The sequence below is a fragment of the Phascolarctos cinereus genome, unplaced genomic scaffold (assembly GCF_003287225.1).
Source record: "Phascolarctos cinereus isolate Bilbo 61053 unplaced genomic scaffold, phaCin_HiC Scaffold_5;HRSCAF=322, whole genome shotgun sequence".
Lineage (NCBI taxonomy): Eukaryota > Metazoa > Chordata > Mammalia > Diprotodontia > Phascolarctidae > Phascolarctos > Phascolarctos cinereus.
In genome coordinates, this window is record NW_027555958.1 from 339544393 (window position 1) to 339666288 (window position 121896).

General features: G+C 37.5%; 1 protein-coding gene across 2 annotated transcripts; it reads left to right on the forward strand.

Annotated features, from left to right (window-relative positions):
* Nucleotides 1-18514: 18514 nt before the first annotated feature.
* ACTN2 (actinin alpha 2) lies at nucleotides 18515-114905 on the forward strand. Of its 2 annotated transcripts, none has more exons than XM_021000462.2 (21): nucleotides 18515-18982; nucleotides 65944-66058; nucleotides 67759-67878; nucleotides 68721-68807; nucleotides 75151-75238; nucleotides 77300-77378; nucleotides 81117-81198; nucleotides 83635-83720; nucleotides 86701-86793; nucleotides 88660-88890; nucleotides 89447-89594; nucleotides 91843-91993; nucleotides 94650-94758; nucleotides 96439-96578; nucleotides 99935-100115; nucleotides 102037-102171; nucleotides 104602-104781; nucleotides 105846-105992; nucleotides 108902-108967; nucleotides 109989-110147; nucleotides 113303-114905. In XM_021000462.2, exons 1-21 carry the CDS (start codon nucleotides 18857-18859, stop codon nucleotides 113459-113461), a joined length of 2682 nt encoding a protein of 893 aa, XP_020856121.1. In that variant the 5' UTR covers nucleotides 18515-18856; the 3' UTR covers nucleotides 113462-114905. The 2 variants fall into 2 exon arrangements, with proteins under 2 accessions (XP_020856121.1, XP_020856120.1); XM_021000461.2 differs by lacking the exon at nucleotides 83635-83720 and adding an exon at nucleotides 85252-85337 and having other exon boundaries at nucleotides 18842-18982.
* The last annotated feature ends 6991 nt before the right edge of the window (nucleotides 114906-121896 follow it).

Consider the following 121896-nt stretch of genomic DNA (forward strand, 5'->3'; position numbering starts at 1 on the left):
ATAATTGGTGAAACAAGAAGTTAGTGAGAAAAGGGATAGAAAGTAGGGTGTGGCTGCAAAATTATCAAGAGGTGAAAAAAGGTAGTAAAGGTTTATAGGAAGGTGATTAAGAGGTAAGGTGTAAATACTCATAAATAATTCAAAAAATAAAGCAGAGTACCTCAATTAGCATGGAGACCAGGACCAGTTTTGTAGTGACTTGAACTGAATTTGTGTGCTAGAGGTGTTTCAGCTGTAGACAGAACTTTTTCCTATAAGGTAAAGGGACTCTCTGCACTCCAGGTTATCAGGGACAATGAAATGTTCCTTAAAAACAAAATGGAAGCAGAAACTTAATAGGAGAGAAAAGAATCTGCAGTGGCAGAGAGTAAACGTTTTTCAGAACACTGGAGAATAGAAGAATGTTACACAGAGAGAAAATGGACATGAAAGGACAACTGTATAACTGAGGCTAAAACAGAAAAAGCCATGACATTTGAAGCTCTTCCAGAAGAGAAGTTGGATGCTCTGAGAGAAAGCAGCTGCTTGTTCTCAAGGAATGACAAAATGGAGTCACCAAACTTATGAGGTGAGTTCATTCAGAAAGGGGAAGAAGAAGAAGAAGGGGAAGAAGAAGAAAGAAGAAGAAGAAGAAGAAGAAGAAGAAGAAGAAGAAGAAGAAGAAGAAGAAGAAGAAGAAGAAGAAGAAGAAGAAGAAGAAGAAGAAGAAGAAAAGAGTAGTTATCACTGGTGACTCCTTGTTCAGGGGTACCAACAAAGCTATTTGCTAGCCTGATAGCAATTAAAGAGAAGTGTATTGTCTTCCATACTATGTATATGAGACATAACAGAGAACCTCCCAAGATTCTGGAAAAATAGATGACTACTACACATGTTTGTTAATTGAAGTGATCATAACTAGTATTGCCAGAAGCAAGTATTGCCCCAATATTATGTAGTCTTTGGCAAATAACTAGACCATAGAGACCCAGTTTGTATAGTCTTCACTGTTGCCCTATGAGAGCAAGAGATACAGAAAAGAAAAATTGATTTGGGGAAGTGAACAGCTGGCTAAGAAGATGGATATCTGAGAATGGGATTTGGATTTCTGCACCAGGGCTTAAAATAAAGGAATGAGAGACTCTTGGTCAAGAATGGCATCCACTTAAAATGCTGGTAAGAATGTATTTGCCCGGTGTCTTGCAAACGTAATCAAAATATCTTTAAAATAAAAAAAAGATGGGGGAGGGAGAAACATCTCTCTGTATACCCACCAAGCTAGCTACAATAAAAGGTACTTACAATGAAGAAGAATAATGTTTGAGATACCCAGAAATTCACAGGAAACAAAATCCAACAACAGAGTAAAATCAGTGGCTTCAAATGTCTACAGAGGGGTCTAAGTGGCACAGTGGATAGAGCACTGGATCTGAAGTTAGGAAGACCTGACTTCAAATCTCACTTCAGTGGCCTTGAACAAACCACTTGACCTCTGTTTAGATTATTTTCCTCAACTATAAAATGGGGATAATAACAGCATCTACCTCCCAGGGTTGTTGTGAAAATAAAATGAGATAATATTTATAAAGCACTTAGTCATGTGCCTGGCACATCATAGACACTGTCTCTATATATGTGTTTTTTATATATATATGTGTGTGTGTGTGTGTGTGTGTGTGTGTGTGTGTGTGTGTATACACACTATATATATATATATAATACATACACACACACATATATACATATATATGTATATATATTTAAATGGTCAAAGTGTAGGCAAAAGGCAAGAGGAACTAGAATTCTTGATGCAACAAAGCAAACTTGGCCTTATAGGCAACACAGGCTTGGCAAGTTGAAACCCTTGACTGGAATATGGCTCTGGATGGGTATATTTTAATCAAAAAGAAATAGGTACAAGAGGTAGGGATAGTGTTCTAAAATAAGAAGGTACAAGCATACCTCATTTAATTGCACTTCACTTTATTGTGCTTCCCAGATACTATGCTGTTTTACAAATCAAAGGTTTATGGCAGTCCTGAGTCAAGCAAGTCTATCAGCGCCATTTTTTTTCCAACAATATGTGCTCACATCATGTCTCTGTGTCACATTTTGGTTATTCTCTCAATATGTCAACCTTTTTCATTGCCTTAATGATAATTTCATCCTCCACAGGTGGAACCAAAAAGGAGTGAGTTTTATCCTAGATCTGATTCACATCAGCTCTAGGGAGGAGCTGGTCACTACTAATTAGGAAGATAGAAATGATGTGAACCTTAGTGGGTAGTAAGTCTCGCTCTCTCTCTCTCTCTCTCTCTCTCTCTCTCTCTCTCTCTCTCTCTCTCTCTCTCTCTCTCCCTCCCTCCCTCCTAGAATTTGGTATAGAGAAAGCAAAGAAAACTTGGCATAGTTTGCCATTCACTCTAAATTTAGAAGGAGTAGAGTTCAAAGAGTTACGAAGAAAGTTAGGAAAAGGTCTCATGAATTACAATCCTGTAGTAGAAATCAGCCCAGGTGGGATAGGAAGTTCATAGGAATAAAATTCTGAAAACACAAAAGGAAAAAAATTCCAATGACGAGAAAAAATGGCAGTTGTCTTCAGACCAATATAGATAGATGGGGAACTTGCCAACCAAATTCAAATTGTTAAAAGGTAAAATGAAAACTGGGTCAGGTAACAGAAGGGGAAGAGAGTAACAGAAAGACCCTGTCCTGTTAAAAATAGTGTCAGGAGTGGTAAAACACAAAATTAGTTGAAGCTGGAAAGAGAAGCTGAGGACAACAAAAAGGGGCCTTTCAAGATAAATGGAGAGAAAATGGAGGATCAAAGAAAGGATAGAACCATTGCTTGTGATGGATAAGATGATGACAACTGACAACAGAAAGAAAGTAATGCTGCTTGATTCTTATATGGCTTCTATTTTCTCTGCCAAGGAGAAAGAACTTTGTATTGGAATTGACAGACCCCAAATGGCTAACCAGTCACTGATACACAAGACAAGTAATGAGATAGTAAGAGAACTCCTAGCTGCCTTGGATGAACTCAAGTCTCCTGCTCCATATGGATTGCTGATCGATGAGCCACTGTCTAGAATATTTGAAATACGGAGATCAGAAAAGATACCACACTGGAAGTAAGCAAATATTCTTCTTTTTCTCTTCACTCTTCTTCTCTGTCCTAGAAAAAGACAGTCTGAAAAGTATAGGCCATTGAGTTTGACTTTGATTTCTGGGAATATCCCAGAACAAATGATTAAAGAAGTGGTTAGTGAGCTTCTAGGAAAGGAAGGAACAATTACAAATTGAGCTATCTTAGCTTCATCAAGAACAGGTCTAACCACACTAACCTTATTGTTATTTTTACAAGGTTGTCAAACTGATCAGAAGAATGCTGTTCAAGATAGAGCTAACCTGGATTTTAGCAAAACATTTGATAAAGGAACTCAGATTATTTTTGTAAAACAAAGATAGAGAGACATAGACTAGATGATAATGCAACTAGCCAGGCAACTGGCTGCCTGCTCAGACTTAAAGAATAGTCATTAATGGTGCAATATCAGCCTGGCAGGACATCACCAATACAGTACCCCAGGAATCTGTGTTTGGCCTTGTCCTGGGTAACAATCTTATCAGTGACTTGGATAAAAGGATGGTTATCTTGCTTATCAAATTTTCAAAAGACACAAAGCTGGGAGGAATAGTTTACATACTAGATAACATGAGTTAAGATGAAAAATATCTTGTATTGTGTTGAATCTAATAAGGTGAAATTCATTAATGAAAAATGCAGAACCTCACATTTGTGTTAAAAAAAATCAACTTCAAAAGCAAAAGATGGAGGAGGCATGATTGGACAGCAGTTTGTCTGAAGGAAAAAAAAAACGGACTTAGATCTTTCTTTACCTTCCTCTGTGCCCTGCTTTTTTATCATTAACAGATTTCATTTTAGACTCTTCCTCTCATGCTTCTATCATCTTCCGGCACTGAGTGAGACTTGATTTTTCCCTTGACTTAATTTGAGACTTGACTCAGGGGTGATATTGAATACCTGAGCATCTTTTCCAATATTAGCAGCACCATTTCTCATTCTCCCTGAGTCACTGGGGTCATCTATTGCCATCTTCAGACACTCACTCTAGAGTTTACTCAATCACTTCTCCTTTGAGGTTCACTCTATCCAAATATAACACCTAAACCAGACTCTAGTGGCTGTTAATCTACTAAAACCAGGAAGTCCTTCATTCTTTCATCTTCAGGAGAAGAAAAAAGACCAATGGTCTCTTGTATATACATGATTCCATCCTTTAGCAGATTGGTAGAATTTTCCCACTATCATCTCTCTTCCCACTGATCTTCAATCTCTCCCCAACTACTAGTTCCTTCTCAACTCTTCAGATATGCCTAAATCTCCCTCATCTTTAAAAAATTCTCACTAGATGCTACCATCTCCACTAGCTCTAATCACATAAGTTTTCTCCTCTTCTCGGCTAAACTCCTTTAAAAAGCTATCAGCACTCAGTACCTCTCTTACTCTCTTCTAAATGCTCTGTAATCTGGCTTCCAACTTTATCACTCAGCCGAAACTGCTCTCTCCAAAGTTACCAATGTCTTTTTTTTTTAAGTAATGGTTTTACTTCATCATAGTTTCCCCAGTATTCCTACCCCTTCCAAAAAACCCTTCATGTATAAAAATAGTATATTTAAGACAAAAAAGTAAAGGAAAAGGAAAAGGAAAAAAATCAGAACAACCAAGCAATATATTGAAAAAGATAGAAAACATGCAATGTGCAACACTTGAAGACCTCCCATCTCTACAAAGGGGTGGGCTGGGAGTGTCCTCTCATATCTCATCTTTTTAGTTATGCTTAATCTTTATAATTTTGTACCATTCACTTTTGATTTGTGTGTGTGTTCTGGATGCTTTTTCTGTTTACATTGTTGTAGTTTTGTGTATGTTATTTTTTTTTGTTCTGCTCACTTCACTCTGTATTAGTTCATATACATTCATCATTTCTTAGAGCAGTCATATTCCATTACATTCCATCATCATTTGATTAGCCACTCCTCATGTTCATCAATGGACATTGACTTTGTTTCTAGTTCTTTGCTATCACAAAAAGTGCTGCTATAAATATTTTGTTGTATATGGGGACTTTCATCTTATCAATTACTTTCTTGGGGTATAAGATGAGTAACGGTCAAAGGATATGGATATTTTAGTCACTTTATTTGCATAATTCCAAATTACTTTCCAAAATGGTTGTACCAATTCACAGCTCCACCAGCAATGAATTAGTATGCCTCTCTTCTCACAACTCCTCCAACGTTGACTACTAACATTTTTTGTCATCTTTGCCAATTTGCAGGGTGTAAAGTAAAACCTGGGGGTTGTTTTGATTTATATTTCCCTTATTATTAGTGATTTGAATAATTCTTTCATGTAGTTGTGAATACTTTGAAATTTTCCTTTTGGGAATCATTTGTTCATATCCTTTGACCGCTTATCGAATGAAGAATCTATATTCATCTTACATGAATTTAAGTGTTTACGTGTCTTGGATACCAAACCCTTATCAGAAAAAAATTTAATATGAAGATATTTTTCCCCATTTGACCATTTCTCATACAAGGTCCATTAAATTTGTCTCTGCAGAAGCTTTTCAGTTTCATGCAGTCAAAATTATTTATTTTATTCGCTCCTATCCCTTGTTTGGTTAATAACATATCTCCTAATCATAGCTATGGGAGTAATATGTACTATTTCTATTCTAATTTTTATAGTATCATCTTTAATATTAAAGTCACATATCTATTTAGAATGGTTGTGAAAATTCTAAGCCTAATTTTTTTTTGCCAAACTGCTTTCCAATTTTTCCAACAGTTTTTTTTTAAATCAAATAGGAGTTTTTTCCTAAGTAATTTGTTTTCTGCTTTATTGAACACTAGGTTATTGAATGCCATTATTTTGGATTCTTACTTGTCTAGTCTACTCCATTGACTCACCTCTCTGTTTTTTAAACAATATCAGATGGTTTTGATGACTGTTGCTTTATAATATAGTTTGAGGTCTAGAAGTACTGTTCTCCCTTCATCCCTACCTCTTTTTTTCCAAATTTAATACAATAAAATTTAATAAGGATGAAAATCGAGTACATTTAGTGCCAAAAAATCAACTTCACAAATACAAAATCATTGAGGTGTAGATAGAATGGTAGGTTCAGCTGAAGAAAAGAAAAGGAGAGGGGAAGGAATATTTCAGTGGATTCTAATCTTCATATATAAAGGAGAAGAATAGGGTAGTAGATAGGCACGACATTGAACTTGTAGTCAAGGCTTAGGTTCAAATTCTGCTTTATTCATTTAATAATTGTGTGTCCCTGGGTAAGTCATTTAACTTCCCTTTGCTTTAGTTTCCTCATTTATAAAATGAGAAAGTTGAGCTCAATGCCCTCATGGGTTTCTTCCAGTTCTAAATCTCCTTTCCACCCCTACCTCTTTTTATCATTTACCTTGATATTCTAGATCTTTTTGTTTTTCCAAATAAATTTTATTATTATTTTGTCAAGGTCCATAAAGTATCTCTTTGATAATTTGATTGGTATAGCATTAAAATTATATATTAACTTTGTTAATATTGTCATTTTTACAAAATTGACACAGCCTAGCCATGAGCAATGAACATTCTTCCAGTTCTTTAAGTTATACTTTATTTCTTTAAGGAGTACTTTCTAGTTGAATCTATGCAAGTCTTTCATATGCTTTGGAAGATTGATCTCCAGATTATGTGGTTATTTGGAGTGGGTTTTGTTTTCCTAATATTGTCCCTTATATTTTGTTATTATGTAGAAATGCTATTGATTTTTGAAGGTTTATTTTGTAGCCTGCAACTTTGCTGAAGCTGTTAATTGTTTCAATTAGTATCTTCGCTGCTTCTCTATAATTTTCCAAGCATAGTATCATATTATTAGTGAATAGGTAGAGTTTTATTTCCTTTTTAGTTATCTTTATGCCTTCAGTTTCTTTCTCCTATCTTGTGGCTAATGCTAGCATTTCCAGGACTATATCAAATAATTGTAGGGAGAATGGGCATCCTTGATTTCCTGCTCTACTTATTGGAAAAGATTCTAGTGTTTCCTCATTACATATAATGTTTGTTTTTTGTTTTAGATGAATTTTTTATGATAATTTTTAAAAGGTTCCTCTATGGCTATACTTTTTTTTAGGTTTTTAAGCATAAATGAATATTGTACTTTGTCAATGGCTTTTTTTTTTGCATCAATTGAAATAACCATAGGGTTTGAGATGTTTTTGTCAATGCATTATGTTGATTGTTTTCCTAATGCTGAATGATCCTTGGTACAAATCCAACTTCATTATAATAGATAAGTTACTATAGTATGTTTGACAGGATTTTGTGTAAAATTTTTGAATCAATTATTCATTAATTTATTAGTCTTCTAGATTTTTTTTTGTGGAATTCCACAATTAGATATTTTCTTTTGTGTTTTATCCTTCCCTGGTTTAGATATTAGTATTATATTTGTCACACAAAAAAGATTCTGAATATTTCTTTCTTTCTTAGTTTTTGAAAATAATTTGTGTAGTATGTATACTAATTGTTCAAAAAAGTTTGATAGAATTCTCCTGTGACTCTATCAGGACTAGGAGTTTTTTTCTCTGGTATTTCCTTTATAACTAGTTCTATTTCTTTTTCTGAGATTGGGTTATTTTAGATCTCTATTTGATCTTCTGTCATTTTGAGTATTTTATATTTTAGAAGGTATTTCTCTATTCCTTTTGTGTTCTTAGCTTTGTTAGCACATAATTATGTACAATATGTTCTGGTTATTCTTTTTATATCTTCTGGTTTTGCTGTAATTGTAACTTGCTTATTTGCTATTTTGTTGATCTGACTTTCTGCCCTCTTCTTTTTAATCAGATTGACTAAAAGGTTTTTTTAAATTTTATTAGCTATTCCAAAGAGTTTTAATTTAGTTTTATTTATTATTTTAATGATTTTTTTGGTTTTCAATTTATTTCTCCTCTAATTTTCATTATCTCCTCTTTTGTGTTTATTTTAGATTTGTTTATTTGTTGGCTTTCTAATTTTTAAAATGCATATTAAGTTCATCAATCCTTCATTTTTCTATTTTGTTAATGTATGTTTGTAGGGATATAATGTTTCCCCTGGGGACGACTTTAGCTATATGCCAGACATTTTAGTATGTTTCTCATTAAATTTTTTCTACATAATTATTATTTCTTTGATTTGTTCTTTTACTTACTGATTTCCTTGTTAAATTTCCATTTGGGTGTTTCTTTTATTTGTGGCCTGTGAACCAATGACTATTTTTATTAAATTATGGTCTGTAAAGGATATATTTACCATTTTTTTCCACATTTGCGTTTTTATATTTGTCTACAATATCTCTGTGCTCTAATAAATGCTTAATTTTTAAAAAAAGTTCATTGGTGCTGAGCAATATGTGTGTGTGTGTGCCTATTAAGAAGATTTTATAAATCTTTTACCTCTAGTTTCTCAAGCAATTTGTTCAATTCTAGATTTTCCCTTTTGTTTATCTGTTAGACTTACCCAAAATTGAGAGAGGGACACTGAAATCTCCTATCACTGTTGTGTTACTATCTATGTATTTTTTTAGCTCAGTTAGTGTTTCCTAAAGTATAGGGACTGTATATATTTCATATTGATGTTGGTTTGTTGTCTATGGTTCCCTTCTTGATAATGTAGTTTTTTTGTTTGTTTTGAACATTTATTTTGTCTTTGTCTGATAGCAAAAATTCAAGTCTTGATTTTTTAAAATTGATTTGGGATATAGTAAATTTTTCTAGGCCCTCACTTTTATTCTGTGTATTGCTTTTGTTTTTAAAATACATTTCCTGTAAGAAATAGCTTAGAGGATTTTTTTTTCTTATCCAATTTATCACTCTATTTTTTTCATTTTATTAGATTGTTTAATCCATTCAATAAGAATTAGGTTTATATTTTCTTCCATTTATCTCTAATTTTTTCAAGTTATGATTTTTCCTCTCTTATGCTATAAGCACAGCACTATGTCTCCACAGTTGTTTCAGAGTTATCTTTTTATTTACAGCTGCATTCCTCTCAACTCTTTTCTCCTTATTCTTAAGCCTTTCCCACCCCCACCCTGATGCCTACATGTTACTCCTTTCCCTAGTTTTGAAGTTTTGCTTATTAGTGTTCTTTATTTCTTGCTTTTATTTGGCTATTTAATTCTTCCCTTCTTTTTTCCTCTCAATTAAATAGTTAAATAGAATCCCCTTTTCCTCCTCCTCTTTAATTCATTTTGCTAATTAGTTTTTAAAAGTTCATTTTCTCCATGTTTTTCTGGAAAGAATTTATTTCCCTTAATCTTCACATTATTTATCTTCCATATCTATACTTTTATTATTTAGTTCATATCTGTTATGTTTAGTCATTCTTTATTCTCTGTATTCCCCATGGAATTAAAACTTTTGAGGTAGCTGTTTTATGTATTCCTTTCTAAACAGTTTATTATTGTTGCTCTGTAAAGCTTACCTCCAGCCCCATTTTTTTCTGTTGTGCCTCACTATTAGAAAAATACCAATTCCTGCAAGTGACAGATAGAATATTGCTCCCTGGTAGGATTCTTCCTATGTCCCTGATTATGCTGTTAATTATTGACCTTTGTCCTATCCTTGATCATTCCTCTTCCCCGCCCCCTCCCATTTATCTCAAAATCTCTTCCCTGGGTCTTTGCCCTCCTGCTCTTTTGTTGTCAGTTGTCCCCAGAAACTCTAATTCCCCTTCTCCTGAGACACCATGAATGATCTCTCTAAATACCGGATCTCTGGAGAGAACTTCCTTTGTAAGGTCCACATTTCCCTTTACAGAATATCTCTCTTCCCCCATAGGAGAATTCATCAATGGTAACTCCTTCCACCACTGAAACAAGTTTTCTCCTTTTTTCTCTTTTTCATTTCCCCCTTTACCTCCTTGTCCATTTTTCTTTAGCTCTTTTCTTCCTGAGATTCTATAGGTGTTATTTTCCCTTCATTTTAAACCTTTGACTGGATGAAGGAACATCACATATTCCCCACTTTTTCTTTTTCCACTCCTCATTTTAACGCACCCTCTGATTTTGTAATTTAGTCCCAAAACAAACAAACAAAAAACCCCATTGATTCGCCTGTAGGCAGAGTATTGTGAAGTTTAATCTATGATGTTTCAGATTATTTCTCCAGACCTATTTCACTTTGCCCTCACCCTTGCTTTATCTTTTGCATTTAGAATGAAATCTCTTAATAGTCTGTAATACTAATGCATTGTTGGTGGAGTTGTGAACTGATCCAACCATTCTGGAGAGCAATTTGGAACTATGTCTAAAGGGCTATAAAACTGGGCATAACTTCTGATCCAGCAATATCACTGCTAGGTCTATATGTCAAAGACATCCAAAAAAAGGGAAAAGGAACTATTTGTACAAAAATAGTTGTGCCACCTCTTTTTGTGGAAATCAAAGGAATGTCCATCAATTGGTAAATGGTTAAACAAGCTGTAGTATATGATTGTAATGGAATATTATTTTGCTATAAGAAATGACAAGCAGGATGATTTCAGAAAAATTTGGGAAGACTTACATGAACCGATGCATAGTGAAGTGACCAAACCAGAAGAATGTTGTACACAGTTAACAGCAATATTGTTCAATGAAGAACTGTGAATGACTTAGCTGTTCTCAGCAATACAGTGATCCAAGACAATCCCAAAGGGCTAATGATGAAACATACATCCAGAGAAAAAACTAATATTTATTGAACACAGATTGAAGTGTGCTATTTTTCATTTTCTTTCTTTCAATTTTTTTTATTCATGTCTTCTTGTACAAAATTACTAATATGGAAATTTTTTACATAGTTGCACATGTATGACCTATATCTGATCACTTACCATCTCAGGGAGTGGGGAAAGGAATGAGAGAGAGAGGAAGAGATAGAATCTGAAACTCAAAACTTTAAATAAAAATGTTTTTAAAAAATAAAAAAAATAGTCTGTCATTATTTTGTCATTGTTGTCTTTGGTTATTGTATTTGTTTTCCCTTCTTGTGTTTCTGTTGTCTGGGGTATTTGATAAACATCTGGGGTATTTGATAAACAATTTCTTTAGGTCTATTTTTCTTTCAAAGTGTGTTTTGAATGTCTTTGTTATTACACATCCATCTTTTTTTCCATTTATAATTAGGCTGAAATTTGAAGTGTAGGTCATCTTGGGCTGCATCTTGAGCTCCATTATTCTCTGGACACATTATTCCATCTCTTCCTGAGTTTTCTAGTGGGCACAGAATAGTCTTTTATGATTTGAATTTCCTTTCCTTTGTATTTGCTTGCAGAAATTGTTGTTTCTCGATGAGATTGTGAAATTTAATCATTATTTGTCTTGGAGTTTGTAGCCTTGTGTGTTTTTTTCTTCTTCTGGAGGTAAGTTTTGAATTCTTTCAATTCGTCATTTATTCTCTGTGTTCAGAAGTTTCTAGGAAATTTTATTCTATCATTTCTTGCATCATAGTGTTTAGGCTTTTTACCTTATGTTCTTCAGGGAGATCTATAATCCTTAAGTTGTCTCTATGAATCTTTTCTTTGAAATCATTATGTTTTGCTTATACAGAGATCATACTTTCTTTTAGTGTAATTATTTTTTGCTTCTCTTCTTCCAGATTATATTTGCATTCCTAAGCAATTATCCTCTCTTTTATTTCTGTGTTGAGACTTGCCATATAAAATTCAGGTTTTCCTATTCTGTCAATTATTTCTACTCTGCAGGCCATTATTCTGTTTTCACAATTCCTGTTTCTCTTTTAAACCGTTCAAGAATAGCATGATATATTTCCATGTACTCCCCAAAATCCACAGGGTCCTCTGTCTCATCAGGTATTTGATCATTTTCCTTTGTTTTGCAATATTCATTCATATATGCTTTAATCTGTTTTTAAGATCTGAAGGCTATATTTCCTTCTGCTTATGCTCAAGCTCTTTGAGTTTTCTTCCCCCTGAAATCTTTGGTAATTTCAGTTTCTCTTTTACTCCCTTATTTTCTTCTATTCCTCACATTCTGAATTCCTCCTGTCTGATGGTGGTTACCCTGGGGGCTAGATCTCAAAGCATCTCAGCCTCCTCCTACAGTGGGCAATTCACCAGGCTAGATCTCTGCCTCAAGTGACTCCTGGGAAACAAAGCTAGTCTCAGATGGATGCTAGGCTCTTTCCCTCAGGCTTAGTGGAGTGCCACCTAAGGCCCCTTCCCCGTCCTCCCCCCACCTCCAGTCCCCTGTCCTGTTCCCTCTATTCTTTTCAGTTGTCTGGCTCAGCAGTGCTAGCACTGACACACTATTATCACAACCTGGACAAATTTCTGCTCTTTGGAGTTTGGATCTTCACAGTAGGAGGAGGAAAGGTAGGTTAGTGGGGAGAGTTGAGCTATATTATAAGCCTGGACATATATCTGCCCCAATCCTTTTGGTCCTCTGCTCTAAGTTCTGTAGCAGCACAGAACACTGCAGCCTGAGCAAATTTTTGCTGCTTGGAGTTTGAGTTTCCATGGCACTGGGAGAAGAAGGGTGGGTAGGGGGTGGGGTGTGAGGTTGAGTACTGTTGTAAGACTATAGTCTGGCTTATGCAGCCTTTCTGCTGGAAGTGTGGTCAGCAGCTGAGGCTAGGTCGCTTAATGAACAAGAGTTAGGCATTAGTTCATGGAGTTATTACTTTATTTGGGTTCTAGGTATCCTAGACCATGGAGACAACTAAAATTGCTTTATCTCTGGCATATAATTTCTATTTTGGAGAGGCTCTGAGGATCAGAGAAAATGTCTAGTTCTCCATCTTGTTAATAATATAACCTGGAAGTATGGCTAATGATCTCAATTGTCAAATCTAATGCTTTTTTCTCAGTCCTCATCCTTCTTGACCTCTGCAAAATTTGACACTATTGACCACCCTCTCTACTTAGATACTGCCACCTCTCAGGTTTTTCATGGTCGTGTTCTTTCTTCCTTCCCTTAGCTATTTAACACATCTTCAGTCTCTTTTGCTGGCTCCACATCTAGAAAACACATCAACCCAGAGACCGCTTTAGTTTTGGTACCGAAACTTCTTCAGTATCCTCAGTTGTCTCTGCCCCTCTAATTGGTGGGCAGAGTAAAAACTCCTTCCAAACCCTCTCTTTAAAGAGGGCTCAGAAGCACAGCTAACTCTTCATTCTCTGTCAGTTGTTCTGCTTAGTGTCAGCTTTACCAGCATCATGCCCCCATGGTGGGGACTCTGTGCCCTTCTTTTCCACTTTCTTTTGTGTGTTGTCTTCCCTCATTAGATTGTAAACTACCTGAGAGCAGGAATTCTTTCTTTTTCTTATTGGTATCCCCCAGGTGCTAAGCACCTGGCACATAGCAGTTGTGTAGTAAATGTTTATTGTTCTGTATTGTCACAGTCACTAACTGTAAGTATACCCCAAGACTCTGTCTTGGGCCCCCTTCTCTTTTCTCTTTATAGGCTCATTTGCTGACCTGATCCACTCCCATGGTTTCAGTTGTTATTCGTATGTAAATGACTCCCATATCTGCACATAAAACCCTTATTTCTTTCTGAGCTCTGCTCACTACCAACCACTACCAACTGCCTACTGGATTCCCTTTCTCTCCACACATGTGGCCACTACTCTGCTTCTCACCTCTTTTATGACTTTTTGCCTGGACTCTTATTAATAGCCTTCTAAATTTATTTCTTTGCCTAAAGTCACATCAATGAATATTTGTTAAGCATTTACTATATTCCAGGCACTGTGCTAAGCATTGGGAATAAAAATACAAGCATAAAGATAGTCCCTGCCCTCAGTGAGCTTACATTCTGATAGGAGAAAACAACATATAAAAGGAAGCTGAAGCAGAAAGGGACAAGAAGGGTATTGCTAGGGCGATGCCTGCTGCTAGTTTGAGAAAGTCCTAAGAGTCAGGTGTGCAGCCTAGAGAGGAGTGAAGATGTAACTAGCTAGGAGGGCACTTCCAGTGTGTGAAGTCTAGGGTGAAGAGATTTCTATGGTATGGTCAGAAAAAATCTGGAGTAGCCTGGAGAGGGATGAAGTCTCTCTTCTCTACAATTCAATCTCCATAGAACTGCCAAATAGACATTCCTAAAGCACATGTCTGACCAATGTCACTTCTCTGTATAAGAAGCATCTACCTTTTCCTTCAAAATGTAGACCAATCCTGGCTCTGCTCCTAACTAGCTGGGTGACCTCTTTGGGCCTCAGTTTTGTGATCTACAAAGTGAAAATGATGGACTTAGATGGGTGATCTTTCCAGCTCTCCCTCCTTAGCTCTGACTACTGACCTCCCTGGCTTTCTTTAAGTCCCAGCTAAAATCCCACTTTCTGCAGGAAGCCTTCCCCAACCCCTCTTATTCCAGTGCCTTACATCTGTTAATCATTTCCTATTTATTCTACATATAGCTTGCTTTGTATATTTGTTGTCTCATCCATTAGATTGTAAGATTCTTGAGGGTAGAGACTGTCTCTCCCCACCCCTAACGCTTAGCACAGCACCTGGCACATAGTAGGAACTTAATAAATGTCTATTGAACAAACAAATGAATATTGCTTCAATCCTTTGTGCTCCTTGAAGCCCCTTTCATAGATACTCATGGGCAACTTTGAATACAGAATCTAGGTGTTTTTTTTTTTAAAGAAACCTCTGTTTTATTGTTTTAAGACTCAAAAAAAAAAAATCAAAAGGACTATGTGCTTCCTTTATATTTAAGTAGGAGTAAGTAAATCTGTGCTTCTTATTGTTCAGTGAGCTAAGAGAGAAACTTTAGTTGAAAATAACAGGTGGTAAAAGGGAAAAAGGAAACAGGTGGACAAGGCCCTGGGCTCTCATAAAGTCAAGAAAGGGGGTGACTAGTAATCCAGCCCAGATCCATGAAAGGACCCTGAAGGCTTACATTGACAGGAAAGCCCATACCGACAGCTCTTTATTTGAACCTTATGGAGTTTTGATCCAGTAACCTACCTTTTACCACTACCTCCTCTGAAACCAGTTTCCTTCCAAATCCTCACCTAAGAGTCCCCATCATTTTCTCTTTCTCCTGTCCCTTTCTCTAATTTCCTACTCCTATCCTCTAATCCCTATACTGGTGGTTCTGAGTTCTAAACAACTTATAAATGAACATTTTAAATACAACACTTAAAATCTATTTCAAAGTCAGGAAGGCTAACACATGATGACATTTCAAAAATTTTAAAATGAGAGATTCTAAAGCCTGACCCCTAGAATCTCTAATTCATAGAGGCAAAACCTTCTCTTCTTTTTGTGGTAAGCAGTGATGATATATAGTTTTAGGGAGGAGACTTATGGGAAACTGAATTGTAGGAAGGTCAGAAGAGCCTGTATATGTGGAGGATTGCCTTCTATTTTTAGCTCTGTCACTGTTTGGTTTAGGTGACATCAACTGAGTCACCTAATCTCTTAGAATGCTAATGTCTAGGCTCCTGAAACTTCTTACTTGTGTAGGTTAATGCAAAAGGTGCTACACGTTAGTCTGCGTTGCTAACCTGGCTGCCCAGCTATATAGTGTATGTTCCTTTATTCATCCATTATTTCAATGGATTTATTTATTTATTTATTGGGTGACTACTTTATAAAAGGTAATGTACCAAGATCCCAAATTGTACAAAACACAGGATCATAGATCTAGAATCAAAAGGAACCTCATAGGCCATTTAATCATCTAGTCCAACCCTCGTGTTTTACAAAATGGGGAAACTAAGGCTGAGGGGGGTTAAATGACTGCACTTGGACACATAGGTAGTCAAGATTAAAGGTGGGAGTTGAATCCAGGTCCTCTGATTACAGAGCCTTTCTATTGTACTATATCTGCTTCTCCAGTCCCTGTCCTCCAGGAGCTTACAATCAAGTAGGAATGAGGACTGTTCTAAATATCTAAAATGTGAGGCTATATGAGAGCAGTGTTGTATGAATGGTTTCATTTAAGCACTAAAGAGGGCAAAAAGGAAGAGATCCCTTCTAGAATGTGACCAGGGAAGGCATTTGACTTGAGTCCTGAAAAATGGACAGAATGTCAATAATTAGGAATATTGAGGTAAACCCACATGACGTGATCTTAAAGTCCAGAATCACCCCAGATTATTAGGGAGTCAATAGTATAGTCTTGGCCTTCAATCAGTTAAATAAACTTACTCAAAATATTTGATTAAAGTAAGTGATTTTTTTTAAGCAATTGGGGTTAAGTGACTTGCCCAGGGTCACACAGCCAGTAAGTGTCAAGGGTTTGGTATTTGAACTCAGGTGCTCTATCCACTGTGTCACCTAGCTGCCCCAGAATAAGTGATTTAAATATGAAGAATACATGGAAGCATGGGAAGACACAGGAACTGATACACAGTGATATTAAACAGAATTTAATATTTATGATGATGACCACAATGCAAATGAAAAGAACAACAAAAACTCCAAACTCAGTATTGTATAATTATAATAGTTAAGCTTGTCCACAAAGAAAAAAGAGAAAGTGTATCATCTGCTACTCTTTGCAGAATGTGGAACACTGAAAATCCTGTCAAACTCCTTAATGCGTATGTAGGTAGTTGTGGCAAACTGCTTTTTTTCTCTTTCTTTTTTATTCTTTGATATAGCCATTGGTTCTCTGAGTAGGCGAATGGGAAGGGTTACATATGAAAATGAAGGTAATAGGAAAACAAAATATCAATAAAAATGTGAAGGGTGTTATGGTAGGTATACACAATATTCTTATTCAAGTAAGTACAATACAATGAAATATGGATGAAACTTTAAAAATAAAATGAATTATTTAAATTTAAAATATCATCATTGACTTAAAAATATCTTACCAAGTAAATATTAGTCACTGATTTCCTAGGATTATATGTTGATAGACATGATAATGATGCATTTGCTGATTAGAGGTGGGTTTTTTTTAAATCTCTAAACCAAAGACAATTGATTTAAAAATCTAACTACTTCTCCTTATAAAAAAAAAAGAAAAAAAATAACAGTTACCATGTTTTTAGGTTTAATTGTGCAGACTCAATAAAACAAGTCACTTTAGCTTCCGATACGTGGAATATACTAATGACATGACTGTGCTCTGAAGTAACCCTTGAACATTTGTGCAGAGCTCCAGCAGATTCTGTGGTTGCTCCTGGTCCATTCCTACTAGTCCTTTTATGTGTTTAAAAGGCAGGACAGAGTTAGCACTTCAATGACAGCTGCAAAGCAATCTATTATGGCACACAAGGGGTCAAACATTTCCACTGGGGAAATTCAGCAGGAGGCTCGGCAGCTCATTTATTGTCAGTCACTGGAATATATATGATTGGCAGGTCAGATATTACTCTTCCTGTCTCCATAGGATCATAGCATTTGGAGTTGGAAGAGATCTCAGAGCTCATCTAACCTAATTTACCTCATTTTACAGATGAGGAAACCGAAGACTAGACATGTAAAATAGTTTGCCTAATATCGTAAAAGTAGTAGCAGCAGAGCCAGGATCCAAGCCCAGATCCATTGAATCTCTACTTTTGTTAATCTGAATCTCAGCTTAACTGGGTTGATCAATAGTCTTGATTTGGAAATTCAAATACAAAAGGTTAATTAGATACTGGAAATACCATTTTGTGGTCGTATCTTTAGGAACTCACAAGTCACTGAGGCCAATATGTTTTGTTTTTGTTTTTGTTTTTGTTTTTTGTTTGTTTGTTTGAGTCTAGGCAGCTGGCTGGCTGTAGGAGTCTTTAAAATAATGAAATAAATCAAAGCCTTGGAGAAAGGTTTTTGAGAACTAGCTCCTAGGACACAGCTCTCCGGCTAGATAGTAGCAGATACAGGGCAGATGAGGCAGTTCCACTGAAAGAGAGAGTGCCATAACTTTAGTAAAGGGTCTTCACTCCACGGTGAGGAAACATCGAGTTTGGAGGCCAGCAACCACCCCCCCCCAAAAAAAAATCCAGGGATTTTAAAAGGTGGTGTGGGCAGGCTTGGCTTCTCTCCTTTTCACGAAAAATGAAGTTCCCACGGTAGCAGCAGCTGTAGGAGATTGGGATGGAGGAGTTGTAAAATCACACGGCGGACCAATAATGTCCTGCTCTTCCACCCCTGCACCCAGCTCTAGAAAAACCAAGGGGGAGGTATGGTAGGCATGGAGGGGATAACTAAGGATGGAGGGATGGGGAGCGAGCTGCTGAAAAAGCTTTACTTTGCAAGAGACACACAAAGATCGTGGCGTGGGAAGCTAGGGAGTAGAGAGAAGACTGGAAAGCAAAGGGAAAAGAGAAGCGGAGGTGGGACTTCTACGCGTGGGGAGGGAGACAGTGCTTAGAGCTCTGGAGGGACTGAGAGCAAAGGGGTGGGATGGAGCTTTGCGGGGGGGTTGGGGTGGGAAAGGGGAGCAGGCGCGGCCTGGGCTGACTCACGTGACAGGTGGCGGGGATATTAAGCAGCAGCGGCCCAGGCTCTGAGCCTGAGCTGGTGCTCGCTGGAGACTCATCCACCCAGGCGAGGCTCGTGCAGCCGCGAGAGGGGCGAGCGCGAAGGTCAACTTGCGCACAGGTAGCCTGCTCACCGACCCCCCGCCACTTTCCGCCTGCCCAGCCGGCCCGACGTCGCGCGTACCTGGGGCTTGTCAGTGTCACCAAGTCCCTGCCCCCCAAGAACTCGGATCCCGAAGTAAGCTGCGCCTTCCGAGAAGGGAAAGAGCCCTGCCGCCTCCCTCGCGTGCGCTCCGGCTGAGTCGTTCTCGGAACCGCCCCAGCGCGTATTTGTCGTTGCGGAGAAGCTGAGCCAACCTGAGCGCCATGAACCAGATAGAGCCAGGTGTGCAGTACAACTACGTCTACGAAGATGACGAGTACATGATCCAGGAGGAAGAATGGGACCGGGACCTGCTCCTGGATCCCGCCTGGGAGAAGCAACAGAGAAAGGTCAGCAAAAGGAATCGGGCGCCGCCGTGGCCCTAAGGTGTCCCTTGTCTAGGCTAGGCGCAGACCCCCGTAGATGAGCCCCGGGGTCTGCGGGTGGTACTTGCCTGCCTGTCCCAGAGTTAGGCACTGTCACAACCTTTCTTATTCCCATCCCGTGGGGATGCTTAGGAAGGAATCCATTTTCAGAGATGGAAACATTATTGTATGTTGTGTGGGCTTGTGTGAGTGTGTATATATGTAAGTATGCAACATAGGTTTTTACAGCAGTTCAAATCTGATAGAGATCTTGAAAAATAATCGTCACACATACACAAAATAAAGCATGTTCCAAAAGTCTTAGTGCCATTTTAAGCTTTAATATCATTCATTTATAAAATGTATGTGTGTGTGTGTGTGTGTGTGTGTGTGTGTGTGGGATGGAAAGGTTTGTTGGGTGGTTGGAGTAATAATATTAAATGTTTAAATCTTATAGGGGGAAAAAACCCAACCCTAGAGTTTTATACTGACCCTCAAACCAGTTCTATGACCTTAGCAGAGGAATTATGTTCACTCTTTATAAGGAAGTTTTATCAGTCTCTTCCCTTCCAGTTGATAACCTTAGAGGGTAATTGTGAAGAAAGCTCTAATCACTATATAAAGTGAGCTGGAATCATTAATAAGTTATTTATTATTAATACCAATAATAGGGTAGAAGGGCTCTCAGTTTGTCTCTATTTCAGAGAGATGCTCTCATGAGTTAATTAAAGGATGTCTGTTGAGTGCTTTGGGCCTCTTGGAGTATTATTCACTGAAAAGACATTTTATTACACTCTTTAAATATAGTTCATTGAGGTAAGCACTGGGGACAGAGGAGTCAGCCAGGTTCTAAAAACACTGACTCTGCCACTCCATTCTGGTTGGCTGTTGTCTGATCCAGTGGAACATTCCACTGCTTCTTGATCCATTTGGTTGGAACAAATAGGGAATGTTCACCAGGAGGTTAAAAGCTATAACCCTTTTATTGGGCAAGAAGACTCCTCAGGCAAGCCAATAGAAACCTCTTGACCCAAATCCTTTGGTCACATTGTCCTGATAAAAGTAATATGGCTTTATGGTTTTTCCATCCTTCTGAGGGGGTAGAGCAAGAGGAAACTTCCCCTTCTAAGGGCTTGACTTTAGGATAAGTGAGTGACATATGTGTTCAGCCATGTATGTACTTCTCTCACTAATTCTTCCATTTATCCACCAACTCCAACTCCCAGTGGATATGATTGCATGTACATATATGTATGTGCACATGGGAGATTGGATTCTGATCATTTATACAAATTACCTATCCCTCATACCTGGAGCTTGATCCCTCTTGTCACCATCTTGGTGTGTTGAAATACTTAGGTCAGGTCCTTCATGAAGCTTCTTTCTATGCCCATACCCATCTGAAAATGAGTTCTCTCTCCTCCAAAGTTTAATAGCACTTTGTCTAGAACTCCTTTGTCATTCTTACTCATCCACATCTCTTTGAGGGAAGGAATTGTGGTGACTCCCTCCCCCCAGTACCCACAGGGCTTTGCTTATAGTAGAGATGTAATCAATGTTTGTGGATTAAATTGAATGAAAATAGAGAACATATCACACTCACACTTCTCCTATCCCAAATAACTACATTAAAGAGTTCTTACTTTAGGTAACTGGAACATTTTGTCCAATAAATAACAAAGTACCACATATTTTCTTTCTTTTTTTACATTGAGAGCTTTTCTTTTGTGAACTTTTTCTTAGAAGATCTTTTTTGATTAAAAAGTTATTACATCTCAACCTCCTATTTCTGATTCCCAGTGGACCATTTTTTATATTTTAAAATTTGAGATAATTTGGAATTAATAAATTGGAAGTTAAATTGAAGAGGAAAACCTATAAGATTTCAAAACTTATGAGAAAATTTTTCACAAATTATAATGAGGGGAAACGCAAACTCTTAGGAATGTTAGTTGTGTACTTTTTTGATTAAATATCACTGACCAGCAGAATCTAATGAATTCTATTTTTAGAAATCAGCTCTTCAGATTGAATAATAAGGCAAATTCACATGGCCAAATCCAGAGAGTAATCTGAATAACTAAAGAAATAGCTGAAGTTAGTCTTATTTTCTAGAAATTGAATTGTGTTGAGTGTGGTATCCTATACCTCAAAGAAAACAAACTCTTTTTCTTCCTCCAGTCTTTCAGTCTTGATTTGTATTATTTAAATGTTTACTTTTTTTTTTTAAAATGTTGTTTATATAGGGTTTTGTTTATATAGGCCAATAAATCTTTGTTTCAAAGTTTGCTTTTTTCCCCATGAGGAAAAGTCATATGCCTAAGAAAATATATATGAGATCTATTTTGGGGGGAAATTATTTGGATTTTTTTTTTTTGGAAATTATTGGTTTAAGCAAGTGACACACTTATTTTTTTTTTATTAGAGAACAATAACAGACTAGAATTAATGTGAATTTCTGAACAACACAATGATATATCTTCTGCAACACTGAATTTTTAAACCCCATTTAAAAGACTTTCTAATGTAATGACTGTTCTAAATAAAAAAAAATAGACTTGGGATACTTAACTGCTTGAATTGGTATAAGTTAAGTTATTTTAATCTGTCAGCTTTAAAACACTAGGGGGGTATATATTAAAGAACAGATCAAGCATTCAGGGAGCTTAAAATGTGATTAAAGAGTTTCTGATGAGAATTCTATTTCTTTGACTTAAGTCTGGTAAAAAAAAAAAAGGAGATAATGTATTATTAGAACTAGATCTAAGAGTATCAGTGCTTTTAAAAACCAGTGCTAAATAAGTTTTAAAAATAATTCCTTCTTCTGCTTTTGCTGGAGAAGATACACAAACTCTCAGCTTTGCTCAAATCAGTAATATAATATTGAACTGTGATCTTAGTGCAGCCCTGACAGCAGACTGCATTTATGTCCTATGAGACAATCTGTTGGATCAGGTCAAAAATAAAATGCCATTGTTTCTATTATGGGCTACCCTCTTCACACTTGCCATTTCAGTGATATGCCTGGTATGAAATCTGTCAACAGATGCTTGTAACACATGATGACGTCTATAGGGTTACAATGGATGCAGTACCTAATAATAACAACAGTTCAGAGGGTTTCATGGTCTACCTTAATCCAGGCTCTTTGGTTTGGAATTCCTTCTTGCAGAAGGGCTTTACTGAATGTGGTGCCCTTTTTGCAAAAGAAACAATATGGTAGACAGTGTGGCATGGAGGATAGAGAGCTGGCCTTGAAGCCAGGAAGACCTGGGTTCCAGTGGCATCTCTCACACATATTGGCTATCTGACTGTGGGCAAATCACTTATCCTTTTAGGACACTGGGCAGTTTTAAGACTATAAGTTGTAGAGAAAGTTCTGACCTGCATTTATAAGTTTCCTCGCTTGGGAGTTCTTCATACCAATGAAATAATAGGTCTAGTCCTCTCTGTGGAAGTTCTGGTGGATTTATTATGAATATAAATAACAAGATGAAAGTATTAACTTTATTGCAGGCTATAACATAAACCCACATAAATCATCAGCATTTCTATATATTACCAACAAAGCCCAACAGCAAGAGATAGAAAGAGAAATCCCATTTAAACTTACTGTAGACATTATAAAATATTTAGGAGTCTACCTCCCGAAACAAACCCAGGAACTCTATGAACACAATTACAAAATACTTTTCACACAAATAAAATCAAATCTAAATAATTGGAAAAACATCAGTTGCTCATGGGTAGGCCGAGCTAATATAATAAAAATGACAATCCTACCTAAGCTAATTTACTTATTCAGTGCCATACCAATCAAACTATCAAAAATTATTTTATAGAGTTAGAAAGAATAATAACAAGATTCATTTGGAAAAACAAAAGGTCCAGAATATCAAAGGAACTAATGAAAAGAAATGCAGGGAAGGTGACCTAGCAATTCCAGATCTTAAATTGTATTATAAAGCAGCAATCATCAAAACTGCTTGGTACTGGCTAAGAAATAGGGAGGTGGATCAGTGGAATAGGTTAAATATGCAAGACACAGTAGTCAATGACTATAGTAATCTATTATTTGATAAACCCAAAGACCCCAGCTTCTGGGATAAGAACCCACTCTTTGAAAAAAACTGCTGGGAAAACTGGAAAAGAGTATGGCAGAAACTAGGCATAGACCCAAATCTCACACCATATACCAAAATAAAGTCAAAATGGGTTCATGACTTAGATATAAGTAAACTGGGAGAACAGGGAACAGTTTACCTATCAGATCTATGGAGAACAGAAGAATTCATGACCAAACAGGAGATAGAGAACATTATGAAAAGCAAAATGGATAATTTTGATTACATTAAATTGAAAAGTTTTTGCACAAACAAAGCCAATGCAACTAAGATTAGAAGGAAGGTAGAAAATTGGGAAATAATTTTTACAACCAGTCTCTCTGATAAAGGCCTCATTTCTAAAATATGTAAAGAATTAAGACAAATTTATAAGAATACAAGCCATTCCCCAATTGATAAATGGTCAAAGGATATGAACAGGCAGTTCTCAGATGAAGAAATTAAAGCCATCTATAGTCATATGAAAAAAATGCTCTAAATAGTTATTGATTAGAGAAATGCAAATCAAAACAACTCTGAGGTACCACATCACACCTATCATATTGGCCAATATGACAAAACAGGAAAATGATAAATGTTGGAGAAGATGTGGGAAAATTGGAACACTAATACATTGTTGGTGGAGTTGTGAAATGATCCAACCATTTTGGAGAACAATTTGGAACTATGCCCAAAGGGCTACAAAAATGTGCATACCCTTTGATCCAGCAATAGTACTCCTAGGGCTATATCCGAAAGAGATCAAACAAATGGGAACAGGACCCACATGTACAAAAATATTCATAGCAGCTCTTTTTGTGGTGGCAAAGAATTGGAAATTGAGAGGATGCCCATCAATTGGGGAATGGCTGAGCAAGCTGTGGTATATGAATGTAATGTAATACTATTGTGCTATAAGAAATGATGAACAAGCTGACTTCAGAAAAACCTGGAAAGACTTATATTTGTCTGATGCTGAGTGTAGTGAGCAGAACCAAGTGGACTTTGTACACAATAACAGCCACGTTATGCAATGACTAAGATTGTTAAACTGAACCCTTCTCAGCATTACGAGGATCTAAGACATCTCCAGAGGCCTCAGGATGGAAAATGCTGTCCACATCCAAAGAAAGAACTATGGAAGTTGAATCGCTATCACTTATTTTTATCTTCTGTTGAGTTTTGTTTCCTCTTTCTGATGGTTCCTCCTATTGATTTAAATTTTTACTTACAACTTCACTAATGTGAAAATATGTTAAATGGGTATGTAAATGTAAAGCCTGTATCAGATTGTGCGCCGTGTTGGGGGGGGGAAGGGGGAGAAAAATTTTCAACTCAAAAGCATATGGAAGTGATTGTTGAGAAATCAAAATAAATTAATAAAAAAAAGACTGAAAAAAAAGGAAGTATTAACTTTATCTTTCAGGTGTGCCTTTTATTACTAGGGATAGGGAAATACACCATGATATATGTGAATTTTATCAGTATGGATATTTTCTCAATTATCACAGATCATAGTTCCTGTATGCCTTTGATAGGTAATTTTTTTTTTTGTAGGGAGAATTTCTGAAGCTAAAATGTGATCACCTCATGGCTAAATCTTCTGATAATGAACCTGTCTAAATTTAGCTAGACTGATGCTCAGTTGATAAATAGCATGAATCCCTGAGCCCTAATTAGAAGCCTTTCCAGCTTGGTAAGACCTGTCTGAGTTGACATGAATCTAGCATAGTCTTTGAGAACCTGGAATTGCTTCCACAATGCCATGAAGTATTGGAGTAGGACTTTAAAGGAGGAGACAAGTGAGTATATTCTGTAGAACAAGAATGATCACAATGAAAGATCAATTTCTGGATAGAAAAATTAGCAATAGTGTCGATTTTAAGATTTGAAATAGTTGAAAGGATTGAGGTGATGAGGTTCTTCATTTGTGTTCATTGCAGTGTACCACATATTATTTAATTATATCTGATGCAGTGTCGGGTGTCTTCCTTTTCAGGCTAAATACAGCTCCTTACAGTGTACTGTTGAGTATTTTTGTAACTCATTTCCTGGAAGCAAGCCACTTCTGTAACCAAGGACATGCTTTTAATATATGTTTAGCTATTAACTGAAACCTAATCATCAGGTGACTTGTCAAAGCAGCAATGCTGAAAATGTTTGTTCTCTCAGTAGGGACAGGACTCTGTATTTAATGCTTATCTTTGTAGACACCAATCCAATCCCTATATGGTAATAAATAGGTGTGTATATAAAGTGTCCATGTATATAGAGAGTATTCATATCTTCCATTAACAGTTCATGAAGAAACTTTGGGTGGAGTGTTGGAAGGAAAGAAAAAATTATTTACCATATCTGGAGCTCTGTTGTTATTTTTTTAAACAGAAAAATTCAAGAAGAAACTGATAGATAGGATACAGTGGAGTTTTCCCTCATCGCTCACAATTTAGGCAAGATTGATTTACCACAGGAGTACACATCTGTCAGTCCTATCATCTCCATGCTAAAACATTGCCAAATAACATTGGATATATGGAAGACTACTTATTCAGAACCAGCTGCCAGAGAGCTTAGGATTCAGCAGATAACTAATGTAGTGGTCTGGTGTGCTTGGAATATTGTGCTACATTTTTCTTAAAACATGTTGTGCTGCATAGATACTAACTTCAGGTTAGATCCTGCATGGTATACTCTCTTGAGAGGAAAGAGGAGGAGACCACAGCTTATTCTATCATACCACACTGTGTTCTCTGAGGAAAAGGAATGTTTAAAGTGAATAATGGTTTGAATTTAATTGAATTGCATTTGAATTGACCTGACTTGCTCAAGCAAAAGTTCTGGTTGGCAAAAAGCCTCAAATGCCCTTGGCATTACTCAGTAAATATGCAGGGGCCATCTTCATTACAGCCCCCATTCTATCCCTTATTTAAGTATTCTATTTCCTCTTTTGTTAATCTGGGCAATTTATATTTTTGTAAATATTGATCCACTCAACTTAGATTTATTGACATATAATTGGGCAGAATAGCTTCTAATAATTGCTTTAATTTCTTCTTCATTGGTGGTACAGTTATCCTTTTCATTTTTGATATGGGTAATTTGGTTTTCTTTCTTTTTTTAAGTTCAGTTAACCAATGGTTTATTTGTTTTTTCATAAAACCAGCTCTTAGTTTTATTTATTAGTTAAATGGTTTTCTTACTTTTGATTTTCTTAATCTTTCCTTTGATTTTCAGGATTTCTGATTTGCTGTTTACTTGGGAATTTAAAATTTGTTCTTTTTTCTAGTTTTTTTTGGTTGCATGCTCAATTAATTGATTTGCTCTTTCTCTATTTTAGTGATATAAGCAGTTAGAGGTATGAATTTTTCCCTAGGTACTGCGTTGGCTGTATCCCATAAATTTTGGTATGCTGTCTCATTGTTGTCATTCTCTTGAATGAAATGAGTTATTGTTTTTCAAATTTGTTCTTTGATTTACTCTTTCTTTAGGATTAGATTATTTAGTTTCCAATTAATTTTTAATCTAAGTTTCCATAATCCTTTATTATATATAATTTTTATTGCATTATGGTCTAAAAAGGGTCCATTTAATATTTTTGCTTTTCTGCCTTTGGTTGTGAGGGTTTTATGTCCTAATATATAGTTGGTTTTTGTGAAAGTTCCATGTACAGTTTAGAAAAAGGTATACTCCTTTCTATTTCTGTTCAGTTTTCTCCAGAGAGCTACCATATCTAATTTTTCTAAGATTCTGTTCATCTACTTAACGTCTTTCTTGTTTATTTTATGATTAGATTTATTTAGTTCAGAGAAGGGAAAGTTGAGGTCCCCCACTAGTATAGATATATTGTCTGTTTCCTCTTGTAATTAATTTAACTTTTCCTTTAAGAACTTGAATGCTATGTCATTTGGTGCATATATATTTAGTATTGGTATTACTTTATTGTCTGTGGTACTTTTTAGCAAAATGTAGTTTCCTTGCTTATTTCTTTTAATTAGGTCTATTTTTGCTTTTGTTTTCTCTAAGATCATTATTGCTATCCTTGCTTTTTTTCCCCAACCTTAGCTGAAGCATAATAGATTCTTCACTAGCCCCTTATTTTCACTCTATGTGTGTCTCTCTGTTTCAAGTATGTTTCTTGTAAACAACATGTTGTTGAATTCTGGTTTCTAACCCATTCTGCCATCTGCTTCTGCTTTATGGGGAAGTTCATCCCATTCACATTCATAGTTGTGATTACTAACTTTGTATTTCCCTCCATACTATTTTTCTCCCTTAAACGTCTTTTCTCTCTCTCTCTTTTTTACCCTGGCCCTCCTCAGAAGTCTGTTTTGCTTCTGACCACTGCCTCCCTTAATCCACCCTCTGATCTATCAATACCATCCCTCATTCTCTTTTCCTCTATCCCTTCTACTTCCCTGTAAGGTAAGATTGATTTCTATATTCAACTGAGTGTGCATTATTCCTCTTTGAGTCCATTCCATTGAGAGTAGGGTTCAACTGTTGCCCCTTTCCCCCACTCCCTTCTTCCTCTCCACTGTGAAACCTCTTCCTTTCATACTTCTTTTATATGAGATAATTTATCTCATTGTACCTCTTCCTTCCCCCTTCTCTTAGTACATCCTTCTTTCTCATCTCTTAATTTTATTTTTTGGAACTCATCCCATCATAGTCAACTCATACCTGTGCCCTCTGTCTATATATCCTCCTTTGAATTGCCCTAATAATGAGAAAGTTCTTAGGAGTTATAGGTATCTTCTTTCCACATAGGAATGTAAACAGTTTAAACTTATTGATTCCCTTTTGATTTCTTTTTCATGTTTACATTTTTATATTTCTCTTGAGTCTGGTAGCTGAAAGTCAGAATTTCTATTCAGTTCTGGGTTTTTCATCAAGAAAACTTGAAAATCCTCTATTTTGTTAAATATCCATTTCACCCCTGAAGGTCCTTTGCCCTCTGGAATATCATATTCCAAGCTCTCTGATCCTTTAGTGTTGAAGCTGCTAAATCTTGTATGATCCTTACTGTGGCTCCACAATATTCAAATCATTTCATTCTGGCTGCTTGCAATATTTATTCCTTGATCTTGGGGTTCTGGAATTTGGCTATAATATTCCTGCGTGTTTTCATTTTGGGATCTGCAGGAGGTGATTAGTGGATTCTTTCAATTTCTATTTTACACTCTGGTTCTAGGATATCAGGGCACTTTTCCTTGTTAATTTCTTGAAAGATCATGTTTAGGCTCCTTTTTTTTTTTGACTATGGCGCTCAGTCCAATAATTCTTAAATTATCTCTCCTTGATCTATTTTCCAAATCAGTTTTTCCAATGAAATATTTTACCCTTTCTTCTATTTTTTTTCATTTCTTTGACTTTGTTTTATTCTTTCTTGATATCTTCATAGAGTCATTAGCTTTCACTTGCCCAGTTCTAAGTTTTAAGGAGCTCTTTTCTTCAGTGAATTTTTGTGCCTCTTTTTCCGTTTGGCCAATTCTATTTTTTAAGGTGTTATTTTCTTCAGTATTTTTTGTGCCTCCTTTTACCTAGCCATTGACTTTCTTTCATAATTTTCTTGCATTGCTCTCATTTTCCCCCCAGTTTTTCCTGACTCTCTTATTTGAGTTTTAAAATCCTTTTGAGCTCTTCCAGGAATTCTTGTTGGGCTTGTGTCTAATTTACATTTTTTCTTTGATGCTTTGCTTATAGCTATTTTGACATCATTGTTTTCTTGTGTCTTGATCTTCCCTGTCACCATGGTAACTTTTTATAGTTAGGTTCTTTTTTTCTTATTTGTGCAATTTTCTAGCCTATTTATTGACTTTTAACATGATGTTAAAATTGGGCTCTGCTCCGAGGGTGGAGGGGGTACTGTCCCAAGCTTCAAGTTTTTGTTCTGCTGTCTTCAGAGCTAGTTCTGGGGATCTGTAAGTTGTTGGTGCTTCCAACATGGTATGACCTAAGGAGAGTTGTGGTCACTGCTCTCCTAGCTTGTGCTCTGGTCTTAACCCAGGAAGGGACCTTGTTCCCCTGTAGCCACAAATGCTAGTGCTCCTGATAGCCCTAGAGCAGCGGACCTGCTCTTCTGCAGTCACAAGTACTAGTGTTCCTTTCTGCCTTGGATCTGAGCCAGATCCCCTGCTCCTCTCCCCTGCTCCTCTGTGAAGAACCACAAGTACTCTTCTCCACCCTGTAACTGAGACCAGGATGAGCAATGCAAGGTCCTGAGCTCAGCATCAGCAGAGTCTCCTGTAATCTCTTTCTGATCATTTGCCTGACTTCCTTACTGTGGGCTGAGAGCTTCTGAAACTGTTGCTGCCCCTAATGCAGTTAGTTGCCTCCAAGGTCTGCTACTGGCATTGCCAAGGTGCTGTTCCTGGCCTGACCACCACCCTAGTGTGACAGACCTTTGCTACCTGATGCCCTAAGTCATCTTAAGCTGGAAAATTGTTTCACCCTGACCTTTTGTTGGTTCTGCCACTCTAGTATTTTGATTTGAATTGTTTTGAAGTTGTTTGGAGGAGAATTCAGGTGGGAGAGTTCGGGTGAGTTCTTGCCTCTACTCTGACATCTTGGCTCTTCCCCTCCCCCAATAATTTTCAAAACCAAAATACACCCCAGTGGCCATCATTCCCCTATGTATATGGTATTCCCAAAGTCATAGGGTAGTTCTAAGCTTTAATAGCTTAAAACTATACTAAGATTTTTAGAACACCCAATCTATTGCTTTTTCCTATTCTATTGTGTAGGCTGTAGGCACAAGATGTATAATACTTCTTTGAGGGTGGTTTGCTTTTGTATATCCAGTCCTTAATACTATACTTGGCATCTACTAAAAGACTGATAAATGTTTTCCCACTCATTTTTTATTCATTTATTCATTCAATAGAATAGCTTGCTAATGCATTGTTATAGATGAAAAAAGAAACTTCAGTACCCAACAAGGTGCTTATTATCTAGTTTTGGAAATGAAAAACACAAATCTGATATAGAAGTAATATGGAATTAAGAGCAAGAATGTTCTATGACCAGTGCTATACCTAAGCTAGTGCTACAAGAGGCAAAAAAAAAAGAGGGAGAGCAATCAATATGACATAGAGTAACATAGGAAGGCTTCAAGGTGGGTTCAAGCAATCAATCATGAAACATTTATTAAATGCCTGCAATGTGCCAAGCACTGTGCTAAGTGATGGAGATACAAAAAGAAGCAAAAGACAGTCCCTTTGCTTCAAGGAACTTATAATCTAATGGAGGACACAACATGCAAATAAATATGTGCAAAGCAAGCTATATACAGGATAAATTGGAAATAATTATCAGAGAAAAGGCACTGGAATTAACAGGAGTTGAGGAAGATTTCCTGTAGAAAGTTGGATTTGAGTTGGTCCTTGAAGGATGGATAGAATTTGGAGAGGAAGAGGAGGAGGGAGTCCATTTCAAGCTGAGGAGTTACGGTGAGCAAAGTTGTGGTAGAGAAAATGAGAATGCTATAATAATGCAGCCTTGGATTCATCCTCAACCCTTCATTTGCCTTAATCTCTCATTTTCATTTAATTTGCCAAGTCTTGCCAATTCAACCTCTGTAGCATCTAGGATCTCTACCTCACGATTATTACTGTAGCTCAGGTCTTCATTGCCTCTCACCTCACAGATCGAGAGCTTTACAGATCATGTGATCCAGCCCCTCATTTCATAAATGAAGAAACTAAGGTCCAGACTCGTCAAATGATTTGTGCACTGTCCATTAAACCATACCTTCCCTTGGCATGAGGCTTTCTGTCTTTCGTCTTTCTCCTTCTTCTTTCTTCTTTCCTTTCTTCCTTAAGTTAATTGTGTCTTCAGACTATGTGGTGTAGTGGAGAGAACATAGATTTGGAGTCAGGTCATCTGAGTTTGAACCCTGGCTCAACTACTTACTAGGTGTGTGAACTTGGACAAGTCACTTAACCATTTAGGCCTCATTTTCCTCATCTATATAATAAGGATGCTGAACTATATGGTTTCTAAGGTCTCTTCCAGCTCTTATATAGAATTAAAGCTCATTATGATTCTGTGAGCTATGAATTAACATTCAGATTGGTCTCTCTGCTTCCATTTCCCCCCCATTCTCATCCATCCTCCACAGTTGATAAAATTATTTTAAAGCATAGGTCTGAGTATGTCACTCCCTCACTCAAAAATCTTCAGTGGCTCCCTGTCGTACCTAGGATAAAATATAAAATCTCCTCAGCTTGGCATTTAAAGTCCTCTACAATTTGGATTCAACCTACATTTTGGTTTTATTTCACATTTCCTCCTTCATCTGCTCTGCCATGTTAGGGCCAAATTGGCCTTACTCCAGACTTGGCGTTCTATCTCTCCTCTCTCCTTGTCTTGGTACAGGCAGCTCCTTATGCATGGAATGCACTTTCTTCTCATCTCTCTTAGGGTCTTTGTCTCCTCTTAAGGCTCTGCTTAGGTGCCAGCTCCTATGTGAAGCCTTCCCTGTCCCTCCCAACCTCCTTTAGGGGTTTCTTTCTCTAAATTAGCTTATGTTTACTTATCTGTTTACATGTTGTTTCCCTCCATAGAATATAAGCTTCTTGAGGACAGGGACTATTTCATTTTGTCTTTGAATCCCCAGTGCATTGCACGGTGCCTTGCACATAGTAGGTACTTGATTGAGTTAATATTTGCTCGACTTAGATCATTAGAAATGCCAATGATATTAGTGTGGCAATACAAAGGTTGGGAATGAATATATTGAACACTTACTGTATGCCCAGAAGAGCGCTAGGCACTGTTTACAGACAAAGCAAAGACAGTCTCTACCCTCAAAGACAGTACCTTTTGTAGAGCCTAGACAATAAGACAAAATAGCCAGAGTGTTCTAAATGTCTTAGTATACTTTTAAACTATTAAAACAATTTAAACTATTAAAGCTTAAAACTACTCTACAACTTTTAGAACTTGTACATAGGGGAATGGTGGCCACAGAGACGTATTTTGGTTTTGAAAATTATTGGGATGGTGAGTTGAGTGGAAGCAATTAGATTGATGCATTCTTCCCAGGAGTGATGGCATTATCCATTTAATTATAATTCTAGAATTAGAAAATAGTGGGGAGAGGAGGGAAAATAGGGACAGCAAGACAGCTGGTGAGAAGATGGTTGGGGAGTAGAGCAAAGAGGGTTAAAAAGGAAATGTAAGATATGGCTCCTTCCATTGAAGAGCTTAAAAATCGATTTGGGGAAACAAAAACAAATCTATACAAAACAGCCAAGAAATAATATGAAGCTATATGTGAATTGTAGGAATTTTTTTTTTAGTATTTGGAAGGGAACAGGGAGACCAGCTAGTCAGGAAACTGGACCAGTGAAAATTGAAGGCTTTGTACCTAGTAAATTAAAGACTTGGTGTTCAAACTCTGACTTCAGATCCAGGGCTCTTTCCACTGCACTATGTTATTGATTAAGTCTCAGGGCAAGTGTTAGGGACTAAGGTCACGTAGCCAACCTGAGTGTGCAAGGAGATTAAAGGGGATGCATAAAGTAGTGGAGCGCCACTATTTCTAGACTCTTTGACAAAAAGCTGGTAAAATTTACTGCTCTCAAATTTGTGTCACAAATTGTTGGAAAAAAGAGTCCAGAGTCACCTTAGAACAGAATATAAGCTCCTTGAGGACAGTGACTGTTGTGCTCTTGTCTTTATTAAAGATTTGTTTTAATTAATTGAATTAGAAAGCTAGGAAAACTGGAGGAGAAAGGAAATAACTCTACCAGGGGCCTAAAGGTGAAGAAATCTCTATAACAATAGCAGGAAGATATTTCAAGGCCTACAAAGAGAGGGAAGAATAAAATTAGATGGTGGGAAGTTTGTGTGGTTCTTTAAAATATTGCTACAGTAGGGCAAAAATGGCTGCCTTTTGTCTGAGAATGTGTGTGTGTGTGTGTGTGTGTGTGTGTGTGTGTGTGAGAGAGAGAGAGAGAGAGAGAGAGAGAGAGAGAGAGAGAGAGAAACAGAGGCAGAGAGAGAAAGAGGAATACACAGAACAATTGGCTTTTTCTGTGTGATCTTGAGTAAGTTGCCTTGGACTTCTGGATCTCAGTTTATACCTCCCTAAAAGGAGAGAATTAAACAAGTTCTCAGAGGTGTCTGCTAGCTCTAATATCCTGTGACTCTGAGAGTTTAAATGCCAGATCACATGAATTCTGGTCACCTCCGTGCCTAACTCCTTGTCCATATTCTCTCTCATGTGGGTTGGAGGGACACTAGGGCTAAGGCCAAGCTAAAGAGAGTTGACAGTTCATCTTGGGGATTAATGAAGATAGGATTGGAATGAGGATGTTCATGGCGTGGCCAATCTAGTGGTTATCAAATGTTTTTTGCTCAAACATTTTTATAATTAATTTGTTTATTCTTGGTTTTCAGCATTCACTTCCATAAGATTTTGAGTTCCAAATTTTCTCCCCATCTCCCCCCGCCCAAAATGGCATGCATATAGGCTCTCTATATACATTCATATTAAACCTGTTTTCATATTAGTCATGTTGCAAAGAAGAATTAGAACCAATAGGAGAAACCATGAGAAAGAAGAATCAAACAAAAAAAAGAAAAAAAGAGAGAGAGCAAATAATATCTCAGACATTTTTAACATAAGGAGGAAGCATCATGAATGTTTAAATTTTCAACTAAGAAGGGCCCATAGGAAATTGGGCTACTACATCCATTTCTCCAGCCATAGGATTTTCTCTTCTATTTTCCAGAAGTTAGAATGAGGATGCTGCTTTTCCCCTTCTATGATAGAATTGCTCTTATGATCTTCTGATACCAAGCTAGGAAGATCTGGTAGCAAACCTCATCTGGAGGCTTCATGATGTAGGGAAATTTTGAGGCACATCCATTGAAAACCACTAGTCTAGAGATTTGGACTTGAAGACCTCAAAGTAGAGCCACCTTAATGCAGCATATAGAAGACATAGAGATGGATAATATTTACTATTATTTTAAAAAATACACACTTTTAATGCCAAAAATGTTAGTTTCCATGGCACACTGGAGATAAGTCAAGGTATATATATTACAGTGGAGGTCCAAAGCCTCTGGCTGACTGTTGTGCATCAGTCAGTTGGAGTTATTAAGGACCTCCCATGTACCAGCACTGCACTTAGGTGTTGGGGATACAAATAAAAACAAAAGAATACCTGTTTTTCAGGAGCCTACATTCTATCAGGGAATTACAAAAGAAATGTAATTTTTAGAGGTGATAGGGTGTTGTTGTGGTTTGTCCTTTGTTCTCAAAGAGGACCATAACATCAGGGAGATGATCACATGACTTGCAATTGACTTTGATTTGAGTTAGGGAGGGCTGTGCAAGGTCTCCAGCCTCACTTTCTCCTTCAGATCCATCTGGGTCTAGTGGCCAGATATTTATCAGGATGACTGGAGATGGCGCATGATGCACTGGCCCTTTTTTAAGCTGAGGTCTTTTCAGGTTCTCACTTTGAGTGATGTAATGCCCATTCACCCAATAGGCCTCTTTAAGAAGTGAGTCAAGAAATGGTCCCTTTAATAAAAAAAAAAATCAAACTGGGAGAGAAAGACTTTCAGGGTTGATAACAATTTTCAAACCTTACCTAGGATATACAAATATGCTGTCTGCTCCTTCTCCAAAATTCCTTTCTTCTAAATTTCAATAATTCTAGGTAAGGAAGGGACAGATTCTGAAGCGCCTTAGCTGTTCCCTGGGGAACTGGGGCTTTCACCTACAGGCAGTGGGGAGCCCTCGAAGTGACATGGTGAATGTTTTGTGTTTGTTTAATCTGGTAGCTCTGTTCAGGAAGAACTGGAAAGGGAAGAAGGGAAGCAGTTAAGAAAAGTCTTTGCAGGCATCCAGGTGGGAGATGGAGAAGGATGAGATTAGGTTATTCTCAGAAGTAATGGAGAAGAGGGAGTGGATAGCTGGTCATAAAGTGAAAGCGATCATAGTATGTGTTTAACTGCTGCATAAGTTGAATTAAAGAGAGCTAATTTCTGCCTCCAAAGTGTTATAGTTTAAAAACTTAAGACAGCATTATGGACAAACAACAAATAAACAGATTGATGATTAAAATATTAACTATATAATTCTTGTAATGATAGGAAGCTAAATATTTATATTTAAATGAAAATAATATTCTTATGAATACAGAAAATGCCTTGAATTGAGAAAGTGTGTCCACTTAATTGAAATAGACTTTGTGGAAGAGCTAGGCAGTTAGGTGATTTATGTTTAGGAGTAGTTGCTTTACATACCTTATCTAGCTTTTTTTTCCCTACTAGCAACCCTGTGAGGTAGGTGGTGAAAGTATTATTTTTTAAAATTTCACAGATTTGGACACCAAAGTGGTCTCTTGTCTAAGATCACAGGTTTAGTAACCGGTGAAACTGAGACATGTATTCAGGTCCCCATGTTCAGGGCTCTTTTCACAAAGTCATAAAAATCTTAAAGCTGCAAGAGATCTCATTAGGTCATCTATTGTAGTCCAAACCTGAATTAGAATCCTTTCCACAGCATTCACTATATCACATTTGCTTTCCCAGTGATAGCAACTCACATTTTTGTTGTATGTTATGGTTACACCGTGTTTTTGAAGCATTACAGGTTTCGTTAAGTAGGGAAAGCATTGCTATTGCTGTTCTTGAAAGAAAATGGTTAGGACAGTTGAACCAAAAAGGCAGAGGGACATGTGAAACAAATGCCAAGGGGCTGATCTAAATATGCATTGGATTTTGCTTTGAGGACTTACGGATACTGTAAAAGTTGAGGTCTGACCGACAACTTGTCGTGTATTTCTCTTTTTGGAATCACCATGGGATACTAGTCTGTCCTACCTGCACAGAGTGAAGAACCACAAAAAGCCTAGCCTACTGCTTTATCTACATAAATGCTAACTATTAATATTATTGCATATAGTAGGTGTTCAGTAAATGTTTGTTGAATTAAATCAAAAGCCAGAGTTCATTAGAAACTTGAGAATCCAAATAAGATTTTCAATGAGTGGGGGAGTAGGAATCTAAGGCTTAGCTGAGAAACTTAATTAACTTGGCTTCAGAAAACTGTCGGAAAGTATTGCAGTCAGAGTAACTGCAGCTGAGAAGACACCTACAGCAAAGCACGGATCTAGAGTGGGTGGGGTAGCCGCCATGATGAGCAGAGGAGTTGATGTGGAATACGTTGGAGGACAGTCAGAATTGTTTGCAGTGTTTCCCTGGGAACGGCATTAATTCTTCCAGAAAGAACAGAAAGCAGAGATTAGGGGGAGGGATTGTTAACTGTGCTAAGAAAATTTCAAAGGAAAGAAAATTCTTAATGTGAGAACTCTTTGTCTTTCTAAGTAACCCTGGGGAGAGGAGTCTGCATGCCTTTTTTGAGGTGGTGGTTGTTGTTGTTTCTCTGCTACCCATCTCATTCCCTAGTTCAAAATGATGCAAATTATTGGGGTTTCTTACATATGCCTTTGCCCAAGAGCAACCAATGTGAGGGAAGTAAAAAACAGTGAGAATTTAACATGCACACGTTTGGGAGAGGAATTAAGTTTTAAGCAACTAGCTTACATGTTGTTGGATAGAGAATTTGTTGTCGTTTAGTTATCTTTCAGTCGCGTCTGACTCCTCATGGCCCCATTTGGGGTTTTCTTGGCAAGGACACTAGAGTGGTTTGCCATTTCCTGCTCCAGCTCATTTTACAGATGAGGGAACCGAGGCAAACAGAATTAAATGGCTTACCCAGGGTCCCACAGTTAGTAAACGTTTGAGGCCAGATTTGAACTTATGAAGATGAGTCTTCCTGACTCGATGCCCGACTACTCTATCCACTGCACCCTCCAGAGAATTTATTACAGATGTCAATTCCTTCCATTAAATCTTACTCTGGTGCTTCATTTTGGTATGGAAGTGATCTTGGATTCTCTAAATCCCTACCTGCAAAAGGCAAGCTCTGGTGGAAGGCTTTCAGCATAGGCCCAGAGAAGGATACATCCTTTGAGAGGAGGTGAGGAGGGAGCACATTCCAGGCCCAAGTGATGGTCAGTAAAAAGGCCCAGAGCAGAAGATAGAGTGCTATGTAGTGTACCACACAGTGTGTAACGCATTCAGGCTTCTTCATCCTGTATGTTTCTTATACATGCCTTGCATAAAACATCCTTAGAGTATCCACCCAATGTGTCACACACCTTTTTCCGGTTCTTTTGCTTTTTTTGTGAATACCAGTGTAATAATTAGGCCATCCCTCTGGTTTTTTTCCTCTTGATACATGACTGACCCACCTCCCTTTGAATTATATGTGTCACAGTATCATGGAATTTGAGAAGGGACCTCTGTAGCTATCTAGTCCAATTGGTTTAAAAAAAAAGGAATCTCTACTATAGCATACTCCCAAAGTGAGCTCTACCTGAAGAAACCCAGGAAGGAGAACCCACCTCTTTTTGAGACAACCCATCCCATTTTTAGGCACCTCTTGTTGTCAAGATATGGTTCCTGGTGTCAAGTATAAGTTGGCTTTTTTGAAACTCACCCACTACTCCTGGTTCTGCCCTCTGGTGCCAAACAGAACATACATAATCCCTCCTCCAAATGACAACCCTTCAAATACTTGAGGACAGCTATCTTCCCTTCACCCCTACCACCAGCGCTTGTCACGTTTTCTCTAGGCCATTTCTCTTGACTGTTCTTCATATGTCTTGGATTCAAAAACCTTCACCATCCTCTTGCCTTTCTAGACCCTCTCCAGCTTATCACCAGTGTCTTTCTTAAACCGTGATGCCTAGAACTGAACATAATATTCCAGCTGAGTTCTGACAAAGAGACCTCTTGTCACATTGACATTGAGGTTCTGTTCTTGTCTATTTTATGAAAAGTGGAACCCCACTTGCCCTTCCCTAATCTTGTGGTACCTCTTCCATTTTCCATGACCATTTCAATATCACTGACAGTGCCTCAGCAATCATATCTTCGAGTTCTTTCAGAACCCAAGAGTGTAGTTCAATCTGATCCAGTTGACTTGAGTATTTCTTTTGTGTCATGTTTCACATCAAAGTCATGGTTGGTAGTGTTCTGCAGTCATTTCCATTGCCTTTTGGCTTATTCACATTTTAGATTTTTCTTTCATCCATTTTCCTCCAAAAACGTATAGACATACTAGGAGAAAAAAATATGGGCTTTGGCAACAGAGGGAAGCTTAGGCTCATTGAAAGTATCCTGCAGTTTCACAAATGCTATTCAGCTGCCTCTCATATTTAACTCTGGGTCTAATGTATTGTCTCTTTGTAGGGCCCAAGATGTATATGTGTGTGTACATACATACACATATACATATATATACACACATATACGTATAGAAGAACTAACTGAATGAGCTGCTTATCATATTGCATGTCATAAATCTGGGCAGTATGTATTTTTTATATACTTGATTTTCCTATATGGATTGCTACATCCAGCTCTCAAGGGACCATCTCATCAATGAAGTCCTGTAGTATTCTGGGGCTTGGTGGACTCAATTTGGTGCTGTCAGAAAATGGGTACATCTGGAGTCATTTCTTATTATCATTATTTGTTTTTCAGTAAGTGTTTATTAAGCACTTACCATGTGCCAGGAGCTGTGCTAAGTGCCAAATACGAGGAAAGGCAAAAACAGCCCCTTCCCTCCAAGAACTTACCTCTTCTTTATTAGAATGTTAGCTGCTTGAAGGGAGAGGGTAGGTTTTATTGTTTTTCATGTCTACTTTGTCCATTTGGCTTTAGATAGAGTCAGATTTCAGCTTCCTAAGAGAAATTCTTTCTGTGTAAATGCTATCCCTGAAGAACTGGAGGAGCTTTTGGGTAGAGACTATGGCTTGACCTTGGCGTTGTTTGTATGGAGTCCTTCAGCGTTCCATATTGAAGGACTGAGCGAGCTTTTTAAAGGGTTGGGGAAGTTTGATTTACTTTTCCATTCCACTCCTAATGCCCACCCAAACTGACAGACCATTGAATGTTGTTAAGAATGGAAGTGTTGTTTCTAAGTATTAAAAAAGAAACAACAACCCAAAAACTTGTCTAAGGAATAAGGAGTTTGAATTCTGAAACACTTGGAATTACTTAGAATCATTATTTCAAAGTAAGAGGGGACCTTAAGAAATCATCTGGTCCATTTTACAGATGTCTAGGTTTGACCTTTCTTAAAATGAGGAAATTAAGATGTAGAGAAGGCTGAAGGTAATGGCCTAATCTTTTCCCCAAAACCCTCCCCCCTATCAGACTTCTCTAATACTACTGAGGGCACGACCTCTCGCTTCCCCAGGCCTGGAACTTCATTGTCGTCCATGATTTCTCAAGCATATTCAGCCTACATATCCAATCCGTTGCCTGATCTTTTCATTTCTACCTTCAAAGCGTCTATTTTGTACGTTCCCTACTATGCTGTCACTGTAGTTCAGGCCTTCATCACTTCTTGTATGTGCTATTGCAGTAGCCTTCTAGTTGACCTCCCTGCCTCAAGTCTTTTCCCACTCCCATCCATCTTCTACTTAGCTGCCAAAGTGATTTTTCTAAAGTGTAGGTTAGTCTGTGTCACTGCCTTCCTCAAGAAACTCCACTGGCTTCCAGTTACCTCCAGGATCAAATATAAAGTCCTTTGTTTGTCTTTATGACGTTCTTCATACATTGATGGTCCCTCCTTTCCTTCGCAGTGTTCTTACACTCTCCTTCCCTCCATACACTCAATGATGCAGGTACACTGGTCTACTTTCTGTGCATAGTACATAGCAAGCATCAGATAAATGTTTATTTACTGACTGACTAGGACTAGAACTCAGGTCTTCTAATCCTAGTCTTGTATTCTTTCCACCACCTGAAATTGTTTAGACTGTCAGAACAGCAAGATTTCTTTGACTTTTCCTCAAGCGTGAACATTGCTCTGGAGATAGTGGATCTGTTGGGGCTTTGTCTTTAAATACCCTTTTGAAAATATAGTGCAGTTAGAATAGAAATTCAGTGGCAGTAGGGTATCTTTTAACCCATGGAACAAGATGAGTTTTCAAAGAATGTAGAAATTTGAAGGTATGTATTGAGAAATCCAATGATGGCACATTAGTGCAGGAATGCCACTGTCAATTATTATATGAAAGGTGGAGCATTTTTTCCTTAATATGGTCAAATAATTCATTGAAGCAAGGTTTTGTTTCATTTAAGCATATAAAATATGAAAGCATACCAAATATCAAAGGATAGTTTTTCTATTGTTTGCCACTTATAAAGTTATATAAGTGAAATTATTTATCTTACTTTAGATTTTAGAGTGCTTTATTTTAAATTGGAGGCTTGTTGGATGAGAGACTAGAAATCATAATACCAACTAAAAGATGTGATGTGCTTATGATGCAAACTACTCAGCTTGAAACTTGCTTGTAGGAGGCAGTTTTAAAAATTACTATTCCCCCAGGGGGGAAAAATGTCTAATTTTTCTTGTTTGATAAGACTCTGACTAGGTATTGGAATTAATTTGAAGTTTGTTGTTATCTGTTTTGTTAAATAGCCAAGTAGTTTAATTGGAAGAGTGTAGAGTGAATGCTGTATATTTTGAAGACAAATTTAAGCAGTTCTTTTCAATGGTTTTAGAATCTACAAATTGGAGGAACCTCAGGTCATGTAGGCCAATTCTCTTATTAAATAGTTGAGAACACTGAGGGCCACGTGAAATTACTTACCCAAAGTCACACAGGTGTAAAGGAGCAAAGATAGGATTTGAGTTCAGATTCTTTTAACTCCAAAACCTGGGCTCTTTCTTTTACTGTCTACTTCTACCTTTTGAAATTTTGTGAAACATGGGATGACAAGTTAATGTGCTATGCATTTGGGCCTCTTCAGATTTTTTTCATACAATGAAGCGTTGTTTTATAATTTTTAAAAGTATGTGTTTAAAATGAATTTTAATCACATTGGTAGTCAAATTTAATTGAATTTTTAGTTAAATTGGCAAAAATGCAAAACAGTGTATAAAAGTAGTCTTGTCACAAATTGATTTTTGCCATTAGACTAAGAAAATAATAAATTTGGTATTGCCTATTTCTTAGTGTTTTTAACCATATATTCTTAGAGGAAACAGAGAATTTCTGCTTGTATGGTTGTATTCTCTAGCCTTTAAAACATTAGTTAAACTCAGAATGCTTGGATAGAATTTCTGCTTCAGAATTCTCGTTCTTCCATTCATTCAAGACGTTTCTGCTTTTAAGGAGGGTTTTAAAAAAAATTTTCAAGCCGAATGAAGGCTTACATGAAGAAAAAATTGTAATAGGGAAAGAAATATAAAGAAAAGGTTTCATCTAAAGGCAAGCTTTAGCAGTTGACCCATTCAGTCATTCATGATGATTATAAGGGGAAAGTGACTACAGAGGAAGCCAATTTAAACCTCACAAATAGATTTTACAGGACATTCTGTTAGGGGCCTCTTCTCAGAGCTCTTGGAACTGTCTGCTGGCATCCATCTCTGACTCATCCATAAAAGAGCCACTGTTCCAGAGTGGCTTCTTTTTGGAAATGAAAAAGGAGACCCCAGTGCAATAGTATATAGCTCTGTGTGGATGTCCTCCTACAGCTGGTCAAAGTGTTGCTCTCATGGACTCAAAGATTGAGAATTACAGCATTTCAGGTCTAGTAAGGACCTTAGAAATGATCTAGTCCAGGGGTGGGGAGCCTGCAGCCTCAAGGCCACATGTGGCCCTCTAGGTCCTCAAGTGCAGCCCTTTGATTGAATCCAGACTTGACAGAACAAATCCACTTCCAGTGGTAAGGGGCACATCACTCCACAAGGCCATCCATTCCATATTGGGATGGCTTTCATTGTTAGGAAGTTTTTTTAGGAGGCACAGTCATAGTCCTACCATTATGACCTTTACTCTCTTGATGTTCCGAATTTGAGACTGGAGGTAGGACACGGTGTCTGAGGGATGTTGGGTGTGATACTCTTCCATTTTTATTTCCTCCCCCACCCCCAGTGTAAAGTCTTAGGAAGGAGCAGGACCAGTTCCACCCCACAGATTTTCAGAGTGGTTGTTTCAGAGATATTTTTAGGGAAGAGCCTCACAATGCTGCTTCCGGGAGAATCAGATAATCAGAGTCACTCCCTCATAGCATCTTAAGTTTCAGGGGGTAACCCATGGAGTGATAAGGGACAGAGTGTGCTTTGGGTTCTTACTTAGCTGATATGTTATCTGTCTTACTTCTTACACAATTAGCTTGAACCCTGAAAAATGTAGGAGTTTCTTGAAAAACTACCAGCTAGCGGTCTGACCTGGCCTAAATGAAAATTGATTAACTTCTGTGGGTTCTTATGTGGAGGAAAAGGGCATTGTATTGGGAGACGTAGGACATAGAGTCAGTCTCAGTTCTGCTCTTTGCCACTTATGGGCTGGTCACAGCTCCAGCCTTCATTTTTCTCTCCTGAAAATGAAGGATTTGAACTAGCTGATTTCTAAAATCCCTTTGAGCTTTAAATCTTATGAAACTATCCATCTAAATTTTATTTTCCTGTCTCTAGGGGTCCTTCTACTTATGGGTTCTTTTTATGCATTTTTTTTTAATTTTAGGGGGAAAATCGTGCCCCGTGCAAACAAGCTTTGTATCAAAGAAAGCACTGGACTTTGTGAGGAGATGGGTTCTATTCTTGAATATGCCACTAACTGGTTCTGTGACCTTGGAGAAAAAAATCACTTGACCTCTCTGAGTCTGTTTCCTAATTTATAAAATAACTGGGTTGGACCAGATAAATCATCGGATTTAGAGCTAAAGCCAGCTCCAAGCTCCACATTTATTATTTTCAGTCCCTTACGTCTATCTGAACAATTAAAGGGATTTGCTTATAATGTTATTCTGACACAAAGAAACCTATGTGACTAAAATCCACTCATAAAAAATATGCTTTTAGATTAGGAGAGAATCAGTCTATTTTCATTATCTTGTCGTAATAGAACAACTTTTTAAAAATCAGGGCTTAACCTCTCCCTCTTCCTAATTTCTGTACTTAAACTATAAGATAGAGCTTCCTGGTTTAGCCTTTTGAAGACCCAGCAGTTAAGCAAAGAAAATATTGTCAAATACCTGCTGTGTGACACTGTGTTCTCTTGCTGTATTTAGAATCCTGGTAATGGAGATATTAAAAACTTCAAAGGAATTGTGTCTCATAGTCATAGAACCTTAACAGTCTGTTCCTGGTTCATTAGTATTTTAAAATATAATTTGTGTATTTAAAGGAAAATAAAATGCTTAAAAAAGAAACTAAACATTATGTTGAAGAATTAACTCATAGAACCTAGAAGTTTCTTTGCCATGTCTAATAGATAAGACCAGCAGTTTTCAAAGTATAGAAGTCCCCTCTTACAGGAAGTCCATGATGTAAAAAAAATTTTCATGACAATACTAAGATGTTTTAAATTTGTAATACGGGAAGTATCAATACATATAACCCACATGAACAAAAAGCTCTTTGGAGAGCCTTCAATAAATATATTTTTTTAAATTTTTAGGCAGTTGGGGTTAAGTGACTTGCCCAGGGTCACACAGCTAGTAAGTGTCAAGCGTTTGGTCTGAGGAGAGCCTTCAATAAATATTAAGAGTATGAAGGGGCCGTTGATCAAAAAGTTTGAGAACCATTGGACCAGCATTCACTTGGAGAAATCTTGAACCTTATTATTACCTCCAAAATGCTACTAGGAAAATATCAATAACTATAATTACTACCAATAAAAATAACTACCATGTGCCTCCTTTTTGTCTCTGTAAAATCTCTGAAACTAATCTATACATGCATCAAGAAAACATCATCCTTGGTAAATCTATGAGAAGGGAACAGGCTGGCTTTCAAAAATGATGTGCTGGGGGCAGCTAGATTGCACAGTGGATAGAATGCCAGCCCTGGAGTTAGGAGGACCTGAGTTCAAATGCAGCCTCAGATCAAACACTTGACACTTACTAGCTGTGTGACCTTGGGCAAGTCACGTAACCCCAACTGCCAAAAAAAAAATTACATCCTATGACAGTCACACAGTTGACTACAAGGTGTACTCAAGTTGTTGGGTAGACCCCCTGTGGGGAAGATTTACAGGAGCACATGGACAAGAGTTGCACAGAATGAAAAAAGATCATTGGATTTCAGTCGGCCCCATTGGAAGGCATACTTACCTATATTAATGAAATCATAGATTAGAAGGTAAAAGTAGTTGCATGAGAGAACTGGAAAGAAAAGGGGTTTGTTCAGTTGTTTTTCAGTCATGTCCAACTCTTCATGTGCCATTTGGGATTTTCTTGGCAAAGATATTAGAGTTGTTTGCCATTTTCTTCTCTAACTCATTTTATAGATGAGAAATCTGAGTCAAACAAGGTTAAGTGACTTGCTCAGGGTCACGTAGTTTTTAAGTGTCTGAGGCCAGCTTGAACTCAGGAAGATAAGTCTTTCTGACTCCAGGCCTAGCACTCTATCTACTGCGCCACCTAGCTGTAATTCTAAGCTATGAATACTCTTTGTTCCTAACTGTCCTCTATATGAAATGAATTTTAAGGGACCGCTAGAATATATCACTTTCATGTGTAGAAGATTGCCTGTGTATGCAAATAAGAGTCACCATCACCTTAGAGGAGAACAGACTTTTAGAATTGTGCTCAGCCCCCAGGGACAGCAGTCAAAAACACATACCACAGAAGCTGTTGTTTATTATAAACTCAGTTTTAATTAGAGCCCTAATCCATCCTTGTAGGTAGCCACTTACCTATGTTTTTGTAGTTCCTGATAATATGGTGAATTTGTTTTAAATAATGTTTGTTCTTCATTTATCTTGCCGTCCAGGTAGTTAGGTAGCTAGAGGCCCCATGGTAGGGTTTTTGTTATTTAGCCATTTCAGTCTGAAATGACACTGTGTGTCTGACTCTCTGTGACCCCATTTGGGATTTTCTTGGCGAAGATATTGGAATGGTCTGCCATTTCCTTCTACAGCTCATTTTACAGATAAGGAAACCAAGTCAAACAGTTAAGTGACCTGTCTAGGGGTCACCCACCTGGTAAGTGTCAGAGACTGGATTTGATACATGTATATGTATGTGTAGCCTGACTCCAGACCTGACTGCATTATAGGTTAGCCCTGGCAAAAACTTCACATTTATATGAAAAGTTAAATTAATCTTCAAGAACTTCAGATGTCAGTGTTCCACACATAAGGGCTGTCATGCATAGGATAGATTAGACTTGTTCTATTTGAGCATAGGGGGCAGTGCCAGGAACAGTGCGTACAAACGGCAAAGACTTGAGCTTGACATCAGGGAAACCTGCCTAACAAATAGAGCCATTCAAAAATGGATCCTGCTGCTTTTGAGAGGTGATGAGTTTTCCCTCCTCAGAGTTGTTCAAGCAAAGGCTGGGAGAGAAAGTGTTGAGCTTAGACTCAGGAAGGCCAGAGTTTGAATCCTGCCTCAGATCCTTAATAGCTGTGTGACCTTGGGCAAGTGGCTTAAGTCTCTGATCCTCAGTGTTTTTATCTGTAAAATGGGGACAATAGTAGTATCTATCACTTGAAGTTGTTGAAGGGGTCAAATAAGATAACAGGTGCAAAGTGCTTTGCAAACCATAAAGAGCTATCTAAATGTTAGCTATAATTATTGTTATCTTATCTTGAGGATTCCTTTTGGGTTGGGGAAAAGACCTCCAAAGCCCCTTCTAATTCTCATATGTGGTGATTCAGTGATAAGGGCTTCCTAGCTGAGTTTGTTTAAAGGGAAGCACTCATCTGCTGGTTTATCCCTCTCTGAAAGGTAACCGAGATAAAGTGTAGATATTTGCAGAGGAATGTTCCTCAGTAGAGTTACTATATTCAGAGGCTGTGGTAGCATACTCTGCCACTCCCTGACCAATACCATCCACATAATTATCATAGGCTATAATTACTTTAGGAAATGTAGCATGAGATTAATTACACGCAAGATTATTCAGTGTTCTACACAGAATAGAGACTTAAACACGTTTGTTGTATCGATTTGAATTGTTACCAGAAAGGGTTTCTCCACCAGCTGTTGTGTTGGCTTATTATAGAGGCATCCATGATGCTACTGAGCACATGTCCTAGGTAGGATGAAGGAAAGGACTAGACTGGAGGATAGAAAGAATTTCTTACCAGAGGCAGCCAGGTAGCACAGTGGATAGAGCTCCGGTCCTGAAGTCAGGAAGACCTATGTTCTAAAAGCAGCCTTCGATACTCACTACTTTGTGTGACCCTGAGCAAGTCACTGTTTACCTCTGTCTGCCTTAGTTTCTTCATGTGTAAAATGGGGTCAATAATAGCACCTACCTCCCAGGGCTGTGGTGAGGCTCTGTGTTATTCTGTTTTGTTTTGTTTTGGATAGGCAATGGGTTTAAGTGACTTGCCCAGGGTCACATAGCTAGTAAGTGTTATGTGTCTGAGGGTGGATTTGACCTCAGGTCCTCCTGATTCCAGGGTTGGTGCTCTATTTGCTGCACCACCTAGCTGCCCCGCGGCTCTATGTTATTCTGAGGAATACAGATTTAAAACTAGAAGGGATTGAATCCAACCTCCCCATTTTATAGTTGAAGAAACTGAGGATCAGACAGTCAAAAAATGACTTGTACAAGGTCTCACAAGTAGTGAGTTTAGATTCAGGAATCAAACCCACATTATCTGACTCCAGATTCAGGGTTCTTTCCATCAAGCCACACACACACTGATTTTTTAAATATGTGTAATATAGATATAAATATACATTATTACTAACATTTAGTACTAATATATTAATATATAATATGTAAATATGTATATAACATACACTTACATATATAAGTATATGTGCATACATATTTGCACTGAATGTGTATCTACATATATACACATAAACATTGAAAAACAACATTAATTATATACCACATTCAGTCAAAATTATAGCTTGTATTCAGATCAGTACACTCTAATCTGGCTTTGGTTTAACTTTGCAGACTGAATCCACGTGACTCCCACTTTCTACAATCCAGACAAACTGGCCTTACTGTATCCAATACGTGGCATTCCACATCCTGTCTCAGGTGCCTTGGCACACGCTGTCCCTCATGCCTGGAATGTTCTTCTCCTCCCCCGCTTTACCTCCACCTCTTGGAGTCTCTAGCACTATGCAAGACTCAGCTCAGGCACTACCCCAACATAAGGCCTTTTCTTATTTCCCTTACTTGTTAGTATTGTCCCTGTCCCCTGGAAAGTATTTTCCATTTACTTTTGAATATTTATGTTTGTATATTTATATATGTGTATCCATATATTTGTGCATTTATATATGTATATATTTGTGTATTTATATATATACACACAAACATGCATATACTTTCTATATATTTACTTTTAATGCCATTATTATTATATTATATTTCGATATTTAATATTTATATTTATCATATAAATTTATATTTATATTGTTGTATGCTTACATATTATTTGTTATTATATTTAAGTTATCTATTCTATATGTTAGTAATATTTATCTATATTTTATTATTTATCATATATTTAAGTACATATTTATCACATAAATATATAATATATTTTTATATATTTACTTTTTTATTTACTTAGGATGATAGGGTCACAGATGGCGAGCATTAAAGACCCTTTAGTCAAATGCCTTCGTTTTGCAGATGAGGAAGCCTAGGGGCACAACTTAAATGCTGCCTCCTTAAGTGACACCTTTCTTGACCCTTTCCCAATGCTTAGTGCCCCCCCCTTAAATAATTACTTTGTATTTGCTTTCTATATACATGTATCTCTCAAGTAAAAGCAAGCTTCTTGAGGTTAAGGACTCTTGTATCTCTAGTGGCTAGCACATTGTCTGGAACGCGGTCAATGCTCAATATATCCTTGTCAAATTGAATAGTTATCTTTGTCCTCTTCAGCCTTTGTGTAGTAAGTATCTGGAGTCCGTAGAATTTGAGCTTTTCGGTGGATGCATCTAATGCGATCTGGTGGAACAAGACAGTCTCTCCCAAAGGGCAGTGGAGGGGTGGGGGACATGGGAAAGAAACTGAGAAAATTCCTGAGGAGTCCCCAAGTGCAATGTGTGCTCACAAAAAGAATGCCATTTATTTGTGTTCACCCTTCTCTAGAAGACTCATGATTGGTGTGTTCAAAGGTGCTTGGTATTTGCCTGTCCTAGACTGGTACATTTGTAAAGGGTTCCAATTCCTTTATCCTTTGACTCTTGTACATTGCTAGCCCAAATTCCATGGGTACTCACTCATGCTGCTGCTTCCAGTCCAGTCTAGGACCTTATCACCTCTTCCTGAGCTATTGTAATAGCCTCATTACTTGCCTTCCTGGCTTGACTTTCTCATCCCTAGGGTTCACCAATGTGATTTCTCCTTTGCATAGCTCTTTCTAAGCTTAAAGACTTTCTATAGCCATTGAATGTTCAATATTTTATTCAATTCAAAATTCAATAGCCACTCTCCCTTTTGCATTCACCATTATAGGATAAAGTATAAATTTTTTTTTCTTTTCTTTTTTCCTCTTCTTTTGGTGAGGCAATTGGGGTTAAGTGACTTTCAAATGTAAATTTATTAGCTTAGCATTCAAGGCCCCTCACAATCTGGCTCCAGCATTTTGTTTGAGCCTTATTTTTCATAACTCATCACTCATTCCACATTCCAGACGACTTGACTACTAGCTAGTTGTTCCTTGAGCACGTGTGCAGGATGTTATTCATGCATTTAGTATACTCTTTCATTTCCACCTCTTGAAATCCTCAAGGTCCCAGATATCATGTGTCACCTCTTCCATGAAGATTACCCCTCCCCACCAGCTGAAAGTAAAATCTTTCATTTTAAGACTGTCTTAGAGTGCTTTGTATAGACTTCTTTCATCTTATCAAATGCTCCTTTTTTGGGTATATTTCATATTCCTTCTTAGTAGACTATAAACTCCCTGTGAGAGTCAGAGACTTTTTAGAAAATCCGTTTACCTGGCATAGTGCCTTGCACATGGTAGGCATTTTTTGGTTTTTTTGTTCGTTTTAGGCAGTTAGGGTTAAGTGACTTGCCCAAGGTCACACAGCTAGTAAATGTTATGTGTCTGAGACCGGATTTGAACTCAGGTCCTCCTGACTCCAGGGCCAGTGCTCTATCCACTGCGCCACCTAGCTGCCACCACATGGTAGGCATTTTGATAAATATTTGTTGGATGAGGGAGTTGAATGAAATGTAAGATTTTTTTGTAACATCAAAGTGATAAGAGATATTAAGTTGTATGATTCTGGTGATTAAAATAGGAGTGGACATAGGCACTTGCATTAGATATTTATTATGTGGAGAATCTGGCTCAGAGAAATGAGCAATATACAAAATTCAAGACCATGTAGGTAGCTGTTTTCAAGGGTGGTGTGTTGTAAGAGATTCACTTAGGTGCAAAAGCTGTGGGTTTTTATAATGCATTGAAACAAGATTTATTAATAATTTATATATACACATATATACACGTACATACATACACAGCCAGGCTCACGTTAGTTGTCATATCCACAGGTGAAGCAGGCACAGTCATTTTAATATCAGCATGAAATGGTGGCCTCCAGCTACTTCTGTGTACCATTCTTTTATGTGACATCCCAATTTCTTATGCGGTAGTTAACTTGGATCAGAATATTTAAAATTTTGACGTACCTAATAATGGATTTGAACACTTTAGAAAAAAGATTATAGAACCAAGGTTGGTAAAAAGTCTTATTAACTACTCCCCCCACCCACACTCCAAATAATGAATCACTCCTGTCCTTACAGAAAACTGTATGGGACTTGTTAATGTGCAAATGCCTCACATGGAGAGTGTATGTAAAGGATGAGGGGGAAATCTACTTCCCAGAGGTAATGACTGTAGAACCAGTCTGGGTCAGTCTTTGTTTGATTAGAAACCTTTCTAATATTGTTAGAGCTCTGCAGTGACCATCTAATTTTCTGAACCTGTCTATTGTTGTAATCAAGCATTAGAGCTTTAGGGATGTCAGTCAGGAAACATTCATTAAGTGCTTATTCTGAGCCAGGCACTGTGCTTGGCACTGGGAAGACAAAGAAGGTTCAAAGAGTCCTTGTTCTCAAGAAGTTCCCAGTCTAATGATAGAGACAATAGTTAAACAACTATGTACAAACAAGCTACATACAGAATAATTAAGAAATAATCAATAGAAGGGGCAGCTAGGTGGCACAGTGGATGGCCCTGAAGTCAGGAAGACCTGAGTTCAAATCCGGCCTCAGACCAAACACTTGACACTTACTAGCTGTGTGACCCCGGGCAAGTCACTTAACCTTAATTGCCTACAAACAAACAAACAAACAAACAAACAAAAAATAGGTTATTAGGGGCAGCTAGGTGGCAGTGGATAGAGCACCGGCCCTGGACTCAAGAAGACCTGAGTTCAAATGTGACCTTAGACACATGACATTTACGAGCTGTGTCATCCTAGGCAAGTTACTTAACCCCATTGCCTAACCAAAACAAACAAAACAAAACAAAACAAAAACCCAAACCAAACAAAACAAAAAGAAATAATCAATAGAGGGAAGGCATTAAAAGGGCTTCCTGTAGAAGATGAAATTTTAGTTCAGACTTGAAAGAAGCCTGAGATTATTATTATTATCATTATTCATTATTATTATTCATTATTCAGCATTGCGTGCATGAGGGACAGCCACAGAAAATTCCCAGAGTCTGGAGATGGAATATCTTGTTCTAGGAATATTAAGGAGGCCAGTGTCAGTAGATCACAGAATATATGTTGGGGGGGATGTTGGTGGTGGTGCGTAAAATATAAGTAGATTGGAAAGATAAGATGTTGTTGGAAACCCACCTCCCATAGCTTCTGCTCAAAATCATAACACAGACACCTAAGTTAAGAACCCCTGCCTTAGAGGCAGAGTGGTGTGGGGACGGAGTATCAGGCTGGGAAACAAAACAGGCACGTTTTCCTCCCGGAGTTATCATTAACTTAGGAAAATTACTTTACCTATCTCGACTTTGTTTTCTCATTTTGTAAAATGATAGGTTGAGCTCAAAAGTCTATCCCAGCTTTGACACTCTCTAATTCCATTCTTCTCACTACCCTCTCCTATAATCTCAGGGATTTAGAATTCTCAATTCATTTTCCCTCATAGAAATATTTTTATATGTGGTAGTTTAAGTTCTATATTATTCTTTTTGCTATCTTTCAGGTACCTCGATTATTAAATAGGCCTTTCTGGGCTGAGCTGTGTTTTCAAAAATAAAACCAAACCCAAACCAGCTAAGTTACAAACGAACAGTTGGAACCCATCTTGGGGATTCCTTTTCTCTGTCTGTGAGGGTGCTTCTTTCTATGTGAACTGACTGTTGAGATGCCAGAAAAAGTGATAAGGTAGAATGCTTATTCGAATGACGAGGGCTGGGGGATAGGGGCACCACTGGGTTTTCCTTCTTAATGCTAAGTCATATGACCTATTTTGAGTTGGACTTTATAAATGTGAAAATTCCAGTTTGTTTTGGTAAACTTAGGATTTAGAGCTGGGTGAGCTCTCAGAGATCACTTAGTACAGTTACCATCATTTTAAAGATGACACAGAAATGTTAAGTGACTTGCCCCAGGTTATTATACAGGTAATAACTAGGCAGAGTTGCTATAGATGAGTTCATGTATACTTGTTTTCAGCTGTGTCTGACTCTTCATGACCTCTTTTGGGGTTTTCATGGCAAAGATACTGGAATTGTTTGCCATTTTCTTTTCCAGTTCATTTCACAGGTGAGGAAACTGAGACAAACAGGGTTAAAGAACTTGCCTAGGGTCACACAGATAGTAAGTGTCTGAGTCCGGATTTGAACTCAGGTCTTCCTGACTCCAGGCCTGGCACTCTATCCACTGCTTCACCTAGCTGCCCCTTCATCTTTCCTATCTCAAAGCAAATTAAATACCAACTCTTCAGGGTTGAAGGGTGGAGAAGCTAAAGAAAATGAACTTTCCTCTTTGGGGGATAGCTCTCTGTACTTATTTTTGCCTATGTATGCTTTTTAAGTGAACATGTATTCCCTCTTACAGTTGTTTCTAAATAGGGATAGAGACAATGTAGTTTTATGGAAAGATCTGAGTTTAATCCCAAATGCTACTACTTACTGGCTATATAAATTTAGGCACTTCATTTAACTTTTCCAAACCTCAGACTCATCATCTATAAAATAGAAATAATAATACCTCAACTCCCCGCCTCATAGAGTTGTGAAGTTTGACTTGGATAGAGTGTATGTGGAAAGCAATTTGTAAACCTTAATACGCCATATACAAATCAGCTATTATTATTATTTCCTAGTTCAGTATTGCCCCTAAGTTAAAATGTTTATCCTGGTGGATATTGAGAAAGAGCTAAATATGGTTCATTTCTTTTGCATCTCAGTCTTTTTGACTAGGGTTCATTTAAATATCTTATCAACTAGCATATTCTGTGCACCTCCTCTTCAGAGGTCGTTCCAGTTCATACGGAGTGAGTATATAAGTCATGTACTGCCTCTCTGTATCTTTAGCACATATGTATTTTTCTCTCTTCTGGAAGGCCTTCCCTGACCCCTCAAGCCTGAAGTGATCTCTCCCTGTCCCTGAGTCCTGTATCTTTTTTGTTTGTCTCTTATGGCCCTTGTCATGTTTTTCTTACATATGTCTTAATTCCTCCCCTAGATCATATAGCTGGAGAGCAAGGCTGCGTCTTATTCATCTCTATATCTACCCTTGTGCACTGAGCACAATGCCTTTTGTGTAGCAAGGGCTCAATAAGTGCTTACTGAATGAAGATGTATACACCCCCACACACAATGCTGCAGCTAGCTCAGGTTCAAGGTCAGAACTGTTGGCTGACCTGAAATGATTTCAGTCAAAGTCAATCAGAACTCAACAACAATGAAAACTTGTGTTGGGAGATTACTCATCCCCAGAAGCTCAGGAAGACTGTTCCCTCAAGGTAAGATGACTGATGATGACAGATAGATTACTCTTTTTTCTCAAGGTTGAAGTCTTATTTTGTATTTGAACAGGTTACAGTCAATTGCGGGGGGGGGAGATTATAGTCCCGCCAGTGACCCCAATAGGTACCAAGAGAGAAGTGCTGATAATAACTGTTATATAGCCTTTCAAAGTTTTCAAAGTATTTTATATGTGTATTTATTATTCGCTATTCAGCCTTACAACCCTGTCAGGTAGGTGCTAATATCTTTGTTTTACAGATGAAGAAACTGAGGTTGATAATAAGGGCTAATAATAATAGCTAGTATTCATATAACACATATGTAAAATACTTGGAACCTTTGATTTCAACTAAGTTACTTAACAAAGAGGTAGGTCCTAAGGCATCTTAGGCACAGAAAAATAAGCAAATTGCAACCTCAAATGCAAAAATTGAATTTTTTTGACTCCTTAGTTTCAGAAAATTATTTCACATTTTTTGTATAGATATGTTTAGTATCTATTATGCACAACAGAAGTGTCAAATTCACAGCCTGCAAACCCCTGAGTGCAGGAGAACCAGAGTAAGATATAATTGGAAAATATTTAACAAAACAAGTAGAAATGTGAGCAACATAGATAATGTTAATTTGTGGTTTTCTAAGTTAACATGTGGCCAGCAAGGACCATTTCTATTTGAATTGACGCTGCTGATATACAATGTATTATGTATGCTGAGGACTGGGTGAAATATATGATGAAAACAAATAACAATGTCTGTACTCTCATGGAGCTTTAGGGTGCAGAGTACATGAGACAGTAAATATAGAATAGAGTACAATAATAACCCATGTGTTAAAGCACTTTGATGTTGACAAAGTACTTTATAACAACACTATCAGGGAGATACTATAAATATTTTCTCTTTTATTGATAAGGAAATTTGGGTTTATACAGCAAAGTAACTTACATGAGGTTACACAGCTAATAAATATCAGGAACTTGGGTTGTTTAACTCCAAATTCAGCTCTCTTTTTGGTACGCCAAGATATACGGTAAGAACACAAGAGGGGCACAGAGTAAGATCTGAGGTCTGAGGAATGAGTGATCATTTCCATTTGGATGATTAGGAAAGACTCCAAGGAGAAGATGGCCTTTCAACTGGGTTTTGAGGGATGGGCTGGGTTTCAACATGTAAAAATGAGGGGTTTTAAGAGGGCATTCCAGGCATAGAGAAATGGTGTGAGGCAGGAAGATCTGTGCCCAGGGATCAAGTGTTTATTTATTGAAGAGTGGCACAGTCCTTGGTGGTGGAACACAGAGAAGCAGAAGGTTCTTTGTGTTCTTTGACCCCTGTCCTCCATGCATTCCTCATGTTTGTGCACAACAGTGTGATGTGACTCATGCTAAGCAGCAGCATGTTATGTATAGTTATTGAAAGGGGGGAACATTTCCTTGTGCTCAAGTAGGTTTAACATAAAATCGTGACTCTAAGATTCTCCTTATCTTCCTAACCTTCCCATTTTAGCTATTCAAAGCTGATTTCTTCCTTCCCCTTAAAATTATATCTATGAACACCTTGAATAAATTTGCACTGCCATTGTTACAGCAGCTCTTTTTTTTTGCCATTATTTTGTGTTCTGTACTTCTTTTGTATTTGCAAAGAGTTTTTCTGTTGTTGCTTTTGATTAGTCATGCTTTACAAAAGCTCTGTGTACTTAGCTTAACACCCCATCCTACACATGGGGAGGGAGATGAAGCCAGAGGAAAGCTGAAGTGGCTTACCCAAATCATACCATCAGTTGGTAGTCAGAGCCAGACTTAAAACTGAAGGACAGAAAGTTCACAATGCTAAGCTGAGCTATTTCTTATTCTGAATTATCTAACAGAATTTTAAAGACTCACATTTGTGGGTGAAAGATAGAAGTGCATGACTACCATAGTTATTTCATTATGTAAAGTTCTGAGAACTTTAATGCACCAAATGGTCTTCTGAGATATTTTGGTAATGGATTTAGTCTTTTCCAAAAAGAACTTGCTATAGTATATACAATATTTATAGTACTATAATAATTTCTTATAACTGCTGGTCTGTGGAATCATAGAATGTCACAGCTAGAGAGGACCTTAAAGATTTTTTTTTTTTGTTTAACCCTATATCATTTTACAGATGAAGAAACTGAGGACAAGGGGAATGAAGTAAATTGCAAAAGATTGCACAGTGAATTGGTGGTTGAGCTGGGAGGAAAACCAAGGTTTCTTGACCCCATTCTCAGCATGCCATGCTACTTCATTATAATCCACTTGCGGGTTTCACTTTTTTTCTTTTAAAGAGGAGGAGCAGTACCTAGGTGTTCTAGGAGAGATGCTAATGCAGTATTTTGTTTTTGTTTTTTTCCAAATCAGATTATTTCTGAGGTCCGGAAAATGGATTAACAGTAAATTAACAATGTTTGTGGAGTTGCTACTGTGTTCAAAGCAATGTACTAGATGTTGGTTAGATAGAAACTCCAGGAGAAACAACACCTTTCTGGCTCTTTTAGATTTGAATGAGAGAATATTGACCATGGTAATACCACTGTAGATACATAATTTGACCAGTTTAACATCTGTAGCTTAGTAGCATAGTATTCTCTTCCTGGGAGCTACCAGTGAAATTCTTAAGGGTAACATACACACTGTTTAGAATACTTGGTGGTTTGTTTGTTTGTTTTTTTAAATACTGAAGAACTCCAAAGACATGAAGTCAGCCAGTATCTTTACTATTGATGTCAGTTAGCCACATGGTCCCTGGGAAATTTAACTCTTCCAAAGGATTAGTCCACCTGCTCTTTATAGGGCAGAGTCTCCTTTCATTGCTGAAGCTGAAATCCCATTTATTGCAGCACCCACACACCTCCCTAAGGATTTTTAAGCTTTGCATCCTTCTGGGAGACCCTTACATTTTAAGTTACTTTTTTAAAGGAACCAGAAAGACTATTTGCAGAAATCTTTGCAAATTAGGCTTAATGAAATGAAAGAATGTAGGAGTGACTCTCAATTGAAAAAAAATTGAAGCTTTAAGAATAGCAACTTAGAAAATAATGTTTGTAGGTAGGTTTTCTTGATGGGACTCCAAGAACCATTGAATTGTGGAGTGTTGTTGGCTAGTTTGTCTATTTCTGTTTATATTCATTTTAACAATTTTTTGTTAAGTATTTGCTGTGTTCATGGCAGTTCTCTCTTGGGAATTTAATAGGTAGCAACCCTTAACACTATTTTAGAATTGGAAGAATCACAGGATATGAAGGTTAACTACTTGCTTAGGAGGAGAAAGAGATAAAATTGGAATTATAAACTCTAGTCTGCTAGCACCACCAGTCTCTTTACCTCTTTCCTGCTGCATTTTTACCTTTTGTGTTAAGTTACTTTGTAAGGATCAGTTGTTGTAAATCCTACCTTGTAGAAAGCCTGGAAAAATGGGCATATCCTGGGAGATTGTGAATAGATAATTATAGACTTCCTGGTGGTTTTACCTGTTAAGGGATAATTATATAGCAGGAAGCCATTAGCTTGTAACATTTGAACAGAATCAAATAACAAGTTAAGAAAGCACAGAAGAAGCTGGTTAGAGTCTGTACCACTTTATAGTGATTTGGTTTTAAAAAATAGCAAATAATAATAAATAAAAAAATGAGATTAGATACTGTCTGTGTTCAGGTATGTCCTGGCGCTCTGTTCAGCACATTTTCTATTTCTATTTTATTATCTTTCCCTCCTATCCACACATTATGGGGAGGGGGGACAAAGGAAAACGTGACTACTGTAGTGAGTTTGCATAGTCAAAACAAATTCTTGTATTGACCATGTCCAAAAATGTATGTCTCATTTCACATCTTGTGTCATCACTTCTCTGTTAGTAGATGAGTAGCATGCTTCATCTTTGGTCTTCCGGAATCTTAGTTGGTCATTGCATTGATCAGAGTTCTTAAGTCTTTCAAAGTTGTTTTGTCTTTACAATGTAGTTGTTGTTATGTAAATTATTCTTCTGGGTCTGCTCACTTACATCTGCATCAGTTCCTACAAATCTTCCAAGGTTTCTCTGAAACTGGCCCTTTTACCATGTTATGGCACAATAGTACTTCATTGTGTTCATGCATAACAATTGTTAAGCCATTCCTCTTTTGATGAGCACCCCTTAAGCTTCCAATTCTTTGTCACTACAAAAGGGCCTGCTAAAATATTTTTCTACAGATAAGTCTTACATTTTCTTTTAAGGAAAATTGAACTATAGTCACAAGACAGGCCTCTTTTTCAAGATTACCATCTCAGTGCAATTGCTGTTGTCATAAACATGGTCAACCTCCATAGACTTTGGGGATGAGAGATCTGAGATGATTTCTTATTAGCGGTGGTTCCAGTTTTGTTTTTCTTTCTTCCATATGCTTCTTTGATTCACAGCAAGTTATATGGAATCTTAGAATCTGGTTCAAATCTTTGGTTAATCCCTTACTGCCTATATTGTCTTAAGCAAGTCATTTAATCTATCTGGGCCTCAGTTTCCTTACTGTAAAATGAGGGAGTCGGGATAGATGACCTCTGAGGTCCATTGCAGGTGTAAATCTATGATCCTAAAGTAACCAGCAACCCTGGTCTGCTGGGCCTGTTAGAAATTATTTATTCTTACCTCTGTATGTCAGTTTAGTGACCTAAATTTGAAAATTAATGGAATCAAGATTATATAATTCCTCTGAATTAATGCCACCAAAGTTGTTTATTCTTCCTGTCTGTCGGTAACCCTAGATTTGATGAGTGTTTATGACTATAGCCAGCCTTTGGGGTCAGCTCTTCCACAGAATTTTTGCTGATTGAAGTGATGAAGACTTGCTTATTGTACTACATCTTTCTCGAGGCAACATAGTGTAATGGCTAGAATGCATGACTCTGAGTTAAAAAGATGTAGGTTCAAATTTAGCCTTAAGTACTTAGTAGCTGTAGGACTCTGGACAAGTCATTTAAACTCTGAGCCTTGGTTTCTGTATCTTTAAAATGAGGACAATGATAACATCTATTGGATAGGGTTTTTAAAAACATATTATAAAATCTTAAGCCCTGTATGAATGCAAGCTTTTATAAATATTGATTGTAGGGGAAGGTATGAATTTTTTTTTAATCTGCCTTTTAAAATTTATTCCTACTAATATAATTACAGGAGTATACAATGCTAGATAGCCTATTGTGCTGTAACATTTAAACATCCCTCATCTAATACTCCCTAGGTTTGATAACATTTTCTGTATGCCCAGAGTAGAAAACAAAGATCCCAGAAGGCATTATAGAGTTCCTCATTCAGAGAGTAGAAATAAATGATGCTGTGTCTTATTGAGAGAGGGAATCCAAGTTTTTTTTTCCCATTGAGTTGTAAATGATAGATTATGTAGTAACAGCTGCTCTTGAAGTATATTGGCCATATTATTTTTTACATTCTATTATTTTTCTTACAGGAAAATTTTTCTTAGAAGAGCATTGTGGTCTTATGGTTAAGAACATGAGACTAGAGTATAAAAGCTTGTTTCTTTTTATATCTTTCCCTTCTTATGGAAGACTTCTTTTAATTGAAGTTCACCCTTTGTAAAATAGGGAGATCAATTTTTGTTACCAAATATTTATAGGAAACTTGTTTTTTATTAGTTATGGTTTTGAAATCAAGAAGCTTTTGGAAGGACAGAAGTGGGGGGGTGATAGCTATTGGACTGTAAGTCCTTTTTCTGGAATGAAGAGGAGACAAGGATTCCTTCAGCTTAATCTCATGAAACTAATTCTTCACGTTTCCAGAGTATCACTATTTTTTTCTTTATCTTGACCCACACCACTTGCTGGTGTGTTTTCATTTCACCATTATGCCTGAGCCCATGGAAAGTCCAGAAAAATAAAGTAGTCCAGATTGCCATTATAGAACCACCATTTTTTTTGTGTGTGAATGTTTAATAATATAGGATGTCGTATAGATCAGAGAATCAAATTGTCCTTTCTAGTAGTTGGACAATTGACATGAGTAAGGAGACAGTAATGCTCATCTCTATTTTTGTAGAAGCATTTAAAAATAACTTCTTGAGTGAAGTAGTGAACAAATGAGTAAAAAACAAACAAACAAACAAAAACATATAGCAAGTTCTTGCTAGTGCCAGGCAGTGTGCTAAGTACTAGAGATACAAATGCCAACAAGACAGTCACTTTGCTCAAGGAGCTTACATGTTAGTAGGGCTGGACAGCAAAAAATAGGGAAGCGGTGATCAGGGAGTCAGAATGATAATTGGCAGTCAATTGGCATGGCCTTATCAAGACTGGTAGTGTTGCTTTGATCACTATCCTCCTATCAGGAATTAGAAAGGAGGATAAGGGCTTAGGGTATACTTAAAGGCTGCAGGGTGTGGTGAATTCTCACCAATCAGAGACTAGAGTAGATTGAAATTCTTGAAGAGTTCTTGAATTCTTCAAAGAGTTTACATCTTCCTGATGTGGAAGAGAAGTGGAGTTTCAAAGGCATTGACAAAGGAATACAAGCTTTGGCAATGCTTGCTAATAAGCTGGAGCAACTCTAAGTCAGGATTGGGTGACAGACTATCTGTGGTTAAAGGACCAGCCTAAGTGGAGGTTATAGTGCCTTGTATCTAGCAGGTACTCAATAAATTCCTATTGAATTACATCAAGTTAGCCACCTCTTCTCCTCCCCTCCCCTCCCCTCTTCTCTTTCCTCCCTTCTACTCTCTCCTTCTCTACTTTTGTGTCCTCTTCTGTCTGCTATGGACGTTATAGATACATGTAACTGTAAAGAGAGGAAGGAAGAATATTTAGACTTTGTTTTCTGAAAAATTCAAGTAATAATTTTTCAGTACTGTTAAAGCCCATATACCCTTCAAACAAATATTCCTTTGCAGAGAATGCTGAAATTTTTCTTTCTTTCCTTTTTTCTTGTACTTTCCTGTCTTTCTTTTTTCCCTTCTGATTTATATGCCAATTCTCATGTCCATACAGAAATCTTTGAGGGCGATCTCTCTCTATATAACTCTAGAGCCGGGTTGGGGAACCTGCAGCCTCAAGGCCACATGTGGTCCTCTAGGTCCTCAAGTGAAGCCCTTTGACTAAATCAATAACAATAGCTAACTGTTCAATTCACTATGGTGAAATGCCACTGAGGTGCCATAGTAGAAAGAGTTGATATAAAAACAAGGTCTAGCACAGAGGTGGGGAACCTATCATGTTGAGGCCACATATGGCCTTCTAGGTCCTTGGGTGCAGCGTTTTGCCTGAGTCCAAGTTTTACAGAACAAATCCTTTTACAGGGATTTGAGGACCTAGAGAGCACTTTGAGGCCACAGGTTCTCCATCCCTGCTCTGGGGTGTCCTCAATGAGCATATTAATAGGGAGCAAGCAATCTTTTCCAAATAATATTCAACAGTGGACCACATCTTTACTATTTTACAGTTAATTGAAAGATGTAGCAAATATAAGATTGCATTGCACTTATGGTTTGTTCATTACAAATAAGCATTTGATTCAGTAGAATAAAAAAAAACACCTTATAAGTTCTTTTGAGGTAAGGTGTCTGCCCTCATCTGTCAAGATCTTTCAGTATTCCTTGGGAGGTATAATTATAAAAATACCCCTGTTTAGTGACCTGCTGATTATATGCATCAAGTATAGCATAAAAATAGGAGATGTATATGCTCAATAAAGTTATTTGCCCTTTGAAAGAGATGTAGAGTACAGGTTGAAGAGATGTCTCTGTTAATGGTGAGGTCAGTCAGATTAGAAGTATTATACTCTAGTCTAGGACCTCACTTGACCTTCAGAACTACTGAAGGGGGTTTGAATCAGACTAAAGTGTAATTGGAAAATGTTTCACAAAATAAATAAAAACATAATACAACAGATAATTTTAATTTCTGGTTTTCTAACTCAGTTATGTGGCCAGAAGAGATCCCTTTCTGTTTGAGTTTGACACTAATGGTCTAGATATTGCTGTTTATGGTTGACATTGATTAGAATGCGTAAGGTCTCAGGACTCCTAGAAGAGATCTGTTATCTCTTAAAGGAGTTTACCATGTCCATCTAAACAGGAAAGATCAAGTGGATAAAGAATGTCCATTGCCCATATTCCAACATGCATTTGAGCTTATTCAACAGTAAGTATATCTGGGATTGACAGTAAGCTGGACCTAGAATCGAAAAGAAGGAAGATATAAAAATGTAAAGAAGGAAGGCCTAGATATTTTCTAAAATTGCAAAAATTCTCTTACTGACTCCCTACCCCTCACCCCAGCTTCCCATGAAATCAAAGGCCCATCTTTTTAGTACTAACGTTTTACTAGTCTCACCATATGGAAGAGAGATATGGATCCACACTGCCTCTGAAGAAATAAAGATGTATCCCAGATAGCAGATGAGTGCCACATGAGGAGAGGCACAACATGGGTGTGAATAGGTTGTAACACATAACCAACAAAGAATTCTGAACCAACAAAAAAAGAAAAACAGGAATAATGAACATCATCAGGGAATTGTATGGCAGGGAGAGAAGATGATCTTGTCATATGAACAGGGGATAACAAGTGGACACCCAGAGTGCTCCACTGGTCTCCTCTCAGTGTTAGGAGAAATTTGGGAAGGCCTCTAGAATGATGGGTGGAGCCCATCTGGTTAACTTTAGTATGGTAGATAAAGTGTTTTCCAAACTGTCATTGAGGGAAACTCTTGAATGATGACTTCTACTCCCTTAAGTAGTCTCTGTTGTGTTCTATTTGACTAGAAAGACCAAAACTAGATTCCAGATGACTACAAAGATCTCCAAAGCAAAGAACCTTGCTAGAAACATTTGTCTACTGGACCAAATGCTTGAGTTTAATCAGGCTAACAGGTCTTTTATCTTACCCATGTCTCCCAGGGAGACAGGGAATAGCAGATTATAAACACATTCTTTTAAATAGTGGTAGGAATGGTGGGCCAGGGCAAATATATACATATATATATGTATATATATATATACATATACATATATATATATATACATATATATATGTACATGTATATGTGTGTATATGTATATATATGTACATGTATATGTGTGTATATGTATGTATGTGTATGTGTGTGTACATATATCTGTATATCTATCTATCTATCTATCTATCTATCTATCTATCTATCTATCTATCTATCTATCTATCTATCTATATGTAGGAACAATCTTTCCATCCAGGAATGAGGCAATTCATTTTACTCTAAGTAAAATGGAAGTTAAGCCTTGTGCTGGCACATAATCTGCCTGCTGTCAAGTCCATTTTGCAGTACAGAGCTATTGAAATCCTTTCTCGTGTTTGTGTTTTGTTAGTTACTAGTTATTCAAAGTTATATTGGCATGTGGGGGTACTAATTAAAGATATTTAAACTTCATTAGGCTTAACTTGGCTAAGTACATTGACCTTTTAGTTTAATCTTCCTGGATATTAACAGCTATGTAACAAATGATTACCTTAATTATGATATCTACCTGTAGTAGGCTCAAAGAGACTCTTAAAGACTCACCCTGGAGATCAGTACACTAACATTATTTTCATGGGGTTTTGTGGTGATGCCAACTTTGCCAGTTGACTTTAGCAATGTTTCCAATATCATTTATTTTCAAGGTTACATTAAAAGATTTAAATGACTAAGTGTGTGTGCATAGGTCATTACTTGTCAGTAAAACTGAATGAACAAAAATAGATACTTATCTAGTTATAACTACCTATGCTCCTGCTTCTTCCCCCACCCCACACCTCCATTTTAATCCAGGCTTCCTTAGGCAATGACAGTGGTCTAGGCAATACCATTCATGTGAATGTCATTAGCTAGAAAAGTATTGAAAATTTAAGGCTGTTATTTAAGGGCTTTGAGTAGTTCATATTAATTATAGCAAATGGCTTGCAGACTTTCTTCTAGACAGAAGCAAAGTTTAACTCTTAAGTGTTTCTTAGAATAAACCATTGAACTGTTACTGGTTTAGCTGCCTTTCATAAAGTTAAATAACCATCAACTCCAAAGGATTGCTAACATACTGAAATGAATGACCTATTGGCCAAAGCTTGGAAATTCCTTTATTTTATTTAGCTATTTTAAAAATTTTGTTTTAACAAGATTCTGTCTTGTTATATTTTACTTGAAAAGAGTGTATTTCTTGAGAGGCTGATTGCCTTGTCCAAACTTTATACTATATCTTATTTTTTTCCCCATTTAATATGCTAGGCTAGCACTTTGTTCTTGAGACCAGCAGCTGTTATGAGACTAGTGGGAGTTTACATTCTCAGTCAACAGCTGCCTGCTGTGTTTCTAATCCTGTTTTGGCAGGAAATGGTTCCTAAGTGGAAGCCAAGTAAAAAGGAAGCTTGAAAAATAAACAAATTAACTTTGGATGCCATCTAATGACATATAGAGTGCTATTTTTCTGAAGATTTTGCCGTTAGCACTTTGGGTCATTGATCACTTCTGTGTAACTCTTGTCCATATCCTTCCATACATCCTCCATCCACAGTGTTGGAGGCCTTCCTATGACTCTTTTGACATTGCATGGATACTAGTATATACTCAGCCTGCCCATCAGTTATTATTCCCTCTTCCCATATACTGACCAACATTCTTTTCTAGACATGCAGCTCTTTGCTGACATGCTTGTCACTTTCTGTCATGCTTCTTAAGCAATTCTTGATCGGTGTCATGTTACAGCCTGCTTACTCATGCATTCTGCAAATTTTTTCAAATCAATGTAAAAATATATATATTTTGCAGGCAGTCAAATAACTTATGATAATGATAATAGCTTCTTAGTAGGAAGGCAGGGAAGAAGGAAAGAAGCATTTACAAAGTGCCTCCTATATACCAGTCATTGTGACTGGCACATATATGTATGTGTATGTGTATATACGTATACATATATACACACATACACATACACATACACATACATACAATACAAATATTATCTCATGTTAGCCTCGTGATAACCCTGGGAGGTAGATATTATTGCCATCCCCATTTTACAAGTGAGGAAAGTGAGATAGGCAGAGGTTGAGTGACTTGCCTAAGGTCACACCCCTGGATGGGTATCTGAGGCTGAATTTGAATTCTGCTCTTCCTGACTTCAGGTCCGGCTCGCTATTCATTGCACCACTTAGCTAGCCACCTCAGACACTTTTTAGACCACCGACACTAAGATGAGATCTACATAGAACACAAACAAAAGATTTTTTTTCCCTTGCTCTGTAGAGCAGAGAGTGATATGAGTTATTTTATCGCCATTTCATTATATGGACAGGCTTCAACTTAGGAACTAATGTGCTTGAGAAATTCACTGCAAGTTGGTAGTTTGGCTTCAGAATACTATTTGTTCTTGTAGAAAGTCTGGTTCCCAGGCCAGTGCACAAAGGCCTATTTAACCCTAATAACTATGTATGACAATTCTTTATATGAACAAAATATACTCTTGAGTTTCACCTTCTGATGCAGGGACAAATGTTCCTCTCAATCTCTCACCCCACAATCTGGGAAGAGGGATTTTCCCATTTCATTGGAAGTTGCCAAGGTAATAAAAGCTCTGGATAAAGTATGATTATAAGGTATGCTTAGGCATACCCAATGAGTTAGATTGAAATTTGCCTAAGAGGAGGAATCTAATTCCAGTTAGGGAACAAAAGCATTTTACTTGTGGTATACATAGTAGGTCTAACCATTCTAGGAGACCAAAGTTAGGTCTCCATTCTTAATAAACCCCAATGACACCCTGTTTTCTCAAAGATAAACTATAAAGTCCTCTGTTTTGCATTAAAAACCCTTCTTAACCTGGACTTTTCTTGTCTTTCTATTTTCTTTCACTTTACTCCCCTCCTCTAACTCAATAAGCCAGGTGGCCTGCTTGCTATTCCTCCCACTTGACACTCCATTTCCCATGTCCGTGCCTTTTGCACTGGCTGTCCTCCATGTCTGGAATGCTCTCCCTCCTCACTTCTGCCTGCTGGCTTCTCTGTTTTCTTCAAGACTCAGCTCAGATCTTTCCTTCCTTTCTTGGTATCTCTCTGAGATTACTGTCCATCTACTCTTTAAACAACTGTTTGAATGTTTTCTCCCCATTAGAATGTGAGCTCCCTAAGAGCAAAGACAGTGTTATCTGCCTAACGTTTTATCTCCAGCATTTAGCAGGGTCCTTCACACATAGTAAATGATTAAAAAAATGCTTGTTTGACTGACTGAGTTATAAAAGGGAACATAGGGGTGGAAGAGAAGATTTAAAATCTTTGTCATTAATAACTATATTTGATGAGATAAAACTATAAATAGAAATATAACAACAAAATTCAACATTTATTAAGTACCCACTGGGTATGGAACATTGTGCTGGGCTAAGCTTGATATAAAATTTTAGATAAGACTTGTTCATTGGCCTTCTGTTGCTTAGGCTCTAACTGGGAAATATGATGTATAAACATAAAATAATGTGACAAATATTTTAAAAAGGCACAAAGTGCTTGTGAAGTTAAAGGCAGAAAAAGCCATTACTTACCGTGGGGGTGACTATTCAAGGCAAGATATGAATGGTGAATGAAGCCGATAGTGATAGTCTTTTAAAGTTCAGGCAGGAGTTCTTCTGGGTATTTCATCAAAGGAGCAAACCTTATTAGGTACTTGCCTTATGGGTTCAGTTCTCCTTGTTTCTTTCATTTTCATTTTCCTCCTTTAGGAGACTGGACAGGACCCAAAGTCCTCTTTGTACTCCTCAGAATATGTGTGAGGTTGGCTGTCTTTCAAAAGGAAATTTTCTGATTATTGTCTTGACAAATATTTGTTTTACCTTCCAGACATTTACTGCTTGGTGTAATTCTCATCTAAGAAAAGCTGGTACCCAGATTGAGAACATTGAGGAAGATTTCAGGAATGGCCTTAAACTCATGCTTCTTTTGGAAGTCATTTCAGGTTGGTGGTAAAGCAGGTTTCATAGTTATAACCCCTAATGCTTTTGTCTTCTACATACTTAACTCAGTGTGTTATCACTTGAATGAAAAGAGCTCTGGATGTGTCTCCTTGAGGCATAGGTTCAAACCTTGGCTCTGATCTGGTTCATATCTTTCCTGTGAGACTTAATAGCTTTGTGATTGCAGAAGTCATGTGACTTCAGTGATCCTCAGTTTCCCTGTCTGTAAATAGAGATATTGTTTGTTACCTGCCTTAGAGGGTTGTTTTGAAGAAAACACTTTGTCAACCATCTTTCTATCTGTTCCAGGATGAGTATGCTGAGTGTTTTCCTTTGAAGATATTAAAGCTTTGTAATTGCAATATTAGAAATTACTCTTTGGCAAAGTTCTTGTCTTCTTGGAGATCTTTGTCTATCCTGAAAACTAGCTAAATTCTGTTGTAAGCTCATTTCCTAGTTTTCCCTTTTCAAAGTATTATTTAGGTCTCCTACTTTGAAAAACAAGAAATGATACCATGCTCCCCCCCCCACCTACCATTGTTGCTTTCCTATCCCTCAGTTCTTCATGATGCTAGAATGTATCTGCTTGGAATTTACATACTTTTTCCCCCTTGAAGCAAAGGCATTACATTAAATAGAGTGGTAAGAAAATTAGCAATAGAATATATCTCTCATCGACCTGGGGTATACTTTCCTGCACAGTGGGAAGAGTAAACATGTTTAGGGAACATGTGTGAAGAGGTACATTATTAAGAAGAACGTATGAAGAAGTACATTATTAAGAAGTACATAGAGAGACATATGTATTGGAAACATATGGCCAAAGTATGCATGTAGAATTTTTTTACATAGGGAACATGTATGGCTAGAGTGTATGCATGGAGGGGCAAACATACAAGAACACATAAGGCCTGGTCACATTTGTGGAAGGTGCCTGACTCTTTAAATCTGCTAGTTCCAGGGGAAGATAGTCCTCATGCCACACTTACAGCCCCAGCTTAGATGCTATGCCTGAGGAATAGATAAAATTTCTCACAGAGCCCAAAGTTAGTTGTTAGCTTAATGCTGAATAAGTGAGCATAAGTTACACTGAGGCTATTTTTGCCTTGTAATTCACATATCTGACTTTGGTTTTAAAGACTTCAAATTTACAGTCAAGGAAGTTTGACTGTGAGAGATGAAGGTAGATTTCCCTTCAATGCACATGTTTCCAGATACTGACTGAGGTCACTGGAATAAATATCAGTTCCTGGTAGTCAGCTCAGGAAGTTCAATTTGTGCTTTTTTGACTTCTCCGAAGGCCTAGCTAGCAACTTAGAATGATTCAGTGGCATAACCCTATCTCTCTCAACTCATCTGTAAGAGCCTCAGTGTTAATCTGTATTTCAAACCAAACTTCAGTAATAGGTTTCAAAAGCCTACATGTTTATAGTACTCTACTTCATCTTGAAATCCATTTTATCTGAAAGTGGCTGATTGATTGGCTCCCTGGGATTAGAAGAGTTGATTTCATGTTGCAGGTTATTTTCTTCCCCGGTTTGGTTCAATGAACCAAAACAAATTGGTTCTAATGACCAAGTGGTCATTAGACTCCTACCAATAAAATTTTCTTTAAGAAAGCTTGCATTCTGAATTTTATTGTCTTGGGTCTATAGCCCGGTGTAACCAATAGTCTGTATGTGTGTCATTTTTTCCCTTGCAGGTGAAAGGTTGTCCAAACCTGACCGAGGAAAAATGCGCTTCCACAAAATTGCCAACGTCAATAAGGCCCTGGATTACATAGCCAGTAAGGGTGTGAAACTGGTATCCATTGGTGCTGAAGGTAAACTGAGGCACTAATCTCATTGGAGGTGTTGTGAGGGCAAAATGAGAGAGGGAAGAAAGGGGTTCAAAAAGCATAAAACTCTATACAAATGTAAAATACTATCATTATAGAAGTAGCTGGTGGGATAGTGAGTAGAGTGAGCACCTAGCTTATAATCAGGAAGGCCTACCTGAGTTCAAATCCAGCCTCAGACACTATGTGACCCTGGGCAAGTCATTTAATCTCTGTGTGCCTCAGTTTCCTCAACTGTAAAATGAGAATAATAATAGAACCTGCCTTTCAGGGTTGTTGTGAGGATCGCATGAGATGATATTTGTAAAATGCACTTAGAACAGTACCTAGTACATAACAGGTACTATGTAAATGCTTATTCCCTTCCCCTTAGTAGAGTTATACATGTAAGTTGGCAGAAACTGAGAATGCCTTATACTGTTAGTCATTGACTCCTGTGGCCAGTTAAGGCCTTGGTAGAGTCTACCAATAGAGTCTGAGTAGCAATAATATGGTTCCTGAGACTAAACTGTCCATGTCTAATTGTTGAACAACTTTCCTAATGGATTCTTAGAAGTTGGGGATTTAATTAGTTGATTTCAGTCAAATATATCTTCAAGATTTGTGCCTATGAGTCAATTCTGAATTCACCCAGGGGCTGAGGAATTTGGGACCTACTACCACATTTGAAGACATTAGCATTAGGATATACTGATGGACCTGTAGAAATGTGACAATTTTTTTCACTCTTGGGTGTAATTGTAGGCATCACTGTTGAAAGAGGGCAGTGTAAGTATGTTCAGATAATGTTGTAGAGGTTTTTTTTAAAATTTTTTTCTTACCTACAGAAATTGTTGATGGCAATGTGAAAATGACACTGGGTATGATCTGGACCATCATCCTTCGCTTTGCTATCCAGGATATTTCAGTGGAAGGTAAAGTATATGGGAGACAACCTGAATATGTTTTTAAAAAATTGTGACAAGTGGTGAAAATGAAATATATTCTGTGCACTGAATTGTGTACAGGGGATTTCTAAAGCAGAAAGGTCAGTTATAAGATTGTACCCATTTAGAACATGACCATTCAGCTTTATAATTATACTTGCACAATGGATAGAGTGCTCGACTTGGAGCCAGGAAGACCCAAGTTCAAATCCAGCCTCTTACTGGCTGTGTAACTCTAGGCTACTTACTTGTCTTCTCTGAGCCTTAGTTTCCTCATCTGTAAAATGGGGATAATAATAGCATCTAGCTTGCAGAGTTGTTGTGGAGAACAAATGAGATAATACATGTAAAACATTTTGCAAATCTTACAAGTGCAATATAAATAATAGCTGTTGTTGGGATGGGTTTGAGCAACACTGTGTCATTCCTGGGGGTGGAATCTTTGTGGAAAGGATTAGTGGTATGTTCAGAGCACAAGTATCTAGGAAAATGTACAGATATTTACCTTCTTACATGTTTATACAAGATTAAAAGTAAGTTTGATGAATTTATAGCTATCTGGTTGAATTATTTGGGCTTATTACTAAAACAGAAAGAATTCCAGGTACAGAAAGAATTTATTGAAAATCAAGTCTTCCTTTCTTAATAGCATCTGGACTTTTTGTGGTGGCTCTCTCTCTAGCCATCACTGCTTCACAATAAGGACAGTTTAAAGCTTTGAATCTCCAGTGAAGATGAAAATCACTAGTCTTTTACTCCCACTCAATTTATAAATATTTTGATCTATTCATTACTGCTAAAAGGTGTTAATTTGATTTCTCTCAAAATAGATTTCCTATTTAGCCTGAAATCACCAACTGTCTAACTAGCTACAGGTCTGTTTGAGGAGAGGCCTATGTATTCCTCATCCATGACTAAACTTGACCTGCCTTCTTTAGCTATACATTGGAGCTCCAACTTTTCACTTTCATATTCCAGCAGAATGCCAGGACATCTTCTAGTGCTGACACCTTCTAGTTATTAATCAGTTATCAAATATTTATTGAACATATTCAAGGCACTGTCATAGACACTTTGGGATATGGGGCACAATCCTTGCTCTCAAAGTGTTTACAGTAGAGTTTGGGCTACTCTTCAAGATGCTGAAGACCTTTGCATAGGTACGTCAATCAATTAATTATAAAGCACTTATTAAATGTTTATTAACTATATTCCTGGAACTTTGTACTTGGAGAAACATGAAAATAAAACATGAAAATAATCCCTGCCCTCAAGGAATTGAGACAACATGTAAACAGTTTCATATAAAATACCTACAGAGTAGGAGGAAGGTAACCTTAGAAGGGAAGGCTCAAGTGGCCAGGGAGAAGATGAAGTCCTCTCACAGAAGGTGGTACTTGAAATGAATCATAAAGAAGTCAAAGGTGACAAGAGATGGAGGTAAGAAAGGCAAGTACTCTAGGCATGAGGTGATAGCCAGTCCAAATGCATGGAATTAGTAGGTGGAGTGTCATGTGCAAAGAACAGCAAATAGGCTGGTATTATTGGCCCAAAGAGTGAATGAGGAGAGTAAAGTGTGAGAAGGATAGAAAGGTAGGAAGGGACCAGGTTGTGAGGAGGACTTTCTGTTTGATCTTGGAGGTAATTAGAAGATTCTGGAATTTTTGGAGCAGAGGGAGTGACATGGGCAGACCTATGCTTTAGTAAAATAATTCTGGCAGTTAAGGGGAGGACAGTTTGGAGAGGTGAGGAGGTTGAGGTAGGGAGCCCAATTAGAAGGCTATTCCAACAGTCTAGGCAAGAGGTGTTAAGGGCCTGAACTGGCATGGCAGCTAGTTAATAAAGAGAAGAGGATATAGAGAGGAGCTGTTGTTCAGGTAGAAATGCCAATAATTAGTGATATATGAGATTAATGAGAGTGAGGAGTTGAGGAGGATGACAGGGTTGTGAATTGGGGAGACTGAGAGGTTGGTAGTGCCCTCAACAGTTATCGTTGGGAAAGAAGACAGGTTTTTTGGGAAAGATGAGTTCTGATTTGGATATGTTGAATTTGAGGTGCCCATAGAGAATCCAGTTTGAAGTGTCTAGTAGTCACTTTGAGATGTGGGGTAAGAATTAAGATGAGAGACTAGGGTTGGATATATAGAGCTGAGAATTATCAACATAGAGATGACAGTTGAACCCTGTGGGAACTAATGAGGTCACAAAATGAAATGGTATAGAGAGAAAAGAGAAGAAGACACAGGATGCTATCTTACAGAAAACCCACTGTTAAGTGAGGGGAAGAGTGTGAAGATCCAGCGAAGGTAACTAAGAGGGAATAATCAGTCATGTAGGAGGACCAAAGGAAAGCGGTATCATGAGGACCCAAAGAGAAGAAAGTGTCCAATTGGAGGAAATCAACCCTATCAAATGATTCAGAGAGGCTGAGAGGAGTAAGAGAAGGCCATTATGTTTGGAAATTAAGAGATCTCTGGTTATTTCCATTGATTGGTGAAGTCAGAAGCCAGATTGCAGTGTCTCTAGAAGACAGTGAAAGAGAGGAAGTGGAGTCACTGAGTACAGATAACTTTTTCAAGCATTTGAGCAGAGAGAAGAGGAAAGGTATGGCACACAATATCTAGGCAGCATAATAGAATCTAGTGAGTTTTTTTGAGGTTGAACGAAACATGATTGTGTTTTTAGGTAGCGAGGGTATAAGTGAATGAATGAAAAAGCATTTATTAGGCACTTACGCTGTACAAAACACTGTGCTAAGTGCTAAATATGTACAAAGAAAGGCAAGACAGCCAGTCCTTGTTCTCAGGTAGTTCACATTTTAATAGGAGAGACAATCTATGTGTGCAAGTTGGATGGAAAGGCCCAGTGGTCCTTAGGGTGCAGTGGCAAATCAAATGGCAATACATATTCTTTAATGCCAATTTCCATTGATAAAACTGTTTGTGCCCAATGCAAACCATTTGACATTGTCTTTGTTGGTGAAAACTTTCTTTTCTGGGTCTCCAGTTGCTGTGGCTCCTGAAGATGTAGTATAATAATAATGATGTTGATGATGACAATAGCTAGTATTTATATGGTGCTTTAAGGTTTGTAAAGTGGCTTGGCCAACTTTAAAGCCATATATAAATGATGTAAGTGCTCACTGTTATTGCAGCCCCCACTTTCTCAATAGCCCTGCCTCGCAGGGTTGCTATCTCATTTGATCCTCACCACAACCCAGAGGTATCTCCTATTATTGTCCCTATTTTACAGATGAAGAAACTGAGGCAAAGAGGTTAAGTGATCTGCCCAGAATCACACAACTATTAAGAGTATCTGAAGCTGGATTTGCACTCTGGTCTTCCTGACTCCAAGTCTATAGCTGTGTCCACTGCACCACCTAACTGCCTAGGTTACAACACTTGCTAAAGGTGTTGCCAGGTCCCATCTCTACAAAGGTTGCTTATGTGAACTGGGCTACAAGTAGGGAGGGTGATCTGGGCAGGGAGGGTGAAGAAGCGCATGTCTATTCCCAGGGCACTTGGGATCTACCTGCCAGGCTGTGGAATCTAGTCATCTGCTGGTAGGTATAGCTGGACCTCTAACCCAGTATCCACCCTGCCTCAGAGGAGAGCAGAGTGTCTTCTGCCCAACCTTCTGCTTTCCCTCCTGGCAGGAATGAAAGTCTCCCTTAAAGAAGGGTGAGGGAAGAAGAGGGCTAGAGTTGTCTATTCTTTCTCCCTTTCAAGCCACATGAACACAAGGACAAGCTCATTACAATCTACAGTGCCTCAGTGCCCATGTGGAGCTCTCATGTCCTTCCATGGGGGCTCTACATTGCCACACTGATGCTACAGAGAAGACTCCCATGTATGGCTCAAGTTTCTGTTAGTTATAGGGGAGCAGACTCCTGTATCTGGACAGCCAATCACTTGAGGTTCTCTTTCTTTTCTAAAGCATTCTTTCTCTACTTCAACCATGAGAAACAAAAAGTCACAATGATAAAATCATACCAACTAATACCTAGCCTTAGGCTAGGCCTAGCTTGGACTAGCCCAGTGACTCAGACTTGGTATTGGAATACAATGAAATACTAATGGACCATAAAATGCAGCAAAATAATTGGTAGTGATGGTGGCAAAGATGGTGGGTCTCTTCTGCGTGCATTGCTGTCCTATACAGGAGCTGGTAGGGGCAGGAGCAGAGTATTGGGCTGGAATTCAGGGTCTTTGGTTCAGCAGCTGTAGCTGAAGAGGGTTTGCCATGCCTTGCACCTGCTGTCTTCTAACACTTCCTCAAGATACCTTGCTGCTTTAGCTACTTTTTAATTTTTGTGGAAGTTAGTAAGTAGTAGGTAGGGAGAAGTAAAGATTAGGGAGAGAGTTAGAAAGATAATGGAGAAGGGATGAGATCCAGATGCATGTAGAGGCGAGGAGCAGGGCCACTCCTTCATCAGAGGTGGCAAAGAAGGAAGGTGATGGTGATAACAGAAGAGACAAGAAGAGGAGCTCTCCTCACATGGCCCCAGTTGTTTTGGTGCAGTATGAAGTGAAGTCCTCACCTGAGAGGGGGGTGGAGGAGGGAAAGGTGGGGGCGGCTTAAGTCAGAGAGGAATAGAAGCTTGCCTTACTGCAGTGAAGGCTCCCTTGACATTAGATAATATCAATTCGTCTCCATCATTGTGTTTTGTGACTTCTAACTTCATTCAGTAGCCCGTGAACCATTCTTCCTAGTAAAGGAGGTAAGACTATGCTAAGATCTGATTAGTGATTAAGCACTGTGTGGGTCAGTATGAACTGCACAAATTATTAATTATAAAAATAATATATTTGTATATTATATAATTGTTATATATCATATTAAATTATGCTAATTTAAATATATAAATTATCTGTAATTTATAATTTATATAAATATAATTTAATAAAATTAATTATAAAGTTATAAATTACACAAAATCCTTAAAAAAATAACTTTTTCTTAAAGGACATAGAACAATTCCAACCACAGTAAGAAAAGTGTGACTCTTTATGGATCTGCTTAAATAAATAAGGATAATTTATCTAGCTCAATTTATAGTTTCTCTAAGTTGGGAGGCAATAGGGTCTAATGGAAAATATGCTAAGATCTGTGTTCATTTTTTGCCTCTATTACTTGTTAGCTCTGTGATCTTGAGTAATTCATTTTCCCTTTTTTGGTCTACTATTTGTTCATTTGTAAAATAGCTCCATGGTCACTTCTAGCTCTAATTTACCGTGATTCTATGAACTGTTCCATATATAAATGACTTAAAAAGAAACTTATGTGAACATTTTCACCTCCTAAAATGAGTTGTTTCCTCTGTAATCTTGTTTTCACTATTGCATTATTTCACCTAGCAAACCCTTATTAAATTAGGTGGCCAAGATAAACATCAGCCCATCAAACATCTGAATCATCACAAATTTTTAATTAGTTACATTCTGAATCCATTAAGATTTTGCTACATTTTAAAGATTACATATTAATGACATCATCTATATGTGACTGTCCTGAAGGAAAATTAGAGTGCCAAAAGTGTTATAATTCTGGATCTTGCTTAATAGCTTAAGTACAGTCTGTCAAATTAGTACTTGGCATTTCTAGCATTTTTATAGGGTATGTTTATTAGATAGACTTTCCTCAAAACAATGAACCAACAATTAAATGTGAAAAACAAAGCATAAAACTCTTCTTTAGGCAGACTCTTTTTTTAGCCTTCAGCACAGTAGTTAACAAATTACCTTGGTAATTTAGATTTTATGGAGTCATTATTCTTTAATGAGCTCACTATAACCCTTTGTGAGTTTACCATTTAAATGAAGGGATTTTTCACAAATAAATTTTCTAGTGATACCTTCTTTTTTAAAAAAATAGATTGTGTCTGAATCACTTTGGGGGATATGGTTTCAACAGAATGGCATTTTAAATAAATTTTTTAAAAAGATAGATTTACCTGTTATTGTAAAAATTAGAGGTAAGTCTATCCGTTGATGAAAGGGACAATATATATGGGGTAAAGAGAACTGTCCCCACATAGGTGTTGCTTCCTTGGTGTATCATGGAGGGCATATAGTATACTGGAAAGAATATTGGATATAGAATCAGAGAATCTGGGTTTGAATCCTGCCCCTGCCACTTATTGTGTGGTGTTTAGCAATTTGCCTCCCTTCTCTAGGCCTCAGATTTCTCATCTGTAATTTAAGGGAGTTGAATTCAATAATATCTAAGGTCCATTCCAGTGGGAGATCTATGGCCCTGTGATTATGTTGGTCTTGAGGGGGCAATGATGGATGCACACAAAGAACCCTAAAATCAATTGCTTTCATTACAGAAACCTCTGCTAAAGAAGGTCTGCTTCTCTGGTGCCAGAGGAAGACTGCCCCTTATAGGAATGTAAATATTCAGAATTTCCATACTAGGTAAGAGATCAAGATCCTTTTTAAAAATTGTATTAGAATCAATGGATGATGGGGAGAGTAAGTGTTTATTCATACTAGCATTTCTCCTCTCTTCCAGAGATGAGAAAAATGTTTTTGATGAGTACAGAATTTCTGATGCCCAGTTTTGTCTGGAAGCAAAATTTTGCATGCAAGAAATACTAATCTCATCAAACAAGATTAATTTTTTGAAGTAGAAGTTGTGCAATGTCAGAATAATTCATCAAAATACTATATTTCAGCCTTTAGCAGATTGACAGAAAGGAGGAAATGAAAGGATAGGATCTTTGTTTGATAGGGCAAGAAGAATTGAGTCCCAATCTACGCTTTTCCAAAATCCAATAAATAACCTTTTTGCTAGATTTCTATAGCTATACAATAATACAATAATATGGATAATTATTTAAACAAATATTTATTGAGCATTCACTGTTCCAGGCACCCTAGACAATACAAAAGAACAGAAAGCCTTAGGTCCTACCAGTTTGGAAGGCAACATTTTAGATACACAGAACAGCTATAGAGTAATTCTGAGGGGGAGTGCAACATAGTATGATACCTAGTAGAATACAAAGAATACAAAGTACAGGCAAGATTATAGCATCAGTTTTGGAATGCTTCAGGGAAAAGGTGATGTTGGGGTGTCTTTTGAATAAGAATTTGAACTGGTGGAGAGAAGGGAAGAGAACAATCTCAACAGATTAGACAGCCTGAGCAATGATAAGGGGACAGGATAGAGAATATTGTGTGTGAGAGACACCACAATGAGACTGACTTAGAGTAGAGGGGTATCTGTGGAAAATTTAAGAGTTAAGATTGGATAGGCAAAATGGAGGACCTTGAATATCAAAGTAGAAAGTTTGGACTTATAAGCAGTAGGGAAATATAGACAATAGAGACTGCATGGGTCAGTGTGGTTCAAACACAATCCAAGAACCTCATGTTAGTCAATTGCTTGCCTTTTCCTTATTCACTCTTTTTCCTACAGTCACATAGAAGAAAAACTTAGAGCTTTTTGCCCCTTTTTCTTGACACTATATAGTGGACTCGTGAGTAGCAAACTAGTCCAAAGGCTGTAGTAAAGAACAGAAGACATGAAGGTCATGAAAGACCTACAAGCTACATAATTGAGTTGACTTCTCAGTACGTGAGTTAGAATAAGCAACCAATGTCAGTACCATTTTCTGAAGGCCAAAAAAAGGATATATTTTGAGAAAATAAATTGCCTCTTAGAGTTCTCTAATAACATATAGTTTCTGGATCTCGATCTCTGTGTTCTCTCTCATTCATTCTTCCCCCCCCCCCGCCCCTAGCTATTCACAATACTCCAGCATTCCTTGGACTTTCACTTTTGTGACATTCAGGTGGAACCTAGAAATCTTGGTGCCCTAGTTCCAAGCCCTATTGGCATCATTGTAAAAAAAATTTTTTTTCTAATCATTTTTGTTAACTCTGTCCTAGGTAAGCTCATAGTTATGGTATTAGGGCTTTTAAAATTAAAATAATGAACTTTGCATTCAGTGTTAATATTAACAGAAAGTCACGTAGTGAGGTGTCTTTAACTATAAAGAAGGTAAAATTAGGATTTATACTATAAAATAGTTGTATAATACAAGTTCCTAGTTTGCAAATAGATTGTGTTCTAAAAATTAATCTCTAAGTTGGTTGTTTAGAACTCTGAAAGTATTTTCCCATAGAAACAATGTTATCCTTAGGGGTTAGTCCCCAAGCAAACTCAGCCCCTTAAAGGCTTAAAATCAGAACTGCGCTACAGATTGTCTGTTTAGTTCAGTGAGGAGAAGCTCATCTCTGGTAAGTCTGAAGTTTGGTGAAGGGGTTGGGAAAATGATGATGGTATCTCTTAGGGGCAAGGGGGAAAGGGAGGGGGGAAGGATGAGAGAGGTGCTGTTGTCCCTGAGCCCCACAAAATAAGGGATTAATGGTCTGAGCTTAGAGAGAAATGGGACCAAGCCCAGCACTGTGCCAATGTAATTGATGACTTGATTAACTTTGTATTCCCATTCTTTTTAACTCTTTGTGAAGCTGGAAAGATGGCCTTGGACTCTGTGCACTCATCCACAGACATCGACCTGACCTCATTGACTACTCAAAGCTTAATAAGGTCATTCTGGGTGACACAGCATGCTGACCCCTCAGGGTCCTGACTTGTGTTCCTTTGGCATGTTCTCTTGAGAATGAGCACATCAGCATTGAACTAACTCTGGATATGCTTCCCTCCCACCCCCAGAAAAGGCCTTTAAAAAAAAAAAAGTAGTGCTATCTGAGCTAACTTTTTCCCGTGAGCAAAAAGCATGGCTGCTGGGTCAAACGTATGTGTGTCTGTTACTGTTCTCTCTTTGCATTCCTAACTTCTCGTAGAGGGCTTAAATAAGTGTTTGTCTGATTAAATTAAATTGGATATCATAAGGAAAAGGGGACAAAACCCAATTCTTCCTTTTTTATCCAAACTGTGAATTGATAGATTGATTTAGTTGGATTTAAACAATGGTCCAAATATATCATTCCTTGCAGAGTTTACCTCATGGATCGTGAATCTGCTCTAAGTTATTTGTCTGGGAGGACATTCAAACTCCTCTTTTGAGTTTCCTTTTTCTTTTCAGGTTCATTTAATTGTAAACACAGTCTCATTTAATGCTGGTGAATTTGGTTTCACAATTCAGATGAAATATGAAGGTTCAAATGCTAGGAGACAGGCACAGCTTATTACACATAGTTTACAGTCCTAGAGAAGAAAGGATGCCATCTTTAAGAAATGTTAAATTGTAGAGCTTTCATTTCTTCCTTGATGTGCTTTCTCATCTAGTTTGAAAGTAGAGACTGTATTAACTCATATTTATATCGTGCTTTATGGTTTAGACTAGAGCACTTTCTGGACAGCAACTCAGTGATACAAAGATCATTCCCATTCCACAGAAGTGGAAGCTCACATTTACATAGCATTTTAGGATTTCTAATTTTCCTCGATCGCAACAGCCTCGTGAAGTAGGTCATACAAATACCTTATCCCCAATTTTTAGCTAAGGCAACAGCCTCACAGAGGTTAAATTACTTACACAATATCATGCAAATGATCACTCAGCTTTAGGTTTCTTGGTTGCGAGTCCAGCATATTTTTCTTCTATACCATTTTGTCCATCAGTCTTCAAATTAAAGCAAACTATCACCCCTCCTAAGCTTTTAGGGTGTTCTGCTTCTCCACCCTGGAAATGATGTCATTTAAAAATGTTAGTGGCAACATAACTCACAACTGGTAAACAAATCTTTCAGATGGTGGTAAAGTAACACAAAATTTCTTTCTGGTTGCTGCCATTCCTAGTTGGCTATTTTGAGGATATCTTTGTTTTTGTCGTTGGTCATGGAGTTTGCCCCTGCATTATATTGTTCTCTCCTGTGTGACTGAGGGAATAGGTGGAAGAGTAATTTCCCTTTGGATTTCTGCATTAAGCTGGACACCACAAACTCGAATATCACATGAAGGATTTACTGGTCATTATTTAGACCAGGAGTGGGGACCCTGCAGCCTCATGGCCACATGTGGCCTTCTAGGTCCTCGGGTGTGGCCTTTTGACTGAGTCCGAGTTTTACAGAACAAATCTTTTATTAAGGGCACTTGTTCTATTATGGAGTTTGGATTCAGTCAGAGGGCCATACTTGAGGACCTAGAGGGCCACATGTGGCCTCGAGGCCATGTCTTCTCCACCCCTGATTTAGACAATGCATATGAAATAAGATAATGCCATACATGAGAGAATTGGGTGACCACAGTTTCTTAGTTTGTCTGGTATGCTTTTTTTCTCATCTGCAAAATAAAAGTATTAGACATGGAAGTGGAAGTAGAATTGGTGTACAATGGAAAGAGTCTGGTTTTAGAGTCAAAGGAGCTGAGTTCAAATCCTGGTTCTTCCACTTACTGTCTATATGACCTCATGAAAATCTAATCTCTCTAGGCCTCACCTGTAAAGATAGGTGGTTAGACTAGATGACCTTTAAGATCTCTTCCAGCTCAAAATCTAGAAATTTGCTGAAAAGCGGATTTCAATACCATATAAATAAAAATTTCCTAACAGAATTTTCCAAAAGTAGAATGAATTGCCTCAGTAGGTAGTAAGCTCCCCATCCATTAAAGGACTTTAAATGAAGCTAGATGAATACTTGTTAGGGAAGTTGTAGAAGAGATGTGTTCTCAGCTGCATACTAAGTGACCTTTGAAGCCCATTCCAACTCTGAAATTCTAGGATTCTAGAGTATTTTTCAAAGGTCCCTTCCAGGTTAAAAAAATAATCACATCTTAGTACCATTATGCTTATGAGGCACCACTGTGGACATGCCCTGATTCCTCTTCTTTCTCTCATAGAGATCAAGAGTTAGTTGGCAGTAGAGATAATGATAGTAGATTTAGCTGTCTATGTCATCATCATTTCCTATCATATATTCAAATACTTGGATATATACTTTAATCAGTTCTATCCAAAACAGTTCACAAATACACACATTGTATCTTTATGGTGGAAAATAAAAGATAGATTGTGAAATGGTGCTCTCCATTTTTTTGGCTACTTAACAATGACTCAACATGTGGTTGTTCTTGAATTAGCCTATAGCCACTTAAAATTGCTAAAACGTTAAAAATCAATCTGACATTGTTAACATGGTAACAAGTATATCTATAAGCTCTACTTCATCTCCAGAAGTTTATAGTCCAAGATGGCGTCCTTAAAGTTAAATATTGTTTAGCTATTTGAAACCATTAGTTTAATACCAGATTTTTTTAACTTAAAAAATTTTTATATAACTTTGCAAATATTAGCATGAAAGTAGATTACCATTACCATTTGTTTGATGAAATAAAAGTTTTTCAACAAGGTGATTTATATGCTTTCTTAAGTTAATACTCACATTTGGTTGAAAAAAATTTTGACTGAAATAATTATGTACCCTGAAAGGCTAGGAAACTATTCAACTGCTTTATTCAACACTGTATCATTACAGTGTGATTAAGTGTTTGATGCCTGTGCTTGTCAGACATTATGTACAGTTTTATTATTCTGTACTACCAGTTCATAATATTGCAAATTTTTTATTGAAATATTAAAATGATTTCAAGGATGAAACACTATGGTAGGCATGTCATTTAAATATGTTCCTAGACTGCTGCTTCTTTTTTGTAGAAACTCTCTTTTGCTTTTATTATTCCTTCAAAATATGAGATCTGCACATGGTCAGTAAACCTATACAGCATCAATTAAATCAGACTTAGAAATGTTAGTCTTAATTCTACTTTTGGATTCCTAACAGCTCAGGTTCATACTTCATGAATTTTTTTTGAGAAAAACATTTATGTCGTTATCAGTAATAATGTTCAAAATAAGCCCTTGTACCCAAAGAATTTATCCCAGACATTGAAAAGAAAACAACACGAAATGACACATTTTCAGTACAGAGCGTTTTTATCCTAAGAACTTTGTGATTCATTTTGCTGTTTGTAAGATTGTGCATGTTTGTTTTGGTGTGATATTGGTATATGTGTTTCCAGAATAATTTAACTCCATCGTGATGTCTTTATTTCTATTTTTCTCCAAACATTTAAGTTGAAATGCATCTTATTGGGGTTGGGTAGCAAGGGAGATAAAACTACCTAAGCTATAATGTATTTTGGTGAAAAAATTGTGTGTGTGGGATGTATCTTACTGAAAAATGTGTTTGGAATAGGGTGAAGAGAAAGGATATTTCCTTTGGAAAGCAAAAATATGTAAAGAAAATTATTAGTAAGGATTGGACTTTTAAAAGCTATGGGTTATTATTTTTAATTGGTTATTACTTTGGTTTTTTTTCCGTGCAGGATGACCCCATAGGAAATATTAACCTGGCCATGGAAATAGCAGAGAAGCATTTGGATATCCCCAAGATGTTGGATGCAGAAGGTGGGATTTGAATTTTACTCAGTCAGTGACTTTTGTTATTTCTGGACATCATTATGCTAATCTCTTAGCTCTGTGCAGTGTGATTTTTGCAGCATTGTATTTCTTAATAAGTGATCATCTTGGTCATGCAGATGTTATTGCAGAATTTCATGCATAGATTTTGCCTTGAAATTCAAAATTGATGAGAGAGAGAGAGAAATTGAAAGAAAAGAAACCTCTTTTCAAACTAACCTATGATAAGGCAGGTAAGGAAAGAGAACTGAACATTTTTTGTAATGGAAAGCAAGAACATAGATTTATGTATGTACTTTTTAAAAATAACTTTGAAAATGACTCCCTCAAATTTTAGGAGAACAATATTTCTTTTTCAACATATGGACTCCAGTGCAGCAAATGAACTTAAATGTAATATATGAGAATTCTAAAAGAAGAACTGTAGAATTGAGCCTATTCCTTTCCAATATTGGTTATACTTATCATCTTCAAGGTATTTGGTCAGCAGGGGTGACCACTAAATCTCCATCACTTTCCTTTGAACAAGTCTCAGATATTCTAAAGATCTGGAAGAGCTTCATCTTTTTTCCTTAATGTTGTATGGTATCACTCATTATGGTGTCTTGTAGCACATAAGCTTTTATGCCCTTTCTGTGAATACAGGGTGAGTCAAAATTTCCTTTACATTTAATGTAAGTCACTTTTAGCATAAGTAACTCTGAATCTCTTGTCTCACCCTGTATTTATTGTTAACACCTCTAGGCTCTGTGTTGCTACTCATTTGGTCTTATGTAAATAGTCAGTCAAGTGTTTTCCACCATTTCCTATCAGTTAGTACCTTCTTCCTTTATTCATTTTTGGTACTCTTACTTTATGTCTCAATTTTTTTCTTATTCATTTTTTCAACATTTATTGAGCTACTACTCTTGTAAGCAGAGCACTTGAGTAACCAGTTCTAGTTATGGTCTCTGTAAGACTGCTTTAAAGAAATACAGCCAGTCCACAGAACAATAAAAGAATATCACGAGAACACTTATTCTTCATTTTTTCACCCATATTTCCTCTTTCCAAACTTTGTTTATACTTGTGGACTCTGTTCTTTGCCCTGATCCTGTGGGAAGTAATGACTCGGGAATCATTCATTGTGGCAATTCTGGGGAGGGAGAAAGATTGTTAAAATCTCTTTAAGATTATCAAGTAATTTCCTAATGGCCTAAAATTGAGTTTCCATAGTTGAGCCCCTGATTCAGAGAGTCACTCATTCCCTACTGGATCACTCTAACTACCATTCCTGCTGGTATTATTGACACTCCTACTGCTTTCTGAAATTCTGACTTCTGGTTCAAGAATACTTCCATTCTTTCTGTTTGTCAAAGAAGTTGACCTTTCACCCTTTAATCTATTGTCTCACATTCTTTTCTCCTATTTCTTTCCCTCCTCTTTTTGTCCAAATGTAGAAGACTCACATATACCTTTGCTCATGTGCTGTTTTATCTTTCGACAACACCATCTTAAAAGAAAGTGACGGCAAAGAATTAAAAACATGACCAGTATAAAAATAGGAACACTTTAATAAGTATCATGTATTTTTCATCCCATAAGTTTTCTATGTTCATTTCTGGTAAACTGTGAGTGATTAAAGTAGCATTATGTTTTAACTCTCTTACCTGTTATTCTTCCATTGTGATGTTGCTACCTAGTCTCATCCTTGAAGATCTCTCTTCCCATCTAACAAGCCCTTTTCTATCCCACGTGGTTGGTTGCCCTGTTGGTCATGTGTCTGTTGTAAGCCCTAAATGGGGACATTGTCATGCCTAATAAGATTCATCCGTGAAACTAACTACATGATCTATAATTTCACATTTGGTGAGATTCTTCCTCATCTTGACCAATCTGCCAGCCAACAGAAAAAAAGAGAGAGGCCACTTCACTGATGCAAGTTCCTTCTAATTCATTACAACCCTTCCCCTCCTTTTTTATACTCTTGTTTAGGGGAAAGGGTTTAGATTAGCAGCAAATATACATGTACAAATGAATATATGAACAGAAATCTTGATGATTCTTGTTCCCCCACGGAATATGGCAACATCAAGACCACTTGATTTAGACTGCATGTCCCCCAGTGCCTATCTCCTGTAAAACCCAGGGCTGGATACATCCTGGAGATTTTAAAGCTAGCCTTAGCCCTGGATGTGAAATGTCCAGCTACTCTGAGACTCCTCCATAGCAACTAAGGCAGCCGTACCCTTCTCTTTGATGACTTTTGAATCTTTGTGGGAAGTGATGGACTTTTATAGGTGCAATTTCCTTTGTCTGATCAGATCTATAACACCGTCCCATATAGAAGAGTCCCTTGCTTCCCTTTCTCTGCACGATGGTCAGTCAATGGACAGCTGTTGTCTTTAGAATGTCCAAGCAGTTAACCTTCTTTTTTCTACACAGATTTAGTATATACTGCCAGACCTGATGAAAGAGCCATAATGACTTATGTTTCCTGTTACTACCATGCATTTGCTGGTGCACAGAAGGTGAGAATGTAAATGATGAGCAGTCACCTCTCACCCTTCACCTTCTGTATCTTAAATTTTTTCCATTGTTTGTTTTTTCTTTTTCCTTTTATTTCCTTCCTTCCTAATAAGAAAACCCTTCTGGTGCTTAATAGGCAGGTGTTTGTTCTCTTAAAGGCTAGTTTTCTTTGAAATCTCTTTTTTTTTTCCATCTGTGTAGCCATCAGCAGTTTATGTTTTATTTTCCAAAAGATTTCCATGCTATTTCACAATCCCACATTCTTCTTAACAATAGTGTTTTGAAACCCAGTGGCCAGCTCTTGTCCTAGAGCATTACCACATGTCTGTCATTGAATTCTGTCCTTTGCCTAAACCTAGTGCAGAAAGAATTAACTTCTAAATTGGAAGAAAAAATAGATGGCATGCCAATATGCTTTGTTCAGGAGAAGAAAAAATAAAGGCAATCAACTGGGTCTGTTTTCTGTTTTCTTATTGGGTATTAGAGGAGCCTTTATGAAAGATTCACATTCAGAAATGTGACAGCAAATGGTCTGTTTTCTCTCTCTTTTTGTTGGATAGTAGAGTGATCTTTGTGAAATATAGCATTCACAAATGTGACAGTAAAAATCATAGTGAAGGTATGAGTTGTATACCTTTCTTGCTTGATTTGTATTACTATTGGCAATTTTTAAATGACCTGGTAAGTAAACACAGTTACTGCTAGTGACTCTGAGTCCATGCACAGTCAAATTCAGATTTCAAGGCAGAAAACAAAATAGTGACAGGGGTGCAAAGATAAAACAGTAAATCTCATTATAAATATTGCCAGCATCCTGTTTGTTGATATGCTGCTCAGAGAAAACCAGAAGCTCTTGCATTTTCATCTGGCCTAACCAGTTTAAAAGGCAAATACATGTGGGCTTGACTGCTCATTGAGAATAATTATAATGGCTTATTGTTCAGTCATTTCAGTCATGTTCTGTTCTTCTTGACCCCATTTTGGGGTTTTCTTGGTGAAGATACTGGAATGGTTTGCCATTTCCTTCTCTAGCTCATTTGACAGATGAGGAAACTGAGGCAATCAGGGTTAAGTGGCTTGGTGAAGGTCCCACAGCTAGTAAGAGTCTGAAGCCAGATTTAAACTCAGGAAGATGTCTTTCTGAGTCTAGGCCCAGCATTCTATTCACTGCACCACCTAGCGCCCATGATTATAATATCTAATGAACAATAAAATGAGTTCTTCCCTTAAAACACAAGAAGACTGGGAAAGAGACAGACTTTTGGTTTGATTTGCTTTCAGAATTTTTGTCTATTTTTATTTTTAATGTTCGTTCCAATAAATCTAATATGGGATTTATTCCAGTTTTCTATATTGTCCATGAAGCTCAGGGTTGGGGGCAGATGCCCATTCAACACACAGAAAAGTCATCAGGTCAATGAATACCCCATTCTGTTCTTCCTTTTGTTTACTTTGGTTTTTACTCTTCATTTTGTGTATGTGTGTGCTTGTGTTTTGTTTTGTTTTGTTTCCTTTTCCTTTCCTCCCCTTCAGACATTGTGAATACTCCCAAACCTGATGAAAGAGCTATCATGACTTATGTTTCCTGCTTCTACCACGCTTTTGCTGGCGCAGAGCAGGTATCAACACTTGGCCCATCTGGGTTGCTATGCTGTTTTTTGGCTTGATTTTTCAATTGTGTGTTCTGTATGTGTGTGTTTATTGTGCTTCACATCTTACCTGAGTTAAACATTTTGGAAAAAAAATCCACAACAACAACAAAAATTTAACATTGGCAAGCATATTGATTGAATACTCTAATAGTTCCAAAATGTTTTTACATATCTCTTACTTTGAGATGTTTCTCTCATTTCTTATAACTTAAGAATATAGATGGCATGACAATTCTGCTACATCCAGTTAGCAATGAAGGGAATATTTGAAATGGAGAAATAAGTGCCCTTTTAAAGGCCCTTCATCCTTTCAGTCTACAAACCTGCCAATGTTGAATGATTTATTCCAACATCTTTAATATTTCCAATTAAAAGAAGACTTTTCTTTAAAAGGACTAACCCTTTGTTAGGTCATTTTGACTTCAGAAGTATTTTTATTCCAAGTGATGTTCTGGTAGTGTCCCTTGGCTTTCTTCATATTTATTTATCAGTACTTCTTGCTACTTTTATGAATCTGCTCTTGGAGAATCCTGCCAGATGGACAGATTCGGGTAGATAAAGCATGTCTTGTTTCTTGCATCCAGGAACCTGCATGTTCCTTAGGGCCACTTTGGACTTGGAAACAAAAAAGTGGCACAGTTTAGGGATTATGTGGTGAGGCATCAATTGGGGTAGGACGTGGGCCTGGAAGCCTGGATATTTAAGCATCTCCAATTGACTCAATATATGATCATGGTAAAAGTTACTTTATATAGCACATCACCTCAGCTTCCTTTTCATAAAAGAAAAACTTCTACTTTGGGCAAACTCTTGTGAGAGAAAAAAAAAAGCCCAACATTGGTAATATACTTTGAGCCCTATGAATAATAATTTCTTATAAATTCAAAGTATTCTTATCAGAGGAATAACAGATGTGCTTTTTTGTTCAGTAGCCTTCTTACCATCTTAAAGTCAAGGCAGTTGGAAAATAGGTATTAAAGGGCCTGAGATCATAGTGTCCTTGGATGGTTTCATGGGAGGACCCTCCTCTTCCTCTCCCTTGCCCCTAGGTACTAACTTGCCTGATGTTTTAAAAATATATTGTTTTTACTCTAACCTACTTGACTTGCTATTTAAGTCTATATAAAAACTGTAGTTTAGGTGTAAAGTTACCTACAGTATTCTTATCTTATTGTTTTCAATCTTATTGTTCCCTAAACTAACACACATGATCTGCTCCACGGGCAGCAACTTCATTTCCCCTCATTACCGCCCATTCCCTACTACATTCAGCTTGTATCTGCACATCAGTATCAATAGAGCTGTCCTGTTTACTTATTGTGTTTTACAGGCCGAGACAGCAGCTAACAGGATATGTAAGGTTCTTGCTGTGAATCAAGAGAATGAGAAACTGATGGAAGAATATGAGAGGCTAGCAAGTGAGGTAAAGAAAGACTGGTGAACTACAATGCTGTCAACACTTAATACAGATAATGAGGCCCAGATGGTGATAAATTGATTCCCAGTGTTTTATTTTTGTATTTTGCATCTCAGGTGGAGTAAAATGTAGGAATAGACATGGATCTTGGAGGCTGCTAATCCTTTAGCAATATAATTATTGGTAATATGTCATTGGAGAGAGATTTCAGACAATTCTAAGTTGTGTTAATTAGGGGTTATGAGAGTAGTATTGGATTATATTCTTAGCTGTGATGGGGTTTACAACCTCTAGGGGTGGTAGAACACTAACTGTACAGTAGCTTCTACTAGATGCCAAGGCACTCATGTGCTCCACTCCTACAATATCATCTGTGCTGGGGAGCCATGCTGCTTCCCTGAAGCACTGTCCATTGCTTGACATCTTGGAAATTTGTCTAGCCTACTGGGTGGAGGAAGTTTCCATCCATTGTCCATATATAAAGCTAGAGGTACAATAGTGTTCAAGAGTCTTCACCAAATGTTTGAATAGGGCTGGTCATGACTCTAGCTAGAATCCTGTTTAGAATAGACTATGTTAAATCTCTTTTCCTTTAAACTAAGGGTTGTAAAAAAAATAGCCCTTCTCTCACAGACTGAAGAGGCTTGACTTCCTTAAAGATAACCATTTTTTTCCAAGTTGAGGTAGGAGAAAAGAGGTTTATATGTCTAGATTACCTCCAAGGTGAACGCTAGTGATATGCCATCAATTGAAGATGGAAAATAATTTTAGCATTGAATTACATACTCCAAGCCTAGTCAGTACTAGAGGAAATTGCATTCATTCCGAGACACAAGTTAACATCTCCTCAGATAATCTATATCAGGTCAGTCTAATGTAATAGTGTTATGTGTGTGTGTTGACAGCTGATTAGATGTCTAATCTAATGGTTCTGGCCCAACCTTAGGCTAGGCCTAAACCCTTTGATCCTTTTCTCTCTTTACCATGTCTCTTCTTATTTTTTATTTCACTTCAACTGCATGAAGTATATGTGCATCACTCTTAAGGAAATATCCTTTTAAATTTAATTTGTTGTTCTCCTCTGAACAGGTAGGCAGAAAGGTAATTTATGAGTGGTGCTTTCTGCAATTCACTTCTCGAACCTCTATTTTAATTTGCAAGTTATAATGTGTACTTTATATTCAGAAATTCCCCATCATACTTAGACTCAGACCCTATAGATTTTTTTTTCCAAGCTGAATAGATTAATGATATGTATTTCAGAGTAGAATTAGTCTCAGGGGTGTACTTCCACTTCTTTCTGGTAAATGACTTCATTATAAGTATGGGGCCATTTGAAGAGCAAATCCCAGATGATAATTTGAATTAAGCCTGACCTTTTGCCAATTTACATGGAACTGCACTCTTACTATGTGAGGATTTTTATTTGGAAACTCCATCCAGCATTTGTCTGCTATTGTCTGATTCCTGAGTTTACTGTAATTGTCACATTTGTAACACATGGCTTGCTTTGATACCTCAAATTCTCTATTGCCCAGGCAAAGGCGGTAGATGACTACCAAGAGTTATGAGTAGATTTTGCTACAATGATATAGAGAGACTAGATAAAGAAATTTAGAGAACTTCATTCATATTATAGCCAATGGGTACTCCTCCCTCCACCTCTTTTTTTTTTCTTTTAGTCAATATCTAGTATGTAGGTCTTTGCAAACCTTAAAGCACTATATAAATATTAGCTATTATTATTATTATTATTATTATTATGTTTATATATCAAATGATAAGATTCCATATTTTAGATTTGCAATTTAGTTTTTTTGGAGAAAGGGTTTTCTTTTTCCTTCTGAAAATTATTTTTTATTTTGGGAACAGCTTTTGGAATGGATTCGTCGCACAATCCCCTGGTTAGAGAATCGGACCCCGGAGAAGACAATGCAAGCCATGCAGAAGAAGCTGGAGGACTTCCGAGATTATCGTAGGAAGCACAAGCCCCCCAAAGTCCAAGAGAAGTGCCAGCTGGAGATTAACTTCAACACTTTGCAGACAAAGCTGAGGATCAGCAACAGGCCGGCCTTCATGCCGTCAGAAGGCAAAATGGTTTCAGTGCGTAAAGTTAACACCTCCATCTTCTTTGAGGGACACTCGCTTGCTTTAAAGATGCTTCGCTTGGAAATCCCCCTCTGATGGAGTACTCTGCTTGGCAACTTGCATTTCTTAACTCTTAGTAGTTAGTGCCGATTGTCCTATGCTTCTGGTGCTTTTGGCTCTTTTTCCCCCTTCAGCAGTATGGAGCCTGAGCCCTTCTTCTTGGTACATGGGAGTATCTTCCCTTATTTATGAGGGGATACAAGCTGCTTTCTTGGGCGTGGTAGTTTGGAACTTTATCTTCTTTAAATTAAAAACTAAACTTCTGGGTTTTTTTTGGCCTTGTTTCAGAAGGATATCAGATATTTGTTAGTTGATGACTGCATTTTGGTTAAATAAAGTATTTTGTAAGTCACTGAAGGTGTTTGATAGTCTCACTTCAAAAAAAAATTCAGTAATCATTTGGGGAAAAAAATAAGCCATCGTCAAACGTGCATTATAGGATTTTTAAAAGGCTAAAATAGCAAAGATGAAAATAATCTGTATCTTTTCTTTATTCCAAAATTTCTTCTAGGATATTGCTGGTGCTTGGCAGAGGCTAGAACAGGCTGAGAAGGGCTATGAAGAATGGCTGTTAAATGAGATAAGGAGATTGGAACGCCTGGAACATCTGGCTGAGAAATTTAGGCAGAAAGCCTCAACTCATGAATCTTGGGCATATGGTAAGCAGCTCAAATTACGTGTGAGAGGTTACTTAGAACTGAGCTGTGATCTGAAGAGTTGGAAATGCCATTGACTTGTGTGATCTTGGGGAAACCGCCTTCACCTCTTTGTTTTCATGTATCTGAATGGAATTACTTCAGGAGGTTTATGAGAGGATTCATTTTATAATCCAGTTAATAGCTATTGGCCCATTCAGTCGATCTTAATTAGTTCTTTTCTACGGTTATTGGTGCTACTTTCACTTGAGGCGCATAACCCACATCTCCTTTTACTGGGCTGTCTTGAATTAAATGATGCTTATGTTCTTCATTGCATTTTTTATTGCCTGTGCTGTACCCAACATCGTCTTAGTTGGTATAGGTAATATCATCTGGCTAAGTATCTGCCAGTAGAAAGTTTGTTGAATTCCATACGAAATACAATTTCCCATTTTAAAAAGTAGCCAACAAAACAAGGACATGGCTATACTCATTTCATTTTTACAATTCTGCTACTTCATTTCAGAGTCATTCTAATTTCATTTAGACTTTAGGGTATATTTAGTCAAGTCAACAAGCGTTTATTAAGAAGCCTTTACTGTGTGCCAGACACTGTGCTAATAGCTGGAAATACAAAAATAAATAATCCTTGCCATCAAGGAACTTACATTCTAATTGGGAAGACAATTCCTCAGAGGAAGCTGAAATGGAGGTTGGGTATTGATGAAGCTGTTGATTCAGCAGGAGCATTATCCTTCTTAAAATAGGGGTTCTGGGAGGAACAAGTCAATCAGAGGGAGAGGCTACAGGAGTGGGGGATAATTCCAACGTATGGAGTCCAGGGGCTGATTCCAGGGGTGGAGTGAGCTTACAGGGTGAAGAGATTTCTGAGGCATTGTAGAGAAAGACTAGGAGAGTCAGGTGTGCATTCTGGAATGAAGGTGATCCTGAGCATATTTCCATAGGTGTGGTAATCAGTTTTTGGCATTTTATAATCATATAATGTGTGTGCTAAGTGGTAATAATAACTTGCATACACATAGTGTTTCATAGTCTGCAAAATCCTTTTATATACTTTTATCTCCTTTGATCTTCACAATAACCATTTGAGGTAGGGACTGTAGATATTATTATCCCCATTTTTTGGAAGGAAACCTGAGACTGAAAGGTAAAGTGATTTCCTCAAAGGCACACAGCTAACAACTGACTGCAGTTCAGGTCCTAAACTCCTAGTCCAGTGAACTTGCTGCTTCTGTGTAATACTGAAGATGCAGCCTTTCCTGTTGAAATACGAAGATAGGAAATTGTTCTTCAGTTATGTCTGATTCTTTGCAAGGTCATTTAGGGTTTTCTTGGCAAAGACAGTGGAGTGGTTTGCCATTTCCTTCTTCAGCTCATTTGACAGATGAGGAAACTGAGGCAAACAGAATTAAGTGACTTGCCCAGGATCAGTTTCTGAGGCCAGATTTGAACTCAGGAAGAGTCCGGGCTGGCACTCTATCCACTGCGCCACCTAGATGCCCTAGAGAGGACATTGCTCTTACTTTTCTCACAAATTATTCTTTGTGTTCCTTTTCATTCACTAGTAATCTCTTGTTATGAAAAATAGTTTATTCCTAGCCTCCCCCCCCCCTTCCTTCCTTGGCTTTTAAAAAATTCATTCAGTTTTAATTGTTCTCTAGAAAGAAGAATGGAATCTCCCTGAGGCAAGTTGTCTGCAATTAAGTTTGGGTCAAGGAGATGATTATGCCAAATTCTCAAGATTTAGGAAGTATTCACAGGGAGATAGATAGGTACATTTCTAGGAATAAAAATCTCCCTCTTTTCTAAACACATACATTCATGGGAATTACAGAATTAAATCAAGACAAAATATAATGTCTAATTATCATGGGTAGAGTGACACTGAGCTAGATAGACATTACTAAGTTGCTAAGCACTGTCCTAGGAAATTAGGTTACATCCTAAACGAATTGATGTTTCAATGTATGCAAATTTATGCATGCTGAATTGTTCTTCCTTCCCACCACCCTCCACCCCTCATATAGACATTAGTTATCAGAAGGTGAAGGCTTCTGGGAAAGCATTAATCTGAGTGATGTCCCAAGTTTCAGTTGAAATAGGTATGGATCCCTCTGTATTATGGTCATCATTCTTCCTCCTTCTGTTGGTTCTTTGGAATTATGGTGCTCACAGGGCACTCTGCAGCTATGAACAGGCTGAAATGTGGACTGCGAGTATTAATAATCCCTTGCCACAACCTTTTCAGGCAAGGAACAGATCTTGCTACAGAAGGATTATGAGTCTGCTTCTCTGACTGAAGTCCGCGCTTTGTTGAGGAAACATGAGGCTTTTGAGAGTGACTTGGCAGCTCACCAGGACCGGGTGGAACAGATTGCTGCCATTGCCCAGGAGCTGAAGTATGTTCTATTTCAAGGCATGCAGCTGCTGACATTTAACTGATAAACTCTTTCCAGTGAACTCAATCATGTCGTAGGTACAATGTAAGAATTCCACAGATAGCTTCTCAAGTAGATTATCCAGAGTCCAGCAGGGGAGACCTTCCCCTCTCTTCCTGGCCTAAATTTAGCAAGAGAGTCAAGCTGGGGAGTTCTACAGCAGGAGGTGATGCATGCACGTGTATATATATATATATATATATATATATATATATATATATATATATATATATATGTTGTGTGTGTGTGTGTGTGTGTGTGTGTGTGTGTGTGTGTGTGTTTAAATGAACTGACTTTAACTAATATTGATCTTTACCTCTGGTAGAAATTATTGTGCTCTCATGCTCTCATGCATCACTATCTCACCAACCATGGCTCCTAGCACAGTTGACTTTATTGCCAGGAGGTGAATCTTGAGGAGTTGTGAATAGAACTGTTAGTTGTAATTGGGACTGAGGAAGATTAAACATCATATTGCTTCAAAAAGAAAGTTATCTGACTTATGATAAGGAAAAAACACCATGACTCTCAATCTCACGATATCATAAAATGAATTCTATCCCATTGTCGTGTTTTTGTTATTCTGCTAGTGAACACAGGGATGGTTTTAAAAGGAAGACTAATGCCACTATATCCCTACCCTTGACATATTTTATAAGTCCTAGATGTAATCTCCTGATCAAAAAGGATACCTTAGTTCAGCTTCTTGGGAAGCTTCAGCCTAACTATTGTTGAACCAGTAGCATTTTTAAAACTGCAATTTTTGCACTCTCTAATAAAGTATACTGGTTAAAGTGTTATTCAGATTTTCCTTGAACTTGGTAAAAGCAAATACCTGAATGACGTGAGTTTTTTTTTCCTGCAATGTGTCTCCCTTACCCTCAGTAAACACTGAATAAAATACAGTTAATTCTTGATTCTTTATAGGCTTATTATTTCATCTCTCAACTTATCTAGGGCCTTTGTTTCACCTTCTCCCTTGTCTTTTCAACTATGGGTCATATTATTTCTTATTTAACCTGTTTTAAAACAGGGGAAAGAAAAGAAGAAATTCAAATCACCCCATTTTGCTGCTTTTTAAAAAGCTAATAAAAAGTTTTGATTAGGTTTCAACTTTGACTAAAGTTTTGAAGTAATTTGTGTGATCTCAGTCCTCATTAGTACAGATAATCAAGAGATATTTGCATAGTATTTAAATCTTATTCTTATTTCATTATTATAAATTCTACTTCTTTTCTTTTGACCAATAATGAGTTGACGGTCTTGAGCAATTCCTGATGCATACAAACTGGAAGAAAAACAAATAACTTCCACATTTTTCCACCTAAGTTGAAACATAAATGCCAAGTACAAAATTGATATTATGTACTTATATATGCATCCCAGGTAGGGACTGGTTTAATTTTTCATTGATTAGGTGGAAGATGTAAGTTGAGAGAGTAAGAAAAAGGGTGAGGGGAGAAAAGGGGGGAAAGGGAGAGAGAAGAAAGAGAAATATTATTAAGTAACAGAAACAAAATGCTATTTAATCAGGATGAGAGTATACAAACTGAAGCTAGACTGAAAGGAATTTAAGAGATAAGGAATTTCCTTATACTTGTCCAACACTGGAATAGGTTATTGATGGATTATGTAGTTTCTTAGGAATCATTCCAGAGATGAACATATATCTAGTTTTTAATGGCATGTTAAAGATAGAAGGATAGGCTAGTTGAAATTTCAGAGTCCATTCCAACTTGTCGATTCCATGAATGTGTCCATTTAACTGAAATAGAAATGGAGTATGCAGAGGTATGGATTTTATGTAGCCAAACTAGCCTTTAACTTCTGGGAAATCCATGTTAAAAATCTATCAGCACTTATATTTTTCAATGAACTTTAGCATCAAATCACTTAAGTTTATGAAGAGCCCGTGCAACCTGTACAACTATTTTCTGTGAAGTGGAAGTAGATATTTCCTGAAAATTTTTGTTGTTTTTCTCACTGGTGGCATCAAGTAAAGCTGCCTATGTCATTTGTCTATAGTGAAAAGAGTTTTGCCTTGTCCATATGGGGTAGGCCACTTGAATATTAGGGAGCCCCTCTTGTCCATGTGGTATTCCATTCCTAGTGGCTAAGTAGAGCGTCTTTTTAGACAAGCCAAGGACACAATGCAATGAAAGCTATTCTCACTCAGCTCCTTTTGATGTCAGCAGAATTCTAGGGACTGTCCTCCACCTCAGAGAGTTGGCTTTGTCACAGATTCACTGCCAGATCTTCTTTAAAAATAATCATCTCCAGAGGCCTGACCTATAGAACTAAGAGAGTGGTAGACTTAAGCCAAAATACTAAGTACAGACCATATTTCTCACAAAACCACAAATACTATGTTTAGAATAGATACAGAGATATTATAAAGCCATTAACCAGAATTTTTTTAGGTTCTTTTCCACATTCATCAAGGGTAATGATGATATGATAGAGGTAGTGATAAAAAAAAAATCTGAAATTGAATAGCAGTCGTCTGTGTCAAGAACATCTTTGGTTTCTAATCTTTGTGTATTTGAGTTCTTGGCCTATGTACAATTTTAGCCCATCTTCATAGGAATGATAAGCATTTATTTCCACTTTGTCTTAGTGAACTGGATTATCATGATGCTGCGAGTGTCAATGATCGATGCCAGAAGATCTGTGATCAATGGGACAGATTGGGAACACTTACTCAGAAAAGGAGAGAGGCCCTAGAGGTAAAGCTTTGGAAATTCTCTCAGCAGAGAATCTTTCCTTTCCTCCACTGTTTTTTTCAGCTTTATAGTATTCACAGTGCTAAACTGTAATTGTTGTAGGCCAGCATGGTGGGTGGAACCACCAAAAAAGATTCCATATGAAAGGTGCAAAATTAGGGAAATCAAGGCTAGAATTGAGAAAAATAAGTCAACATTTTGAATATTTAATGCATATCTGTATCAGTGGTACATAATTACAATAAAAATATCTCAAATTCCCATGAATGATGATAGAATGTCATTGGATGCCAAGAAATTCCAAAACTTGATTTCCCAGAAAGAATGTTTAGCTAAGATTAAACTGTATGGAAACCCAACAAGAGGTGAAAAATAACAATGGAAAAAAATGCGACTTAAGGAAACACTGTCATAAAGCAGAATTTGGGTGACTTTGGTCATCAATAGGTGATACCCAATAGGATATCAGTGTGTCATAATAAATATTTGGCAGAATTTTACAGATTTCTCTTTGTACATAAGAACAGAAGTATTTCAGTTTTCTGATCTTGACTCTTATGAAACTTAAAATGGTGACTTCAGCTCTCCTGAAAGCAAAGGGACTGTTTTGTTTCCTCTTTCAAGGTGTATTAAAGAAGAGCGAGGTTTATGCACGTAAGATTAATAGGTTAAAATGGTTCAGAATGGGAGAAATATTGAATCCAAATGTGGAGGGTTTATGTTACATTGGATCCTTCCAACTTCACTTTATCTCTTTCCCCACTTCATCCATTATGAGACACTTGAGAGAAATCTATAGTATTCATAGTAATGCTCTCTTTGTCAATCAACACCCTGAAGAATCTTTAAAGTAATAAAGAAATAAATGTGTGTTGATTGGATGTACCTGAATAGTAGCTTCTTCCTATGACCTAACAGGCAGAATAACCCCTCCAAATTGTACACTAGATGGGGGGTTAAGAGCTCCAATTTTCAGGGGCAGCTAGGTGGTACAGTGGATAGAGCTCTGGCCTTGGAGTCAAGGAGGACCTGAGTTCAAATCCAGCCTCAGGCACTTGACACTTGCTAGCTATGTGACCCTGGGCAAGTCACTTAACCCTGATTGCCTCCCCAAAAAAGCAAAAAAAAAAAAAGAGCTCCAGTTTTCATTCCTCCTTTTATTAGTTCCTCAACTGGGTGATCTCAGGTTAGTCACTTAATTTTGCACCTCTGTTTGCAGTTATAAATTAGGGATGATGAAGCATGGTCTGTTAGCCAGCATGTTTGGGGAGAAGAATAGTCTCACTAAATCCTAGTTGAAAGCAAACTACTATTGCCATTTGAAAAGAATTAATGTAATAAAATGCACTTAAGTATTATAGTGCATATAAATATGTGATAATACATTTAGCTATAATAAAACACACTTAACACTGAAATTACAGTGAACATAATTTAATCTTTAACTTGGAAAGCACTTTAGCATCTTGTAACACCTCAGAATCACTACTCTGAGCATCAGTTAATGTACTCTGCATATGACTGGCTAACAGAGAGTTCTGGTTACCAGATAGCAATGAGTTTGCTATATTAAAGTACTTCTCACTTAAATCAGGAAATTTTTTATATTATGAAGAGCTTTTATATTTCCAAAGAATTTGCAATGATGTCACCAATGTTAAATATCCTTTTTTATATGTACAGAGGACTGAGAAATTGCTAGAAACCATTGATCAGCTTCATCTGGAGTTTGCCAAGAGAGCCGCCCCCTTCAACAACTGGATGGAAGGTGCTATGGAAGACCTTCAGGACATGTTTATTGTCCACAGTATTGAGGAATTCAGGTAATTGAGCTTCAGAAGAGTCTCTTGATCACACTGGGAAAATATATGACATATTTAGGCTGATTCTACTAAAATGAGTGCCATTTACCTAGAAAGTCCAGACTATCTGTCTTCTTGGCATCTAGTGTGGTGTTTTGCATATAGTAGGCACTTAGTGACTATTATTATAATGTATTTGTTTGAACCATAGATTACCTTATCTTATAAAATGTTTGAATGCTATTTGCCTTGACCATCAGGACAATTAGAAAGTGGAAAATTCTAAGTAGGACTACATAGGAAGCTGTGCCTTGGTGAATACACAATTTTACATTAGAAATCTTAGTGTGATAGACAAAAAGGCATGAGTTTTGTTGGCAGATGAGACATCACTGTATATTGTGCACTTAAAGAAGTGTTCCATTTGTAAAATTTTGCTATTGCCTCAAAGAAAAGTACACAGTTAAAAAAAGAAATAATAAAAATAGTTGATTGATTATTCCATAGACAAAGCATTGTAAAATTTACATTTCAAACATTTTAAAAAGTAGCTCCCTCAAAATATTTTTTTTCTTTGAGAAGAAAAATCAGCTTAAAAATTCAATCTTCATGCTAATCTTGAAGGTCAGTTAGTTTTCTAGCTGTACATAACAGTAGTTGAGGAATTTCACAAGCTAGTGCTTCTCCTCATACTCCATCTGCAATTTCCAGGGATTCTTGGGATTTAGAATTAGAGAGTTCTTAAAGATAATCTAGTACAACCTCCTCATTTCTAAAATGAGGAAACTGAGGAACAGGAAAGTTAAAAGACTTGCCCAATGGTCAATGACCAAGTAATGCCAAGTAAACTGTAGAACTGAGCCTTAGGATTTATCAGCAGGTGCTCTTAAAAGGCCTGACAGCATACATGAGGAGTTTGCTCCAGGACATCAAGGTCTAAACCATTTTGGGATGCTATCCATGTTTTACAAATACACCATAATTTATAAACAGAATAAATAGAAAGGAAAATAACTTGTTTTACTCTCAGTGTCACTGAATATTTTATAAAGTAGAAAATAAATGCTAAATGTTTAGATTCTAGCTCAGAGCTTGAAAATTATAAATTGGACCTAGGAGGCAAGTAAATTGTGTTAGTTTTTACAGAAATAAAAATTGAAATGAGAGGAAAGGGGAGAATAGATTGAGGCAATCTCTTACCATAGAACATTTTTTTCTTAATCTTAGCTCTTAATCCAAATCAAGCTTGAATAAAAAGTCTTAAACGATGCTCAGAAAAATCTTGAGGAGGGAACAAAACACTTGTGATAAGAGTGCATTTAAGGTTATAGACAACAGTTTAAAGCACCGGGTAGCCAGCAGTCCATTCTTTCCCCACTCCTACTCTATCTTTTTCTACCTTTCTTTTTCTGTGAGCACAGGTAGCACAACCCCAACCTGAACAGGTGTGGTGGCTACTAAAAAGCCCAATGCCAGGTTTGTCTCCACTGCATCCACACCAAGTCGTGTTGTCTGATGCCATGGACTTTCTTTCAGATTACTGGGATGATAAATCTCACATGTACTTATGTGGAGAAAAACCAAGTGTACTTCTCTGTAGTTTGGGGTAAAAAGGTGCCAAAATCCTAGGCTTCATGATTCAAATTTCAGGTGCCATGGAGACCAGGATTTGTCAGGCTTTGGTCTAATTTAAGCTCCCATGCAGAGAAATCTCCAAGAAGGTTTAGACTTGGGTAAAAGTAGAAAGAGCTATTCAAATGCAAAGTATATTTTTTGTATGAAATGATTACTTTGAATAGCGATAGTTCCAAAATAGTTTTGATGGTTTTTCTTATATATTATGTTTAAGTACAGGCTGACAATCTAAAATCTTCTAATTTTGGAATAGATATTTTCTGTGCAAGTGATTAAGTGTATTTAAGAAGCCCAGTTTGAAGGTGAAGGTTGTTTCTTTATTCAAAAAAAGATTAAGTGCTGATAATTCATTTGTTGCAGAATCCAGAGTTAGCATTAACCTCTCACTGGTTTATCGTCCACATGCCAGTAACACCTTTGTGCAGCTGTACTTAAGGGGCTACAGTCAAGTACTTTAGGTCCAAAGTATAGATTTGGCAAAGTGTAAAGAAATAGCTTTGTGTCCTTTTCTTTTTCTGTGAGTTGGGATGAATTTATCTTGAAAGGCTACGTTTACAAATTCAGTGTAAGTTGAATGGGATATAAAACTCTTACAAAATACAGCTAAATTAAACTCTGTTGCCTCCAAAAGGGACACCTATCTATGCAGGTGAACAAGGAATGTTGTTCAGTTGTTTCAGTCATGTCTGACTCTTCATAACCCCATTTGGGTTGGGTTTGTTTTTTTGTTTTTGTTTTTAGCAAGATACTGGGAGCAGCTTGCCATGTCCTTCTCCAGCTCATTCTGTGGATGAGGAAACTAAGGCAAATAGGGTTAAATGACTTGCCCAGGGTCACATAGCTAGTAAGTGTCTGAGGTCAGATTTGAACTAAGGTCTTCCTAACTCCAGGCCTAATACTCTATCTATTGTGCCTCCTATACAAGTGATGAAAAGCAAAGTTGATAATTCATCCCTTTTTTGGAGATTCTGGGTCCTGATTCAATATTTATTTTTTAAGCATTCTACGTGTACAAGATGATGCTGTGCTAGGTGCTAAGGATACAAAGTAAAAAAAGAAACAGTTCATGCCTTCAAGGAGTTTATAATCTTCTGACTTTATCAAGGTGCATGCTAGATTATGGTCTTTGCTTTAGAATCCAAGTTATGTCCATGTTGAAAGAACTTGACTTGTTTGTATATGATGATAGCTAACAATTATATAGTGTTTACTATGCCCTGTGCTAAAGTAAGCACTTTACAATTATTATCTCATTTGATTGTCACAGTGTCCCTGGGAAGTAGGTGCTATTACTCCCATTTTACAGATGGGAAACTGAGGCAGACAAAGGTTAAATGACTTGCCCAGGGTCAAACAACTAGTAAGTATCTGAGGCTGCAGTTGGACTCAGGTATTCCAGACTTCAGGTCATTGTTGAAGTATTAAAAAAAAGAAAAAGTTGGGGCAGCTAGATGGTACAGTGGATAGAGCACTGGCCCTGAAGTCAGGAGGACCTGAGTTCAAATCAGGCCTCAGACCAACACTTGACACTTACTAGCTGTGTGACCTTGGGCAAGTCACTTAACCCCAATTGCCAAAAAAAAAAAGTCAAGCTTCCTCCCCCTGCCCCCATCCCAACCCTCCCCCTGGCCCACATCTTCAAGGGTAAAGGTTAGTAGTACAGAATCAAATGTTGAAGGATGTGAAGGTCTCTTGCTCTAAGTTAAATCAGGCTTTCTTCCCTTCTCTACTCACCTGCAGAGTTTAATCACTGCCCATGAGCAATTCAAAGCAACACTGCCTGAAGCAGATGGTGAAAGACAGGCCATTATGTCCATTCAGAATGAGGTGGAGAAGGTTATTCAGAGCTACAACATCAGAATCAGCTCAAGCAACCCATATAGCACGGTTACCACGGATGAACTGCGTGCCAGATGGGATAAGGTGAGTGTTTGGGCAGGGGCTGGGGGTAGATGGAAGCCACAAAAAAAAGAATGGTGGCAAGGTTAATAGCTAATGTACTTGAGGATTGCCTAGGAACCTCTGACTTCTCACCATGGTCAAACTCTAATGATCTAGCTGTCACAGATAGCTCTGTCTCTTCTTCTTTTCTCTCTCTTTCCCTCCCTCCCTTCCCCTTTCTTCCTATCTCTCCATCTCTCCTTCCATCCATCTCTCGCTACCTCTCCCTGCTCTTCTCCCTCCCTCCCTGTCTCTTTCTGTCCCCCTCTCTCTCCATCCCTCTCTGTCTTCTTCCCTGTCCCCGCCCCTCCCCGACTCCTTCCAAAGATAGAATGTATTCCAATACTATGCCTTAGAAATTTTTATGAGAAATGTTTCTTGTTTGGGGGAAAAGAAGTAGAGACTGTGTTTTCTTGTTCATATCGGTAGGGAAATGTTCCAAATATTGAATTAATCAAGATAGTTAATGATGTACCATTGTAAAGGCAGGGAAATTTCAAAAATGGATAAATTTTATGGCATCAATGTTTAGAGTCCTTAATTGCAGTATATTTTAGGAGACAAATGTTGCATCCCAAATATGTGAATTTAAGATGCAGCACTTTATGGTTTATAGAGTACTTTCCCCATAGCTGCACTATGTGGAAAATAACGCAAATACTTTTATACTTATTTTATTTTCTCATTACCTATTCTAATTCCTTCAATTCCTTTTTCTTCTCTTATTGCTAATGCTAACATTTCTAGTACAATATTGAATAATAGTGGTGATAATGGGCATCCTTGGTTCACTCTAATCTTATTGGGAATGCTTCTAGCTTATCCCCATTACATATAATGCTTGCTAATGGTTTTAGATACATATCATTTTAAGGAAAACCCCATTTATTCCTATGCTCTCTAGTGTTTTTAATAGGAATGGGTCTGTATTTTTGTCAAAAGCTTTTTCTGCATCTATTGAGATAATCATATGATTTCTGTTAGTTTTGTTATTGATATAATCAACTATGCTGTCATATCCAACCAGCCCTGCTTTTACTTATTTTATGGGTGTAGGGATGGAGGCTCACAGAAATTAAGTAACTAGCAAGGTCACACAAATCAGCACCAAGAAGCAAATCCAGGTCTCTTGACTCTGGCTTCAGTGTTATTTCCATTTTATCATAATGCTTCTCTTAAGTGGAGGGAAATTCCTTAGAAAGTTATACCTTATTTGGGGAAATAAAGAAAAACTTGGTTAATTTGCTAGGCATTAAGCCATAGAGAACAGCCCTGCTCAAATTTTATTATAGTCATAAATGGTACAACTTGGGCCATCTATGCCTCAGTCTTAGGTGAAATGTAGTTACCTAATTAAAAACATGACACAGTTAGTCATCTCACTTTGCTGATGTCTCATCTCTAAGGAAAAAAAAATCTACCCATGTAACTCTGTAGATTTTGTAGGTTATGATTGTTGTACAAAGTAGTCTTCAGAGTGATGTGAGGCGTTCTTGTGTGCTGCCTCAGTAAACCGAGCTACCGTCCTCGTCCTTGGAGGTGTTTTTCAAAGCCACGTTCTTTAAAAGATTTGCTGTCAAGTACACATATTTTTCTGAAGATAGAGAAAATTTTTCCTTTAGGTTTGGTTTCTTTGACTTTTTAAAAGATGATGGGCCCTATGTTTCTCTACCTTCTCTGACCCAGCCACACACTTTTCCCTCCTCATTCCTTTCTTTCTTCCTTGCAGTGTCCTGCCAAGCCTTTACTCTTTCTTTCTATCATTTTCCTTTCTCCTCCCATCCCTGGTCTTTTTTCTTCACCTTTCCTTCTCCCCTTTGGGATTGTCACCTGATCTGTGTGTTCATCCTTATTGGTATAAGAGATGCCTTTTAACAGTTACTGCTGTTGTGTCCTGTGACAGGTGAAACAGCTTGTGCCAGTACGGGATCAATCCCTGCAAGAGGAACTGGCTCGCCAGCATGCTAATGAGCGACTTCGGCGCCAGTTTGCTGCCCAAGCCAATGCTGTTGGACCATGGATCCAGAACAAGATGGAGGTAAATCATCTAGTAGGGTGCTGTTGTTCAGAGAACTTCAGAAAATCTATCAGACTACCTAAAAAAACTTTAACCCACTTAGACAAAGGTTGTCATTGCTTCTCACGTTTACCAGCACCAGAATAATAGGGGTAAGTTTTATTTTTCATTATCATAATCATCGTCATCGTCATCATCAAGCATTTACTGTTTACCAGACACTGTGCTGAGCACCAGAGATACAAAAGAGGACAAAAGCAAGGTCCCTGCCCTCTAGGAGTTTACATTCTAATGGGGGAGATGGCCTACAATCATGTACATTCAAAATACATACCTACAGTATATATGGCAGGTAATCTTGGGGAATTATGATTTATGCACCAATACATCAACACACTTCCAAAAAAAAGGGATGTGGAGTGACAGTAATTATACTAGACATGTTGTAAGAAGCATATTTTCTACTGCTTTCTCTGTTTGCATTTTTAATTACTTCAGACTGTTTTTCAGATCTGTAGGACGATAGTCATTTGTGTGGCTACTTTCCACAGTCCTAATCAGAAAGTGTTACCTGGCGTCCCAGAAGAGAAAAAGCAAGGAAAGGTCTTCACTTGGAGATCGGTTTATTTGGCAAAGTGTTGGAGAGGGTCTTAACATTTTATCTAAACAGGGGCCTAGAATTTAAACTTAGTATCATGATTATGGAGGAACATATAATTCACCATGTGGTTGGGCTCTGGTGTGGGCTATGTTGGTTGCCAGCAGGAATAACTCAAAATTTTTCAAAGCAGTAAATGCTCATTCTTTGAAAAATTGTAAATGCTGTTTGTAGCACTTAAGTCTCTGGGGTCATCTTGTTACAAGTAACAAACAAGGGGAATTTATCAGCATAATTGCTCCACTTCTTTCCCCTGCCTAGCCTTTTTAGTGGTAAAATAACTATTTTTAAGGGTAGAAGTAATCTAATGAGTATGGAAAATACATCTGCTACAGGAAGCATGCAGTATAGATGTTATCTCATTGCTGCATCCATCTTATTCTTCAGACCACATTGTATGTACCTAGTTAGGGATATTTTAATTCCTAACATCAGTGAGAGTTCAATGCTTTATCTCTGGTCTTTCCTTCCTCTTCTCTCTACTGGATATTTCTGCATTCCTGTTGTTTCTATCCTCTAATGTTTTTCAGTAACCCTTTTCGCCCTCATCAAATGGAAATGAAAGTGGGCATGGAGGCAAAAGGGTCTTATTTCAGATCCTGCCTCAGCTGTTTATTGGCTGTGTGACCATGGGCAGCTCACTCAACCTCTCTGGGTCTGTTTCTTCATTTGTAAAATGAACTTGCTGGCCTCTAAGGACCTTTCCATCTCCGACTCTTAATATCCTTTGGCTCTGTAATCAGAGTCTATCACAGACCTGCACAGCTTGGCAGTAGGTAGGGGCCAGAATTAAAATAGACTAAACATCTTTGGGCCACATGTAGGTTAGTCTAGAGATAGCCTGACAATGGTTGGTTGCTGTGGGTCATGTGACAAATAGGAGACGGAACGTGGCTACCCTACATTTTGTTAGAAATCCTTTGCCGGGCTGTATCTTGTGCAGGCCTGGTCTATCAAGTACCTTGTCCCTGTTTGTAATTTAGGAGGCTGCCTCATTTCACCTTCTTTTGGTTACTGAGTCAGGATGAAAACAAGAAACAAAACCAAAAACTTTTCTTCTTGCTTTTTTGCCTCCTCCAAGTCCAGAGAGGAATGAGCAGGATAGTGAAAGACCTTCAAATAATGCCCTGTGAGGATGCATTTAGGGAACTGGGATTATAGCTGGAGAACAGAAGACTTGATGGGGACAGTATAGCCACAATAGCAGCAAGTATTCACCAAATGGCTGCTGTGTGCTAGGCACTGTGCTGAGCTCAGCAAATACAATATAAGCAGAGAGATAGCTCCTCCCCTCAAGGAGCTTACATTTTTGGTAGGAAGACAATATAAAAGGAAACTGAAAAATTGGGAAGGTGGGTGGGAGGGAGTTAATCAGGGAACCTGGAGGATATAGGGCAAGAGTGATTAAACTTGTTCCAATTAGCCCAAGAAAGCGGGCCCAATGGGAGGAAGTTTCAAAGAAGCACGTTTATAGCCATGATGTAAGAGCAAACTGTAACAACTAGAACTGGCACAAGAGGAAGCAGGCTCTCTCAGGGGTCAGGGAGCGCTGGATGTTGGGCTCCTTCTTACTGGCAGCCTTCATTCAAAGCCTAGATGATCGTGTTAGGTATGCTGTGGAGAGAATTCTGGTACATACAGGTGGGGCCAAATGGTCTCAGATTTTTTTCCAACTCTGAGATTCTACAATACTTCTACACTGTGGTCCTAAAAGTTGACTAATTTTTCCTGGGTTCATTTGTGTTTGTGTCTGTGTGACCACTTGTCTTTGTCCATCTGTGTTCATTGAACAGGAAATTGCCCGCAGTTCTATCCAGATCACTGGGGCTTTGGAAGATCAGATGAACCAGTTGAAGCAATATGAACATAACATCATTAACTACAAAAATAATATTGACAAACTGGAGGGAGACCATCAGCTTATCCAGGAAGCCCTGGTATTTGACAACAAGCACACTAATTACACCATGGAGGTATGTGAGCCGTGAAGTAGTTTGTGACAATAATAGTAGTTGTATTTATATATTAAGAATAATAATTATAACTAGCATATGTATATATAGCACTTCAAGGTCTGCATCTCATTTTATCCTCAAAGCAACCCTAGCAAGTAGGTGCTATTATTATTCCCATTTTACAGGTGAGGAAACTGAGGTAGGCCTAAGTTAAGTGACTTGCCCAGAGACCTATGGCTACCAAGTGTCTGAGACTGAATTGGAACTCAGGTATTCCTGATTCCAGGTTCAGTACTCTGAATATAGCCATATATCACTTTATCTGTCATATAGCACTTTATGTTTGACAAAGTACTCTGTGTTTATTTTTCATTTGATCCTTACAGCCTCCTGGGAGGTGGATGATGCAAGTACAATTCTATTCCATATTCTCAGGTTGATCCTTTGATATACCTCCCTCCTCCTAAATTAGTCTGGGCTGTTTCCGCATAAGTTTTGAAAGTAGAGAAGTTGAGTGTTTTTTATTGTTGATGTTTCTTCCCCTAAGGACAATACTGGATTTAAGATTTTTTCCCAGTAGGAGGAATATGCCACTATCCAAGTAACATGTGGATAGCAATTCTGTCTTGCAATTTTGATTGTTTTATTTGTCCAAAAGAAATATAGAATATGGGAAAGTCACCATCTCCTATTCTAATAGGTTTTGTCATGTGTACGAACTATTGCCTAATTTCTCACTATTAGAGTTCCAGTTCTATAGGGAGGTCCTGAAAACTTCTTAATAGAGAGCTCAGTTCAATTCAATACATATCACAAGCACCCATTGTATATAGAACCCCATGTCAGGTGCTGGAGGGTGAGGAAAAGTTTAGAGAAGACAAATTGCCCTCTTAGAGTCTTAGAGCCTATTAATAGGTGATCAATTTTGTAAAAAAAAATGAAGAAAGAATATAATGAAATCTTCTACCTAGCTCTGCTTTTCTCCATTTGGATTGATTCTAAGGCTATGGGCAAGAACAGGCAGAGGGTGATTGTACTAGATAGATGAAGGTGAACTAACAATTTCATATTTTCTCTGGTAGCATATTCGTGTTGGATGGGAACTGCTGTTGACAACTATTGCCAGGACTATTAACGAGGTGGAGACCCAGATCCTTACCAGAGATGCTAAGGGTATTACCCAGGAACAAATGAATGAGTTCAGAGCATCGTTCAACCACTTTGACAGGGTACAGTACTCTTCCTATTTTCTTAGCTTAACCACCTGGCTATTACAGAGTCAGGCTGATTGTAGAGTGAATGACCTTATAATGTTTTCATCAAAAGTCTTAATGCCTTGAAAAAAAATACAGAAAAGCAGAACAACTGCCATACTCTTCAAAGGGGAAACAGTAGTGAAAAATAAAATGCTCTTTAAAGTCATAGCTTAGCTAAGAGTGACACATGAAATAAATTTTTATTTGCTGGCATGTACAGTAGGTATAATATATACATATATATATGCACATTAGTGAGTTTATGTGTTAGCATTTGTTAAGAGCTGAGGATAATAATTAAAAACTGATATTTTCTAACACCATATAGTTATAGAGTACTTTACATTAATGATCTATTTGATCTTTAAACAGCTCATGGTTAGGGGAAATATTATTAATGAATCACCTAAATTCACACAGCTGGGAAGTGTCAGAATGGACACTTGAAACTTAGGTCTTCTGACTTGCAATCTAGTGCTTTTCCCACCTAAACCTCATTGTAACAAAGCTAGGTCTTTGGGACCTTAACAAACTCTGGAATATTATTGTGCATTTTCCCTAAGTAATTCTGTCAAGGTGAACAACCTTATGTAAATTCAGCCTGTTCTCTGATGTTTTTTATCTTCTCGATCTCTTTAAAAAAAAATAAATATAATCGTAGTTCATTAACAGAAAAATTTCAGAGCAAACTTATATAGAAGGTCAGTGCGTCTCCAGTACATTAATGTGTCTCATAAACTTGGGCAAAACCAATTTTTTTGTAAGATGTCCATAAGAACCAAGATGCAAATAGTTCACACTTATATAAACACTACACCAAAGCACTTTATGAACATGTACATCATCTCCTCTGATCCTTACAACAATGCTGTGAGGTGGGTGCTGTAATTTTCCTAACTTAACATATGAAGAAATGAGACTCTTAAGAGGTTGAGGGACTGACCCAGTGTCATAGAGGTGTTTGAAACAAGACCCAATCCCAGAGCTTTCTCTTTCAAGTCAGAAATGGAACTTTAATCCATTACTCCATGTTGCATGTTCAGTAGGTAGCCAGTAATTCTTTATTCATCTAGTTAACTCCTATGTCCAGGCACTGGGTTGAAGGATAATGGGAAAGATAATTCTTACCATAAGTTCTGACCTATTTCTTCTTAAAGTCAGGGTCCATTTACTTTTGTAAAGATGAAAAAAAAGATGCTCACTCTTCCTGTGCTTCAGATAGGTTAGCATGCATTATGGACCTTTCAGAGATTGTCTCACTTATGTCCCTCCTTGAGGCAGGACCATATTTAATTCAACCCAAGGTCATTAAAATTTCCTCATGTAATGTGCTTGTGACACACTCCAGAAAAAAATTACGTAACTTTCCTTTGTTATTCAGATGATAGAATAGCATTCTGCTATTCTAAGAACATAAATTTACCAAACAGTGACAGAATGACCAAAGGTATTATTAGAGTTTTAAATGGCCTTCTGGTACTGGTAGGTATTAACCGAATGCTGAAGAAACAGTTCACCCATTTGTGAACATGTGAAATAATTGTCAGGATAGGCATCTTGTTCTGCCTGGTTCCGGGCTATTATTTGTTAAACACTCACCAAGTACAAGATGCTAAATAGAACCAGGCCTAGGATAGAATAGGCGCTTTAGTAGGGAACCTGGGCCTTGTTCTGCATGGGAAGGGACAGGAGAAACTACTGACCCAGAAACCTCTATCTTCACCATTTGGAAGAGTAAAGAGAGGCACAGATGGGCATGACGTAGCATGGAACTTGACAGGTATATGTTATAATTAATACCAACAATAAATATATGTTCAGCATTTTTTTTTACTATATGCAAGGTATTGTTATAGTTAATCATCTGCAACCAGGGGAAATTCCACATTAGTGTGAGGAGCTAGCGAATTTTGTGTCTGTGTGTGTGTAAAACAAAACGCTAGAAGACTTTATGCAAAGTATGAATGTACCTTTCATTTCATGTTTAACTTGGGATGTAAAACTGTTTTATTTGTTAACCAACATGACTTTTCTTGTGTTTTAATTTAGACTATTTAACTTTAGCCAACTTCTCTGACAATCGGATGTTGGTGAACATACCCATTAGTATAATAGAGCTATATATTAATCCATTTCTCAACAGAATTATCATTACAATTTTTATTTACATTTCCCTTTTTTAGCTATCAACTCAGTGTGTTTAATTTTGGGGCTCTGTCATGTGCTTTACATTTGCAGACTCTTACATAGGATGAGTCTGCATGTGCCAAATTGAGTTTGATAGCATTTAAGTACTGTTACTAGTATCAGTAGGAAAATAAGCTGTAGGTAGGGGCGGGGGAAAGCAAGAGTATTTTGAGTTATTGTTGCTTGAATGTTATAGAAGTTATTATGGCTTATCTATAAGTTTTTGTGTTCTTTAAAAATTATAAATAAATATCAACTAACCACTGCTGTAAACCCATAGCTAGAAATTGTTATAATTCCTTAGAACCTTTGTTATAAAATAATTGTTAAGAAATTGTGCACTTGATAGAAGTGAATAATTTGTAGTGATTTCCCAATAAGTTTTCACCCAATGACACTAAATAGTTCCTTCTGCTTTTGTCTCGTTCCTGGGTGTGTTTTCTTTGTCTGTTCCTGGTTCTTTTTTATTTTATTTTTTTATTTTGACCTATCTCTCTTTGGGGATTGTTTTACTTATTGTATGTCTGTATGTTGTGTGTCAGTTTCATCTCTCCTACAAATCAACAATAACCTTATTGGCAATGCTTCAAATCAAACTGCTCTCACTGGATTGATTCCATGTTGGTGTAACTGCCCACTCTGTGGAGCTGGTGCAAACTTGCCCCAAACTTCATGTTTCTTGTATTGATCAACAGAGGAAGAATGGCCTGATGGATCATGAAGATTTCAGAGCCTGCCTGATTTCCATGGGTTATGATCTGGTATGAACAGAGTTGAAATCGTCTTACATTTTTAACAAAATTGAATTTGTAAATTAATTTAAAAAAAAGTAAGAAATAGGTGGCTAGAACTTTGGAGAATATTTCTTATGCAGCATGTTTGGGGTTGATTAATTTTAACACTATAGGAGGGAAATGCCTTTTAAAGTCATATTTCCTATTATTGTATGAAAAATACTATAATAGTGACAAAACACATTTAGATTTTTGCCTTTTGAAAAAGAAATTGGCAAAAATTACTCAGAGAAAAAAGATTTCTCATGATTTTTAAGGCTTTGTTTAATAATTTACATTTAGGTTGGAAGGTTCTCGATAACAAATTATCTGAAATTTAAAAATTCATTCTGGCTTTGAGAGCTCCAGTAAACCTAAAATTCTCAACTCAATCCATTTATAAATGTATTAGTTAATTTTAAATCTATATAGGCCTTTGAAACACATTCACCAGGACTGGAGTCTAACATCCATGCTTCTAATTCATTGGCACAACTTTTCTAAGTTGTCATTTAGGAAAGGTACTTGATTTTTCCCTTTAAGCCATTGCTTCTCTTGGAGTAGTAAAGGCATCAGGAAGAGGTGACCAGTAGAAAACTCTGGAGCTCAATAGCTCTCATACAACAGCCCCTTTGAATTATTATTTTATTTGTAGTGATAAGCATAAGGTCAGCGGAGCATCAAAGTGTTAAGCAGATGGCTCCAAATCTATAACAAAAAAACTGAAGACAATAAGGACCACGTACATCAATTGATGCAAACATATTACAATTTTACTTTGAAATGAAAATTTTCATCTAATGGATCTATTTTCTTTGCCTTATGGATTTAACTTTTTTTTCTGTCACTGAGTCACTTGAGATAGTTTGTTCCTTTAAGGTATTCTTAAATTCCAGTCCTCCTAGTGTTAAACATGCAAACAATAAGAAATTTGCATGCCTGCAGTTGGATGGACTGATACCTAATTGTTGATAATTGTGGATCATCGAATGTTTGCATCTTATTTCAGGGAGAAGCCGAATTTGCCCGGATTATGACACTGGTAGATCCCAATGGACAAGGAACTGTCACCTTCCAATCCTTCATTGACTTCATGACAAGAGAGACTGCTGACACAGACACAGCTGAGCAGGTCATCGCTTCCTTCAGAATCCTAGCTTCAGATAAGGTCAGTTTCTGTTCTCCTGATTGAATTTACCAAAGTGTTCTCCAGCCAAGGTGCAGTGGATAGACAGTCAGGCCTGGACCATGGAAGACCTGAGTTCAAATCCAGCCTTATGCCATTTACTAGCTGTATACCCTAAGCTAGTCAGTTAACCCCTGTTTGCCTCAGTTTCCTTATCTGCAAAAGGTTGTTGTGAGGATCAAAGGAGATAATAATTGTAAAGCACTTAGTACAGGGCCTGGCATATAGTAAGTGCTATATAAATGTTAGCTATCATCATCATCATTATTCATTATCATTATTATCATTATTATTATTATTACTATTTTATTTTTATTTTAAAAAAAGATCTTGTGTTGTTATTAAGTTCCAGGATCTGTTATTTTGAATGTCACTATTATATCCTGTATCTGAAGGGAAATTTTAAGATATATGAATCTAAAGACCAGAAACTCATAACAGAAAATGATAATACATTCTTCTCCTGGCCTTAAAATATTAGGCCTTGACTGTGAACTTCACATTGAGTTTCATGGAAGGAACCTGCCTCTGAAGGTAAAGTCAACAGTCTTGCAGGCAGAAAGAAGCAGAGCTAGGATTGGAACTCAGTTCAATTTGAACTTGATTTTGATTTTACGTCCAGTGTTTTCTTCTAGTACATCAGGATTCCTACCCACTGTCCTACTAGGAGGCAAGATATATAGTCTTCACCATGAAGAGCTTGCCAAGCATACTAAGACACACCAACAGGGCCCCTAACAGCTTAAATGAACCTAGAGCACTAATCAGTGGAGACTGAGGAAAACACACTGGAATTAGGGATCTGAGCTGATGGAATTGGGGATCTGAGCTGATAGCATTAGGGAAGAATCACCTTGACCTCTCAGAGATACCACTAGCACTCTGAGGGGGCAAGGTAACTCTGCTCTGTCCCTGACTCATGAGGCCTGAATCATCAGTGAGTATGGGAGTTGGCATAAGGACTACTAGACCTTATGAAAGCTACATGGGGATAGAAAGCACTTTATAAAGGACAGATTATGAACATTCATCAGCATTTTCGTTAGTTGACAATTGGCAAGTATTGCTATGTGGGAATAGAAATTGTTTGTTACACAAACAATTAAGGCATGACACTTAAGATAAATCCATTTAGAACAAGCAGCTGAAAAGTGAGAGTTTTAAAAGGGTATATTTACTAAACAGTGAACATACAAGATTGGGCAGCTTAAAAAGAGCAATAAACTAAAAGTTGGAAGACTGGGTTTGAATTCTGCCACTCATCTCTGTGACCCTGGGTATATTAATGAGACTCCCCAAGCCTCAGTTCTCATCAGTAAAGATTATTATGCAAGATTAATGATAGAAGAAAGACTTTTGTAAATGTTACAAAATAAGAAAGATTATGCAGCTCACAGGAAAGTTTTTGATATAATATTTTAAGTTCATAGTGTTTGTGTTCATTAGTAGTAGTATTATGAGATTTATAATAGTTCTCTTTCAATGTATCATTCAAAAATTATAGTTTTGTTATGCTTTGGGTCCAAACTTTTTTCATAGGAACAGAACTCTAATTTTTAAAAAATCAATGTGATAGGCGACATATTTCATAGAAATTCATTGTACAGCCAAGTGTCCAGGAACCTATCTATTCCATTATGTGAAATATTCTCATTAACTTTGTTTTGAGACTTATCCTTGTCAGTTTAATAGCAATACTTGCCAATTGCCAACTAACGAAAATGCTGATGAATGTTCATAATCTGTCCTTTATAAAGTGCTTTCTATCCCCATGTAGATTTCATAAGGTCTAGTGGTCCTTATGCCAACTCCCACACCCACTGATGATTCAGATCTCATGAGTCAGGGACAGAGCAGAGTTCCCTTAACCCCTCATAATGCTAGGGGTATCTCTGAGAGGTCAAGATGATTCTTCCCTAATGCTATCAGCTCAGATCCCCAATTCCAGTGTGTTTTCCTCAGCCTGCATTGATTAATGCTCTGGGTTCACTTAACCAGTTGACATTAATTAGCTGTCTTAAAAAATATTTATAGAGAAATACAGCAAGAGAAGAAATTAAAAAACTTCCCTCCCCGACAGCTGGGGGTACACTTTCCCCTCTACTACTTTGTTCCCTGGGAAGAGTGGCTTCAATCTTCAAGCAGTTGGTGCAAAGCATCTGCCCTACCAAGTTCACTTCCAAATGTAGCACAGCCAATGGCCCTCCTTGTAGGACCTGAAATCTTGGCTTTTGGGTTAATATATTGTTGAGCTGGCTCCAAGTCACTTCTCAGGGCTGTCCGTGACCTCTGGCATGAACTCTCATTCTTGTACCTTCGGTGCTCTCCGGGTCTTTCAAAGCTCACGAGGTCACAACCTAGTTCATTTCATCTCTAATGTTCTTTCACCTAAGACAGAAAAGGAAAGACATAACAGGGACAGAAGCAACAGCTGAGCCATGTGCTCATTAGCTCTATGTCACTGTGGGTGTGCAGAATTGGCCACTGACACAAGCTGTCTTTCTGCTTTGCACTGGCTCTGAGTGACAGGGCCTGAGGCCCCTTCCCCAAGGCGTCTTTTGTGTGCATTCTTCGTTCAGATTCAGTAGCCAATCAACAGTCTATTTCTTTACCACCTAGTTAGTGGATTGGAAGCAGTACTACCTGCAGCTGCATGCCCCGAAGTGGAGGTCATCATGTATTTCAAGTGGCAGGTTCACCAAACCTCCAATATGGTTTGACAATAGGCAGAGTGTATTCAGAGCCTGGGGCTCCCATTGACCAGTCCTCTGCTAAACCACCCCCCTCTCCCACCCTTAAAAATGTGCTGCCCTCAGCAAATCCACCCGGGTATGCTTTGAACACATCGCCTGTGTCCCCAATCCAGAATAGTTCTTTGGGATCCTTTAGTGTCAGTAGTACATCCCCATTTTATGCATGTATGTTTAGTTATCAGTGGCAGAGCTAATAGCAGAACTTAGCTTTTTGGAGGCAATTTCATGTTCTTTCTATTAGAATGCTGATTTAAAGAAAAAGAAATTAAGTGAAAAGTTGAAATAAATTTAATAAGCACCAAGACAACTTAGGTTCTAAGGTACTATTTTTTGTGACTTTTTTTCCACCCTTAAAATGCAAATTGCCGCTTATGTGTTTTCCAGCCATACATCCTCGCAGATGAGCTGCGTCGGGAGCTGCCTCCAGATCAGGCTCAGTATTGCATCAAGAGAATGCCAGCCTATTCTGGGCCAGGCAGCGTACCTGGAGCCCTGGATTACACTGCGTTCTCGTCAGCGCTCTATGGGGAGAGCGACCTGTGATTCTGTAATCATGGAACACCAGAATGCAATAAAAGTTGGAGTAACAGTTTGTTTCCTGGAAACCTTGACAGGCTGTTTTAAATTAAAGAAAATATTTTTAAGCATTCTTAAAGCTCAATAGTTACCACCCAGTGTAACATGCTAGAAAGTATAGTGTCTGTGTCAGAGTGTGCCGCACTAAGTAGGTGTCTTTATTGTGGGTGTTTTAGTTTTTAGCTAGTACAGTACAATTTTAGAAGGATTTCAAGCAAGAAAGAGAATTCCTTGAACAGTAAGAAATTGGGAGGGTACAGGGAGAGAAAGAAGCTTAAGAATGTAAAAACTCAAAGTATTAAATATTCAAAATCAGAAAAAAAATACCTTATTACAATTTGGTACAGTAATCGCTCATTTTAGAAATGCCCTTCATGACCGATGTAGTTATACAACTGTGCCTAGGGAAATGTGTTGTGGAGGTCATTGTTTTCTTTTCTTGCTTATCCAAAGATTAGCTGTAGCTAGATATTTTCATGGTTTTGTGGCTTTTGCAGTTGAATTTTAAAATGTGTGAAATGGAACTTTCAGGGAATAGAAACAAACAAGCCAAAAAAGAAAAACCAGAAAGTCCTAAAGCTTTTTAAAAGGGTAAGGAAGTGAAGAAGGGAGAGAGAGAGAAAAAGGAAGAGATTTTAGCCTGCTCTCAATAATGTAGGGGCTGATCGTCCAACCCAGGGATCACTGTAAGCTCTTGCTTCACATGAAACACAAGATATGGGCAAACACTTAAATGAGGTCATCTGCTAGGGAGAAAGGTGATGTAGCTAGTTTATAACAAAGCTTTTAAAATTATCTGTGGATTAGAGTGAGTCATACTTTTTCCTTGGACCCTATTAGCACAGTTAATAAGACTAGAGACTGTACATAGAGTCTGTATTTTTAAATTGACAGTTTTCTATATATTAATTCCTAATGAAACACTAGTCAGAAAATGGCAAACTTAGGGTTCTACAAGGATTTGCTTTCCTTCATGCTTTTAGTTTTATAGCCCCTTAGAAGGAGACAGGCAACTTCACATGAATGAAAGTGTATAAGAAAAGATGAATTCCCTCAAATGGTTATGGCAGGTTTCTTTATTCTGGGAGAACCTACCTTTGTGTCTATAGGATTAACTTGTCCCCTGTAGCATATCTAAATTACACAGTTACATTCACAGTAGCATCCATCTGACCTTCACCCAATGTGATGTCAAAAACCATTTGAACAAGCACAGTATATGGTTATATCTAGAGCTATATTCCATAGATGGCATGGTATATGTTCACTGAACAGTTGTCTTGGTTTCTGTTGAATGTTCATTAAGCTATTACTCCTTAAGCTACCGTATGCTGTGATTCCTTCCCCCTACCCCGTTTTTCCATCTTGTTGACAGCTTGTAGAGAAATAAAGCAATAACTTTTTTTTTTTACATCTGAGTCCTTAATCAAGAAATGAAGTGAAAACAAACAAAAACAGCCACAAACAACAAATTAAATGAACACTACCTCGCTGCTGCTAGGGACACAGTATATGCCTATGATAGACAGTCTAGGTATTTTTTTAAGAAAAGTCCCACTACCAATTAAAAATGAATTCTTTGTTAGAGGATGTACCATGTTTTCCATCCATATCTGCTTGAATCTTAAACACATGCTGCCTTGGTCATCTTTTTTTTTTTTTAGGAAAAAAACCCACCCAAGTTTATAGGACATTTGATTTCCTCTAATTTCATGGGAGTTTTGTAATTTTATTTTAAATTGCTTCATTAAGTGTTTGGGAGTTAAAGGAGAGAAACCCTTTCATAGATGATGTGCCCTGAACAAAGCACTTTATATACACAATCTCTTTTCATCTTTCTGACTGTAGTACTTTTGATCTTTTGGTCATGGTACTTTCCAAAATTGCTTGATGAATGCTTAAGTGAATGCAGCTATGTCATGGATATCAAAAGATTAAGGTTAAGAAGGCCTTCATATCCTTTGCTACAGGAAACTAAATTTGCTACATTTTCACAATTTCAAAAAGAAAATTAGGTGACTTAGTTTAAGGCCATACATCAACTTCAGTGTCACCCTCAAATCTGAGACTGTTGCTATTTTTCCAGTTACAAACATTCAGAAAAATCAGAAAGAACCTGGCTCTTATAGCCTATGAGGACACTGTGATGCTTATGATTCATATAATCAAATCAACTTATAGAAAAACCTATATGCATATATATATATATTTTTTTTTTTCATCATAACAGTCAAGCAAGAAGATGGATCAGTGGCATTTGCTGAAGAATGAAAATAGGAAATGATCATATACTCAAAGCATTTGATAAGCACATTTTAAAGTTCCTTATTTCTGAACCTGGATCATGTATTAAAATGTTTTTTTATAATGGAAAGAGAATTCCTGTTTTGATTCTTAAAGAATAATCAAAATTTTGCTTTACTATGTCTCACACAGGCCTGAAGATGTGATTAATACAAGTTAAGTAACCTAGGGAGTAACAGGGTAATAACTACAGGTTGGAAATTGCAAAAGAACAGTCATCACTGGAATTAAATTGGAAGAGGCTGATATGGATAAGTAACAGGACAGCAGGAAATCAGTGGCAAGGAGAAACCCTTGTTCTGCTCACCCCAGAAATGTTTGGTAGAAACTGCCTTCTATCTTGGTATAATTGGACTTTGTATACTTTGATTGTTCATATGTTTTATAGACCTATAATGTCAGGCTTGACAGAAACATAGGGTAAATTCCTTATCTCTAGACATTTTTAAGAGGAAGATGAATGACTGCTACCTAGTCAGAGTTGTTGTAGAGGGGCTTCTTATCTCTTGGTTCAGTCTAATCGTCTGGGGCCCCTTCCAATTCTGAAATCATCTAGTACGATGGGGGAAGAAATGAGGAAAGGGAACCCTGGAGAAGAGGGAAAAATAGTTTGTGTGGCTGCTCTGGGGTTCCCATTTATTAGTAAGGAATGGACATGGCTAGTGTTTTATATAACATTTTAAGGTTTGTGAGTTTCTCATTTTATCTTCATAACAACCTTGGGAGAAATATACTATTATCATCTTCATTTCACATATGAAGAAACTGAGGGAGACAGAGGTTGAGTAATTTGTCTAGGGTCACACAGCTCATAAGTGCCTGAGGCCGTATTTGAACTCAAGTTCAGCACTCTACCCACTATGCCACCATATTGTCTTAACAAATAGACTGAGGCACTTTGCCTTTGTGTTTAGTGGTCAGACTTATTAGAAAAAAATATAATTGTTAATTATATCAAATGGCCGTTGGAAGGAATAGCTGCCCAATAAAGGGATCTAAATATCCTAGTCTGACTCATAAAGTTTGGATCTTATATATGCTTGTAGAAATCTTTGCAGAAAGTTCTAAAATTGCTTTGTACTACAGTGTTTGCATTAATGTGACAAATCAAGAACAAAGTGTTTAACAAAAAAAGAAAGCAAAAAAGTTACAATTTGTGGTATTTGGTCATAATAGTTCATACGGTTTCAAGGACTTCGACAATGAAAGATATTGGAAATCACAGAGACTGAAATGATAGTGATTTTGTGAGAACAGACTTAATTTTGTTCACTCAGAGGAAAACAAGTATCTTCTGGTATCTGAGAATGTATCTTTTCCTGGTCCTCTGAGCTGCTAGTGCCTTCTCCTCTGAGATTACCTTCTATCTTACCCTAGTATATACCTAGCTATATAGGGTATATGGGGTAGACTTATAGATCTGGTGTGAGGGCTTGCTGAGCCCTTTTCAGACTGCTCATCCTCCTTTGATGTCCACTTGTCACCCAACTTGTGGTTCCAAGGAGCTGTAGCATACACAGCAGCCACGCTGTGGCTAACCCGGGCTGAGGGTAACTTATTGGCCTCAAATCTTTCTGTGAGTTAGAGGAATGTCTACTCCAAGCATGTGATGACCTCCCCCACCAAAATGGGTAGATGAGAACAGTTTATTCCAGTGGCCATGAAGGCAGCTGAAGCATGCGTTGTGGAGTGCCTAGAGCTTAGTCAGACATCAAAGATGCCAAGGTCATCCACTGCATTTCCGGTCATTGCCAATTGTCTTGACTTTTGTCTTGCCACTGGACTTTGATGACTCTGGAAGAGAGAGTGAGACTGAGGACGTTGTACAACTCTGCCTCACTTATATCCAATGCAAATCAAGACATCACTCTTTGTTGTCATTGGTCCCCTTTGAAAAGAAGTACTGTCTCTCCCATTAGACTGTGAGCTCCTGGAGGAAATAGGCTGTTTTGCCTTTCTTTCTCCCAACACTTTGTATAATGCCTGGCACACAGGAAGCACTTAATGAATGCTTGCTGACTGACCACATGCCCAAGGCAGGATTTTAAGCCACAATAAATTGCTTTATTTCTTCCCTGGCTGCTCTTCTTGGGGATTTCGCTTACAGACTTCTCTACTGCCCCAGGAAGCTCATTTGTGGAATAACCTCATCATCCTGGAAGAATACACAACACTGATCTATTACAGAGTTCACCTCTCATTAAAACTTCTGGGTTAGGGAAATTATTTTACTTGCCGGTTAACTCTTTTCCCCAGGCTGGGAGGAAATTATTTTGGTTTTAAACCCTGCCATTTACTTTAGACTTCTGCTGAGCAAGTATAGACAGAGATACTTAAAAAAAAAAAAGTGAACAAGATTGTGTGGAACAATGGCCACACTAGAATTAAAAGTTCGGAGGCTGAGTCAGAGATCAGAAAAGGTTTTATTCTTTCTCATGAGAAAGGGCACAGCCCTCTTCGCTCAAGCAGCGACAGCCAGGGAGTGCCAAGTCTGTTAGTGCGAAGCAAAGTTTTATAGTCCTAACGTGATACCCACTCCCCATACCTGAACCTTTCTTCCCATTGGTTGGGTTTCAGGGTGTACAATCTAAACGCAGCTGTCTAAGATGCTTAGTACAATGATATCCTTATTTGGAAATATTTGCCTAGAGACAAGGCTGAGGAAGACTTTTTGATAATCTACTTAGAAGTTCTGCACAGAGACAAAGGATCAGGAGGACTTTTGATAAGGGTTTAGGAAGTTCTGCCTAGAGACAGATAAGCAGGAAGCCCCTGGTGGTTAAGTCTTTCACAATTTTTATCTTGCTAGAGGAATTGGAGCACAGGTCAGCTCTTGCTTAATGCACAGCAAATGTTTGACTGCTTTTGAGGGTACAAAAGGAATTTATGAGTTTTAGTACTGAGGAAACTTCATCTATCTCATTCAATGCCCCCTTTTGTTTGATACTCATTGAAGTTTCCTCACAACATTGTTGATATACTTCTTCAACAAGAGAGTCTCTATCCAATCCGTTTGGCTCGGCTCATTCCAGTTTCTCCACAGGGATCCATCCTTGAGATTTCAATATCATAATTTTCATTTCTCCCTTTCCTTCAATTCTTACCACCTTGTGTAGAGAGTTCTGAACAATCCTGGTGACCAACTGCATTATGCATGGCAGTCACACAGGGAGCAAAATAATCCCACTGATTGCAATTAGCAAGAATCAAAGAATTTGTTTCCACCAGGATCCTCCATTTAAACACTGAGATTTTTCTCATGCCCACTCATTCTTATGGGCATCACCTGGCCTATATAGTTCATCCTCAACAAACTGAAAGGCTGAAAGACCTGGGCTGAACTCCTTCAGATGGGACCCTTGTTTTGTGATCTTGGAGTCCCAGCACCACCAAACCTCCAGACTTCATCATAACCATTATGAGAAATTAAAGGATCCTGACTTATTACAGGAATATACTAGTAACAGATGTCAAGACTGAATACTTAATTCTGAAATTCTAGGCCCAATAACTCAATCTTATACTTGCATCTTACTATAATATCCTCAGATGCTCCCGCATCAATCTATTTTGTTATTATTTTTTAAATAGATTCAATATTGATGCTCACAAAACTTATGATTATAAGAACTTGCCATGAAAGAACTAAAGTAAGGGAAGAATTCTTCCCTAGATTCATGTCAATTCCAGGCAGAAGTTATATAATGACCAACTACATTGAGCCAGGTTTAAAGTCTGCCAGGTGTCATAGTGGGGAAATTGAGTCAGGAGAATCCTACCTCAGCCATGCAGAAAAGGTCATTCTCCTGACCCTCCCATGAGAACACCCCCCTGCAGCTCATAGATGCAGCTCACAAACCTCTTTGCAGGTTGCTGACATCATGGGTCAGTAGCTCAATCAGTTCCTTGTTAACCATACCTGGATTTAGACTCAGAATAATAGTTCATTAACAGTCCCCAAGGTCTTAGATAGCAAATTCCCCTTATCAGTGTTTCAGGTGTGACTATAGTTTCACACTAATTAGGGAACATCTACAAAGTGAGCTCTAAGTAGCTTGCATAACTTCCTACACATGTTCTGGTTCCTAATAACATCCTAAGTAAAATCAAATTCCCATTAAGATCATAAGTTGCTACTCTAAATAGATTTGCCTTTCTGTTTCTCAAGCTTATTTATCCCTCTCTAACCATCCTTAATATGAAAGAATGAGACACTTTCAGGAGTCGAATCTTATACAGTAATTTTAACTCTTGCTAGGCAATGGAATGAAGTCAGATCAAAACAGTAAGATCTTTCCTACTTACAGCTTATTACATAAATTTAGATGCTTTAGTATTAATCACTAGCCTTAGATCTCTGACACTGCTCCCATTCAGACCGTTTCTCTAAAAGCACCCAGTTAAGTCCAGTCCAAGGACACAATAAACCCAGGAATGAAGGTTTGGATATAATTTTCTTGCAAATAGAAATTTAGTAGGCCCTCTAAAAAAGAATATCAAAGATTTTATCAAAACATTTTTTTTCATGAAAGTATCTCTCTTTCTCAAAAACAGCTTACAATTTCCTAATTGCCATAAAATTCCTAGTTACCTAAATTCTCTAGTCAAAAGGTGTCTGCATGAGAATTATGAGATTTTACAAAATCTTTTTTTTGCATAATTACCAAGTTTCTTTACACACACATAAAATATTTTTACCAGTGCTTGACTTAAACAATAACTTCAAATAGCTTAGTTAACAATTTTAAACTTTGTAAGTGAAAGCCAGATAATCCTAGCTAAAACTTCCCTTTAAACATAGACAAAACTTGGAAGTTCTCATTTCTTAAATTACAATACTTAAAAGGAAATGTTACAAAACAGGACCATATAGAATGCCCCAACAGCCCCAATTCATTCCTTTTTCTCTTTTCTCTGAAGGCACAATTAATTTAACAACATTCTAGATTATAAAAGAAATTGCCCTTCCAGCAACATAACTAATACAATTGCTTACCAGATTATATCATAGAAGAAAATTCAGAAATATGTAAGCAGTATATTAAAAACTTAAAACAGACCCAATAAAAATCTTTCTTTCTGAACCCTTTCACCAGGTCCAACACTCTTCTGGGACCACTCCCATCCCTATAGACTAGCTTTTTTAAAAAAATTTTTTATTTTTATCTATGCTAGCCCATCATTGTCTTTTACTGGTCTGATAGCCTCTGACAACAATCAAGACCTTTGGCCGATTTTCCCATTCAAGCTAGTCCCTCCCTTGAGAGCCTGGCCCATATGGCCCATCCCCCAACAAACCCAGTCTTTAGCCTAAAGAAGGCCTGGGTAAAAAAATTTTTTTTTAAATTTCTAATTGAGGCCCTGATATATGAGAGAATATTTCATTAATTCCAAATCAATACATATCAATAAGTTTTTCACAATAAAATATGTTTGTACCACAGGGCATACATTATAGAATTATTTCCACAATTGTAATAAACTTGGAAACAACCCATTATCAATTTACATGAATGCACTCCCAAATCACTTTGCATAGAGAATCATTCATCTCATCATTAGTTGAAACTATAACTTTAAACCACCATACATTTTTATAATAGGCAAGATTTTAAATGAAAATCTGCTCTCATAATCTTATAACTAAATATACCTCACTAGTTATTTAAGTCTCAGATTATTTCATCTTTATCACTAAAAGACCTATTGCAGGTCAAGAGTTACCTTAACACCATTTCTACCTCATAATGGTCCCTCAAATTTTACAATCTAAGAGTTTTAGAAATACAATATAATCTAGAAACATAGTAATAACTTAAACAATAAACTTCAGATAACATCAATTGCATTTCCAGATTATCACATATAGAAATTATTGATTTTATTACTCTTAGTACTTTTCCACTTCTAACATATACCATTGTATTAAGCATTTTACAATCTTATCTTTGTATGTGTGTGTGTGTATGTGTGTGTGTTCATGTCCCACACACATTGCTTGGCAATTCTGAAACCTGAAGGGAGGTAAGAATTGGAAATCCAGAGAACAGCACTCTCCTTTTCTCCCTCTTTTCCCAAATAGGTTTTACAACTTTACT

What these genes read in the sequence shown, in the direction of transcription:
- ACTN2 (XM_021000462.2), top strand. Translation starts at nt 18,857, where the DNA reads ATGAACCAGATAGAGCCAGGTGTGCAGTACAACTACGTCTACGAAGAT. An exon ending in ACTACTCAAAGCTTAATAAG is followed by an intron (nt 77,379 to 81,116) that starts GTCATTCTGGGT and finishes TTTTCCGTGCAG; the next exon opens with GATGACCCCATAGGAAATAT. An exon ending in ATGAGAGGCTAGCAAGTGAG is followed by an intron (nt 86,794 to 88,659) that starts GTAAAGAAAGAC and finishes TTTTGGGAACAG; the next exon opens with CTTTTGGAATGGATTCGTCG.